The sequence below is a fragment of the Stegodyphus dumicola genome, chromosome 4, assembly GCF_044657685.1.
Source record: "Stegodyphus dumicola isolate Sdum_Otavi_A_Nest chromosome 4, ASM4465768v1".
Lineage (NCBI taxonomy): Eukaryota > Metazoa > Arthropoda > Arachnida > Araneae > Eresidae > Stegodyphus > Stegodyphus dumicola.
The window spans coordinates 68,047,669-68,191,847 of record NC_140771.1 but is presented as its reverse complement, the minus strand read 5'-3'; the positions used below and the strand labels follow the sequence as shown (position 1 = coordinate 68,191,847).

The window sequence follows — 144,179 nt, the reverse complement described above, 5'->3', positions numbered from 1 at the left end:
ATACAATAAAGGAAATTATGAACTTCCACTTTATGGAAGATAAAGAAGAGGAGGATGAAAGTGAACATCGGGATATCCGAAGGAAAATAAAAGTTGATTTGGAGTCTTTTAATGATGTTTTGTTTACTGCCGATGAGCTTTCTGCTGCTCTGGAGAGTATGAAAATGAATAAAGCTCCCGGTCATGATAACATGTTCTGCTGCTCTGGAGAGTATGAAAATGAATAAAGCTCCCGGTCATGATAACATTCCTTTGGAAATTTATAAAGAACTTTATTATGTAAATAGGAAATTCATTTTCGATCTATTTAATATTTGTTTTCAACGGGGACATTTTCCTGAGACATGGAAGATTGGAAAATTGGTTTTGCTTTTAAAACAAGGTAAACCTCCTGAGCAAGCGGCTTCTTACAGGCCGATTTGTTTATTACCCACCTTGGGTAAAGTTCTCGATAAATTGATTAACAATAGGCTTGTTTATTTTCTTGGTAGCAATAATCTACTAAGTGCAAATCAATACAGATTTACGCCAGGAAAAGATACTATCTTGGCAATTAATAATATTATTGACACTATAAGAATTAATAAGATAAAGAATTTACATACTACTTTGATTGCAATCGACATTAGCAATGCCTTTAATAGCTTATGGTGGCCCAGCATCAAATCAAGACTTCTAGATTTAAAATGTCCTCAAAACCTCTTCAATATTATTAATAGTTATCTAAATAATACGAAAATTATTTACAGAAGAAATAATATAAATATTGAGAAATATTATAATAAAGGTGCTCCTCAGGGTTCTGTTTTAGGTCCTACACTTTGAACCTGGTGGCTGATACTGCCTTACAATTGAAATTTGAAAAGGATGTATTTTTGCAGGCTTATGCTGATGATTTTGTGTTGGTGATTTCTGGAAGTAATAGATTAATTATAGAAGAAAAAGCAAAGAATGCTCTAGATAAACTTTATAACTGGTGTAAAGTAAATAAACTGGATATTAGTCAAGATAAAATGGCTATGATAACAATCCCAAAAGGCTCAAAATTAATCAGATTACCTTTATTGACGTGGAATGGAAAAAGAATCCGCAGCAAAAAAACACTTAAATACTTAGGTATAATTTTGGATACAAATTTAAGTTGGTTGCCACATTTAACTAAATTGAAAGAAAAAAATTTTAAGATTAGGAATAAGATGAATAGATTATTATGTATGGATTCTTTTGAAAGTAAAAGTATTTTAAAAGAATTATACAATATAGGAATTGAACGAATAATCTTGTATGGCTTACCCGTTTGGTGGACTGGAACGGAAAGGGTGAGAAATAAATTGCTACAGATTCAGAGGGTTGCAATGGGACCCATTACGGATGCTACAGAACAGTCTCTACCACCAGCCTACAGGTCTTAGCTGGGGTTACGCCTATAGACTTAGTAGCTGAAGCTGAAGCGCTGATTTATAAAGCTGTTCATATGAAGAAGAATATAGATTATTGTGACCTGAAGATTTCTAATAGAGAAATTGATCCAAAATTAGAAAAGTTTTATTTTCATCCGGCACAATTTAAAGAGGTTACCTGGAAGACACTTCTTCCAACTGGTGTTGGTTTGGAATTATTCTCTGATGGCTCCGTGATTGATAAAAATGTTGGAGCAGCATTTGTTGCTTTTGCAAATAATAAATTTGTATATAAATCTAAATTAAGATTGAATAATAATTGAACTATTTTTGATGCAGAACTTATTGCCTTTGAAAACGCCATAAGATGGGCTAATGAGGAAGAAAATGAGAAATATATTACAAATTGGGAGATTTCGGTGTTCACAGATTCCCAGAGCATCCTTAGAGCTCTTAATTCTAGAAAATGTTTATCTGCAAAAGTAGATAAAGTCAGAAATTATATTCACAATATTAATTCAAAAATGAAATTGCATATAAATTGGATAAAAGGACATTCGAATATTCATGGAAATGAAGCAGCAGATTCTGCTGCTAAGGAAGCATGCTATAATACAGATATTGATATCACGGTTCCTTTATCTCTTAATTATATTAGGAGTGTACTACATGACACGATTCTCCACACATGGTGTATGACAGATAAAGATGGCATTATGACAAAACTGGACGAAAGGTTTATAAAATATTTCCTGTTATCAAAGAGCAAAGATTAAGTTACAATAGATTGCTAAATCAATTGATAACAGGACATGGCCAATTTCCAGAACATCTAAAAAGGTTTCATGGGAAAGATATTCATTGCCGATGTGGTCAGGATGTATCTGGAGCGTCTAATGGACATTACATTTGGGACTGTGCCTTAACGAAGGAAATTAGAGGAGAATATTTTCGAAATATATCTATAAATAATGAAAAATATCTATATAGCAATAATAAAGCTAAATTAGGATTTATAAAAATTATTACCAATTTGAATAATTATGTATATTTCGATCCTTTTGTTTAATTGCTTAAATTTTTGAGTTGAATTGCATAAATTATAATGTAATTTGTATACATACAATGTATAATTTACTGAAAACTGTAAATGCTTATTGTTTGTTAAGCTAGGCAATATTTGTATTTTATAATTGTTGTTTAGGTTAGCAGTTGTCTTGAGTTCAATTTAGTCATTTTATGTTAAGAAATAGGTGGTTTCTATTCTGAATGAAGGTCGAGATGACCCGTTGGCGGCGCCGACACATCTCCAATGGAGGATGAGTTTTTGGATAAGTAGTCCTTATTCTGTTGTAGTGTTTATCCAGTTATCTTTCAGTTTGTTTCTTTTAAATTGCCGGTTGTGCCAATTTTGGCGGTACGGCTTATTTTCTTAGATTAGAGATGGGCAACAAGTATCCTTTTTTTTATATTTACTTTCCCTCATGGTGGTGTAATTTTAATGGCCAGCAGTGTATAATCATCTTCACCTCTTGCAGGTAGTAAAATATCATAAATTTGAATTTACAAATTAAAAGTAGCGTAGTTGGAGACTAAACAAATTTGGCTTAACTAAACTGGCTCAACTTCAAAGGGACAATTTAACACCGCCTAGGAAATGGTTAATGCATAAATATTAACTGGCAGAGTTGGGCTGTAATAAAAAAAGGTATAAGCACCTCTGCCAAAAGTTCAAAAACACTAAAAACCATCACCTTAAATATTCTTTAATTTCATTTGCGTCCTGTTGAGGGGTAATGGAGAAGTTATAGTAAAATTTTGAATAATAAAAATTGTTTAATTAACATAAAATACCTTATGACCTCTAGTCATCCTGCACAGCAGTCTGACTGGCCAGTGTTACATCGATGATATCCTGCAACCTGTTGTACCTATGTTGTTGGGCTGGTACCTGTCTTCATGCAGCATATGTTGCTACATATTTCCTCTGCAACATAGCACCTCCTCCCATGGAAGAAATTAGCATGACAACCCAGTCGCCGGACCTTTCTCCTATTGAACATGTTTAGGACATGATTCATCACTGGCTTCATTTGTTGGAAAATGTATCTGACTTACTGAGCAGTTACACCTTGTAGTTTCTGATTCTCAAAATGATTTCATGTTTTCTTCATCATCTGCCCCATATTCTTGACCAATTTTCAAGATAGTGAATTTCTTTTTTTTCTTTTTTTAATTGCAGTATATATTTTAATATTACACTTGCTGTTTAGTGCAATGTAAGTCATGGGAGAATGCATTTGCAGATATTTTGTAAATACTTGCCATAGTTTATGGCTGTCTACTGTATTTGATGGTAATTATAGCATTATATTTGAAGGTTTGTGGATATTGCAGAAAAATGTGAAATTTTCAGTTGATGGAATATGCAAAGAATAGAAAATGCTTAATATATCTAAAACCTTCCATTTTGATGATGGTAATCTGAATTATGAATCAACTATAGATGACAAAATCTGTAGTACAATTTTAAATTCAAAAAATATTGCCACGAATAATAAAGAAAGTATCAAAGAAGTTGCTGAGAAGGAAAAGATTTGAATTAACAATTTAATGGAAATTAGAGAGACATTATAGGATTTGAGCAAGAAATTATGTATGTACATTTTGAGATTCACTTTCTTTTTTGTTTTATTAATGTAATGGAAATTTGTTTCTTTTTTTGGTTTTTGATCTCAAATGAACCAGGAGAATGGAACACGTTTTTGGAGCATATTAATCAACTTTTACGAAGCTTTAATTCATTTTTCCTTGATGAGTTCTGAATTAGAGTTTCAATAAAGGGAGTTTAATTTTTATATTTTTATTATCTTGTATATAGTATTTTCCTTTTTGAATTTTTAGTTTTCGAGTATGTACTATTATGATCATTTTTATTTTGAATTCTTTAGATGTTGTGTTAAACCTCTTATACAAGGATACAAATATTAATATTGTTGAGGAATTGCCTTGCTTTGACTCCAATTCACTTTCAACTCTACATTGCTTTAGGTTCATATATATATATATGTATGCAAATATATATATATGCAAATAAACTACAAACAATAAATAACAGTGGCTCAATAATTACATAAACAAAACAGCATTTGATTCATAATTAGAAATTAAAATATTTTTTAATTTCAGGTGTCTGGGCAATTATTTCCTCCATTATATATCTTCAATTTTTGCTTTAGCCAAAATATCTTTCTCTGTGTTTATCAATACTCCAAATTAGCTTGCTTCATAGTACTCCTTAATCTACTTTTTTACAATTTTTAATTTTGAAAAAGCTCTTTCGCATTCAACTTGTGTTGTAAATAGGGGTACAAACTTATAAGCAAAAAAGACATTGGTGTATGCATAACTATATAAATTATATTTCAAGAGTAATTTATATACACACATGATGCAAGTTTTTCAAAAGTTGCATATAGCTTTGGATGAATGCTCATTAATAGATAGAGCACTTTCTCCTTCTGACACTATATCAGATTCAAAATAATGATTTTTCAATTGAATATTTTAGCATTTCCCATTTAATTACTAGGTCTTGATATTCATCCTTAAGATCATCAATTGTTACACCTTCATAGTACCCTGATAATATAGATAAATATTTGAAAGTGTTCGACGACAATGGCTTCGAAAAGTTTTTGGGGATTGAGAACTGATATGTCTTCTTACAACTTCCTATGCTCTTTAAACCTACTTTATATCGATGAAATGGTGTTATCCATTATAAAATTAAAGGCAGTAACTTTGAATTGTTTGATAGGGCAATTGAAATTATAGTTGGATGATTCTTCATCGTCCATTTGTTTGACCTTTTGGCATCTTCTAGCAGGTACTCTTATTCTTTAATTATATCACAACCCAGGCTTTCTAGTTTTTCGATCTGTTGCAAACGATTTTGATGTGTTAAATTTTAAATTGAAGTTTTTAGAAATGGCTTGTAGCTTCCATAACCATGCTATATACTAGGGTGTAATCTAATCCTTTTAGCTGCAAATGGTTCGTTACTGGCTCAGTATATTGAAATGTTTTCAAATATATGTGAGCAGACTTATTCTAAAAGTTGATATTTTATCCAGAGTAGATTCTGCTTTTTGTCATATCTGTGCATTTGGTATGCCATTGGAAGGTATACTTTTGAGTGAAAGTATTGATTCTATGCACGTTCCCTCATGCACTGGGCTGTCTTGCCGAGTCATCTGTGTCGATTTGATCAATCGAGTTTCTTGACTGGCCCGAAATTATTCTCCGCCACTAAGTATTTATCCAGATAGTTCAATGTTTTCTCAGCTTTTATATATTTGGTATCAGTTTTAGCAGAATGAGAGATGTACTGCAGAAGATTTATTGTTTAAAGTTTGAAATATATAGTAAGGAAGAATGAAAAGTGACAGAGAAGATACCATCAGATTTAACTGCTAGGCTGAGTTTATGGGGTTTATGAGCTGGCATGTATTAAGGTAGAAGTAACTACTGTAGTAAGACTTTTTAAGCTGATACAGCTCCTGAGCACACTCCAGTACTACTTGCCTGAGGGCATGGATGACACATGGTATGGCAATGTTATGAAATGTGGCATGATATAATGTATAGTCTAAATTTTGAAATGACTCCACTGTAGACATTTGTAATAAATCATTTCATAGTCAAGCTGCTTGCTAACTAACTGATCCTTTTTTAGAAAATGCTTTGACAACCGTGTAGAACTTTTCTGTCAGATGCTGTTTGACTTATTAAAAGCAGCAGGTTTTAAAATTTTGCACAGTGTTCTGAGATTTCTGATACTCTTTCACTTTGTATTTACACTCTTTTGCAAAGAATCGAAGCACCATAAAGGAAGTGGTTATTTTCTATGAAATTGAATGTGTGTATAGCTCATACACAGCTAATAAAATGATTAAAAAATCAAGGTCATAGTACCTGTTCACGGCTCACAATCTCCCATTGAGTATTCAAATTAGTAGTTGGTCGAACTGCCCCTGGCAGCAATGCATGCTTGAATTCATTGAGACAAGGAGTGGTAGAGGTTCCTAATGTCATGCTGTGACACATTCTGCCAGGCATTCATCAGTTGTCGCTCCAGATCTGCGATATTTTGTGGTGCCCGAATCTGGCGACCTACTATGCCCCAGACATGCTTGATTCGTGAAAGGTCTGGTGACCTTGCCAAGGAAGAATATCAACTGCATGGAGACAGTCCAGAGATATGCGAGCAGTATGTAGCCTGGCATTATCTTGTTGGAAAATGACCCCAGGATGATGTACCATGAAGGGTAATGCAATCAGCCGCAGGATGGTATCAACATATAGTGTAGCTGTTAAAGATGTACGGAGGATGACTAAAGGTGACCTGCTGTCATAAGAAATAGTGCCCCACACCATCACACCAGGGGTTATTTGGCTGTATGCCTTTGTAAAACAAAGGCTAATTAGGACCGCTGGCCCCGTCCTCTCTAGGCACGGAGGTCATCTGCTTCAAGAGTGAAGCGGGATTCATCGCTGAACACTGTACGGTGCCAGTCAGATGGGCTGCAACACCACTCCAGACAACTCTGCCGATGTTGTGGAGTCAAAGGCAAATGTCTTAACCCATTAACCGCCAAAACTACAAGGAATGTTTCTTTTCTCATGAAAATAATAACAAATATTAAATTAAGCCTTTATAACATAAATTTACATTGAAAATAAAAACAAAATGCTCTTACCTGTGGAAGAAGCGAGTGTTGCGTTCACGCAACGTCAGCGGAATAAGACTACAAATGTTTAGTGAGTAGGATTGTACTCGTGTGATGTTTCTTTTGAGTGGAGCGCAGGATTACTTTTTAGCTGTATAATGTTTTATAAATCTACAAATCACTTGTAATTAATTTAATATTAAAATATACATTGTATTTCTTTTACAAATACATATTATTTCATTTGAAAGATTCAAGCAAGAAAAGCTTGATTACAATCATGATGTAAGCATTAAATACTTTGCATCTACAAACAGTCTGGCTATGGTGCTCTTTACAACAAAGTCATTTTTTATCAACGGACTTTACGATAAAATGTCTACCATCTCCATGCAATGGTTTTTGAATGCTGAATTTACTAGGTCTTCCTGTTGCTGATATATTTCTGGCTAATTCTACACTCTCAATAAGAGTTTGTAAAAGGAATAATGCATTCTCACGTCTGAAATCTAAAACAGACTTTATATTTCCAGTAGTAAAAAGTGGTGATATTTAGTAAGTTTAGATACGGTCTCACCTCATATAATTTATCAGTATTGTGAATTTGACTATTGTCAAATGCAAATTCTGCTTCATATTCCTGTACTGCAAACGTGATATCCATTCTCGTACAACAGGAACAGAAATGTCCTTATCAAAAGACCAATACATTTTTTCTTGAGGTAAAGAATGATATCCTGTAAGCAATAATGTTCCAATAAATCTTCTCATATAGGCTTCAGATGCAATAAATTCTGGGCATTTTTTTTTTTTCCTGAGCGTATATATTTGTCTGTTCAATGAGAAGAGAGTAAATGTCTAAACCAAAAAGAAAATCGAAAATATGTGCACTAATTTTACCTTGTGTTTTGTCTTTTATAATTTCTCTTCTATCTCTTTCTTCATGTTCTTCCTGAGACATAACTAACAGTTACTTTTTTATCCACTTCAAGATTTCAGTCTTCTGCTTTTTAAACTTTTTAGTATGACTATAACTGCTTTTAGAAGGCTGAAACTTACTTTTTACGTGAATTTCAACTTCCACAGCAGTATCATTTGGTAAAATATCATTATCATTATTTAAAACATTGCCATTCCTTTCTTCTTCATCACTAGCCTCTGCAATTTCTGGGGGAACAACAACAATATCAGTTTCATTCTGGTCATTATTAACATTATCATCATCTGTTTCTTCATCAAAAAATCTTTGAAGGCTTCTTCTAATGTAAGATACCTCATTCTAGGCATTTTTAAACAACCAGAACATGAAACAGAACATCGAAAGGTATGAGTGAAAAGGAGATTGACTACCCGTTTTCTGCTGACGTTGCATCAACGCAACACCTGTTTTCCCTTTCTTCTCAACACAAATATAAACATCTGACTGATGTAATGTTCTGATAAATGGTGACCTTGACTAAAAATAGATCACTCATAAAGATGGCGATTCTTTCGTTAAATATTTTCAGCAAAAATACCTGGTCGAAAATTTTGCTTAAACTATGAGATTAATTATTATAAACAAAATGATTATTGAAGGCAAATATTTTTTTACAGAATTAATCTTCATAATATTCCCTACATAAAATCATCTGCTGGTATAAAATATTTTAGGTAGTTATATTTATATACGCATTTATTTTGACCGTTGCGTCAATGCAACACCAGTGGCTAATGGGTTAAAGGCCTCTGTAAGCGTAACCCTGCCTCAGACGAGTGCTGTGAGATGGTGGACGGTACCACAGGATTTGTAGACATGGCTGTAGTGCATTGAATAGAGTACGTGGGCATCATCCCTCTACCATTACGGTTAATTGGTTCTGCCCACTCTGCCTTAGTATTTATTAATGATTCTTAAATTTTTATATTGCCATACATTGTGGTTGTTTACTAATAAAGTCCATAAAATAATTGTATTCACAGTATTAACATAACTTATTACATAAATTTTGATTGGAGAATTTTCTCTAATGAATTTCTTTCTTTTGTAATTTTCTAAATTTTTAAGCAGGCTATATATTATTTCTTTATTCTCATATGTTATTTACACCATTTCAACTAGAATGCTGTCTAAGTCCTCTTGTAAAATTCCTTTCATTTTGCTGCAGTTCTTTCCTGAGTTTCTCAGTTTCAGGGTTTCTACTGTATTCTGCATATTATACCTTATATATTGTGCTAATGTCTTCGAGAATAGTATTTTTTCTTTCCAAAGTTTTCATCTTTTCCTTTTTATATGTTGCTGTTGCTGAATCCTATCTCTCTTTGATCACACCAAATCAACATGAGTATGCTTTCTTGTAACTTGATTTGCAAGTTTATAATATATTTCTGACAATTTAACTACCAATGCGTCATGTCTTCATAATCGCGAAAAGTCAGTATTTATTTTCCGTAATTTGAGTGCATGTACATTTTAAATATAATATGTATGATACTTTTTGCTGGAAATTAATCACTTATTCAAATTATGAGCACCGATAATATTTGCTTTACTCTATTATGGATTGCATTTATTATGTTACTCCTTTATTTATTATACTATTACATCTTTATTATAACTTGTTATATGAAATTATATTACTTGCATTGAATAGTCGACAATTATACTGTTGAGGCGGTTTGCGCCTGGCGAACAATCATCCTATCTTGCCTCGCATTTGTGCTCCTTGGCCTTCCAGAGCCTTCATTTCATTGGCAATTCCCTTGTAGCAACCATTGTTGCACAACATTGTCTGTACGCTGCGTGTAGCAGCCTATTGCTCGGTACAATCACTCAGCTTCAAGTAACCCTACAATGCGACCATGTTCAAAGTCACTTAGATATCTGTAAGATCTTCGATATCATCGTAAGCGCATCTTTAGTTGCTTCTTTACAGAATTACAATGATGGCAACAAAAAACGATAAATTTTCCGCCTCTGTTACTGGTTTTATACTTTGCGAATTGTGCACTAGAAATGCGCGTTATAATCGCAATTCCTGTTCATTTGCCTTGAAACCTTGATTATTTGCATGTTCATTCAAGATGTTTTTGCGTACTAAACTTTGTCATGATTGCAAAAGTCCTTCGTGGTGCTTCAATTTTTTTGCAAAAAAAGTTTTTTTTTTTTTTTTTCAATTTATAATTTTTACTTTTTTTTGCATTTTGTATTAGATTTGTATTTTGTTAGCTTGTCACTAGCTGAAAATTTTAAGACCTATCATATCAATTTGCTTTAGATTTGTCTAGGGTTCTATTTTCATTGTTCTTTCTGATTCTTTTTTCATGGATGTTTTATATTTTTGATTTTCACTTAGCTTATTTTGGTTTATTATGTTTAACTACGTTTTTTTTTTTCTTTTACTATTCATTTTAAAGTGTCATAATGAATGAGGGATATTTTGTGCCCTTGGGGAAGAGGGTATGTCTCGGTTGTCCCCAAATGCATGATTTTTCTGTAAAACCAGCTCAAACCTTTAGACAGATAGAGTGCAATTTTATATAAATTTAATTTGTATACATTATATTCTTTAGTATTACAGGAGGAGCACAGAAATAATCTTTGATTTCAAAAGAATACAAGTTTAATATTGTCAGAGCTAGACAGCAATTTAGCTGCAATCATACATTTTGAAGTGTTAGTGTAATGCAGTTGACAGCTGCACCAATGCTTTTCTCATCATTTAGGATTGTGGATAGTATAGTTACATAGAACCTTGCCCTTCACCAGCCCCAAAAGACTAAACTTGTACATGGGGATTAAGTCTAGTGATTATAGGGACCACTTGCAAAAAATGCTGATCATTGGGTTCAATTCATCCTTCCATTAGTTTGTCAGGTTATCACTGGAAAGCTGCATATGGATCACAACACTTTATTTTCACAAGTTATAGCTTGTACCAGCTACTTTGTGAAGTAAATGCCATTTTTGACATCACTGCCATGTAATTGCTTAAGTGAGAACTAACAGTTCTGGAAAGAAGTATGTGAAAATCATATTTGAGTTAACTGAGCTTTGAGCAAAATTTCATCAAAATGTTTCCGTAACTATCACATGGCATTTTGAAATCAGGAACTATTTTTGTGCTCGCCCTGTATGTTACGTTATATGCAAATTCAGTTCTTGATAATGTCTTTGAAAGAGAAGTTTAATGGTTGAGATAAAATCGTTTTTCAAAAGTTTACATGTTTGTTTTTGTTGGTGTATTTCTCACTGTATGCAATGCATGTCTGTCATAGTTATGAGTTACAACATACCAGAAAAGTATATTAATATAAATTTTGTTGTCAGTACATTTTGTGACTGTATTTGGTGCTATTTTTCAATGATTTCTAGGAGGACTGTATTAGAACAGCTGTGGCTCAAGCAGGTGAGTAATACAGCTCTTATGCAAATAAACTGTATGCATGAAATATGTTAAACTAAAACTGTTCAGTCTCCAAAAGAAAGTAATTAACTCATTTCTTTTTATGAAGTTATCAGATATTTCTTTTCATTTAATAACTGTATTACTACTTTTAAAACGATGTAAATATTGACTCGTGGCTTTTGGAAAATCTAGTTGTGGCTCTTGAATTTTCCTGAATTCCAACATACGTCTCTTACTGACATTAAATTTGGCCAGCCCTGGTATAGAATGTATGTTACTTATAGCATATTTTTATATCTGTTAAAAGGTTAATTTAGGAGTGGATGATAAATTAGTTGTATTTGTTAGTTATATTTACCCTTTAACAGGTGTCTTAAATTCTTTTTTTAAGACAAGCTTTTTTTTTTCATTTTTTAGTATGAATATTAGCAGAATTTACATTTATTTAATCAATTGCAGATACTATAATATTAGTACTGTTCATATCCTTCTCAAAATGAAATATATTTTATTTTGTTTTTTATTTTATTATTTTTTGCAGGCTTTTCATTATAGTCTTGTTAATCTACCATTATATTGAAATACATAATGTTCAGTAGACGACTGTCTACGTCAGAAAAATTCTGATGCTACATTGTTTCTTGGTTCATTAGGGCCCACCAGCGGCCGAGTGGTAAAATCGCTGAACACTGGTAGTTTGGTCCGAGAATCGAATCCCACGAACGGGCTGGCTGCATGGGCGTTTTCGTGGTTTTCCCCATGTGTAATGTGTATACGAGCCAGTTTCCCTTAGAAAGTCCTCCACGAAGGCATCCCTCCTCTTAGGCAGATAGCCCTAGTGTGCTTTGCCGTATTCACAATACAGTGAAAAACAGTTCACATGTTTCTCAGTAGTATTGTGGAAGAACCCTGTTGGCTTTGTTTTTCCTTTTAAGAACAAATTATTAATATAATATGTTAATAAGGTAAAAGTTTACAATTAGGTACCGCTTGACATTTGTGGCAATTTTTATAACATCAAGAATGGTGCCAACAAGTAATGTTCCCAAGATGGCTATCACTCAAAACAATGCCAAAAATGTATGTTACAAAAACAACAAAAGTACTCACCTCCTGTGTTCATGATTATGTCTTATTGTCAGCATCGAATAACTGCTGCACATACATAATTCAAATCATGTCCTGAAAGGGATTTTCCTCTCCTGATCCTGGTACTAGCAACACCATATAAACTTTGCAAAATAGGAATATAAAACGCCATCCAATGACTACTGTGCTCGCAAAAGTTCTACTTAATCTGGCTTCACATGCCCTCAGTGGTGTTGTTGGTGTTGGTGCTAGTGTTGGGCATCTTTCTCGCAACAAACACATTCATAGCTATCCAATTGATCTTTACACTCAACGAGACGCATATGTTTTGTACTGACAGGATATTCATACCAAGAACTAATCAAACCTTCATTCTTGCTCCAATCAATAATAGCTTTCTTACCATTTTGCTCTAAATTATGAAAAAAAAAAAAAAAAAAAAAAACTAGTATTTATTTTACCAGACATACTTCTTTGTGGAATGAGGGGACAATGATTAATTAAAACCAGCTATCTAATAAAAACCAAAAGTCAATCAATGGAGGCCAGAATTTCAGTAATTTAAAATATGGACTAAGATCAAAATACATGATTTGTATTATATGATACACATACTACAAATCATGTAGCCTCAATCACTAAACTAAGAAGTTCTAATCAGATTACACTTAAGAAACATAAAAAAAAAAAAAAAAAAAAAAATGCTTGCCATAACATTAGGAAAGCAAAATTGAATCTGGGTTACCAGAAAACCAGTAACCAGTGTTCATATTCCGTGCCAATCCTGAAAGAACACCCTTTTCTGTAATAGAATCTTTTTTTAAGGTATTATGTTCTATCAATGATATAAATAGAACATAATACCTTAAAAAAATTTGATTTTTCATATTTTAATTAATGAATATTACTGTAATTTCCGGAAGAAACGCCGCGGCGTTTACGTGTTTAAAACTTAAATTTTCAGCGGGTGCGGCGTTTAGGTGCACTAAAAATAAAATATTTCCTATGATGGTCATTGTACATAGTTTGGATGGCCTTGTCATTGTGCATAGATTGGTGCTGTTCCCACACAAAAGACCACTCAGTTGCTTTTTGCGAACGTTATTTTGTTTACGTTCTTTCCCTTGAACGGACCTACATGCCTTATTCACCCTAAACGAGATCTCAGAACAATAACATTCTTCCCCCTTTCAAATCAACATTCTCATCAGTTTGAATAGTCTCTCTCCTCTGCCATTCGATGAATCTTCCAGCACCCATCCTCTTTCCACCCCTGCCTTTTCTGGAATTTTTTTCAAAGGCGGACACGACTCCACCTGCCTCGCAATAATGAACTCTGACGTATTTCCCCTTCAGCATGAATGGATTTTTCTTGGCATTCTGCCAAATACAGATCCCATCAGTTAGGGTACAAGTACTTGTTGGATAGTTTTTAATTAGGGAGCGGAAAATTTTTGAAAATGTCTCTAAATGGCACAGAAGCTATACATTTCTTACCTTTAATTTATTTTTGAGTTATGGTTTCATTTCATGCATTTTTCTTAACTGGTATGTCATATATCAGGACTTAGGTTGAGTTTTTGCATCTATACAGCCCACGACGATGTCACGCGCAATTTAATCTAGTGCGGCGTTTACGCTGATGTGGCGTTTCTGTGTAATTTTAATTTTTTTCCCGCCATTTTTCTCGAGTGCAGCGTTTACGCTGATGCGACCTTTCTTCCGGAAATTACGGTAGATGTGATTTCTTGTTGCCTACCCAGAGTTCTTTTATATCTCAAGCATGTTTATCTTAAATTCATTTCTTCAACATGTTGAAGACATATTTAGTTTTGTTTCTGGCATATTACACTACCCGACAGAAAATGCAGCACCAAGAAGGAGGGAGAAGGAATTTCAGGATAGATACATGTCACCGAGTTATGCAAATGATGTGAAATGCACAGTTGTCCAGCACAAGTTGAAGAAGGTATGAGAAAAGGAACTTATAGAATATTCAATTTTTGTTCTGTCATTTCCGATAGGGAAATCATCTTAAAACAAATTTGTTCTTGTCTCGGAGGATGCATGTAACAGCAGAAAATGCCTGGCCATTGTCAATGGAGGCAGTTCCGGCAGACAGACAATTTTATGAGGGGCAGGGTGATCAGATAGAGAAGGGCAGGTATGTCCATACGGCAAATCTCCACTGACACACACCTGGACACGTCCGCAATGCACTGGCTCTGGCGACAGCGATTGGAACAAGAAAATGTGGCAAGTTTGATGGGTGCAGCCAGAGTGATGTCAGCATGCATGGATTGACGTATCTGCCGACACGCAGTGGCACACCCACAAGCCACTTCTACCTCCATTCTGCAGCATGTGCCTTGAACCCTGGATGTTCCCATATCGACCAGAACCATTTGGCGTCAACTGGTGGCTAGTGGCCTGCACTCATGGCATTTGTTAAGATGACTGCCATTGACCCCACATCATAGACGCCTTCGTCTGCAGTGGTGCTAGGCTCGAGCGATTGGATGACGGAATGGCACAGGGTCGTGTTCTCAGATGAGTCATGCTTCTCTTTCTCCAATGATAGTTGCCACATACGAGTGTGGCATCGATGTGCAGACAAGTCCAGTCTGGGAGCAAATGTAGAACTTCCCATTGTGCGGCATCATGGTTTGGAGTGCAATTGCATATTATTCCAGGTCACCTCTAGTTCATATTCAGGGCACTATGATGGCCCAACAATAAAACATTTGCAGACCCTGCCATTGCCGCGTTCAGGAGACAAACTGTGGCAAATCCTTGACAGGGAATGGAGAGCCATTTCTCAGCACAGCATTCGTAGTTTGATTGACTCTGTACCTAGACTTGCTGCTTCGGGTATTGCCATTGAAGATGGTCCTACAACCTACTGAGTTGACTGTGTTCTCACTCTGTATTATGCATAACATTCCAAAATAAAGATGACTTATTATTCGTTGCTTTTGGTCTCTGTTTACCAAGTTTCATTACTTTCTGGCCACTCCTACTTGGTGTTGCAATTTCAGTGTCGGGTATTGTATTTAATCACTGTTTAATTAATAGAGCAGGCCATGCTAAATAGATAGCTGTTAACAGTAATAAAATAATATATGAATTTTTTCATTTTTTAAAATATACATTTTTTACAATTTTTTTAAAATTTATTTTCAAATAGGGGAGCTATGGAGTCCATCTCTAATGGCAAATTAGAATGCAGAGTAACTACAGAAGAAGAATTACTAGAGTTAGCAAAGAAAGAGATTCTTAGGGATACCAAATGTGCATCAATGAGAGCAGAACAGTTTGGAGCCCATAGCTGGGCTAAGCCACAGAAATATGTTCCAAGTAAACGTTTTCTGAAATATATGTTAATCAATGCTTCTAAAAGTAGCCACACAGGAAGATTTAATCCTGAATGGAAAGGAAAAGATAAAAGTTCTAAGAGGACATCAGAAACTGCAAAACAATCTTTTTCTAAACATTATGCTGGAAAAAGTAAAGAAAGGCATTTCAGAAATTATTCTAATAAACAGTCACCTCATCGAAATGAGAAAACAGCTTCAAGACATAGACACAGTGATAAGAAACACTCTTCTAATTTTTCACAAAGGAAGCACAATAAGAGTGAAAGTCAAAATATAGTGTGATAAATGTATTTTAGTTCTAAATAAAACTATTTTGCTTAAAAGAAAGTAGTAGTTGCAAAAAATAAGAATAGAGGAAAAAAACTTTTCTAATTCTTCGGAAAATGAAGTAAAAGTGAATCATTAAATGATGTAATTTTGCTCTGTGATAAATATACTTTTGTTTTAAATCAACAGGACTTTTTTTAAATCGACATCCTTCATAAATGGATGACTAATATTTCAAAAAACAGTATCTCTAACTGGTGGTCCCTGGAATAAGGTCATTATTTTTTCCTCAAGTTTTATCTCCCACTTGGAATGTTTTCATAGTTTGTTTATTTTTAGTTTAAGTAAGTTACTTATAATTGCAAGCCAGCACTGCCTAACACTAATGATGGCTGAAATCATAAAAATGTATTTAATAGAAACTGTATTAATTTATGATTTTTTTTAATATAATGACAGCAACAAAGGATTATTTTGACACTGTATTTCACATTTTATGTATAACATTTCAAATTTTATTTATAAAGGTAACAAGAAATAATAACATTAGTATGATATTTGACTTTGAATTTGAAAAAATAATGCATCAATGTCTGGTTCGATAAGTGGTTGCTGTTCTCAGGGAGTTCTCAAGGTGTTCATCCGATATTCCAATTCTAACTTTACTCTTAGTATTAGTCTAATTTTATTCTTAGTGTTATCTAATGTTAACATGAATAAGATATGAGTGTGTAATGAAGCTTATCTGTCTCTCTAGGTAGATATGGATTATAAAAGTCCAACAGAGACATGGTCAAATTTTTCTTTAAGCTGAATCTCAGATTGCAATTCTATGCATTGTATTTGAAAATTTGCTGACAGCATATCTGTATTGACTATGAATAAAGTCACAAAAATACAAAAATTTATCCAAAAATTTTGAAATCTCTTTTCAAATCAAAGTAAGGTTGCATATTTTTCACCTGCATATTCACTTAACATGTCTTAATTGCACTAATGTGGTAACAAAATACAAGAAATAATTTCTGACACGAATTGAAATAGCATTTGACAACAACACCACTTTTAACATATTTTGAAGCATTTAAAAGTGTAACATCATTGGTAATCCATTACAACTTAAGGATGAGAAATGCTGGAAATACTAATCTTGATATTCTTATCATGGTGATACATATAAACACAAACAATATATCAAAATGAAGATAATAATCATTTTGAGCTCATCTGTGTTGGCAGTGGAGATATTTTGCTTCCCTTAAATAAAGCTAAGACAAATCTAAATAAAATTCATGCTTTATTCCGTAAATTAAAAAAAATAGCTAACACTGTAGCCTTTACATTTAAAATCATCTGAGTGAAAGAATACCAGCATTATGCTAACTCATAATAACCACACATTCGCCGATACTGGCGTACATATATATATATATAATACTCGGCCAACCCGCCGATCTTGACGTCATTGGCCAATCAGCGGCAATCACGTTAACTTACCGCCGATTGACCTCCGATCAAAATTTGCATGAGGAAAACTAAAGCTGACAAATGGCCCTCTTTTCCTCATGCAAAAACAAAACTTACACAGACTTACAGAAGTTCATAGTTCAATTCTATTATATGAAAACACTTATTGACTTAAAACACTGAAAACATCTAAACAAAACTTCCTTAAATTAACAGCAGTCGCCGCTTTTGTAAATAAGTCCGCAGTATTTAATTTACTGGTAATAAATTCAAGGTCAAACACTCTATCATTTACTAGCCTTCTAATGTAGTGATATTTTATGTCTATGTGCTTAGTTCGGCGATATTCTATTAGCGATCTAGAAAAATCAATGACAGACTTGTTATCATAAAATAGTTTACATTCTCTTAAATTAAACTCTAAAATTTCATCTTGGAAGACATTTTTCATCCACATTAATACCTTCGCTGCCTCCGATAAGGCGATAAACTTGCACATTTTTGTTTAACAGTTTTTCAGATTACTGGTACTTCATCTAAATATAATATAAATCCTCCCATGGACACGCAGTCATCTCTATTACCTCCATAATCAGCATCTGAATAACAATATAAATTTAGATGTTTAATCTTCGATAAGTTTAACTTATATAATTTAGTACTATTGAGATAGCCAAGCAATTTCAACAATGCTTTCCAATGCCTAAATCCAGGATTCTCCTGAAATTGTGATAAGATATTCACTGCATATGTAATATCAGGCCTTGTTCTGTTAGCTACAAAAACTAAACATCTCAACAGATTTCTAAAGGGTAATGTATGCATTTCCGTAATTTCTGCACTTGTAGATGGACAATCTAATTTTGTAAGAATAGTGCCTTTAGCTATAGAAAGTGAAGTTATTGGTATCTGGAAATGTTTGAATTTTTTAAAAATTTCTTCGATATATTTTTGCTGATGTATAAAAACCCCATTCTCATTCTCTAAGAATTCAATTCCAAGTAACGTTTTAGTTTTGCCTAATACTTTAAAATAAAAAAACTTACTCAGCTGTGAAATTACTTTATCTATACTATACTGATCTTTACTAAAAATCACAATATCATCTACATATAACAAGAGAATTACATTTGAACCCTTATAAACACAATTACACCATTGTATTTTCTTAAAATATATAGATTTTCTAAAGTACTTTCAAATTCACAAAACCATTCACGACCGCTTTGATGTAGACTGTAAATGGCCTTGTGTAATAAACACACTTTATTTTTCTATTCAATAAATCCCTCTGGTTGGGTCATATATATTTTCTCATTTAGGTTTGCATATAAATATGTGTTCTTTACATCTAACTGACAATTAGTCCATCCCTATAAACATACCAGCACAGTGAAAAATATTCTTATGATTGAAAAATTTATGACAGGACTGTAAACGTCATCAAAATCTTCACCTCTTTTTTGCCTGAACCCCTGTGCTACTAAACGTGCTTTGTATCTAACCACTTGATTATACAACACATTATCTAACTCAATCCAATTTATTCGATTGCCTACTTTTACTGCAAATTTGACGGTACCCTTTCCTAGTACTTTACTTTCACAATTTGCTACATCTAAAGACATACGTATATCGTTTATTTCTTCAAAATTTGTCATTAAATTTCTATTATTTCAGAAATGAGTTGTAACTACAGTATCTACGACCCAATTAAATTTGTCTGCGTTACCTCCTTTACCTGTTACATAATTTTCTACTAACATTAATTCTTTATCTTTAAACTGTCCATTTTTATCGTCTATTTTAAACTTCTGATTTTTACTTACATTTTCTTTACATTGAGCGATTAAGTGCTCAAATTTATGACATCTGAAACAAGGTCCTATTCTCATATTCCCCATTTTTTTCTTAGATTTAGTTTTATTTTCAACTCTATCTTCGCCTGCATTTGAACTAATAGTATTAAACACATTTACCTTGCTGTCTTCTAAATCGGCATTTACCTGGCGAAGTCAGCTTTCTTCCCTTACCAGTTTTTCAGCAATTCTTTCCAGCTTAAAATCTTCGTCCTTCCACTTATAGATCAACTGTACAATGCCGAAGTATTCCTGGGGCCTTATTGCTCCTTATTGCCTGAAATCCTTTAAAAAGATCTGCCAAGTTGTGGCCAGCTTCAGCCAACTTCTTTGCAGTCATTCTTATCCTCGTGATAAATAATCCTATTTCTTCATTTGGCGTATATCTAATACTAAAAAATTCATCCAGTAACTGAATTATCCTTGCTCTTGTTTTGGGTTCTACTAATTGCTTCTGTAGAACTTCCCATGCTTCTTTACCACTTGAACATTCTTGTATCAGCGGCCTGAACTCAGTTTTAATTCCATAATATAATGTAGTGAAGGCTCTATTCTCTCTTAGTGTGAATTCCTGCTTTTCATACCTTGTTGCACTTTTATCTAATTCTTCTTTATCCTCTATGAATCTCCAACAATTTCTATCCAGTAACAGCATTTTCATATCGACTTTCCATCGATCCCAATTGTCATGGTTTAACAGCTCAAAACCTTCAGGTAGTAATGTCATCTTCAATTAAGTGTAAGCACAAAAACTTGAACAAACTAAAGTCAACAATTTGATTGTTGTTGGCGCTGGGCCCATAACCCTGTTGGCAGCGGCGATAAAGGCAAAGCATATTTTGCTTCCCTTCAATAAAGCTAAGACTAATCTAAATAAAATTCATGCTTTATTCCGTAAATTAAAATAAGCTAACACTGTAGCCTTTACATTTAAAATCACTGAGTGAAGAAAACTAGCATTATGCTAACTCATAATAACTACTCATTCGCCGATACTGGCGCAATAATACTCGGCCAACATGCCGATCTTGACGTCATCGGTCAATCAGCGGCAACCACGTTAGCTTATTGCCGATTGACCTCCGATCAAAATTTGCATGAGGAAAACTAAAGCCAACAATCTGAAACCACCACTCTGCTCGAAACTCATTTTATTTTGCTCCAACCCGAAACATCAAATAAGCTTTTCCTTCCATGTTGACAGTATCGAACTCCGATTCCAAGAAGTAGTCAAGTTACCACCAAGTGAGCATCTGTACTGCCAGAAGGCTTTTATGTATTTCTGCTTACTAGGTGGAGGAAACTATTGGTATTTATTTAAAAATCAAAAGTTACATAATTACTTCCCGAATTTACAGTATACAGAGTTCTTAAATATCATTCTTAGAATATTGAAAAGAAATAAAGAAAACAGTATACAGTCAAAAGTCTTTAATCTGGACGTCCATAATCCGGACCTCAAAGCTAAAAACTTTCTGCGCATGCGTTTAATGTATAACGGACGGTATAAGCTAAGCTAAAATTATCTACGTATCTATTTCAGTTAATGTTGCAGATTGCGTTGTTCCTTAATCTTCTAATTGGATCCGGCTTATTATTTTTTGCAGACTGTTAGAGCAATTTTATAAAAGTAAGCTTGAACTTTCGATTAAGTCAAAAAGACTTTCCGATTCTGGAGCTGCCAAAGGATCTACAAAGCGAAAGCATGTTTCGATGTCCATCAAACAAAAAGTAGAATTGCTGCAAAAAATGAAAAAAGGCATATCCTTTGTTTCTCTAACCATTCTGAAATCTGTTTATCAACTTCACGCTGCTCTGTGTGTGTGTGCGGGGGGGGGGGTGGACGCCGCGGCCCGTGATGAATTGGAAGTTGATCTGTCAGCACTATCCTTATCTTCAGGGCAGATGTTTTTATGTTATTTGGCTTAGAATTCCTTACTAAATGTAGTATTTCATCTCGATGTACTCAGTCTTTGATATGATTTAAATCATATTCCTCATCATTATAAATATTACGAATACACATCAAATAGTTTTCTGGTTGCAACTTTCTAATTTCGACTATGCGTAATGTATGCTTTACGCATGCGCGCGTTGAAAGAAATGTTTAATAAAGTAAACAAATAAATATTAAGCATTTTTTTTTGTAAAATTTGATACCCTTTAGATCATAATTGCTCTTTATTTCATAAATTACGGTTTCATATTTTTAATTTTATAATTTTTGCATGCCATCTTACCAGATTTAAACTGATGATCTATAATCCGGAATTGCCAAAGTCCCGACAAGTCCGAATTAAAGACTTTTGACTGTACTAGCTGCTGTCATTAGATTATGCTGTGTTTAACAATACATGAATTGAGGGGGGGGCGGAAAACATTTTGCGTTGTGGCCCTTGGGCTTGCTTTTGGATACCCCTGATCTAGATCATTGTTTTCCATTATAGAATGAAGTACCCATATGTCAGCTTGAAAGTGAATCACACTTTCTATAAATGACGAAATGCAGATGAATTGTTAATCTAAAGTCTCTCAGCTATCTCTGTTGAGTAATTTCCTTCTAAAGACTTATGATGTCATTTATAACAGCTGTCCGAAGTAGGATTTTTCAACAAAATTACAATTTCAAACCAGTCTTTTAGTTTGCTAACAGCAGAAGACCATTTCAGATAAACATAGCGGAAAAAAAGGGGGGACAGTTCTGTACCTTCCATTCTACTGGGCTGATTGACAAAATTCAGTTTGCTAACAGCAGAAGACCATTTCAGATATACATAGCGGAAAAAAAAGGGGGACAGTTCTGTGCTTTCCATTCTACTGGGCTGATTGACGAAATTCAAATTGCGTTTTTCAAGTCTTGAAAGTGAAACTTAGGATATATATTAGATTTATCTATAGCATTGTTCTAACATACGTATTTTGGCACAAAAACCAGACTTTTTATGAAATAGCATACCAGTTGTTTTTCATATTTCAATTCTATGACTCAAATTATGCCTAAATGTTAAATTTTGTAAAATTTCATACGAAATTTATGGAGAAATTCAAAAATTTATCTTGGCACTTTTTTTTTTTTTTTTTTCAGTTTGCACCAAGAATAATTTACTTGGCGAACTTCGTAATATATGGCAACCTATTTTCTTTTCTCTTCCATTTGACAGGAGTGGAGAAAAGTCACATCATTTTTACTTTTAAGTAACTTTAGGAAAATGCCTAAACCGCATTTGATGTTATCATCGTTTTCAATAAATATGCCAAATTTCAAAATGTGCCAATATATAAATTCTTGTATATCTTCGGAAATTTTGAATAAAAACTCTTGATTTTTTGCAGGTATGCTTAGAAATACATCTACTTTAGGATGATGGAAAAAATTTTGTAGGTTATAAATCAAAATTTTTTTGAAAAATTTATAAAAATTATTTTTAAATACAAATTTTAAAAATAATCATAAAAAATGGGCAAATTTTATTTGGAATAAACCTAAATTTTGAAATGTGAAAGGAAGAATCAAATATGTGTAATAAAAAAGAGAGAATAATAAATATATACCAAATTCAATTAACACTGAGTAGCAAAAATTTTGAGAGCCAATTTTTTTAAAAACTACACGTGCGATATTTACAAAATTTGGCAGTTTGGCATAATTTGAGTCGTAGAATCAAAATATGGGGGGGGGGGAATGCACGTCTTTTCGGGAAAAGCTTGATTTTGTGTCAAAATACCTATATTAGAACAATGCTATATATAAATCTACTACATATTCTAAGTTGCGCTTTCGAGACATGAAAAACGCAAGTTGAATTTCGTCAATTGGCCCAGTAGAACGGGAGATATAGAACTGTGTTCCCATTTTTTGTGCAGTATATATCTGAAATGTTTCTTCTTTTAGTTCCAGTGTTTGCTATTTTCCAAAATTCCTGTGGCGTAACATGTAATGACATTCCATATAACTGAAACTCGTATTACATAACTAAGTGGAACTTTTTGTTCTCCAATTTGATAAAATATTTTTACTCAGGTATGAAATACACCAATGATGAGACATTTTATTCGTGCTAATGCATCAATACATAACATGGCCTTAAAATAAACATCTTTGATTCCATGCAGCTATGTTTTCTCTATTTACAAAAACTGGGTATGAAGTTTTGCCATCATCCAATGCTAACTTTGAATATCATAAATGCAGAGACTGGGCCAGGGGGCATAAAAAACCTCAGGGTTCGTATGGTCCTTAAAAGTCCTTAGGATTTGGTTTGTAAAAGTTCTTAATTTTGGCCAAAACTAGTGAAAAGTCTTTATTTTATTCATCTAATATATCTGTTACTTTGTAACTGCCATTCTGAGTGTGAATTGACATTTTGGAGGATTTTTTTTCGTGATACATTGATAAATATGTATTTGGTGGGTAATATTTGAATTCTTTCCTACTTCTTAACAATAAATGGTGAATACTCACATTTTAGATACAAGGCCCTGCTTTGATTGACACATAAACATTTCAAAGTAATTCTTTTCTTTCTTTGGCAAATGAAGAATTTATAAAATATTACATCAAACACAACTTTTTCTTTTTTGGGATACAAATTCTTTTATTATACAGCACTAAATTGGTGACTTGATATTTTGGAGATTTCAAAGGTAATTTGTATTTAAAATTTTTTATTAGAAGATTTGTGAATTTTTTTTTTCAAACATTTTTTTTTAACACTGATAAATGTAATAAAATAATGCTAGTAAATTAAAATTATATGTAAGAAATAGCATTAAAATAAAATAACCTTTTTTATTCTACCATAATTTAAAGTGGCATTACTTTTCATTTTAGTGACTTCGAAATATTTTGATTCTGAAAAATGAACAAGATAAAAAATGCTATAAAGCACAGTTTCTAAAATACTTCTTATAAAAAATGCTACTGCAATTATTTAAAAATTAAATTCATTTGTCTTTTTTTAACCCCAAAGGGCATTAGCTCAGAAGGGTTATTAATTTCATTTTGCATCTAATCACTATAAATGGCGTATCATTTTTCAGATTGTTGGCCATCAATTGTTAGAGCCTTGCATTATATTTACAGAAATTAAATAATGAAGAATCTGCATAAATGTATGTATGTTTCTTGCATTGTGATAAAACAACTGTACCTAGAGCCATCAAATTTTGAATAACGTAAGCCTCTACCCGAATATGGGCATCTGGAAGACCTAATTTGGAATTTGTTTTATTATCTATTTCATATTTTATAAAACTTTAATGAATTTTTGATTAACAAACTCTAATTTCAAAAAGAGCAATGGCAACACTGTACGGGGGGGGGGGAGATTATAACCTGCACATGAGACGGTATATCAGTATTCTAAAGATATGTTCTTTTTGAATTTTTTTGTGATATTGCTGTTGAATTGGATTTTATGGTTTAAGTGCAATGAACATGATATTTAATAAATAAAGGTAACACACAAAACATTAAAAAAGAAAGAAAAAAAATCTGAAAGGTTTCAGAATTTTAAATTATGTCCAAAGGGGCGTTTTTTTAACGTTTTGTGTGTTACCTTTATTTATTAAATATCATGTTCTACATACTCAAACTATAAAATTCAGTTCAACAGCAATATCGCAAATTATTTTTAAAATGAGCTTATCTTTAGAATTTCCGATACAGAGTCTTGCACGCTGGAGATAAAAATGTTTTTTTCGTACAGTGTTGCCATTGCCCGCTTGGAACGCGTTTAATTTTTTAATAAAAAATTCTAAATCTGAAATCTATAATAAAACAAATTAAAAATTCAAATTAGGTCTTCCACATGCCCATATTCTATGGAAGATTACGTTATTCAAAAGTTGATGGCTCAAGGTACTGTTGTTTTACCACAATGCAAGAATACATTTATGCAGATTCTTCATTATTAAATTTCTTTAAATATTAGACAGGGCTATAATATATGGTGGCAATGATTTGAAAAGTGACATAGCCTTTTAAAGTTTTCGATGTAAAATGCCAAAATGAAATTAATAGTCCTTCAGGGCAAATTACCCCTTTGGACCAAAAACAAAATAAAACTTTGGGCATAAGATAAAATCTGAAAACTTTCAGATTAAATAAATTTTTTTATACTTTTTCTGTTTTTAATATTTTTTTATGTTTAGTAGTTTTTTTTCATGTAATTGTTTCAAAACATTTAAATGTGTATCAGTTTTCTCTTGAAAAATTCATTTTACCCTTCTCTTTTCTGAATACGTTTTTTCAATCTTTTGGCTTTTACAAAGTTGGTAGGGATAATTTTGCTTTCGGACTTTAGAGCTTGCACCTCAGAAGGTCTAAAAGGCAAGATTTGTAGATTATTATTTTAAAGGCAAGGGTTATAAACTTGCAATTTCTAGAAAAGCATGATGAAAAGTGTCTTTATGGTTATTAACACATGATGGATGTGTTTTATAGGAAATTTATGATGAATTACATACCCTTTGAAGAATTTTTGGAAGAATAATGATAAGAAAATTAGTTGAATTTTCTCTTTTTGATCTCAGAAATCTTTCTGTTGTTTATCTTCCCTTTATTTATTATATTTCTGTTAGGCAGAACCATCAAAGAAAGTAAAGAAATTGAAAACTGACAGTTAGTTAAAAGATTCATCATGCATATCTCAGTATCTGTCTAAAATTCTACACATTTTGTCACTCGTTTATTCACTAAATTCTAAACATTTTGCTGTTTACTTGACTTCGGTGTTGGTCTTGACCTTATGTCATTTCATATTTTTTTTAGTACTACTCATATTATTAAAGAAATAAAATTAGCAGTTTCTTCTATACATTCATTCTAAGTACAAGCAGTTCTTAGAAAAAAAAATCTTTAATTAAATCAAAATATTCTAAAATAAAGAAGAAATTCATTGATGAAGAAATTGGTTTTATAAGGAGGGAGAAAATTATTTTTCAAAAGAACATTGTTGAAATGGCAACAGATTACGAGATGATGCCGAGCCTAGTGGGAACATTGATTTGTTTACTGAAACAGACTTGGAAAAGATGCTTAAGAGAGGGAAATCAAAATTATTTTTCAAAAGAACATTGTTGAAATGGTTACAGATTAAGAGATGATGTCGAGACTAGTGGGAACATTGATTTGTTTACTGAAACAGACTTGGAAAAGATGCTAAAGAGAGGGAAATCAATCTAAATTAGCTATAATATCTGAAAAATTTTGAAGCTAAAAAGATGCATAAGTACTTCGTTGTTTGCTACATAAATTTTGAGTAACTTTTAATATGTACTAATATAATTTTAGAATCACTGTCATAAATTATAACTGCTGTAAAATGTTCTTAGTGCTTTTATAATGGCTATTCTTAATTTAGAAATTAAAAAAAAAAAATGTAATTGTAACCATATATATCTATTATAACTAAGAGTATCTAACTACATAATTTAATTATTTGTAACTAACTGCTCAACCCTTACAAGTTTGTTGAGGTGAGTTATATCCTTTCCATAATCCTTGCTGTGTATGCAAGATACAACACAAAAATGTAAAAATTAACATAAAAATGTATTCCTTACAGATTCAAAGATTATAACATTGTAGATTACAAATTTATTCCTTCCTTTTGAGACTTAAAATAATACAAAACAACCTATCATCCCTGATACTTCAGTGGATTATTGGAACTTTACATTAAAATTATACAATAAAATGTATATTAACCGAGTGACAACTTCAAATCTACATGAAGCTATGACACTAACTAGTCAGAACAAAGTCCAACAACAGGGTTCATAGCCACATTTTAGTTAAAAAAATAAGCACCTATAAGCACTTTTCAAGCACATTTTAAGAAAAAAAAAAATAAGCACCTGTCTAATTACATCATACACAACTGCATAACCTTAAAAATTAGACTTGTAATTTAAAATATGAGAAAGGCAGTATTTATTAAGAGAGAATAAGCATTACCTCAACTATGGAAAATAATTACTTTTTTTTTTTTTTTAATTTTAAAGAACAGTTCAATTTACAAAACTAGTTTACAATGAGGAAAAAAAAAAAAAAACTATGCAGAAGTAAACTATATTACAAGATTTAATGATGAAATTTCAGTTCAAAATAAAGAAAATAAATAATAAGGCATATTTATATTGCAAGCAAAGTAATTTAAGTAAAAAAGAGGAACATTTCTGAAATCAGAAGACAGAAATTTGCTTCATGCAGTCATCCTTTAACAGTAAAAGCTTAACTAACCCGCATACTTGGAAACTGGCGAATATTCGGACAGTCGAGCGTAACTTGAAAAAGAGGAGCGTAAGGGTAGACTGTAGCCGCTCTTTAGATTTTTCCGCTAAATAAATGCTTTTGACATTTCGATATATGCATCGTACAAAAATAAACCAATGGAACTGAAAAATATTCTGCTTAGCAAGCACAGTAAAATTCTTTCAAGTGTTCATAAACAAATCTCGGACAGAACATCAAAATTAATTATCTCTGCAAAATATCGCAAACGTTATTGCCCAATACGTGGGCTGTAATTCTTCCCTACGTGATATTACGCAATCGGAATCAACAGCTGCCAGTATTGGGAGAACAAAGAACTAAATAACTCGGGTGTTTTTCATTCTAATTTTCAACAGACGGCGTTAAATTTCCGGAATAGAATCATTCTTTGCTTGGTAGACCGCAGAACTTTTAGTCCTATTCAATCCAGATTGGAAAGTGACAAAAAGAAAAAAAAGGGGGGTGGTCCATTGTTTGTTTTGCAGCGAACTGTAACAGTTCCAATATTCGAGATTTTGCGAAGAAAGGGGAGAACCTCCCAATCTTCATGCTGTATAATGTATTGGCCAAAAAAATGAAATTATTTTGACTATTCGATTACTTTCCCTTTATTTAAGCCATTCCGAATATTAATCCTTAGAAAGCTAATCTGTGTTAAAACACAACCATTTTTGGAAGTTTACTATAATTCAGCAGTTACTGCAACTATGTTATTATAAACATTCATACATATGCTCATAATAAACATGAATATGACCTAACCATGCGGAATGAGAATGCAAATTATTAAGATCTTGATAGAAATTCAAACGTGTGTAGTATTTGGGTGGGAGGAAAAGAATGCCGAATGTACCGGAATTTTCTACTGCTTTCACAATTCTTTGACCAATAGAACGATGGGCACCTGTCTGTACTCTTCCTGCACACCAAAGGTTATGTTAATGCAGAAAGAAAGGAGGAAAAGCTATTTCCGGGAGTAGAATTCACCATCGGACATTTCATATTAGGAAGAAAAGTTGTTTATTTAGTTTCAGCTTTGGTACGGGGAAAAATAGCGCGTTCATTAAAAAAAAAAAAAAAGCACTAAAAGCAAAAAATAAGCTCTAAAAACAAAAAAAAAATAAGGGCTTTAAAGGAAACGTAAGCACCTATAAGGGCCTTTATATTTTATTTTCAAATATAAGGATTTATAAGCACTTATAAGGACCGCTACGAACCCTGAACAAACTTGCAACACTTATCAATGTCATAAAATTTGCATATAACCCTGGATTAAGTGAGTATGTGACAAAATGAGGAATGAAAAAAAAAGTCAGTGTAAAGCTGACTGTTAGTAAAATTTAAATAAAAAGCCACTAAACTTTAAAAAATGTGGGGCTATTACAAATGTAAAATATAAATGTTTCATGAAATTTCATAATGCTAGTTACTTGAAAAAAACTTGTGCAGTTGATTTTATTCTTGAATTTGTTTCAAAATTAAATTTAATATTAGATTATGTTTAATGATAATACATCGTACTTACAGATTTATTTTATTCTTACAAATTACAAAAGTGAAGCTTGGGTGTAGAGTTTATTCAGTTCCCATTTTCTTAATAGTTCCTTAATTTTTTTAATTGATGGTCCTTAAAAGTACTTAATTTCCACATGTAGAAGTGTGTACAAATCCTGAACTCTTACAGCCTAAAATAATCACTTTGTTAATGAATTGTTTTTTAATTCTGTGCTTCAGAGAATTTATTTGGAAATAATAAAATATGTTATTATTAGACTTGTGAATATATAAATAATTTCTCTGAAACACAATTAGTGCTAAAAACAGTAAAACTCCCCCTCCCAAATCAAAATATTTTCAATTTTTTTTTCTTTTCTACTAACATAATGTAAGGATTATTTGAACTCTAAAATAAATCATATGGAAAAAAAATTGATAGTATGCCTAAATATCAATGAAACTGATGTTTGAAATCTTAAAATCTTTCACACACATATATATAAAGACAGACATATACAGGGTGATTCTACAATCATAGGACAAACTTGAAGGGGTGGTTGAATGTACTAAACATGTATTTTTTATATAGGAATGTAGGCTCTAAAGTGACGTGTTAAGGAACAAATGCAAAAAATGACACGAAGGAAAAATTTGTTTATTTACAAAACAAACGCAAATGCTTCTTTGCAGCAATACAGTATTCACAAGAAATGTTCAAAATTGCAACCACTAACAGTAATATGAACTATAGCTGTGACTGGCAGGTAGAGTGTGGTAGTGAGACGGGAAACTGCGATCCGATGCATCAGGAGAAGAATGTCAATTGCAACTGTGATTTTGAGCATGATTAGCGAGTTCAGGCATAGCAAAAAAAGGCTGACATGTATCTAATGCATGGACCTGCTAATAGAAACGTCAGAGCAGTGCTATGGTTGTAACAGGAAGTTTCTGAACAGGCGTTTGCTAAAGCACACAATGTTCAAGATTTTGCATCAGTTCATGTGTTAAAAACGGGTCATTTGCTGCCATCTCTGACAATAAGAGTGAAACAAGAACTGTACAACAGTCTTGTGTGGAAGAATCCATCTTGAACTTTGTGAATGAAGCACCCCACACAAATACAAGCACTATTGCAAAGCAACAGATTACCCTTGGCACGTTGATTTCTGTCATGATTCTTGCAGCAGTGTGTGGCGCAGGCAGATTTCCTGTTGGGTGTAGCCCACCAGCGGCCAAGCGGTAAAGTCGCTGAACACTGGTAGTTCGGTCCGAGGTTCGAATCCCGCGAACGGGCTGGCTGCATGGGCGTTTTCGTGGTTTTCCCCATGTGTAACGTGTATACGAGCCAGTTTCCCTTAGAAAGTCCTCCACGAAAGGCATCCCTCCCCTTAGGCAGATAGCCCTAGTGTGCTTTGCCATAATTAAATACACCACACCACACCTGTTGGATGTAATATTCACAACCGAGGCAACTTTTACAAAGGAATGATCTCTCCATATGCACAACAGTCATGGGTAGGCAACTGATAATCCACATGCATTTTTCCAAATCTTCTCTGTGAATGTGTGGGCCAGTATTATTAACGAGTACCTCATAGGCCCATACCTCCTACCTGCAGATTTCAACGGCTCACATTATTGTATTTTTTCTGAAAGAGTTTTACCTTCAATTGAATTGCTTCAGGATGTTCTGGCCGTCGTTCATGATCGTTCACTCCAGCATGATGGTGCACCAACCCATTATGACCTGGTGGCTTTGATTTACTTGGATGCGAATTTTGTAGGGCGATGGATTGGGCATGGTGGATCAGTCCGATGACCACTAGTTGCCTTGAACTAAAAAGCATCAGCTTTGTATAAAAACTTTATTGATGTTCTAAAACATGAAATATTTAAGAGAAAAATTACCTGCACCACAGTGCGCCCAAGAACGCTATTCTACTGAAACATAAACATGAACAACTGTTGCCATTCACACAAACTCAATAGTTAAATAAAGCATGTTACCAGAAACATTATTGTAAAAATCACACCATAAAATTAAACAGTGAGAAAATAAATAATGCAAACGAAAATATACATCCAACAGCCACCATGTTCGCGAAATTTATCCAGCGTGGATTTCTTTTTATGGGGGCATCATTTATGAGACTCTTATTGACTTACTGAAGGATCTTGTTGTATTCTTTTTATGGGGGCATCATTAATAAGACTCTTATTGACTTACTGAAGAATCTCGTTGCACAAATATCCATGACGGCTGCAAGCGTGCACAAAATGCCTGTCGTTTTTCAAAGTGTTCGCCAATCCCTTCTATGTCACAACCGAGCACATATTGCTGTTGGTCGCAATTTTGAAAATTTCTTGTGAGTACTGTATTACTGCAAAGAAGCACTGTGCATTTATTTTGTAAATACACACATTTTTCTTGCCATGTTATTTTTTGTGTTCGTGCCTCAATATGTCACTTTAAACCCTACATTCCTGTACAAGAAATACATGTTTTATTATGCTTAACCACCAGTCCATGTTTGTCTCATGATCAAAGGGCCACCCTCTATATATTTATATACATAGAGGTAGATGCACATATATATTAATACAAAAGCATACCATTTTTGTCATGCTCCTATCTATACTTTTTGAATTATTACATTTTATTTTTCCTTACTTTTGTATCTCCTGACATATTTATTATTGTGTGTATCGGGCATGGCAAAACTGAGACTTGTATCATAATAGTTTTATTTTTTAAATATTCCAACTTGAAACAAATCATGCTACAATGTATTTTTTAACAAAAATAATTTCATTTTTAAAAAATTATATTACATGTATAATAGTTTTAAACAATTTCAAACTGTGGGCCAATTCTACTGCTTTTTGCATAGGTAAGAGTTATATCTGGTAGCACAAAAGACAAAAATATTAGATATGAGCAAATTAATGATTTATCTCAAATATTACAAACTGCATAAATGTTTATTTGCAGCTTTCATAAGAAGAAATAAAACTTATCTAGTGATTCAGTTTGAATTTAATGAGTGAATTAAACAATTTCTGATTATCTTGTAGCTCCATATGTTTGCTGTCATATTAGTTATGTAGGAAAAACTAAACTATTAATTTTTCACATAAAACTTCATTGGGTTGATAGTTAAATAATTTTCATACATGTAATTGCAATTCCTTGCAGAACACCTGTCTCCATCTCAGTTGTTAAATGTAACAAAACACACACACACACACACAAAACAAACAAACAAAAAAATGCATTATTTTTCACTCAAATGGAGTTTTTATTTTGTTATTGTTAAGACCTTCATTTTCTTTTTCAGTTTGCTTTTATTAAAATCAGTTTTTAATTAGAATCAGGAGGAAAATATTGCTAAACAGAAGTCATCTGCGTGAAAAATGGATATTCAGTACATTATGAAAGTTTAAACATTATATTGCGTAGGATCAAATTGCGATTCAACACTTATGAATTATGTAATGATCAAACCTGGCATAAGAAACAGCTAAAAAGTTATTGATAACTTCTACACATAATTTTATCATTGTTGTACAGTGACAGTTGACATGTATACTTAAACAACACTACCAATCATCACCACAGGTAGCATGTTTAATACTTCTGTAAGTATTTATGGTAACAATTTGATGTTTGTGATAGTCTATACAAAGAATTGCTTAACAGCAAACCTCTTAATTAATAAGCAAGATGTGTATGCACAATTTGTTTGCATCAGTATTGTAAGTTAAAACGATGTTTTTATACATTCTACAGAATGTCATGAACTATTGCAACACAGTATTTATTAGTTTAAAACATGGCAGATATTACTAATCATGATATAGAGTAATGGTTATGTATTACTTCTTATAGTTCTGTTTTCATTATATATTTCTATTTATGTGAAATACATATATAATTAATAAATCATTTTAATCTGTAGAAATATTGGTGTTCATGGAAACGGATTACCTGAAAATCCAAAATGAGCAAAATATACACAAATAGTCAACTCTAAGATTATCATCTGCAATTCTAATCTTCTGTAAAGGTATTATACTTAAATAAATAAAAAATTTGGTGTTTATAGTTATTATTATGCATAATTTATTCTATTAAAGATTCATAGTTTGTTAATGAAAAATACTGATGTCAAAGTGTAGTACATTAGTTTATTAATGTTATATTTATACAGTTTTAAAAGAATGAAATAAGTAATGGACACTGTTAACACTTAAAAGGAGAGAATTTAAACATTTTTAGAATGATTTAAGGGCTGTTTAGTTGATGTTTAAAATGTAAAGAGTACTTATTTAAATGATCTCATAGCTTTTTTTCCCCTAGATTATGATTCATGATAGAAAGGCTTTTCATAAAGTTTCAATGCCTCAAGGTCAAACATCAGGAGACTGCAAACATATGTTAAAAATTATGTAACATATTTTTGCAAAGTCTTACAAATATACAGGTATAGTATCAGTCTTCATTTTTTCAGAGTATGATTTGTTACTTGATAAAGTTTCACTCTTTAAAAATTAGTGGAACTCAGAAATGGAATTTCTTCTGTAAATATCAGATGTATAACTTTCTCTTGATAATACATTAAGTTGATTAACATTTTTTTTTTAAATTTTATTTTTAATTTCCCATTGTAAGAGAATCCTGTGACAATCATAAACCCTTTACTGAAATTTCTTTGCATGAACGGAACCAGGTTTGTACACTTTTATTTCTTCGTTTTCAATAATAAATTGACCCCCCCTTTTTTTTTGTTGCAGTCATTTAGGTAAATTCATGCTTCATCAAGGATCATGGTGTATTTCCATTTATTTCCTGCTAAATAGTTTTCAGGGGGAGACGTCGCGGCGCACAATGAACTGGAAGTTGATCTGTCGGCACTATCCTTATCTTCAGGCCAGATCTTCCTATTTTATTCAGCTTATAATTCCTTACTAAATGTAGTATTTCATCTCGATGTGCTCCGTCTTTGATATGATTTAAATCAAATTCCTCATCATTATAAATATCATGAATACACATCAAATAGTTTTCTCGTTGCAATTTTCTAATTTCGACTATGCGTAATGTATACTTTACGCATGCGCGCGTTGAAAGAAATGTTTAGTAAAGTAAACAAATAAATATTAAGCTTTTTTTTTTTGGTAAATTTTGATACCCTTTAGATCATAATTGCTGCTTATTTCATAAATTACGGTTTCATATTTTTAATTTTATAATTTCTGCATGCTATCTTACCAGATTTAAACTGATGATCGCCGAAGTCCCGATGAGTACGGATTAAAGACTTTTGACTGTCTTTCAGATTGGTATTGAAATTAGACAACTTAGAAATCCCCTTGTAACAACTACTTTTAAATTTCCCCAACAACTGGATTTGAGTTAAATCCTATCATACCTTTCTTGCAATGCCACAATATTTGCTTAGACCAGAAACTTATGCAAATTTAAAACTATGCAGTACAATTTAACTTGAACTGCAGCCCATTAGAACACTCACTGCTAAGCACTAGTTCTTGCTGAAACCATGGAAGATCACAGCTTATAGGAGGTGTGGTTTTGGCAAGTGATTTAAAGCAGTGGTCTCAAACTGGCAGCCCCAAAGAATTATGAATGATTACAGAATGATTATGAATTTATTACAGATACAATGTTAGAAAGATAGTTGTATTTATACCTGTAAACCATGAGAAGTAGTAATTAATGAACTTTTATCTCATATTATAAACTGACATGTATGGTGGTTATGGATGATAAGGTTAATACAACTCTGAGTTTTAGCTATTAAGTTGAATATTTAATTCACATCATAGAAGTTATATCCTTAATGTATTTAGCTGAATTAGAGTAGCCAACTTAAAGAATACTACTATAATTATCAATATTGATGCTTGCTCTTATTTTTAGAAATACTGGTCAATTTTAGAGCTTGTTGCCATGATAGTTTTCACTGTAAATATATATATATATATGTTATATTTCCTTGTGCATTCCTCTACCCAAACTTTTTAGCAGTAGGTTCTGAAATTTTTAAAAATATTCACAATATTTCCCTCTTCTGTGAGGATTAGTATGGTGCTAAATTGCATTTATTTTTATTCAGTATACTCAATCTGCATTTCATTCATTTTATTTTTCCTGCATTTAAAATTCAAAATGCATTTTGTGCAGATTCTTCGTTGAACTCCTCAGACATGGCAGGTGATTTCACTTTCTTTATTGAATTTATTATTATTATTTTTTGAATAATAAATAAGTTTTAAAAAAGGGAGAAAATATGTGAGGAAATATGGTGTGTTTATATATTTTAGCCCCAAAAAGGAAAAAATTATTTAATGCTGCAATTTAAGCTTTATTTCATACCATTACAATACACATGCACAAAAATGAATAATCTGCACACACACAGTCAGGCAAATATCTTCGTAATTTATTTTTATGCATATAATAATACTGTCTAGCCTAATCTTCAAAAATTGGAACAAAAGAGAAAACAACAGCTTGTTTTGATTCTAGAGGAACATTATTTAAAGAAATTTTGGGATGATCCCCTTCAGCTAAAATACCAGTTATTAAATTTTTACTTCTGATTTCCACCCTAGCTACCTCAGGTAAGTATGAACTTTTGCCTGTAAAATCTATGACAGTTGAATTACCACCCATATTTACAACTACTAAGTAACCAGGAGAACCTTTGCGCACCCTGATCATCGAAAAAATTTCATCTGTTACTAAAGGATATGCTTGAAGTCCAAAATTGAGAGCTGGCTGACCCCTCAGTGCAAGTAAGCGTCTATAAATTTTCATGTGCGATTGTTTGTCATTCTCTTGTACCTAAAAATAAAAATGAAATACTTTTAATGCATTAAAAATTTATTTATGATAGCATGAAAATTCTTAAACCATATAGATAAAATAAACCCAACTTAAGTAAAACTTGAATATTCATGTTAAGAGTTATCTTTCTAAACAGTTGGGCCCTTAGATTACACTAATTAGCAAGTATTAACATTGAACAAAACTTAATGATTTTTAATTTATTTTCCAAGTAGTCAACACTGTCATCTTAGCAATAAATGCAAATTTTATTAAGTAATCTTATTTTATGAAGCTAGGTGACAATTTGTAATACACAGTACAAAGTCTGTAATCTGGACTTGTCGGGACTTTGGTGATTCCAGATTAGGGGTTTTTCCGTATTATAGATCATGAATTTAAATTTGGTAAGATGGCATGCAGAAATTATACAATTAAAAATATGAAACTGTAATTTATGAAATAAAGAGCAATTATGATGTAAAAGGTATCAAATTTTACAAAAAAAAAAAAAAAAAAAAAAAAAAAAAAAAAAAAAAAAAAAAGAGGTTTTTTTTTATTTTTTATTTATTTATTTGTTTACTTTCACGCGCAATGTATGTGCATTTGTTACGCGCATGCGTAAAGCATACAAAACAAAAAAAAAGTTTGTAGCTTTGAGTTCCGGATAATGGACATCCGGATTAGAGACTTTGTACTTTTACAGCATTAAAGTATAATCAATAAAAAATTTTCTAACACCATATATTATTGTATGGTGCTAGAAAAATTATGCACATTACATTGCGGCAATACTCTGATAGATAATTTACAACACAAAAAGATCTGTACATCATGTCTTGCATATCCAGAATATTATAAAAGATCTAACCACTGAAATGCATCTTCTGCATTCACTGGGTCTGAACATCAAATCTATTCTAGAATGTAGTAATCGGCACTCTGATATTCACAAACATTTTTAATATTCCTTCTGGAAATAGAAAAGTAGGTTGTGCATGTTAGGGACCAACACTGCATGGAATCAGCATACTCTCTACTGCCACAGGATTGGCAACAACAAAGTTTATACTCTGTTCAAGTATAGTTTATATGTAGATACCTTAAATAAAAAAATTAATCAAATTCTTTTCTGCTTGATTATGTGGAGTTGCTAAATTATAACCACTCTACATTATGCAATGTCCATTGCACACCAATTTGTTGCTACTCATTCTTACATCTTTATCATGCCAATCATATGCCAGCAACTCTTATCAGTTGTATGTCATTCTCTTCTGGTCTTAGTTAATGGACACCTTGAGAAGTATGCTGATATTTATTGCAATACACTTCTATATCAGGTATAAATAGTGTCATATTTTGAATGATTCACATTAAAAGGCAAACACCAATTAGTTAATTAAAATTATACCCTAATGAGCATCTTGCCACTATTTAAGTACAAGTCTAGATTCAAAATAAATGGAAATACCTTAATATATTTATTTAACTACCTCCTACCAAGGCAAGAGAGGTAAATGCTAATATTTATCTGCTACTGTAGAAAATAATGAAAAGTTTTACGAATTCCCAGGACATACCAAATATGGGAATACAGTTTAATTTATTATAAGAAATACAATAATTCTTGATACCCTGCAACATACAAACTATAATCCATTGTACATCGGAATGCTAAAGACCATTAACTATAAAAAATCAATAGCCATTCGGTCTTGAGCGTTTATAAATTGTATGTTATCATTGTGTGTTTCATCGCCTTTAGGATGTAAGATCACAAAGATCAGATTGCAGCTATAAAAAATACATTATTATCCCAACGAGAATCTATGAAATAAACTATATAATATTTCATTAACAGTTCAGCATCTACAATTGACTTAGTGGCAAGCATGCATGACTGCATGGGGAAAAAAATACACATATAATTTGCATCCCATGTATGGGGTCATGCATAAATGATACCAACAAACACTTTCATTCACAAAATACTTTACTGCAACACTCAAGTACATAAATTTGCATCAAATGACAGCAAGTCACTTTTTAAGGTTAAAATATAATTTCAAGCCTCTCATAAAATCTTGTAAAGGAAAAAAATCATTATATCGCAATTAATTCATAATATCATGCAATGATTTTTTAAAACTTTATATTAATTTAACACCTTTCTGTACATATGCATACACAGGTTTGTATCAATAGTTCACTGTAATAAAAAAAAAATCTGATGTATACACCACATGGCTTCCTTTTAAATTATACGCATTTTACACTGCACTTCGTTTAAACTTATTACTTGAACTATTCTAACTTAATTAACCGATTCCTCTAGGCAAGCTGAAAATGACATCCAAAACTGCAAATTTTGAAATTAAATATCTCAATCAATCAATTTTTGCCTTACGAGGATCAAACTTTTTAAAATTTTATCTTTTCATACCAAGCGTAAATTTTCTCCAAATATAAAAGTATAGCAACCAGGAGATCTCATTAAAAGTCCCATTTTGCTATTTGTTACTAACTTTTTAAAAAATTTGACATTGTCCAAACATGAATATTTTCATCATTTAAAACACTTCTGTAACTGAATGTGTATGACTACCACCAATGACTGCAAAAATAAGGACTGGGTAAGGACTTTGAAGCCAGTATGGGGGTGGGTACATAGATATATGTTTGGTACTCCAAATTGCAATAAAAAAGGGAGATGCACAACTAGATGTTATAGCACTCCCATAGACAAAATTTCAACATTTTATGGCTAATCGTTTTTGAGTCATGCAAGACACATGCAGATGTACATACTCAAAGATATATATATATATATATATATATATATATATATATAACCATCACACAACAGCCAAATGGATTTGGGAACAGTCAAAATGAATACTTCTGTTCAAATAAGATGCCTGAAATTTTTCAAAATTAGAGTACATGCTTTATTTCATATATTAAAAATAAAAATGCCAAAAACTAATTATTCATACCCAATGGGCAACTGAATCAAAGAATTTGGGAAATACATATATTACTTCAGAAACAACAACCATATAAAAGTAATAGTTATAAATGCCTAAAAATATATATTTTTGATTTTTCTTTAAAAATTTAAAAAAAAAAAAAAAAACTTTTGCAGCATAATATTAGGCAAATTTAATATTTTAGAAGATGAAGCCTAATAGACTTTAAAAAACAAGATATTTCCTGAAATTTTGATCTTATATGAATACAAGTTTCAAAATAATGTACTTTATGATAACAGTTTTATGAAGACTATACATATAAAATCAAACTTTTTATACGGCGCCTTTCAGCAAAAGTGTAACAAAGATTTCTATCTCATATAACATGGAACTATCATCTGTCAAAATGTTCAACTTTAATAGTTTTATCTTCCTTCTTATATCTCGTGCATATTACTGTTATGTTTACAATTCCTGCTAAAAACATTATATGCAGTTTGCAATAATTATTTTTAATTTTCCTCACAAATTTTCATTTAGGCTGAGAATTCAACTAGCAGTAGAAACCTCATATCCACAAATACATACCAAGGTCTATATTTAATATGATCATCATGCTAATGGCATAATTTTTTTTGATAATTTTTTCACAATATATTATCAACATTAATGCAGGAATAATTAAGTATACTGGAGATTTCAGTGGGACATAGCGTTTTCTCTCATAAATTTAGAAAAATAATGGAATTCTGGCATTTAAATTTAATTCTTAAAAAACTATGGATTGAGCGATGTTGCATATGTATGGCAGATTATCATTTGCAATTTCAAGAGGAGTAAAAGAGCGATAAATGTTTATGAGAGGAATAAAACTTTTTTTCAAGGCAACATATGAAGAGCTATGTTTATAATCTGAATTGTTTGGGGAATATAGAATAAGGATGGACTAAGCTAATACATTTCATCATCTTAAGGGATACTTTTCAAGTGTTTTGTAATTCATAAATAATTTATTTCATTACTTAAAAAGAATTTCTAGGTGTGGCAGTAGATGCCAAATCAACCAATAAAGAGGCATAATACAGCCCTCTCCCCTCCAGGGAAGTCTAAATGTGATATCTAGTGAATCAAAGGCCAATAATGACCAACTGTATCATTTACAAGTAGAAAAACTAAAAATGCATATCTCTCCCCAAACTTAAAAGTTCCATTCTGTTCTCTCTCTTCAATGAATACTAAATGCTACAAAAACCATTTTCTAACATCATTCAACAGCCATTTTGATACTTTAATAAAAGGAAAATATTACTCAGTTCTGGAGACATGCTCACGAATTCATGCGAATTAATTCATTTCAAATAGAACAACACTACATGCAAAAGCATCTGCAATGATATTCTGGAGCAGAAACTAAGTTTTAAGCTTTAAAATGCAGTGCATATACTGTATCTAATAAAATGTACATTTCATTCATGATATAATACATGTAATTTTTCATATAAATTACATACTCTTACATCATGAAGTTGTTATGGATGTCAACATTCAGGTATAAATATGGTTAATTATGAAAGGAACCAACCTCAACATTGTGTGTCTGATAGTCAGGATGCACATGCAACAAGCTGCTACCATTGGTAAAACCACCATAAGTTTCATTACTCCAAAGCATTACAGTTTCAGAAGATACCTGCATAAGAAAATATATGTGTGTAGCACTCTACAGCAATACATTACATTCAATTAATATAAAATGAAGTTGATGAAATATGTACATGTTGATTACAGCAATTTGAATTTATATACAGCTCGTTACCATCATTGCTTTTATTCATAATTTTATCTTGTAAAATTACCAAACATAATTCTTAATCATGTTTGCAATTAAATGCAATAATATAAATTAAGACAATATTTGATACTTACATACCTTGGCAATTTTTTACAGATGAAAATAAAGTTACTTATTGGGTGCAAAAGTTGGTTTTCTAACTTTCTTTTTTTAAAGATACTCATACTATCAATATTTATGAAAAGGTGGTAAACATAATCAACATATGAAAAAAAAAATACTTTAGCAATTTAAAATATAGATTTGAAATATTAAATAAAGACTAAATGATACATTAAAAAAATAAAATGTTTACATTCTTTTCCCAAAGTGCAAAGCAATCTGTTTTTACTTTAAAAAAGAAAATAAACAGAACTGCAAAGATTCTGCTTTGTGAAATCCTTGGTAATATCAGCATTTCCTCTAGAAAATGTTCAGCAAAATTCTGTATTCTCGCAAAAATTTTATTGCAGTTTCTTCTATTAATGGCAAATTCCACAAACTAATATTTTAAAACTAAGGCAAAAAATATCATGATATGTTTATAAAAGCTGCTGGAACTTGGAATAAATAAATAGATTAATTAATTAAAAAAAAAAAAAAAAAACATACGAAAATGGCAGTGTTGCTTGACTGAAGGACTGTTATGAAGATGGTTATATGCATGGTTGCCAAAATTTGGTATATTTTGAAAATTTGATGACTTCTACTAAGGTGATGCCTTAATACGTTAGTACCCAATATTTTCAGAGAACAGCATGCAGCATTAGTTAATGAATTTCTCTAAATGCGAAGAGAGAAAACCAACACAGAAACTTCTGATGCAAGACATGCTTTACATTACATGTCAAAAAAATCATGCTTCCATACTATAGAAATGTCCCACTAATAACTTCAGACAATTCTATACAAAGTGGCCCACAAAAAATGTAGCCTGCCCTAAATATCAACGTTTTACTCTTTGGAGAAGAAAGCAGCACATTCTCTCCTACCCATCTGTTAAACGACTTAATGTCATCAAATAAAGAGTGCTTCAGCTTTATTCTGCTTATCTATTCACTTTTTCTATGCATACTGTATCAGAAAGTATACATTGTCTTGCTGCTAGAAGCGGGATATTTTCTTGTGAGCCACAATATATAATTTCCAGTACTAAACAAACAGTAAATTCAATATAAAACAAGGAAAATACATTACAAAAGCAGATACATATTTCATCTTTTTCAACAACAAAAGTCAGACTGATATTTTTTTTCCCAGTTAAAAATGGATCATGCTTTATCCCAGATATACATATATCTCTTTGAAAACTTTCCTTGCATAAAATCACCTAATCCTTTAATACTATTATAATCATTCAGTTAAACATCTATGGTTTTTTTTAAGACCATTATGGTAGTCACTCATTTACAAACTGTATTCTAATTACTATATATTCTAAAAATGCCTATATACACCGATTCAGATCTAGCTTCATGAAACTGGCTGAACAAAGCAGAGTTAAACATCTATGAGATATTTCTTTTCCTTCAAATTAATTGTTTTGCTAATGTACAAACTGGGCTAATAACAGAATCAACAGAAGTGATATTATAATATTTTAAATTGTACTTTTTGATTATCTGTATTCCAACAAAAAGTCAGCAACTCATTCGCACCTTTGTGAAATGGCAAGAAACAACTGTATAGCCAATTGTATAGCTCATAGGTTTGTACGATTCATAATAGATGCACTAATTAGCAAAACAGCTAGTAGTTAAAACTGTGGCTAATTTATTTACAGATCAGGTGATTATGGTTAAGCCGAGTAAAAATTTTCAGAGAACATTGCAATAATTATTTTTGTTTGCCACTCGATAAAATTTTAATTCCGTTTAATTAATTCCGCTACCTTACATTTTTATTTGTGCCCATGTTCCTACTAATGAAAGCAGCATGTAACTAAATTACCAGGTTTGCAAATAATTTGAATAGAACAGCTACAATTAAGTCAAAAATGTGAAAAGTTGCCCTTGTAAAGTGCCCATTTATATCTTGACTATACAGCACAGAAAAAATTTATCTGTGATAAACTCTGTTGCAGTTTTAAAGCAATTTGAAATTAACAGGAAGACTGAAAAACAAAAATTTTCAGAATTAGAATATTAATTTAATAAATCAGAAAAATATTAGTAATGCATGATACAGAATTCATAAATAAATTCCATATACAATGTGCTATTTTTTTAAAGTTCTTAAACTTCCTTATTTGGTAGGAAAAGTTCACCATATGCTAGTAAATTATAATATATCCTTGTCTAGACTAGTGGTTGTCAACCCTTACAGCTTCACGGACCACTACATATATAATTTTATATTTGGTGGACCACTACTATGAATTAAAAAAAATTAATAAAAAAATAATAATAAAAACTTAAATTAGACTTTTAAAATAACATATTAATATGGGAAAAAATATTTAACTTTCGAATGCATGCAATTCTAATTTTCGTTTGTTAATATAATGTTCGAAACATTTGGTGCTCAGCAGCATGCCTTTATGGAAATTCATGCTATGCCCCTGATTATGAGGAACAATTAAAACATTATTAACCTATCACTGATACACACATTTCATTCACATTGAAAAATTATATGAAAAGTACAAAAATCTTACCTTCTTCTACAGAAAGCTTCACATTTCCATACCACTGGAAAGGAACTTCACGAAAAGCAAGAACAAACCCGCAAAGCAATATCAATAAACTGAAAGTGTTATGCCCCAATTTTTAATTATTGTAAACATAATAATCATCTCTTACTCAGCAATGGCACCATCAATCAACAGTTAGACAAAACAAAAACTTCCAGTGATGCAATTATAAACAAGAATTCAGATGGTTCTCATAAAAATCCATCAAGTTGATTATTCACACATTAATGACTACATTTGTAATTAAAAAAGAACCAGAATTCCAGTTCGTGCTAATATTGATAACAGCAGCAAATCCATGGATGCTAACTCTCACTTTCAAATGTCGCTATATACACCTGCAAAAGCAGCTAAAAAGTCGCTAAATTCAAAAGGAATTTCGCTAAAAGTAGTAGATAAAATTAAAAAAAAAAAGTATAATCCATATTCCATAATAGGTTTGTCATTTTTTACACTGAATCTTCATAAAAATATAAATAATGTTCTAATTTTTCTGCAGACCATCAAAATGTTTTCATGGACTACCAGTGATCCGTGGACCACCAGTTGGCGACTGCTGGTCTAGACCACTAACGTCCAAAATGGGGGCATATGAAGTGATGCAAAAGTAGGCACTTTGAAGGCACGTCAAAATAGGCTCACGATCACTTGCAAGTGTATGACCATGGATCACATGAATGTGAGGGGACAACATAACTATACCAGTTTAAAAGCATACACACATTATATTAGGTTACATGGGGACCTTTTAATTATTTATATCTTGGCATATGCGATAAAAAAATTGAAGACTGCTGGTCTAGACAACTACAGTAAGCTGAATTTATGAATAGGGATGTTAAGATCCTAGTATCGATGATCAATTATTTTCTTTACATAGTTATTAACAAGGATATATTATAAGCAGCTTCATATTATATATCTGAAAAAAAAGTTATACCTTGTCCGTTGGAAATTTTGCATAAGTGTCAGTTATGCCTAACTCGTCACCATAGTAAGTTATAGGAGTACCCTTGGCTATAAAAGCAACCATGTGCATACCATCAACTAGTTCTTCACCAACTCGAGAAGCCAATCTCTGTACCTTCTTACTACCAACCTAAAAAGAAAGAAACATCATAAAAGATTATGACTAATGTTTACTTCATGCATTCATGTCTCATTTAGCATGAAGGTTTTTTTTAAATAAGGTCAGTTTTTTTTAATAAGAAAAATAGTGTAACCATCATTAAAATATATTTTTCCCTCCTTATTTTACACAGTTTCACCCATGTTTATACACAATTTCTATTTTTGTTCAAACATTTGTCATACCGCTTGATAAGTTTTTGAATTTACATGACAAAGAAACCTGCTGCCTGTGAAGAAGCCTAATTTATTTTTGTGTTTGACAAGGTTTCACGTCATTATTGCTGAACTGCTTACCAGTACGAAATTCTTTTAAATACTGAAACAAATGAAAATCTCTGGGTACAAGGTCTGGACAGCAAAGTGGATGATCCAGTTGTTCCCCTCCAAAAGACCCGATCAGACCTTGTGTTTGTGCAGGAATATGTGGCCTTGCACCAAGGCCATCTTGATGGGAGAAGGCCGAATCCAAAGGGGTTCTCCCCTGATGTGACGTCACGAGCGAGGGCAATTGTACTAAAAAGCCATCTGCAAACCATATGAACCTAAACAGAGCATATGATTAAGCTAGAAGTTATGTAGCATTAACTATTCCTTATAGTAAATTAAATTTTTATTAAAAAAAAAAAAAAAAGATGTATCGAAAGTTAAGTTTATTTACTAGCCCACTTTAATGTTTTTCTTGAATTAATTCTGTTTGACCTGTATTTCTTAACAGTTAGTTCGCAATACAAAACAAACACTTTTACGTTTTACGATGAAGAGATTCCTCTCCCATTTTATTCATGTTCTATTCATATTTGTTACATATGCCATAACGGTCATGTTAAATATTATAACAATTTAGTAAATTACTCTTGTATTTTTTCATTTTCAAACTATGTATCAAACACGAATCTCATAATTTTTTATTAGAATAATTTCTCCTTCTAAATTAGACAAGATTATTAATAAAGTTCTTGAAAGTTAAAGAATATTGAGCTCGAGCTTGTACATATATTTTGTACATTCACTAAGCTTAAAAAGAGGTGTGTTAATAATTACAGTCTACAGCGTATTAGTTGTATAGCATTAAATAATTCACTGTAATGCCTTTTCCTTTAGTTATTATTTAATTAAGGTGATAGGATTATTACAGATGCCACGAAAATGTAGCATTCCGGGATGCAAGTCAAATTACTTAGCCAAATGAACAGCATATTACAACTTTTAAGTTCCCCAAAAATGAACTACTGTGTAAAACATGCATTAGTAAAATTAATAAGAAAGACTTTGCGATCATGTGCTTATGTGTGCATTTTGATGAACAATTCATCATAAGAGACGTTAAAGCAACACAACCTAATGAGACAGTATTAACACTTCTAAGAAAGTGTCAATTTTATCAAAAGATTGCATATCCGACTAATTTTTTACGGTCAACCTAAATATTTATCTTGTCCTTTACCTCAAAAGCGAAAGACACCAGAAGACAAGACAAGAGAAATAAAGGAGTGTGAAATTAAAAAAAATTGTGTGCTGAAGACAACATTGCCACCTTTTCAGAATTTTTGAATATAAAATTTACAGCAATAAATTATCGAATACATGGGCAATAATGAAAGCATCTGATTATATACATTTTTTGCATAATTGAGAAGGAATATTGCCCAGCAGAGACTGCGTCATTTAAAGTCGAGCATGATTTAACTGTTTCAGTTCTTCGTGAAGGTTTAAATATAACAAATATGTTTTAATGGCTTTTGGGAAAAGACAAAATATGTAATAAATGGTCAAAATTTGAAAAATCTTTCAAATCAATTGTACAGTTATAAGAAAACCTCAAAAATAGTCAAAGAAATGCTTGATTTGGTAACAGAAACTCTTCAGAAGTGTTCTGAAAATACATCAGAACATATTATAATATAGCGATTAAACATTTTAGGGAAAAGATTTCATTATTGTAAGCTAAATGCCCAACCTTCACAGCTGAAATGATGACACGAACTTGCAAATTATTTTATAGCAGCCCTATGTGTTATTCTCGAATATGAGAAAGCTCGCCCTTGATTTTTCGGCATCCTTCCTACTTGAAAAAGTTAACATTAAATGCTGGGTACTTAAGAGATTGATACTTTGCATTTAACCCCCGACAACAAGGTTAAATGCAAAGTATTCATATCAGAAATCTTCAGAAGTACAAAATCACAAATAGGTTGGGAATCTTTTACTTGATGAGATTTGTATTAAACTTACTATACTGGTTATTATAAATTAAGGAAAAATCACGATTACTGAAAAAGTTACATGTAGAATTTAATGAAACTTACCCATAATACACAACACATAGTAAGGTATCAAATAACATAAAAAGAAATTACCAGACAAATATGGTAGTATAGAAATTAGCCCATGTATAAAATGAACAAATCGAAGGTGTCAGTTTGCTATAGGAAAAGTACCTTCAATATGGAATATGATCGCCTCTAGAAGCAATACAGCGATGTGTGATGCTTTCAATTATGCGGTCTATCAGTTCCATAGGAAGCGAGAGCCATTGCTCTTGCAAAGCAGTTGCAAGCGCTACAAATATATTATATATATATATATATATATATATTACAAAACTGTTTACTTAAATTTTCAAAAGAACAACCACAGCATAAAGTCTAAAATCAAGATTTCTTAACTGTCAGCAACCTTTTTTCTTTATGCTTCATGTTTCCGCATTTAATATTTTTTCATAATCATGTCATGATTTTTAATTTCCATTCGGCACCGACGCCAACTGGTGAAATAGTATTTATTTTTTACTTTCATCATCTCAGTATTAACACATTGCAGCTTGAGAAATGACTCATGCAGTGATGCCTAAAAATATTTAAAAAATATTAGTAACTAAATACCGAAAAGCACGATAACCTTTTATGTTGACATTGTGCTTGGTGATGATTACACACTTCTGCTAAATCAGCTGCAAAGAGGTAAGTGTGTTGACGCGGAGAAATTTAACTAAATTCCTTTCCTTTTATGCAAAAAATAGATTTTGTAAATCATAGTTGCAGGCTAAAAGACTACATCAGTTCTGTTCGAGTTGAGATAAATTGATTTATTATTTAGATAAGCTCAGGACCGGCGCCGGAGTTTTTGCAGCTGACCAAATCTAGGTACGCAAAATTTTTACAATTTATAGAAGCACCGAGCAACAAAATTAAGGGATGGAAGAATCTTCAAAATTTAGTGAGAGCACTAAGATGCAAAATTTTTAGAATTTAAGGAGGTGATTCACAGCAGAATTTCATATCAGCAGCGACTGCAATGGGCTGCAAAATATCTTGTGGCAACCCTGGATAAGCTTTAAATGCAAACAAGAATTTATTTATTTAAGACTCAGCTGAGTTTTAAGTATGTGCAGGAAAAAAGCGTAAGTACAATAATAACTAATATATCATTCAGGCTTAACTTTGTTAGCATGCGACAGAAGCAAGACAAAATTTAGCAGAACAATACAGTCAAAAGTCGTTAATTCGGACACCCATAATCCGGACCTCAAAGCTAAAAACTTTCTGCGCATGCGCCGCGTTGACGCATGCGCATAGCCGTTTACGCGTGGGCGTAAGACCTTTATGACTGCACATATCGGTGTGCGCAAGCGCAGAATACGTTTTCGCACGCACGTTTAATGTATAACGGATGGTATAAGCTAAAATTATCTAATTATCTATTTCAGTTAATTTTAATGATTGCGTTGTTCCTTAATATTCGAATTGGATCCGGCTTATTATTTTTTGCAGACTGTAAGAGCAATTTTATAAAAGTAAGCTTGAACTTTCGATTATGTCAAATAGAATTTCCGATGCTGGAGCTTGCAAAGGATCTACAAAACGAAAGTATGTTTCGATGTCCATCAAACAAAAAGTTTAATTGCTGCAGAAAATGGATAATAAGGCATATCCTTTGTTTATCTAACCGTTCCGAAATCTGTTTATCAATTTCACGCTGCTGTGCACGGGGGGGGGGGGGGGGGGCGCAATGAACTGGAAGTTGATCTGTTAGCACTATCGTTATCTTCAGGGCAGATGTTTTATTTTATTTGGCTTATAATTCTTTACTAAATGTAGTATTTCATCTCGATGTACTCCGTCTTTGATATGATTTAAATCAAATTCCTCGTCCTTATAAATATCACGAATACAAATCAAATAGTTTTCTGGTTGCAATTTTCTAATTTCGGCTATGCATAATGTATGGTTTACGCATGCGCGTGTTGAAAGAAATGTTTAATAAAGTAAACAAATAAATATTAAGCTTTTTTTTGTAAATTTTGATACCCTTTAAATCATAATTGCTCATTATTTTATAAATTACGGTTTCATATTTTTAATTTTATAATTTCTGCATGCCATCTTACCAGATTTAAACTGATGATCTACAATCCGGAATCGCCGAAGTCCCGACGAGTCCGGATTAAAGACTTTTGACTGTATGTTTACATTCCCCAAGAATGTATAGCACACGCTAGTTAAAATTTGTAATGACAGCCAAGAATTTGAAAGTATTCAAAGAGCAAGGGGGGGGGATTTTTTTTTTCCTAATGGAATTTTTGAAGAAATGTGGAGAACAGGAAATAACAGAAGTTTTTCATGACGATGACAATGCCCCCAATCATCAACCAATTAATAGACAGCTGTTGTGTCACGAATTTTTATTGTGCTTGTGTTATTTAATTAATTAATATTTAGGCATTTTATTTAAATTGAAATTGTGAACAGCATTATGAAATATATATATAACTGTTAAAATCTTCAGCTATTTATTTTTCAATGGTTCAATTTTTCTAAACAAGATAGGGAGCATTTCTTTGGACGGAAATGATTTTTTTGTGAATAGCTTTTACGATAACAGAAGGCAGTATAGTAGTGTTGTGTCACGTCTTTCGTGCTGCCGAGGGGGGGGAGTTTACTGGGTAGCATAAGGAAGATTTAATTCACAAAGAAAGCAGTCAAACTGCACTTTCTTTGTGAATGCTGTAAGTGTTGAATAAATGAGTTTCTTTAAGATGGATGAGCATCTGTAATTTCATTTTAAGGGACAGCTTTGATTCTTATCTCTTTTTTCCGCTTGTTAACTGGGAGTCAAATTTTCGTCACACTTCTGGGTGACTCACTGTTTCCAGATGGTCAACCGATCTTCGTACAACGTCTTTGTTTCGATTCATTGAGGGGGTGAAATTTTTCAGCAAAATAAAAATAAAAAATAGAATTCTTGGGTTGATTAAGTTTAATTTTATCTGTATTTTATTTTGCCCTATAGTTTTTAGTGGTGGTCTTTGGAGCTTGTAAGTGTGTTTAAGTCAGACATATTTGAGTTGTAGAGCTGTGAAGTTTCTTTAAAAGAGTTTGTGGGGCGTTTGACCTGCTGCGAGCGACTTGCATCGGAGGGCTGAGACAGCGTTTTTTTACGCCATGGGCTCTGCGAGCCGATTAGAAATTTGTGTGAGATATTTCCTGCGAGATGTAGTACATTGCGTGATCTCTTCCACACTTGAAAAATGGACATTCCTGAAGTGGTTATTCGAGGGAAAATGTACGTTTTTCCTCGCAGAGACTCTTTGTTTTTGAAAACTACTTTTGTGCCAGTGTTCCAGTCATGAGAAGGGGAATTCGTCCTTGTGTCGTCGATCGTGCAGTTTCAATCAAAGCTGACACCGGTATAACCAAATGATTTTCTTCGGTTTCTCCATTCACCTACTTCCAACCAGAATTACTGATTTATGGGCTTCTTCATTTATATTTCTACAAGATGTCATTTTTTCTTGAACTTGTATTTTGCACTGCTTAAACAAATTCATTTTTGATAATACAGAAAATTGTTTGTGCCTTTATGAGAACTTAAAATTATTGTCTATAAAATATGTAATTCTGTCAATTGTAATTTCTTCATTAGTTTACATGAGATCCACCTTAAATAACTAAACGTAACTTTCTAGAATAATCAAAATAATCGTTTATTATGTTAATTTGGAAATTTGATCATGATAAGTGACTCGAAAAAAATATGTGGAATATTATTTACGAATGTATGTCCAATGTATGTAAGGGTAGTCTGGCCAGCTATCTGAATTAGAATAGTCGAGAAATTAATAAATGTGTTCGATTTTCATTTGAGTTACTTTACTTGGATCTGACCAGTCACTCCATTTGTTTGAGCTTTGAGGCTTTTAAGAAACATGGAGATTTAACTCGGGGTATTGTTAAACTTTTTAAGTCTAAGGGTTTCACAACACGCCCCTTTATTTTTGTACTAGCCACATATTTAAAATTATTTGAATGTTGTTTTTGGATAAATTGAAATGATTCTTAGGTGCCAGAAATGTATTTAAACTATTGAGGAACTGATTTGATTGTTTAAGAATATTTCTTCCCCTGGTGTTGTGAAGTTTTGAATTAATGCAACTGAACTTGTTGCTCTTGAGTTAATTATAGAATTGACTGAATATGTAGTTTAAGTGAATTTAAGTAATGTTCATTGTTTAAGAGATAGCATTCTTTTGCCCGAGCACCAGTAAAGACGTTTTCTTCTTTATTTTTCAGATTAAATTTTATTAAGTGTGAATCTGATTTTAATTTAATTAATAGATTCTAAGAAATAGTTTATTGATTAAATGTAAAGTGGGTTATATCAATCTCACATTTCCTCCTCTTCATTGCTTAGGAGTATAAGAGTTTTCAGATTAATTTTGTAGAATTTTGTTCTTTTAGTTTTTGTCCGGCACGAAAGAAAGTCTATAACGCAGCTATAATTTCTGTACACCTAAATTTTCAGCTACGTAAGACAGCAAAACCTGTAGCAGAGTTCTAATCCAGAATATATCACTACCAATAGTGAAGGATGTTATAGACAGGTTATCAAGATTAAAAATATTTTGATTCACAATTTAGTGAGAATTCTCGATGCTGATACAGGACTCGAACACTTTTGAATTTTGTAACTGAACAATAAATTATGTCTAGCTCTAGAATTAAAGGGATATGCTTAATACAGCTAGTAAATACTGAGATTTTTTTAAAAAATAAATTTTGATCTCTTAGGTCATAAATGCTTTATCATTTCAATCATTATTTCATACGTTTAAATTTTATAATTTTTGCATATCATCTTACTAGATTTAACCTGACTATCTAATATCTGAAAAAAAAAAAAAAAAAAAAAACCATATCTGGAACTACTGAAGTTTGGATCTTGGACTTTGTACAGTATGAAATAGAAGGTTGCTCAAACCAGTGATTAAAGCTTCATAATGGGGGGGGGGGGATGCTAGTTATATTTGCAGATGTTAGTCATCAGTACTTAGATTGCAACATCTCGAATTTTACAAAGAAAAGGTACAAATTTTTTATATTTTACTTACTAGTGCATAACAAATACTCATTGGAATTCCTGTACTATAAGAACCATGTAAAAAATTTTACTTTCGTAATTTTAACTGAATTAAAGTACATGCTTAAAACCAATGTATAAATAAAGAAAATCTGCATAAAACTGAAATTATTAATACCTAATCATAATTTTAAACTCTTGCAAGTGTTCATTTCCACTTTTAATTTTTATTCAAGAAAACATATTCAGCAAAATTTGTTACAAAGTATAAATGACAAATATGAAAGTTACCTAATTTAGATACAACATTACTCATAAACCAGAAAGGGAGAAATCTTACCAGTAAAGTTGGCCAAGCACCTTCTGGGCTATGTTTTGTCCACAAGTCAAGGTGATGCTGAAGTTCAATTCCAGACGACATCTCATTTATTTCAGTTAAATGAGTATTAATAGGCAACTCTGCTAAAGTAAATGTTTCATTTCCATAATACAATACACTAGTATTAAGTGAACCAGAGACTTCGGCCATAAGAATTCTGAAACAAAAACAATTGTTTCAGACTATAATTCGTTGCATAATTTTACACTATATATTTGTTATAAATAAAAATTTGCATATATTTGTTATAAATAAAAATTTGCATAAGTAATATTTACATTTTTTTAACAAATATTTTTAAAACATATCCTCAAAAAATCTTAAAACAGCTTTACACATTGGTTTATGTGCTCAGGTTAAGCTATCCCAGTAAACATCAGCTTTAAAATAAGTCCAACTTGATATATGTCCCGTTGTTTGGATATGAAAAGTTTTATTCGAAACATGAACTCAAGTTTGATGAATTGCAATTGCGCTCACTACACTTGTTTACCTCTTTTGAGATAACATTACAAATGTGTGTGTGTGTGTGTGGGGGGAAACTAAAAGATTTTAGATTTTAAATTACCTCTAAAGCGGCATTTTTTTAACATTTTGTGTGCTACCTTTATTTATTTAAATATCATGTTCTTCACACTTAAACCATAAAATTCAGTTCAAGAGCATTATCGCAAAATAATTTTAATATCAGCATACCTTTAGCATTTCCAATACGCAGTCCTCGCGCTGAAGATTAAAAAAAATTTTTCTGTACAACGTTGCCATTTTTTGCTTTGAAATCATTTGGTTTTTTTAATCAAAAATTCGTGAGTAGTAATAATAGTGTTACAAAATATGAAATCGATAATAAAACAAATTTCAAATTCAAATTGGGGCTTCCACATGCCCATATTCTATGGAAGATTACGTTAGTCAAATTTTGATGGCTCTAGGTGCCGTTGTTTTATCACAATGCGAGAAACATGGATACATTTATGCAGATTCTTCATTATTTAATTTCTTCCGATATAACGCAGGGAGATAATATTTGGTGGCAATGATTTGAAAAGTGATACATCCTTTTAAAGGTTTCAACGCAAAATTGCAAAATGAAAACAATAGTCCTTCAGGGCAAATTGTCCCTTTGGATTAAAAAACAATAATAATAAATGCAGGGGAACCTCTGTTTCCAAATAAATAGAAGTCAAAACCTGAATTTTACACTCCCATTAAAGCTCTGACACCCTCTAACAGCATTGTCTAGAATGAGCAATGTCACACATCTTAAGGAAAATGCAGAAGCAAAGTTCTTTCGACAGATTTTTAGTAAAATTCAGACCTGGTGATCACCAATTAGGCCTAAGTAAAGACCTCACAGAGTAAAAAGACCAGATATAATTTTTCTTTTTTTCCTAATTAAAAAAGTTTGTATGATATAATTCCAAACATCTGGAATGAATTAATACCACTATATAAGGTACCACTGCAACTGCTATTTTAAACATGATGTAGTAATGAAATCATAAAAATATACTACTCTGGTAAACACTTATTGTCCTAAAAATCTTAATTAGGATGAAATGCTTTCACAATGCATTCAAAAACATGTTTCAAATCAATGAAGTGTACCACATGACATTAATTTAAGAAAAACACACCAATTCTTATATTCAACAAAAATATTAAAATATACAAAAAGGTACTACAAATATATTTAATGTAAAACCAAACATGTTCACATTTTCAGATCCAGCTTTAATTAAAAAAAAATTAAATTGCAGTACACACCGAATTAATTATGCATTAAATAATCATGCCGAAGTCATAATACTTTTCATCGACTGATAAGACAATTTTAAGGAAATTGTCATACATTAAATTAGCATTTACATTTTCACTAATTCAACTATGTGGCAACAAAATATGTACAAAGTTAGCTATATAAGGAAAAAGGGAAGAATTCTAGGCTGAGTGGCATATTCAAGTTCTGAATTTTGTTTTAAAAAATATTATTTTAGGCTCAGCACTTTTTCTTTATGTATTCTTAATACACAGATGTAACAGTTATGCTGAAAGTGGGAGGGAATGCCATTTTACTGATGGCTGCAGAGTTGTTTTAATTTCATGTCTGCAGCTCACAGGATTGCAACTTTTGACGACACAAACTTGGCTGCACAAAATTAAATGAAAGGACTATTTTACATACAGTAATATATCTGCACCTATCTTGAATCTATATTTATCAAAAATTACGGAGAGAGAAGGCAATCTTGACCAAACATGAAGTACTTACTTCATGGAAAACATGGCACATTTAGCATATCAACTTCCTTCGTTTAAATAATTAATATCTATTAAAATTAGCATAAATTAATATATTAACGGATTTTTTTAATAGAAAAGAGAAAACAGATACTTTGACATGCATGTGGGCTCCAGAATAAAACTGAATATATAGAAAAAGCTCCAATTTTTTCACTTCAATCTTTGAAGTGAAGACTATTTTCAACAACATAATTAAAAATACTGAATATCACTAACAGTCATCTTCTAAGACAAGACCTTCGAAAATGATTACCAGCTGCATCTAAAGACATGGATAGTAAAAATGCTTCTAAAATTAAAAAGACACCAAATAACAGCGTTTCATTTGACATATCATTTTATGTTACAATGCACATTCATCAAAACCTAGGTACAGATCGGAGTTTATTTTATTTATTTATTTATTTTTTTTTTTGGCTACATTGAAGAATGGAAAATTTCCAACAAATTTCATGGAGTAATTTAACTTTAAAGATATATGGCAACTAGCTTTTGCTTGGAATCAAGACGACAAAACTACAATGCAAATCAGTTGGATAACAAGGGCCAAGCCTTATATTTTAGGTAAAGGAGTACAATGAATCAAACCTTCTCTGGAGAGAAATAAAATACTAATCTCCAAACTGATTCAAGTATATTTAATTTGAAGCATCTTGCAATAACTAGAGAGATTACACAGGATAATCCAAAAGAATGAATACTGATAATAAACAGCCTGTTGTTTATTAAAGAACTGATCACTGAAAAGAAAGATCATCATTACAAGGAAAATGCAAAAATAAATGACAAAGTGAAAGAATAATGTATCTCAATGACGAGAAATTTAATTACATGACTGGACACGCAGCATTTAATAATAAAAAATTATCTCCAATTCAAAGAAAATAAAGGAGAAAGCAAGGATGTAAAGATCAACTGCATCAAAACAATGAAGAACACTGTACCTTAAAAATTCCATGGCACATTTCAGTATAGAAAATCCATTTCCTTGCACCTCTTTTGCCTCTGATATTGCAGTTAGCATACTGTAAGTGTTGATCATGGATATTTTGAAAAGCCTACATATGAGGTCTATAAATAAAGTAATGAGACTTTCTAAGAGCATTTTCATTTACACTTAAATTACAAATTTATTTGACCTCCTTCAAAGCAGTTCCCTTTGGAAGCCACACACATCACATTTAGTCATTATTCCCACGTTTCATAGCATAGGTGGAACTCTGAAATTGAAATGACCTTCAGTTGGTCAATTACAGCCTGAATGTTTTTTCTGTGGTTCCTTTAAAGATGGGTTTTAAGTCCAGGGAACAGGATAAAGTCATGACAACTAAGAGACAACAGGGATACTTTCCTTCTGAGGATCTACTGATTATGGAAAGCACTATGTGACAGTGAACATTGTCATGATGAATCATCCAAGTCTTTTTCATGTCTGACCTCACATCAATCACTCACTTTCAGACTGGGTGCATTCAAGCACCAGAGAGCAAAACTACAGATTACCCCTTCACATTTTCATCAGTTCTTTTTATGAAAGGCTTTTCAGAGGAGGGACTTGACTGATTTTTGGGTTTCTATTTGACTGATGGGACTTGACTGACTTTTGGGTGCTAAGGCTTTAATCTCCTAAATGACATCACCGATTTTAGTCAGTCCTGAGATTTTTCATCATTTGTTATAAATATTATTTAAAATATTAAGGTTTTTTTTATATTGATTAAAATACTATCTCAATGAATAAAAATTTATCAAAACACACTAAAGTAATTAATTAAACAAACTCCATTAATACTGTTTAAATACAGTTTTTGTTTCAGAAGTAGATCCAAAAAGCTGGGCTATTTGAAGGGTTAAACTGCCAGAAAAACCTGAACTTTCATCAATTAAACAGTTTTCATAAGCTTACTAAATTTTTGTAATAATTATGGTAGTGCACTGTTGTTTAGAATTCAAATAACTCATATTTATGAAGCATAAAAACTAAGTTCAGAACTGAGTGAATTACTGTATTTGAATTTTGCAAAGTTCTCACTTGTACTAAAGCTACAAACTTAAGTGTCATGTAAAGGATAATTACTCTCATCTGCAATATAGGAAGCTAAGTGACTAGACTCACCATCTTATTTACAGATCTTCTATTGTTAAAACATTACTACTAATACTGTAATTCTGATGTAATCAAAGGTAAAGATCTGTATTACTATATCTTTTTATTTTACGCTATATATACTGTATGTGAAAGAATGAGGCACAATGAATATATCTTTCCTGCTTAAAGCAATGCTATTGTGATAAGGTCACATAAAGAAAGAAGAAATTGAAGATTAATATGCAAAAGGATGTCTCGAGAGCATAAAATGAATATTATTATTATTTAACCTCCGAATACGTTTTCAATAGTTAAGTTAAATTAATTGTTTTAAAAATAACATTAATATGTTGGCATTGTTTCAAATGCAGGTTCGGGAGCCACATATTGCTCTCGCACATAAAATGTAGAGAATTTGAATTTGTTTAAATAGACAGGTTTTTCTCTTGTTCATGGTATATAGCCTTTTTTTTTTTTTTTTTGGGCGTTCAATAAAATTTTCATGCGGTGTTCTATCATTAGAGTTTCCATTGGATTTCAACACCACACCATTGAAGCATTAACCAGGGTTCATAGCCACATTTTAGTTAAAAAAGTAAGCACCTATAAGCACTTTTCAAGCACATTTTAAGAAAAAAAAAATAAGCACCTGTCTAATTACATTATACACAACTGCATAACCTTAAAAGAAAATTAGACTTGCAATTTAAAATATGAGCAATGCAATATTTATTAAGAGAATGAGCATTACCTCAACCATGGAAAACAATTAACTTTTTTTTTAAATTTTAAATGACAGTTCAATTTACAGAATTAGTTTACAATAGAAACATTACATTAGGGAAAAAAAAAAAAAAAAAAAAAAAAAAAACTATGCAGAACTAAACTATATTACATGATTTAATGATGAAATTTCAGTTCAAAGTATAGAAAATAAATAATAATAAGCCATATTAATTGTATTCGCATGGTACCTAATAATAAATACATTTTCCACTCATATTAATATTTAAATAATTTAACTTAAATCAAAATTCCAAACATTTTCTAAATTTTCATTGCATAACAGTTTTCCCTTAACATATATTCCAAGCAAAGTAATTTAACCACTTCCCAGTTTTGCCCGAACGCCGTTCGGGTACTTGTAAATGGCACTTTTTTGATTTTCCCAAGCGGCGCTCGGGCAAAACTTTTTTCTAGTCTAATACACTGATTTGCCCGAATTTTTTGCTTGTTTAGTGTGTAATGTTTCTAACAGATGGCGCTAGTAGTCCAGTAAAGTTAGAATTGCAAAACAACTGGTTTCAAGGTTAGGTTTTACTGAATTCTTTTACGCAAATAAAGGCGCGAAATTTCTTTTCACTAGCTCCGGTGTTCTGGCTACTGCGAATACTATTTGTTTTAAATTTGGAGCTAAAATAAAAGAAGAAATGAATGATAATGAGAAGCTTATAACTGAAGATATAACTCTGATATTGACTCAGATAGTGAATCTGAAATTTCACTAAATGATTCTGGAAGTAATGACAGTTTGTTGTCTGACTTCTCTAGTGATGAAGAAACGGAAAGTATAGATAATCTAACGCAAATTTGGAACTTTTATGAACTTGATATTAATAATTCTTCTTTGGAATCGAACAGATATGTAATAACAATAAAACAATTTAAATTCTGACATCTGTTTTTGTAAAGTGTGTTTTCCAGTTCGCTTACTTGTTCGAAAAAAGCCAACTTTAAGGAAATATGTGCTTTTTACGATGAAAATAAAAATTAGCATAAATCAATAAATTCAATACTTGTAATAGTTCTGACTGCTGATTTGGGTTTATATAATGACTTTCTTCATAAAAATGTTTATCAAAAATATGCTTATTTTTTGTCATAATATGACGGAAAAAAGAATCTGTTAAGTGGTTAAGTAAAAAAAAGGAACATTTCTGAAATCAGGAGACGGGAAATTGCTTTATGCAGTCATACTTTAAGAGTAAAAGCTTAACTAACCCGCATACTAGGAAATTGCCGAATATTCTGTATAGTCGAGCGTAACTGGAAAAAGAGGAAGGGGGGAGAGATTGTAGCCGTTCTTTAGATTTCTCGGCTAAATAAATGATTTTGACATTTCGATATGTGCATCATATAAAAATAGACCAACGGAACTGAGAAACATTCCGCTTAGAAAGCACAGTAATAAGTGTGTTCTTTTAAGGGTTCATAAATAAATCTCAGACTGAACATCAAAATTAATTATCCCTGCAAAATACCGCAAACGTTATTGCACAATACCTGCGGCGTAATTCTTCCATACGTGATATTACGCAATCGGAATCGGAATCAACAGCTGCCGGTATTTGAAGAATAAAGAACGAATTAAAGGAAAAGAAAGAGACTTATTAATCTGGGGTGTTTTTGATTCTAATTTTGAACAAACTGCGTTAAATTTCCGAAACAGAATCATTCTTCGCTTGGGTTGGGTAGACCGCAAAACTTTTAGTCCTACTCAATCCAGATTGGACAGTGGAAAAAAAAAAAAAAAAAAAGGGTCCACTACTTCAATATTAGAGATTTTGCGGTGAAAGGGGAGATCCTCCCAACCTCCGTACTGTATAATGTATTGGAAAAAAAAAAAAAAATAATAATTTTGACTATTCGATTACTTTCTTTTTATTTAAGCCATTCCGAATATTATTCCTTAGAAAGCTAATCTGTGTAAAAATACAACCATTTTTGGAAGTGGAAGTTTATCTACACTTCAGCAGCTACTGCAACTATATTATTATAAATATTCATACATATGCTCATAATATAAGCATAACGATCATAATAAACACGAATATGAACTGACCACGCGGAACGAGAATGCAAATTATTAAAAATCTTGATAGAAATTCAAACGTGTGTAGTATTTGGGTGGGAGGAAAAGAATGACAAACGTACCGGAATTTCCTACGGTTTTTGCAATTCTTTGAGCAATAGAACGACGTGCACCACCTGTCTGTATTCTCGCGCGCACCATAATGCAAAGAAAGGGGGAAAAGCTATTTCCGGGAGTATGATTCACCATCTGGCGTTCCATATAAGGAAGAAAAGTTGTTTATTTAGTTTCGGTTTGGTACGGGGCAAAATGCGCGTTCATTAAAAAAAGCACTAAAAGCAAAAAATAAGCAATAAAAACAAAAAAATAAGGGTTTTAAGGAAAAAGTAAGCACCTATAAGAGCCTTTATATTTTATTTTCAAATATAAGGACTTATAAGCACTTGTAAGGACCGCTACGAACCCTGTTAACACTACACCACAGCAGTAAATATTAAAAATTGGTGGCAGCGGTGGGATAGTTCCTAGAGTAAATTTAGGAACGGACTTTTTCGCCTGTGAACTTGAGTTAACATCGTGCGTTGTTTTCCGTAAATCTCGTCGTGTGAGTGTTCCAGATCGTTGAATGGAAGTTCCAGAAAAGGGTGCAAGGACAGTTTGCATGGTGAAACCTCTTCAGAAATAAAAAAAAGTGTATTAGAAGGGGGGAAGCGTGATCTAGTGCTGCAAAATAGTGAAATTTTCAGGTAGAATACCAAAATTAGTGCCAGGAGAGTCATCGAAGGCATCTTAAAATTGGTGAGTACTATTTTTGTGATTTTGGAGAAGTTATTCCAGTTATTCGAGACTAGGTTTATTTTGGATATAGCTCAGTTTTTGGGGATCAAAGGTATTCTTGTGGTTACCTTTGTTAATTGGAATTTAACTGTTTAAATTGTATGAAGTATTAATGGTATGCTTTAGAAAAATTTAGTTTTCAAATCAGTCCAGAGTTAGAGGACAATATTTATATAGTTGAGTTAGCGCAGGAAAAGGTTGCATCTTAATTAGCATTTTTTAATATATGTGTTGTATGTACGCATAGGTATTATCATTTAGTGTTGTTGTAAGGCAATTAGTGTTCAGAACTGTTAGGGTATTATTCAGTTTTGGAGAGATAGACCTGTTGTTGTTTTTGTGTTATTGTATTTTGGGATGGGTTATTTTTCTTTAATTTTCCATAATAGGTGAGTTTATGAAGAAATTTACTAAAGCTCTGCTATTGGAGTTTGATACAAATGTGTCTCAGGCAAATAGAGTAAGAGAAATTAGGCAGACTATTCTAAATGCCGAGGACTATGAAGAAGAAGCAGCGAAAGAATGTGTGGCAAGAATTTGGGCTGTGGATGAGCCGGAAAAATAGCCGAACAAGAGAGAGTAGAACGGGAACGTGAACAAGCGAGAGCAGAGCAGGAATGCAAGGGAACATGAACAAGAGAGAGCAAAGCGGGAATGGGAATAGGAGAGAGTTTTTGAATTGGAAAAGTTAAAACTGATGAAGGTGGTTCAGACTAATAGCCTAGTTTCCACGGTTTTGACAGCTGAACAATCTAGAGATTATTCTTTATGCTATTTGAGAAACAAGCTGAAAAAGAGAACATTAATGAGATTAATTGGGCCTTGCAATTAATTCCTTTATAACCTCACGATGTAACCCAGTTAATAGTGAAAGAACCAGCAGATAAAGGGGATTATTATCAGCATGTTAAGAATTTAATCATACATAGATTCAAGCTTAGTTCTTGGGCACTAAAAACAAAATTTGAAGAACATTCTAGAAAACGGAATGTTACGGGTGGATTTAGTGTATGAATTGAGAGTGTATTTACAGAATTGGTTGGATTCAGTGGAAGTTCAAGATTTTGACAGTCTTAAGGAACTTATGCTCACTGAGCAAATTAAGTGGCCAGTCCCTCTAGAAATAAGAGAGCACTACTTAGACAATTGAGAAGAATTTAAAACAGCTTCTATTTTAGCAGAGAAATGCGACAGGTATGAGACTTTGAGAAGAGATACTAGGAAGTTAGAACAGAGAACGGGGTTAAAGAAACCATTTGAGAAAGATAGAGAGTGGTATATAAATTCCAATGGTAGTTATAATCAGAAAAGTAGTGGTCATCGAAGAATTAAATCAGAGGAGCATAGAAAAGTGGAGGCTCCTAAAAAAAAAGCAAGTTTTCAATGAAGCAGGTTTCGAGAAACAGCGGAAAATAAGGTGTTACCAATGTGGAAAGGATGGACATATCCGACCTAACTGCCCATTGCTGGAAAAGAATAAGGCTAATCTGGTGAATAATCTAGGAATGGAGAGTTTAGAAAAATGTTTTGAGCCGTATTTCAAGAAAGCAGTAATTAATGGGATAGAGAGAGAATATCTAAGAAATACTGCAGCTGGAACAGATCTGTGTGATAGTACTTGGATTAATACTAGTGACTTATTAGGGAAAACTGCATGGGTGAAACAGACTTTGGACACAGAACGTAAATGTTTAACCTTTGACGAAAGTCACCATTGAAGGTGACTTTGGTGTGGTCACCACAAAGGCAGTGGTTACACCGGTAGAGTTAGATAAAGAGTACTATTTATTAGGAAATAAAATGGCACAGTTGATTGAGGAAATTAGGGAACGACAGGTTTTCTTGAATGTTGTGGATACTCGTAGTCAAGCACATGCGTGCAGGAGTTTAGAGAGGGCAAGTGCAGAAGACTTAGATCAGAAGAAGAAAAAGAGACAGAAAGTGAAAGAGTCGTGAATAATGAGCATTCGGAAGAAAGGAAGTTAACCAGTAATACAGAGGAGGCCATTAAAATTCCAGACATCAGTTAGAAGAAAGGTCTATCCTTGCAGATGTTTCGTCATCAGAATTTTCAGAAGCACAAGCAACTGAAATTCATGATAATGTTCAACACCAAACAAAATTTATTATATCGCATACTGAAGGAACACAAGATCTGCAGAATTCAATATTCGAAAAACCCTCTTCTATCAAGACGTTTTCTTCTGAGAAATTGCTTCCAAATAGCGTTGCTATAAAAGTGATGTTCAATTATAATGCTGAATCAAATGCATATGCTATGTGGCATGCAATGTATAAGGAGACATTACCAGTCATTGGCGAGTTTTCTTTGGGTGAACTGACAAAACATAAAGTCAGGAAAAAGAAATTGGGTCCTCATCCAAATACAGTTGAATTGTATTTTGCTTTTGCTGATCAAACACCTCTGCTTCCTGGTGCCTTCACTAACTATCTACAAGCCCTTCCTGTTCATCTTCTGAGTGATGGATGTAATAGAAATATGACTCTATTTCTTGTCCTGAAGAGATAAAATTGCAATTTAAAAGAAAATTTGAAAAGAATAGATGTTTCTAGTCACACAGCATTGCTACTGTTTACTCAGCTTTTGGAAGCTTTAGTACACTTGCTTCAAAATGGTATTACTCATTGGGATTTACAGACTGACAAAATTTTATTACATTTCCAGTATGGACCCTCCTTTCCTAGACTTGCAATAACTGACTTTGGGTTCTGTCATGAAGGCCTCTATTTGGTCTACAATTCATACTATTCTGAGAAAGGTAAAAATACAGCATTAATGGCACCAGAAGTTGTAAATGCTGAAGCATGTTCCTTCTCAGTGATTGATTATTCGAGATTAGATCTATGGACAGCAGGAACTTTAGCATATGAAATACATGGAGGAGCCAATCCTTTTTGTTCTGTTAACTGTTGTTTGAAAAATGATTTTTGTAGCATTTTGGAATTATATTTTTGTAGATTCAAAATTGTTTGCATCATGTGTTTTATTTTCAAAATGGTTAGAATTAAATGTTTTATCTTAAGTATTAGCATTTTGTAAAATTTGAGGAATGTACTTTGTATGAGGCAGACATTAGGAGTAGTTTAAATCTTTTTGTTGTAATTTTGTGTTTATGTTATCTAGAAACAAGTGCGGGGTAATGTAACTGGCTTCCTTATTATCACTTAAATGGTTACCACTTGTGTTTTGAAAGCAATCAAAAGTATTTAGAATTTTTCCTTCTACAGTCAAGAAAAATTCCTTTATGAGGGGAGGAGTTGCGATAAGGTCAAATAAAGAAAGAAGAAACTGAAGATTAATATGGACAAGGATGTCTCGAGAGCATAAAATGAATATTATATTATTATACTTCCAAATACATTTTCAATAGTTGTTAAGTTGAATTAATTGTTTTAAAAATAATACTAATATGTTGGCATTGTTTCAAACACAGGCTCAAGAGCCGCATATTGCACTTGCACGTAAAATGAATACAATTTGAATTTGTTTAAATAGATAGGTTTTTCTCTTGATGGTATGTAGCCATTTTTTCAATAAAATATTTATGCTGTGTTCCATTATTAGAGTTTTCATTGGAGTTCAACACCACACCATTGAAGCCTTAACACTACACACTATCATAGCAAAATATACATGGCCACTATCATAGCAAAATATACATGGCATCAGTTGGGAAATCTAGAAGTCAGGAATATATTTACTGGTATACAGGGGATTACTTTTCCTTATTTTCTGAAATTGAGTAATGACCCACGGCAAAAATTGATGATTTAAAAGATAAACATGTACTTATATTTTCAATCAACTTACTTCGGAATGCCTGTAGAGGCAGTAAAATTTTGCAGTATTTCCCTCCATTCTGCAAACAGGCCCAAGTTTTCTGGTCGGTCGACAGTATATATATGATTAACATCTTTATATTTAGGCTGCAACAAAAATATGATCATGTTTTACATTCTTGAATATATATTACACAACTATTATGATGGGGAGGGAAGTCACTGCATTTAAAGCAAAATTAAAATCGTTTGGGAAAATACAGCAGAAAAATTTCGCAAATAGTTACTGTCAAAATTTAAACAGTTCAGTCAGTTATCAGGAATAATTAGTAATTTATTTCTGCAAAAAAGCCTTAATTTTTAAGCATTTTTTCAGACATAACACTGTATAAACTAGAACATAGTAATTTTTAGTAAATTACTATGCATTTACTATATTATTAAACAAATAAAAGTGCTGGTTAACTACCTATCCAAAGCTTTTTACAGCATTTCATTTCAAAGAAATTTTAACAATTGCATCAAAAAGCTTTCAAAATAAATCATAAAAATTGTGAAATTTCAAACAATTTTTTTAAATTCATATTTGTTTTTACTAGTCTACAAATTATCTTCCTTAGAATTATGCAACATATTAGGTAAGAATGTCGATGGTGAGATTATTTGCTTAGAGTTATAAAATTATCTTCAGATTAAAAAGCCAATAAAAATTGAAATTTCAATTTGGAAGCAGTTATTAATGAATACACAGAATGGATCTTACAGAATTAACTGTTTTATCAGCAGCTAATGGTTCATCTCGTAAACTTTCATCTTCTATTAGGTGACTAGCAGCAACAACTTTCAATCCATCAACTCCTTTTTCCAGCCAATATTTTACTATTTCCTGAAAAGTTACAAAGTCATACATCAGATATCTATCTTTTTTTAAATATTTGTATGTCGTCTCTCAATTGCAAACCAGAGGAAACCTTTACATGGATATAGCTCTAAGATTAATCCCTGTTATAAATTCAAAATTACATTAAAAATTATGCAGACTACAAGTGCATAATGTAATGTTTAAGTACTGAATTTTGTTAAAATAGTAAATAACAGAATACTTACTCTTAATTCTTGCCTTACTAATTCATTTCTCAAATTGAGATCTGGCTTATCTGGGCCAAAAGTATGAAGGTAAAACTGGCCTCTGTCTTTATTCCACGTCCAAGCAGAATCACCTTCAACACTCAGCTGCAAGATCATTTTTAAATTATATCAAAATTTTAGTTTTATAAATTAGAAAACTTTGTTTTAAAAACATTTAATTACTTTTATGAGCCTACATATGTATTATAAGGACTAAAAATTAAAAGCTATTTATTTACAGATTTACACAAATATGTCACCAAAAATTAATAAATCTGAAGGCAGTTAAAAGTATTTCTTCAAGGATTGCAAAAAATTTGATGGATATATAGCAAAATACTTTTTACATACAATTCAGCAGAACTGTATTTCACATTCAATTCTACTAATGATGTAAATTATGAAGATGCTACTTGATAAAAATGTTCAATAAAATAAAAATATTCAAAAAAAAACTTGAAAAAAAAAAAAAAAAAAAAAAAAAGAGAGAGAGAAAGGTTTTAGATTTTAAATTACATCCAAAGGGACCTTTTTTTTTAACATTTTATTTATTAAATATCATGTTCTTTGCACTTAAACCAAAAAATTCAGTTCAAGAGCAATATTGCAAAATAATTTTAAATTGAGCATATCTTTAGAATTTCCGATCACAGTCTCACGCACTTCAGATAAAAGTGTTTTTTCTGTACATGGTTGCCACTGCTCGCATTGAAATCCTCGAATTTGTTAATCAAAAATTTGTTAAAGTTTTAAAAATATGGAATCGACAATAAAACAAATTCTAAATTTCAAATTTGGGCTTCCAGATGCCCATCCCAGTAGGATTCTGTCCTTCAAAATTTGATGGCTCTAGGTACCATTGTTTTATCACAATGCAAGAAACAAACATACAGATTCTTCATTATTTAATTTTTTCAAATATAATACAAGGTGATAATATTTGGTGGCAACAGTTTGAAAAGTGAAACAAACATTCAGAGAGATTTGATGCAAAATCTCAAAACGAAAACAATAGTCCCTCAGGGACAAAGTTCCTTTGGACTAATAATAAAAAGAAGGAAGATTACTTTTGGTAAGATTATATGCAAGTTACACAAAAAAATGTCTCTTGTACTTGAGATTTTGTCACAAGGATTTCAGCAAAGCAGTGAGACCCAACATTATGACACATTTTCCTAATTTTAACATCATGGATCTTAGCATTCCAAATCATACATAAAGCACAAATACTTTATAAAAAAAATCATTTGACATCTTCAAAAAGTATAATAAAAACTTAAGTCCTTCCACAAATGATTGTCACAACACAAAGTACTACAAAATTACCCAGTTATTGGGAGGAACATGCTCGTTATTTGCTGGTGATTCAGCCCAAACATAAAAATCACTGTACGGTTGCTGGCCATCTACACTGGCAGCAAACCAAGGATGCTTATCACTGGAGTGGTTCGGGTTAAAATCAATAACAAGCTTTATATCTATAACAAAAAAAAAAAAAAAAAAAAAAAAAAACAAAAAAAAAATAAATAAATAAATAAATAAAAATAAAAACTATGAGAGGAAAATATTACATTTAAATATAATACACAAAGCAGAGACAAACTTTCAGATTTAAATATAATTCAAATAAAAGAGATTAGTTAAAGAACAATAAATTTAAATGACCAAATACAACAGCTGTTATCTAAACATATACGAATCCGAGAAGGAACTTTGCTTGCATGTCCACCTCAGTTACATCAGTTTAAAAATATACCGTAATTTCCGGAAGAAACGCCGCGGCGTTTACGTGTTTATAACTTAAATTTTCAGCGGGTGCGGCGTTTAGGTGCACTAAAAATAAAATATTTCCTATGATGGTCATTGTACATAGTTTGGATGGCCTTGTCATTGTGCATAGACTGGTGCTGTGTAATGGATTTTTCTTGGCATTCTGCCAAATACAGATCCCATCAGTTAGGGTACAAGTACTTGTTGGATAGTTTTTAATTAGGGAGCGGAAAATTTTTGAAAATGTCTCTAAATGGCACAGAAGCTATACATTTCTTACCTTTAATTTATTTTTGAATTATGGTTTCATTTCATGCATTTTTCTTACCTGGTATGTCATATATCAGGACTTACGTTGAGTTTTTGCATCTATACGGCCCACGACGATGTCACGCGCAATTTAATCTATTGCGGCGTTTCTGTGTAATTTTAATTTTTTCCCCGCCATTTTTCTCAAGTGCGGCGTTTACACTGATGCAGCCTTTCTTCCAGAAATTACGGTAGTAAGATTTTGCAGAATTCCTAACCCTCACAGCTAATGATCATCAATTCTTGAAAAAATTTCAATAGCTATAATTTTTTGAGAATGAGTACTCACACAACAATTTTAATTACTTTTGAAAAGCATTAGGATTATGTTGATTGTTTCCCCCAAAAATACTGAACTGCATGTTTGCCATGTTCACTGCCATGAAAATTCAAGATGTCACAGTATTTCATAGTTCAAATTTGAGAAATACTATTGCTGACTACTAGGATCTATACTCATACTGCTAAAATTTAACCTCCTCCAGAAGTGTAAAAGCAAGAATAGCAGTGATGGTATTTGATACTGGTGAGCTTGGGAAATAAGGAATGAAATGAAATTTCAAATTAAAGCCGCAAAAAATTTAATTAATAACCATAATAAAGCTCCTGTATACAGAAAATGATCCATGAAAATCTTGCTGTTTATATGGAAAAGCATGTATTGCAAATGAAATTAAACCTTAACATGTTAAAAATAACAGAATATCTGCAACCTGAAGTGACTAGAGATTTTACTACATTGATATTTCTGAAGCCTGCCTGTTTTCAAACATTTTTTGGGTAAAGTGCAGAATCCCCCACTTATATGGCGCTTATTGATGTGTACATGGACAAAGGGAGTGCACAATGCCAAATTTGTGCAATCCTCTGATGTTTTTTTTAAGTGAAAATAGGTCAATGTGTACATGGATACAGAATTTGTGCAATTCTTTGATTTGTTATTTTCAAGTTGGCGATTTTGTGAAACCTGCGAATGTGATTCTGCACTTTCCGCCATTTTTTAATGTCGTTATTTTATATTTATTTAACTAATTACTTACCAAGTCAAAAATTTAAAGATTCAAATTTAACCTGCTAGTTTTCAATTAACATTTTTATCTGGGGAGGAGGCTTGTCAGCAGGTATGCTATGAATTGTTTCTGAAATGGAAGGCTTGAACCTTACTAGATAGTTAATCTTTTTTACATTTATTCCATAATTATAACTTCTAATTTATTCTTAAAGGTTTATGCTAAAGATACCAGAAATTCTTTAAATATACATTCTGGATATATAGATAAAATTAAAATGTAGCTTAGACAGATGATACCATCTTTTTCTGAAAATAAGACATCCTCCGAAAATAAGCCCTATCGTGATTTTCGGAACTTTTTGTAAAATAAGACATCCTCCGAAAATAAGCCCTATCTTGATTTTCCGAACTTTTTGTAAAATAAGACATCCCTCGAAAATAATCCCTAGTTAAAATAATGTGACAAAAAGAATTCATTAAAAAATGCTGCTGATTTATTAAATATAAGTAATAATATGTTTAGCTTTCCTAATACTTGTATTTCAGAGAAATGTGTGAAACAAAATATTTTGAGAAATTAATTGTTTACCTCTACAGTTCGTTTCAAATTAATTCTTAGAATTTATCTTAACCAGTTCACCGTTTGCCCCAAGAGAGATACGTTCACAGGAAAGGCATCGTCATCCGTTAGCGTCGGCAGACTCTCGTCGGAGTGAAATTTGGGCTGAACCGAAACCCTCAAGACACATATGACGCAGCGACGATAGCTATATCGCAAGACATGAGAGATTCGGACCAATGATTCAACAGGAAATGGATTTGGAAGAAAATCAGAATATAATTCAGAATTTTATTTATGACAATGTTCCAAAAGAAGATGACATGACTGTAATTGAATAAATTTAAATTTCTGTATTCTGTGTAAAATAAATATTAAATAAAAATATATAAATATACTTTTATTTTTTCCCTCCCCCGAAAATAAGCCCTAGCGCGTATTTTGGACCAAAAAAGAAAGTAAGACAGTGTCTTATTTTCGGAAAAAGACGGTACAAATATACCTCACTTAAATAATCTAATCCAGAGCTTCTTAAACTGTATGTTGCGGGACCTGCAGCAGCGGTTCGTCATAAATTTTAGCAGTTTTGACATTTCTTTAAATTATTATAATAATTTTACAATTACCAAATATTTTTACAAAATGTATCTGAAAATAAATAAACATAAGAGAATACAGACAAAGAAAAAACAAAAACGTTTTGACACATTCTTTTTATAATAAATGTTCATTTTACTTGCTTTGCACGTGACACTCTCATTTCGCCTGTTACTTATTTAAAACTTTCACATTGTTCCATGTCTTAAAATTAAAAATTTAAGTTAATGACCTAAAACTGCAATAGTATTATATTACAGTACAAGTAAAAAAAAAAAAAAAAAAAAAAAGAGAGAGAGTTTCACTCACTTGTGTGTCAGATTTGCGCAATGTTTATGGTGCCCCACAAAACTTCTGTAAATATAATGGGGGTCCCCCCCAAAAAAAATGTCAGTGATAAAAAGGGGTTGCAACTGAAAAAAGTTTAAGGAGCCCTGATCTAATCGATATGTATATCAAGGTACCTAAAGTTTGAGGCATTTAACTCTCTTGCATTTTTAATACAGTCAAAAGTCTTTAATCTGGACATCCATAATCCGGAATGATCTATAATCTGGACCTCAAAGCTACAAACTTTCTGCGCATGCATAAACGTATAATGCTTTTACGTATGTGCATATGCGTTTATGCACATGCATAATTCGTTTACGCATGCACATTTACTGTATAAAGGACAGTATGAGCTAAGCTAAAATTATCTATTTCAGGTAATGTTACAGATTGCGTTGTTCCTTAATCTTCTAATTGGATCTGGCTTATTGTTTTTTGCAGACTGTTAAAGCAATTTATAAAAGTAAGCTAACTTTCGATTATGTCAAAAAGAATATCCGATTCTGGAGCTGCCAAAGGATATACAAAGCGAAAGCATGTTTCAATGTCCATCAAACAAAAAGTGGAATTGCCGAAAAAGGTGAATAAAGGCATATCCTTTGTTTGTCTAACCATTCCAAAATCTGTTTATCAATATTTCAAGCTGCTCTATGGGGGGGATATCGCCGCGTGCAATGAACTGGAAGTTGATCTGCCAGCACTATTCTTATCTTCAGGCCAGATGTTTTTATTTCATTCGGCTTATAATTCCTTACTAAATGTAGTATTTCATCTCGATGTACTCAGTGTTTGATATGATTTAAATTAGTCGGCATTATAAATATCACGTATACACATAAAATAGTTTTCTGGTTGCAATTTTCTAATTTCAACTATGTGTAATGTATGCTTTACGCATGCGCGCATTGAAAGAAATGTTTAAAAAAGTAAACAAATAATTATTAAGCTTTTTTATGTAAATTTTGATATCCTTTAGATCATAATTGGGCTGATCTTTGGAATATGGTAACTGGTAGTTTGGCGACATTTTGGAGGCGATAAAGGTTACTACCTAGGACATTGGTAATAATGTGAGAAGTACTCAGTTCCGATTACGCATTATTTTGTGTGAGGGAAATGAGAGATCATGAGATATGTCATGTGACATTAATGGACGAATTACAGTTCTTTAATCGGAAAAGGGGGGAAATCTAAAAAAAATCTGGAAATTTTGTATTTAGCTTTATTCTGCGTTGTGTGAAACAGGGTATATATACGTTTGAGTGGAAATAAATGTGCATGAAATAATTTAAATATTTGTAACCATTTGTAATGTTAGCGGTATGAATTTGTTGATGATGTTTATAATATAATAGATAATTTAGAGGTAAAAGTTTTTGGATATTTTATTTATTTTATACGTGGAAATGTTCATCTTTGGAAAGGGTATATCCTTTTTCCCAATCAGATAATTTCATATATGTTCTTTTTACCGGATTTAAAGATTCACAAAATTTTCCTACATTTTCGTGAAATTTTTCTAATTTATGAGAAAAAAGCAGTGTATATGAATATAGTGAAGAGTGTGCGCAATGCCATTTTTGTGCAATTCTGGGATGTTTTTTTAAGTAAAAATAAGTCGACTTGTACATGGTTTAGTGATATTTTAATTAAATGATAGTTATTTTGTGAATTTTATGTTTGTAGGAATTTGGTATACGTTTCAGTTGAAGTAAACGTGCATGGAAATAATTTAAATATTTGACACTAAGTATTTGTAACCATTTGTAATGTTTGCTATGAAGTCATTGGTGACGTTTATAATATAATAGATAATTTAGAGGTAAAAGTTTTTGGTTTGATCTTTGGATTATGGTAACTTGGCGATTTCTTAAAGAAAATTTAGCGACCAACTCTGCTACAGCAACCCTCTATTTTTTTTTTCCGCCGCCATTTTGTCTTCACAAAGTAAAGACATGTTTCTTTTCTTTTTATTTACTGAACACTTTTTTCCAACAATCTACTAGCCAAATTACACTTATACTAGAAATTTTATCTAACAAAACTGCTTAATCATGACAAATATTCACTGCAAAATTGGGAAAAAGTGCACAATCGCAAACTCCTTGCGCGTTTTTCACAATAACACATACACAAAAACCATGTACACGTCGACTTATTTTTACTTAAAAAGCATCCCAGAATTGCACAAAAATGGCATTGCGCACACTCTTCACTATATCCATGTACACTGCTTTTTTCTCATAAATTAGAAAAATTTCACGAAAATGCATGACAATTTTCTGAATCTTTAAACCCGATAAAAAGAACATATATGAAATTACCTTATCGCGAAAAAGTATACACCCTTTCCAAAGATGAACATTTCCACGTATAAAATAAATAAAATACCTAAAAACTTTTACCTCTAAATTATCTATTATATTATAAACGTCACCAACGAATTCATACCACAAACATTACAAATACTTAGTGTCAAATATTTAAATTATTTCCATGCACGTTTACTTCAATTAAAATGTATACCAAATTCCTACAAACATAAAATTCACAAAATAACTATCATTTAATTAAAATATCACTAAACCATGTACACGTCGACTTATTTTTACTTAAAAAAAATCCCAGAATTGCACACACTCTTCACTATATCCATGTACACTGCTTTTTTCTGATAAATTAGAAAAATTTCACGAAAATGTATGACAATTTTCTGAATCTTTAAACCTGGTAAAAAGAACATATATGAAATTACCTTATCGCCAAAAAGTATATACCCTTTCGAAATAAGAACATTTCCACGTATAAAATAAATAAAATATCCAAAAACTTTTACCTCTAAATTACCTATTATGTTATAAACGTCACCAACGAATTCATACCGCAAACATTACAAATACTTAGTGTCAAATATTTAAATTATTTCCATGCACGTTTACTTCAACTAAAACGTATACCAAATTCCTACAAACATAAAATTCACAAAATAACTATCATTTAATTAAAATATCATTAAACCATGTACACGTCGACTTATTTTTACTTAAAAAAACATCCCAGAATTGCACAAAAATGGCATTGCGCACACTCTTCACTATATCCATGTACACTGCTTTTTTCTCATAAATTAGAAAAATTTCACGAAAATGCATGAAAATACTCACCGTATACTACTCAAACATATTCCAAAATACTACAAACATATAACTCACAAAATCACGATCATTAAATTAAAATATAATTAAATTAAAAAACACTACTTCAAATATAAATAAGCACATACATTAAATTAATAAAAATTAGATTACAATCCTAATTACTTTAAACTAAATCACTGCTAATAACAATTTTCAAATAATACCATTTTAATTTATTTACTCCTTACATTTAGAACAATGCATAAAAATAATATCCTCAAATGATTAAAAATACTATACTAACTTACCTAATCTTCTTCAGAATCTTCATTATGTCGCTGCAGTACAACTGCTAATTTCTAAATCCTAAATCCAGTACTCAACTGGAAGTCTATTCACCAAGTAATAAGAAATTATTAAAATTTCACCTATACTCAAACTACTTTCAGCAAACCACGTACCCTTCCTTACACTCCTTTTCACAAAATGTCCATTTTCACCATATTTCTTGCACCGCCATTTAAACTTGTAATATCCTTCCTTTCACACAATCTCAACTTATTATTACAGTCAAAAGTCGTTAATTCGGACACCCATAATTCGGAATGATCTATAATCCGGACATCAAAACTAAAAACTTTCTGCGCATGCGCCGCGTTGACACATGCGCAGAGGCTTTCACGCATGCGCGTAAGACCTTTTACGACTGCGCATATGAGTGTGCGCAAGTGCAGAATACGTTTTCGCGTGCGCATTTTATGTATAATGGACGTATAAGCTAAATAATTATCTATTTCAGTTAATGTTGAGATTGCGTTGTTCCTTAATTTTCGAATTGCATCCGGCTTATTATTTTTTGCAGACTGTAAGAGCAATTTTATAAAAGTAAGCTTAAACTTTCGATTATATCAAATAGAATTTCCGATATATATTTGTTAATATGTAAAGGATCTAAAGCGAAAGTATGTTTTGAAATCCGAAATCTGTTTATCAATTTCACGCTGCTCGGCGGCGGGCGCGTAATGAATTGGAAGTTGATTTGTCAGCACTATCCTTATCTTCAGCGCAGATGTTTTTATTTTATTTGGCTTATAATTCCTTACCAAATGTAGTATTTCATCTTGATATGCTTCGTCTTTAATATGATTTAAAACAAGTTCCTCGTCATTATAATTCGCTTCCGATAGCGAAGAAAAGTGACACAGGTTATTGAAAACAAAAAAATTTCGATTGACAAATTAGTCGGTGTTCTTGACACAGCAATTATAGGACTTGAACGGCGGAACTTTGTAACTGAACAAGAAATTATGTCTGTTTAATAGAATTAAAGAGAAAGTATTATCACATGAAACGAAGCAAAACTTAAACAACTTACGTTGAAAGAAATGTTTAATAAAGTAAACAAATAAATATTAAGCTTTTCCTTTTTGCAAATTTTGATACCCTTTAGATCATAATTGTTCTTTATTTCATAAATTACGGTTTCATATTTTTAATTTTAGAATTTCTGCATGCCATCTTACGAGATTTAAACTGATGATCTATAATCCGGAAAAATCGATAATCCGGAATCGCCGAAGTCCCGACAAGTCCGGATTAACGACTTTTGACTGTATTATCAGATAAACACATTAAAAATTTACAATTCACTTTACATAGCGCCATGCAATCCGAAAATTAATCAACACTATTTCACACAACACACAATGAAGGTTTTCCAAATTAACCCCCTTTTCCGATTAAAGAACTGTAATTCGTCCATTAATGTCACGTTTCACACAACACAGAATATTGCTAAATACGAAATTTCCAGATTTCCCCCCTTTTCCGATTAAACAACTGTAATTCGTCCATTAATGTCACATGACATATCTCATGATCTCTCATTTCCCTCACACAAAATAATGCGTAATCGGAACTGAGTGCTTCTCACATTATTACCAAAGTCCTAGGTAGTAACCTTTATCGCCTCCAAAATGTCGCCAAACTACCAGTTACCATATTCCAAACATCAGCCAGTTTTTGGATATTTTATTTATTTTATACCTGGAAATGTTCATCTTTGGAAAGGGTATATACTTTTTCGTGATCAGGTAATTTCATATATGTTCTTTTTACCGGGTTTAAAGATTCAAAAAATTTTCATGCATTTTCGTGAAATTTTTCTAATTTATGAGAAAAAAGCAGTGTACATGGATATAGTGAAGAGTGTGCGCAATGCCATTTTTGTGCAATTCTGGGATGTTTTTTTAAGTAAAAATAAGTCGACGTGTACATCATGGTTTATGTGTATGTGCTATTCTGAAAAACGCGCAAGGAGTTTGCGATTGTGCACTTTTTCCAAATTTTGCAGTTAATATTTGTCATGATTAAGCAGTTTTGTTACATAAAATTTCTAGTATAAGTGTAATTTGGCTAGTAGATTGTTGGAAAAAGTGTTCAGTAAATAAAAAGAAAAGAAACGTCTTTACTTCGTGAAGACAAAATGGCGGCGAAAAAAAATAGAGGGTTGCTGTAGCAGAGTTGGTCGCCAAATTTTTGCCTAAAAATCGCCAAGTTACCATAATCCGAAGATCAACCCTTAATTACTCTTTATTTCATAAATTACGGTTTCATATTTTTAATTTTATAATTTCTACATGCCATCTTACCAGATTTAAACTGATGATCTATAATCCCGAAAAACCGATAATCCAGAATCGCCAAAGTCCCGACGAGTTCGGATTAAAGACTTTTGACCACATATAATGCAAAAATATTTATTTACTTAAAGCAGAGAAAGTATATAAAAATGTGCCTTTGATGGTAAATATATAACTATTTACAATTAACTTTTTTTAGATTTGATACTTTTTTTTAATGCTTCTTTGAAAAAGTATGATGTTAGAAACCTACTTAATGCATTCTTTTCAATCATGGAACTTTTCTTTGCAAGTTTCATAACTGTTTCTTTTTTAAATTTAAGACTTATTTTACAACATTTTTTGCTAACAGTGCTCTAAATATGTAAAAAATATTAAAAAAATTATGACATTTTCTGTAAAGGAGAGAAAATACAAGAAATATGCAGCTTAATATTGTGTGTTAGAGAGAGAAATTCAGTGAAAGAATTAAATTTTTTTTTTTTTTTTTGTCTAAAAATAGCTAACTAATTAAATTATTAAAAACAGATTTCACCAATCAGTTGATTTGCAATAGATTCAATTTTTAATCATGGTTTTCAGACAATATGGAAATATTTCAAGTATCAAATTATTCAAGTATAAAATTGTGATGATAAAAAAATCGGAAAAATGTTACATCAGATTAGGCAATTTCAGATAAATTTACATTTTATTTAATTCTAACAAGTAACTTTATAAATATCTTGTACTTATTGATACTGATAACACATACCTTTTTCTTTTAACTGGTTCAGAAGCTCATCTAAATCCTCCAGCGTTCCAAACCTAGAATCTACCTCTTTATGTTTCACAATAGCATCTGTGTCTGAATCAGATGTATAGAAAGCACTAAGCATAAGAGTACCAACATTCTGATCTTTGAGATAGTCCAACTTTGAAGCAAGTCCTAAATGATCACAAAATATACAACTCTTACATATACAAAAATACATTACATAAAAAAATTAAGTGTCTTTGATAAGTATTTATTAATTAACAAAAATTCTACCATTTACTTTTAAAAATAGTGAATTAGATTGACATCTCATCTAACAATTTGGAGATTATATGAGGGAGGAGAGGGAACATGATTAAGAAGTACAATCTTATAATTCCCACAAAAATTAGTTTCCAGATCTTAATATTTAAATATTGAACATTAAAATTTTGCTTATATTATACAAAGCATTTTTAACTACTAGTATTATACATATGATGCAATTCAACTGAAGTACTTCATCAGAAATAAAATTCTAAATATGAAGGATAATTCTGCATTAGGACCTTTAATGCATTAAAAAAAAATCATTTCCAGTCTATAAAACTTACTTTCACAATGAACTTTACACTCTGAAGAACATGTATTAAATATTCTAAAATATATTTATTTTTGCAGTTTTAAGAAATATATTTTATACTGATTTTGTTATAATTCATATATCACTGAAGATCGCAGACTTTTAGTGTTTACATACACTTAATTATAACACGACGTAAATATATACACATAGGTCGCTAATCGAAGGGGCACCCCAATGTCTGGAAAATGTGTTTCAGAAATCAGTTATGATTAGAGTAATATTCCTCTCCCCCTATTACAAAGCACAAAAATTTATAATTACTTACTAGATTGATTATAGCTTTTTAATAAGATCGATGCGATTTAGAATTAATCATCTTGATTATAAAAATGAAAACGATTGACTTGTATGAAGTAATAATATTTTACCTTACCTTTAAAATCGCCAATACCATCTCCATCAGAATCCTTGAATGTTTCCACATCAACCTGATACATGGCAGTTTTCTGGTACCATTTTAAGGTCGGGGCTGGTGGACATCGAGGAGCTAATAATATTATGACAATAGCGCCAACAAGCATAGCAATCCATGAGATCCAGAAGAAAATGAAGAGAAACATCCGAAGCCTCACCCAAAATGGTTCGTTAGCATATTTCAGTAGTTCCTCTTTGCCCATCCCAACAGTAGTTTGGGTAACATGAATATCAACTTTAGCTTCACCATTTTTACCATCATAACCATCTAAGTTAACAGATGTAAATTTCACTTTGTTGGGGTCAGCGGCAGTTAATTTTTCTTTAGCTGCAGCATTTTCATCCATGTTGTCGATGGGATCAGCTTCATGCTGGTCGCCATTACAAGCTGCTTGTTCATCACCTTTATCCATGATTTTCGAAGTTGAAAATACTAACAATTACTTTATTTAGTAATACAATAATAGGTACTACAAGAGGCTCTTATAGGACGAACACCTTAGAACCCCTAATTTCTAAACGTAATTTTATATCGCCACAGCGATACTAAAACTATCAAAGTAAATGTCACAGAGAAAAGCGGAAGAGTCTACGCTTCAGATTCGCTGTTACGTCATATCTGCGGTGGGACGGATAAGTTTTTATTGTTTCAAAAAGTCCTGATTTTTTGATAAGGTTTCCTTCAAGGATCAAATTACGAACAAATTTTTAGACAGGAATATAATAAATATGTTTCTAATTTAAGTTCTTGGTTAACGAATTTCTTTTTATGTTTTAAAAACTTAAAACATTAAAAAATTACTACTTTTTAACGTAACTTTTGAAAATTCTTTTAGTTTTAATGAGCATTAATTTTTAATTAATTTGAGCATAACTTTTATATAAAAAAAATAAACACAGATTACTGTTATTTTCAGTAAAAAAATCTGAAAGCTTTCAAATTTATTATTACACCCAAAGGGGCGTTTTTTTTCATGGGGGGGGGGATTCAAAACGGGATTTGAAAAATGAAACAGGCATTCAAATTCATTCAACGCAAAGTACTGTTAGCTATTGTAACGTTTTTGTGTTGCAATGCTACCAATATAACACCAGTAAGAAATATTAAGAAACCTTGCGCATAAAATATCCGTGCTTGAAGATGCAATGTTAATGTTAATGGAACGCTTTGAAATTGTTGAGTTTGTTAATAAAAAATTCGTCAAAGTTTTTCAAAATATGAAACATATAATAAAACAAGTTCCAAATTCCAAATTTAGGCTTCCAGATGACAACTTTGAGCGGAGGATTATGTTATTCAAAATTTCATGTCTCTAAATACCATTTTTTTTTTTTTTTTTTTTTTTTTTTCCACAAGAGAGAAACATATACCTACATTCATGTAGGTATGTTTCTCTCATTCATACCTACATTTAATTTCTTTAAATATAATGCAAGGCTGTCATATTTGGTGGCAACAATTTGAAAAGTGATTCAGACTTTTACTGTGAACCGCTTATTCACAAAGCCTACAGACCGTTTCTTCTGCTGTTTGCTCCGATTGGTTAAAAGAGGTAGGGTTACAGAATCTAATGCTTGGCGACTTTTGGTTCATCGCCTTTACAATTTGTATCTGAGCGTCCTGTACCAAAAAGTGAGCATACCCCACCGGAGAAACCGCAGCCCAGTGGTAATGAGCGCGAGAATAATTCATAGACTTCTAGGTCGCCAGTTCTATCCCCACTCGTAGCTTTCATAAACTCTGCTCTATACGGATTTATTTTTATTTTAACTTTATTGAATGACTTTGTCATTATTTGTCTTTTCGCCTTCGGGTACGGTGTTAAAAATTAAACTCCTTTATTTTCTCTATTTTTGTTAATGTTAATTTTTCTTATTTTTATTTACTAGTTTGTACTCTTTGTAGTAGATACCAGTAAGCAAGATTACGATCCAAGATCCCGAAAAGCGTTTCAATAGATATAGCGCAAAATGGAATAAAATATAATTTTAGTTATACTTACTCGTAAAAAGAATAGGTATCCGACACCCTTAAATGTTTACTGAATGTTTTCATTTGGTTAATTTTTTAATATTCCTTTATTTGTATAAATTAATGCGCTATGAAAATTTACACAATAGACTCTTCTTAAGTGAAATAACGCAAAAGTGCATATGCTGTCTCGATATAAACACCTTTTCTTGTAAAACAATTACGTACTTTAAAAAGTTTAAATTCAAATACAAATAAACTATTAATACGATCAGTAGGTTATTTAAGATATATTCTACACAATTCCTCTAAGCTTTCATTCATAAACTAAAAAAATATTGAATGAAATAAACGCTTGTTGTTTTCGTTTGTTTGGCGTTAATTACCACGCCTACAGGGCGATAACTCGCCATTCCAAATATGACCGCCAAGCAGATGTTTCCTCCAATGAGAGCAGCCCGTAGCGAAATTGTCTGTAGGCTTTGTGAATATGCCTGTGAACCAGCACAAAATGCTAAAACGAAATTAATAGTTCTTCCGGTCTAGTTTCTATTTAGGCTAAAAAATCATTTATGAATTAGATAACTACTTGAACTAAATGCCACAGATTTTGTTTTGTACCTTATTATTTAGCTGAACTACGACTTTTAGCTTATTTTACACAATCTATATAATGAAAAATGAGATACATTCTGCATGGAAGAAGAGGAAGAGTATAGTCACAAGTGTTATGAAAAAAAAAAAAAAAAAATGTCCGCATATTCTGTTTTCGCTAAAATTAATCGATTTTCCGAATTCAGAAATTTACAGCTATTGCGGAAAATTAAACAATACCACCTGGAGGTAATTTCTCCTTCTTTAACTTCAACGAGAGGGGTCTTTTCTTGTTCAAGGAGAAACATTTTAACAATATTTGATTTAAAATAATGCCAAATAGTACGGATTATGTAATAGGTTGTGTAGAAATTAAGAAAACAATTAACTATAAAATATCAGCTCAAATGTTTGCAGAAAATCACTTGAGATTTATGAATTTTCGGTACTTACGTATTATTGCAAGCCTTTTGGTGCAGAGGCGCGAATTTTATGGAAGAAAAAGAAGAATTACTTTTACTGTAAAAAAATTGTGTATTATATACATACATATTTTACATTTCAACTATATATTTTCCTCAAAACACTCGCTAAACCTAGTTACAAACGGGTTTTACTTTTTGTTGTGGTGGAAATTTTATAACGATCTCTTTTAGAAAAGATTCGAACCGTTATTCCTTTAGCAATTTTGCGGCAAAATACTATAATCCCGCAGAAATTTCGCCTCTGTTTCTTCTATTATAGGAAAATTCCACAAGCATGAATTTTAAAATTGTGTTTAAGATAAAATAATAATAATAATTTTCCTATAAAAGCCGTTGAAAGTTGCAACGCAGCAAACAGAACGCATACGAAAATGGCGTTGTTGGAAACCGAATAATTGCCATGGTTGCCTGAATATTTGTTATGCGAGTGGATAACAGAGTTGACATGTGGCTCCAAAAATCCTTACCATTCTGAAGCTTTGGCGATTTCTACTAAAATAGTTGCAATAATATATAAGTACCAATTTTTTATGATGCACAGTGCTTACTAATAATAATAATGCATTATTATATTAAAAATACTAAATCCATACCAATCAGTTTATAAATATTCCACAAACTTTGAATAACGTTTCCGAACTTTTAAGTATAAGCATAATAATATATAAATGTATAGTCATAGTTTATGAATAGCGGTTAAAAATTATGAATTAATAAAGTTCGTGAGAGATCTGCTAAACTGCAAAAACACACAAATACAAGGCTAATTTTTTCTTATATCATGCGGTGGCCCGTAAATGCACGGTCGTAAAATGCTCTGGAATTTCGTAGATATTCATAAAAATGTTCAGATAATTTCTGATAAGTTGAAATAATATCCCCAAAAGTCTGCATTCACTGATGAAAGCTTCGGGTTTGATATTGTTGCGTGCATACGGGTTCATAGTAGATTGAATGCCATTGAATCTCTGATAATAGGTTAATGAGAGAAGAAAAGTTGAAAGAGCTCAAGTTAGGAGTGAAAAAGCAACAGTCCCATGTTTAGTAAAGTATTGCAAGAAAGTGAAGCGGCGGTACATGCAAGCTACGTCTTGTCCGAGTTGATATCTAAGCATTCAAAGCCTTTTACTGACGGTGATTTCATCAAGGAATGCCTAATGAAAGCTGGAGAAATTGTTTGTCCTGGAAATGTGAAGGCTTTTCAATCAATTTCATTGTCTCGAAATACAGTTGCGGAAAGAGTTACTGATTTAGCCGCGAATTTAAGTGATCAGATCAAAGCAAAATCATCTAGTTTCGAAAGTTTCTCCACTGCCTGTGACGAGAGCACGGACATTAGTGGCAAAGCTCAATTAGCAGTGTTTCTTCGTTCTTGTGACAAGAATTTTAACATTTTTGAGGAATTACTGGAACTAATTCCGATGCCTGGTACTACCACAGGAGAAGATATATTTACTTGTGTTTTTGGACTTCTGCAGAAATACAATCTACCTTTGGCAAAATTAAATTCTGTAGCTACAGATGACGCTCCATCAATGACCGGGAAAAACAAGGGCTTCGTAGCATTACTAAGAAAAAAACTTAGTGAAATTCACGGTTCATACATTTATCATATGCATTGTATTATACATCAAGAAGTTCTATGGCACGAAAGTAATAAATATGGAGAACGTTTTCTCATACATAAAAAAAGTTATAAATTTTATAAGATCTCGAGGTTTAAATCAGCGTCAATTCACTGCTTTCTTAAGTGAGTTAGATAGTGAATATTCGGGTTTGTCCTACTATACCGAGGTACGTTGGTTATCTTGCTCCAAGATTCTCAAACAATTCTGGGATTTGAAAGAAGAAATATGTTAGTTTTTAAAAACGAAAAATCAAGACGTAAGTTTGTTTTACGATCCAATATGGATACAAGATTTATCTTTCTTGGTTGATATAACCAAACACTTAACCAATTTAAATTCATCGTTACAAGGAAAAGATCATATCATTACGAACATGTTTGACATAATTAAAGCATTTAAATGTCAACTAGTTCTTTGGGAAAAACAACTTAAAAATGAAGATTTGACGCACTTCCCGACGTGCAGCATGAACAAATCAAGTTTAGATGATACTTGTTCGTATCGAAAATACGCAGAAAAAATTGCAAATTTAACAACTGAATTTGAAACGAGGTTTAATGATTTTAGTTCCCTTGAAGACAAATTTTTTTTGTTTTCTTCGATTTTCTCAGTACCCAGCCATATGCAAATGGAGGTGATCGAGATTCAATGCAACTCAAATTTGAAAACAAAATTCATTGAAGTGGGCGTGCCTGAATTTTACAAATATTTACCAGCCAGGTTTGAAAATACTCGAAAATTCGCATATGAAATTATTTCCATGTTTGGTAGCACTTATCGGTGTGAGCAGTTAACTCAGTCATGAAAGGTAATAAGTCTCCTATTAGAAACCGTATTAATGATGCTCACCTTGGGTCAGCGTTGAAAGTTATCACTGCAAACAAAATTTCTCCCGAAATAGGAAAGATAATAGCAGAGAAGAGATGTCAAGTATCAGGATGTAAACATTAAATTTTTCTTGTTCTTTTCTATATAAATATATATATGTATATGTTTATTATTGTATTATTCGAAATAAATCTACGTTTCTATGAATATTGATTTTTTTTTTTTTTTTTTTTTTTTGCGGCCCGCCTAAAGTTAAACCTTGTTCGTTTGGCCCAAGTGTACCTATGAGTTTGACATCCCTGATCTAAATAGATCAAATGCCCTGAATTTTTAGAATTGTAAGTAATAAGGAGTTTTTGGTTAAAGATTTAAAATTTTCATAATAATTTCAGATCTTTATTAAGAAAGTAGCACAACTGGGGTGCAAAGCGCATTAAAAAAGAAAAGACTTATTTTTTACCTGAAATTTTTCTACCAGTACAATTATAACTAGAAATAATAGGAAATGACACCATGTATTATAGGGAGAAAAAGGGGAGTAAATGTTTATTTAGGCAACTTCATGCTACTTACTTTTTATTACAGTAAATCCCTTTGAGAAAAAAACAACTTAGTACAAATGTATAAGGCCTTACAGCTGGGAAGAAATGAAAGTACTTTTTTTTATTCTAGTTTATTTTTTATAGAGTTATCAGATGCATTTTCCCCTGTATACGTACAACTATATTTCTAGAAATTTTATTTCTTTGACAGAATTAAACATAGAATAAAATGAAAATAATATATTAGTAAATATCTATAAAAAATAGTTATCTGGAATTTTATTTGACTACAAATTGTACATACTTCCTTCTTACAGTTTAAAAATTAATGTAACAAACACGTCTGTTTCAATTAAAATAAGATTAGAAAATTTCAAGATATTGATTTTAAAATAGAAACGAAAGTAATATTAATTGACAAAGTATTTTATCTTCAAAAATGAATATTTCTTTAGTTTATGATGAAAAAGCTTAGTATATTATATAACAGACCTTAGAACTTTAGCACTTTTCTATAATAATTGCAAATATTTTCCTTTTTTTGTGTGTATGCGTGCATGCATTTTGGAATAGGTGGCAAAGATTTCACAACACAAATAGAAAAAGCACTTTTTTATTCAACATATTATACACATTCTGCAGAAAATATTCATTTAAAAATTGAATTACAAGTCTGAAAATATTAAGAAAAAATAGGTTAGTTTCACTCTCTTATTTTGTATCTTAAACACATAACATATTTCATTTCTGCTACATACATAAACTATTTTTTTAATGTTTTCAATTTCCGTTGCTTAGTTAAATTATTGCTTAAAAGATTATCATTTAACTTTTTGCAGTAATTATTTAGAAAAATATTTGTTGATGATTGTATGATATTTTTCAAAATAATCTCAGGGTTATTAAGTTTTGCACAGTCATTCAGTTCCAAAAAAAATTTTTTTTCATGAAGTAAATTTAAAGTAATTTTACACACTGTATCTCGTGGATTAACCGAAAATAAAAATTTTTGCTCATATTCGTCTGAAATTAGTTTCTTCACAACAATAAAATTAATATATAACAGCAAAGTGGAGAGACGACTTTCGTGACGTCAGAGCGTTCAAGCAACTCTAGAGCCTTGGCTTTGTATGTAGGAGGTACTGGCTCAACACGCTTTCTCGACCATGCACTAACCGCGATACACTAAGAGACTCTTTCGGTGCACTCGACGACCCACTCGGCACTCACTGCCCAGCTGTCAACTCGATTGACTCGCTAGACGAGACACCAACTCGATACAAACTAGACGAGGCACACTCACTCGCTCCTTCGATGAAGCACACACTAACTGCGGACCAGCAGGGTTTATATAGCTTTCGGCTTATGTTCGAGAACATTTTGGGCTAAACCGGTAAGAATTCGTTCCAGAAGGTTCTCAATCCGTCCATGGAATATCGCCAATTTTGTCGCCAAATGGGCGATTTCTTGCCAACTGTGGCAACCCTGATTTATTTTGCCATTTTATGGCAACCCTAAAATGCTTTGCGGGGGAAGCCGTTTTACCGCGCCTGTACATTTCGTAACAATATCTATATATGTTTTGAAAATGTCTTTAATAGACATCATTGGAGGATAAAAATAGATAATTTAATCGAGGATTACGTGTAATGATATCTACTTTACTGTTTGTATTTCCAATAGCTTTTCTAAATCATTTTCTTAAAACATTATAATACTGAACAAGTTTTAAATCTTTTTGTAACATTTTTATAGGTGTTATATTTCTTACATATTTTTCATAAAATTTTGAAATTTTATAATCTGGTTCAAAAACGTTATCTAGATTTATACCTGGACTTTTTTTACTCTTTTTTAGGTTCAAATTTATTAGTATTTTTATTAAATCGCAAATCGTATAAACCTAGTATTTTCTTAATTTTGCTTCTTTTTTTTAGGATATATAATAAATTGTTTTTATTTTTTATCTACATACTATATACCATAGGGATTGAATAAATCGCATAAATCAAATAAGTATTCAGTTTTAGGATCTTTTTTAGGAATAAAATTTCAATCATATTTCAAATTAAAAGAATCAAATATCTTCTTAATTCTTAATAAGGCTTCTTTTCCGCTAAAAAGGAAATTATTCCACATATTTTAATGTTTATTCTTCATCTTATTTTTTAAGAATTATATTTGTTTCGTTAGAAATATTATAATAATCACAAACTTTTTGTTATAAAAAATATATTATATATTCTTTCAGGAAGGGTTAAGCCAACAAATTTTAGAAACGTATTATCTGCTTCTTGAGCGAAGATAATATTATGTCTTTTAATTTTATTAAATAAGTATATTACACTATTATATTTCTGTTTTAAAAACATGTTTATATTGAAATTGCAATAAAATTTATCTTCTGAATTATCATAAATTATTATTATTTTCTAGTTATTTTATTAAATATTCTTATATTTTCTTCACTGGCTTCAGATTCTTCACTTCAGATTCAGTATCTTGTACAGATTAAATCTTGTACATATTCAGCATATTTGAAAAAAATTATATTCATTTATTAAGGTCTCAGAAGGTTACGGTTTGAGAGCTAACTTTGTATTATGCTCACAAGGAAATTCTGTGAAAGAAGCAAGTACTTTGGCGAATTAAATTTATTTCTTTTAAATATATATTTTATAAAATAAAAATCCCAATTTACCGAAACAGGATGTTGTAAAAAGCATCATTATGTGTGCAATATAAATCTGTTTATTAGATAAAGTAAGAAATTTCAAAATATTGTCAGGAATAAGCATTTTTTTAGTTTAATTTTGCCTAATTTATATTCACCAAAAGGATCAAAATATTCTATATGCAGTAGTACCTCCCAATAAGGGACATCCACCAGATCAAACATTTTGTCCCTTAAATAGAGATGTTCCTTCTTGACAGGGTACATACTAAAAATCTGTAATTTAATTAAAAATTCAGGTTGCATTAAGTTTTAAACAAATTATATATTTTTAAATAAATAAGTATCTTAGTCGCAGGTATTTATTTGAATTTAAAATTTATGAAAAATGAATTCTTAATTAAAAAAGTTTAATTATTGCAAAAATGTCTGAATTGAACAACAGAGTTTTGTGATACATAAATTAATTGAAAATAATCCGTTACACGGAAAGTCTGCGAATCATAAGCATTTTTCTTCGTGTGGATATAGAAGCCACTGATGATTTTAAGTCCTTCGCTGTTACCAATAGGAATCAGGAACTGTTTTAACTAGGTTAAATTAGATTAGGTTATTCAATTATGGCAAAGCCTCGAGGGCTATCTGCCTAAGTGGAGGGATGCCTTCGTGGAGGACTTTCTAAGGGAAACTGGCTCGTATACACGTTACACATGGGGAAAACCACGAAAACACCCATGCAGCCAGCACGTTCGCGGATTCGAACCTCGGACAGAACTACCAGTGTTCAGCTACTCTACCGCTCGGCCGCTGGTGAGCCTGTTTTAACTAGGAGGTGTATTTTAAGGCATCGGAATAGTATTTTACGTCACACTTTTCTTTTTTCTGGTTTTTCTTCGTCCTCCTCACTGCTATCCAAGCTATTTTTATTAAGGCTCACATCATCCAATATAGTTGAAATAAAAGATTTTATTTCGTCATTGGTGTCTTCAGTAAACAAGTGTTCATTGATTTCTAAGTGCTCTTGCATTTGAGCACTGCCACTGATTTCGACAAGTTCAAATAATTCATTACATTTCACTGAGGGTACCCGAAACTGGAATTCCAAAGCTTGCTTTCTTAGAACACAGCTTTGTGATATGCATTTAACAGCTTTTGTTATACATTGAATGGCATTCAATACATTGATGCATTTTGCAAGCAGCTTGACAAAGAACATGCCATAAAAATTTTTTCTGTAACGAACCCTTAAGCTTCTAATTATACTTTGATCCAAAGGCTGCAATACTAATGTTGCATTGGGGGGAGGAATAGTAATTTCACTGATTTCTGTTTGACATTTGGTGGGTGGGCTGACGAATTGTCAAGAAATAGCAGAATCCTCCTATTTTTTAGAGGAATCAGCTATTCTAACAGTTTACTTTCCATTACTTGAAAAAATTAAAAAAAAGTTTTATGTCAACACTTTACACTGCATCGGGAGTTCCAAACATATGCTGTTATGCAGTTTTTAAATATTTTGTGATTTTTTGTTGACCTCTGTGTGGCGTCAGTGCAAAAAAAAAAAAAAAAAAAAAAAAAAAAAGAAGTTTAATAATAAATCTAAAAAGACAAAACAAAGATGTGTTAGTAGGAGTGAGAGAAAGAGAAGATTGGTGAATTGCGTTTCAGCGAGAGATAAACCTCAACAAACTCTTTTGGAAAACCGTTAAAATCTGAAAACCGGAAAAAATTATCATATTGCCATTGTTCTTGCTGGATTTATTATCCTTTAAATATTTGCATATTTATTGGGAAAAAAAAGAAAATGGTGCGGCTTGTTCCCAAATCCAAAGATGAGACTGACTGCTTCTAATTCTAAATGTAGTGGTTCAGTTGTAATTGTACCTAAAATTAATACTTAATCTAGCTTTAAAGCGAACGTTTTAAGCTGTATCGTCAGTAAAGAGTGCTAATTGAATTGTGCGGTGAAATGTCGTAAGTATATATATTGCACAATAAATGACTTAAAACTGAACCTTGTGGTACACCTGCTTTAATCGGCCTCTGCGACGAATATGCATTTCGAATGTAGACGTTGAATGATATCTTACGGAGAAAAGAAGAGATAATTTGAATTAGGTTACCTGGAAAATCAAGTTTGATTAATTTATAAAAAGACCACTATGTCAGATGCGGCTAAATGGGTTTGCAACATCGAGAAAGATCGCTCATGTGGGCAGTTTGCTATTGAAGGTTTCATCAATAATGCTGGCAACGCGATGGATTTGCTGCTTAGTTTTAGATTTTACTTTAAATCCAAATTGCTCGTGTGATAGGAAGGAATAAGATGGAACAGTAATTTGAATATAGAGAAGTATGACTTTTTCTGCATTTTAAAAGGACAATTATGTAAGATAACTGATCCATAATTTTGGGAAGAAGTGCTATTTTGATTTGGTTTCATTATTATAATTTCAAGTTTCCAAAAAGATGAGAAGTGAGAAAGTTTGAGAATGGAGTTAATTTTTACAATGTAGGAATACCAATTAGTGGCATATATTTTAAGCTATATTTTTTATATTATCCTCCCCCCTCCTTGCTTTAACAAATTTTCAATTTTCTGATGATGTTCTGTACAAAGAACATAGGACAACAAAACGAAAATTTTCCGCTTAAGGAGTGCATAGGTAATTGCGGACTATTTTAAGATGATTCTGACACAAACAAAAAGACAAGATTAAAAACACAGACAAGTCCTATCCAGAGAATCCTGAAAATAAAAGAGAGACTCGATATCTTTCCTACTGTTGAAATTTTTCCAAATCAGTTAGACCCTCAGTGTATTGGTTGTTTGTAGGATGGCGTTTACTTGATCCAGCCCGTGTATAAGAAAATGACAAACGAATCGGAGTTGAGGGCTATTGCTCTGGAGACTATACACACCAATTATCCTAGTCAGGACTGGTTGCATATATAAATGGATGGATCACGCCTGTCTCAGATTGGAAATACAGGAGCTGGTGTCTTCCCTGACTTGTTTGCATTCTATTTCCCTTGGTTCGTGTACCACTCCATTTGATGAAGTGGAGGTGATTAGTTTAGCTTCTCATCAACTGCTTACTAGGTATGAGAGTTTCGAAAATGCTGTTATTTTGTCAGCTTCTATGTCTGCAATACAGGCTATTATCTCTTTGAAACATGCCAACTCGCAAAGTATTAAAGACTGTATATCTAACTTTAGTTCATTACAAACATTACTCAAAAAAGTTATTTTACAGTGGACTCCGGCTCACTGTGGAATATTTGGTAATGAAATGGTAACGATTTAGCTAAAAAAGGAACCAAAATCCTACAGCTTCCATCTCTTATCCTACTGTAGTGCGTGTAATAAAAAAACGCATGAAAATTGACTTTCGATCCAGGCAAGCATAGCAAATTACGCTTCCAGCACGCGCGCTTGGCAATTTTACATGAGCACGCGCGCGTCGTATTTTTTACGACATTCGTTATTTTACCATTTTGGGCACGAAAAACGACAAGAATGAGTGAATATTCATAATAAATTTGTTAAGAAATAAAATATTAATCTTATTATTGCAAAATACAAATAATATAACATTCAAATATAAGTAAATTATTTTTAAGTTCTTATGTTAGTGAGATGGAAATGCAATGATGTATTTCATTATAGAAAATTCTAAATGTATTGTTTAATAATTATATTTTAAAATCGAAGCCAATTTTAATATTCATCAGAGGCAAGTATAGACAAATAAAAAAGGAAAACACCTTGGTAGGAAAAAAGTAAGTTTAGCATTACTTACTTCTGCAAGGATATTTACTTCTTACTGGTTACAAAAACGCACTTAAACTAACATTAATATTTTTATTTATTTCCAAAAAATAGAAATAAAAGGAAATAAGGAATAGAAATCGCTATTGTTCTCCCATGCAAAGGTTTCCCTGTCTTCCTTTTCTTCATCAGATAAATATTGAAGAATACGAGCAAAATCAGTTGGGTGCACATATTTTTTTTGCCATGAAAACTAATATAAAATTTACAGAGCCAAATGTATTCAAATTAAAATAATACACGGTAATTAATAACACAAAATTACAAAATATTCGAGAAAAAATATTTTCCGAATTTTCACCCACTACCACGCGGGTGTCGTAAATTCTACGAAAAAGCTGCCACGTAGCACAAAAGCCCAGTAAAAAAATGTCAAATGACTTTTTTTTTACTGGCACATTCCATGATGTGGAGAAGCGTAGAAAGGAGGAATAGAAATGACCTTCAGACTTCTCAGATTCGATATGCGAAAAATTTGCATTGAAAACTGAATTTGTCGTAAATTTCGCACATGCGCGCGTGCTGGAAGGTTAAAGAAAAACGTTGGAGGGATTTTCTTTTAAAAATATCTACTGCTCCAAAACGAATGGCTGTTACAGCTTTTCGGTTAGGGACTGGACATGATTGCCTTGCGGGTCATTTATTTAGATTTGGCATCTTTTCGTGCTCTAACTGTGTGTTATGTGGAAGAGACACTGTTATGAATTCTTCTCATTTTAAGAAATGCCCTAAAGTGACTGGACAACTATATGACAAATGCTGCATGCAAGAGAGAAGATTCAAGATCTCTAGACTGTTTGATTTTTTCCTTCTGACCAAATTATGTTCCAAATTTTACATTTTTTTTTTCATGTGTTTGTGTTGAGTGTACTTGTCACAATCTAGTCAATGAATTGCATGTTCAAATGCTACGACTAAAACTAAAAAAAAAAAAAAAAAAAAAATCTTAACATGTGTAATTAAGTTATTATTATAAGGTGTTAGATTATGAGATGTTGTTTCTAGACTGCCTACAAGTACATTAGTTTTGACTTCATCGGTGTCAGGAAGATCAGTGATGAAGGTACAGGTGCATGTTTGATGAAATGAGAGGATATGTGTATGATTTTGCGAAATTTACGTGACATCTTATAAAGAGAATTAGGAGCCCACCAGCGGCCGAGTGGTAAAGTCGCTGAACACTGGTAGTTTTGTCCGAGGTTCGAATCCCGCGAACGGGCTGGTTGCATGGGCGTTTTTGTGGTTTCCCCCCTGTGTAACGTGTATACGAGCCAGTTTCCCTTAGAAAGTCCTCCACGAAGGCATCCCTTCCCTTAGGCAGATAGCCCTAGTGTGCTTTGCCATAATTAAATAATCCAATCCAATCCTTAATTAAATATAATTAAATACGACGCCATAAAGAGAATTATCGTCCACTAGGAAACTGCTTAAAACTAGTTCGTTTCTACTGTTTGAATTCGTAGGTATCACTTTTGATATGGTTGTAATTGGCTTGTTACCTTTTAATAGCGGGATCCCATGCAGTTTGATAGCTTTTACGTGTTCTGTTACGCATTTTGATATTTTGTTGGATATAAGCCAATAGGTTGAGAGTGGGTCTGTGCGTAAGGATTTATTTAGAGGGAATACTGAATATATCATTAATGGCTTTTTTTATGAATTTCAATTTCATTATTAAATTCTGGAACGATGTTAATTTTGGGATTTTCTTTGATGGTGGAATCGATAATATTTGTGAATATTTTCAAATTAGGTTGTTAGTGCTTTCGTAGATTGGTGATAAAAAGGAATGAGGCTCAATATAAAAGCAAACTGGATTATGGTTAGATAAAAGAGTTGAAGTATTTCAGTCGAATAGTTATATGAGCTATTTTGCAAGAGGAAAAATTCAGTTATTGGAAAAGAATTATAATAATAATGAATACGTTGATTTTGTGTTATTGTAATGTAATTCTTACACGAAGTCAAAAATTTCTCTACTTCTGCGGTCCCGGATTCTATCGAAATCGCTGCCAATGATAGTGAATTACGTTTTAAATTATTCAATTCCACATAATCAATAATATTGCTGGGTCGCATATAAATATTTTCTAGAGTAATGTTCCTCTTCTGTATTTGAAGAGTAACAACCGCGCTTTCAAAGGAATGCGTATTGTACTTAATCCAACAGTGAGGAATATATTTACGTATATAGGCAAATTGGCCACCACTTCTGCTAATATGTCTGTCTGTCCTATAAGCTTGACAAACGGGAAATAGTGCACTGGAAGAAGATTTAAGATCCTCTTCTTGAATGAAAATAACACCTGTATTTTCGTTTTCAATAAAATCATCAAGTTATTTTTTTGGCATAAATACCATTTGCATTCCAAGCCATGTTTTTGTTAGAAATTTACGGCTGTTGTTATTTATCGTTTTTTTAAATCAATGCTCTTCTACTACTTTTCGCTTTGCTATTCAGTGGTAAAGAAATGGTGTCTATTCAAACCGGAGCAGTTACTGTTTCTAAAAATATTTTATTTACCCACGGAAAACTGATAAACATTTATAAAAGATAGGCAGACAGATGTACACTATCAAAGAAAAACTTAGTGTTGCGCCTGCGCGCGCATTTCATTGCTAGCGTCGGCGCATGCGTCTTGAGCTCTTGGAGTTTGTGACATGAGATTGTGAGCTAAGAGCGTGTGAGAGAATTCGTGGCTTCGAGTGGCCATGAACTATGTAAATTAATGAGAATTAAAGTGAGATATAATACAATCCATTGTTCCTGAGTTTATTGAATTATAGTGTAGTGCCTGTGCAAAACAGCGTGGTCCGTCATGGGACAGAGATCTATGGATTATGAGTTATATACAAGTAACAAGTAAGTCAGCAGTTTCGATTTAAGAATAAAGTATCATTTTGTTATTTTGAGATACTGTGTAAGAGTTTTGAGAAAATTTATATACTGTGTTACTGCGTTTAAGTAATTGAGAAGAATTACTTATTATCTTGTGTTATTTCATTAATAGTACAATGTTGATAAAAGATGCACTTAAAGAGGATTTAAAGCTATTGGCTTTAGAACTGAATATAGAATTAAGTGAAAAGATAACTTTTACAGATTTAAATTTAGCGATTAAAAGTAGTGAAGCTTTTAAATCCGATCCAAATTCGGTAACAGAGTTGGGTAATTCCATAGTAGAGCATCGTAAATCTGAAGAAGCTAAAGTATTACAGTTAGAACAAATTAAATTAGAGAGATGTAAAACAGAACTGGAAATTGCTCGATTGCGAGCTGAAACCAAAAGTGTTAATAACGATCAAAATGAAACTAAAGGAGAAAGTTCCGATTCCTTAGATTCTCTTATTAAAAGTATAAGAACACTAACATTGAAGGTTCCGAGTAAACCTGAAAACTGGAGTTATTTTTTCTCGTCTTTAGAAAGAGCTTTCGCGACAAAAAATGTGCCTGAGAAATCTAAAGCGGAAATATTGTTAAACTTGTTAGGGGAACGGGCTTCGAACATTATCGTGTATATTAGAGATGAGGAGCTAAGTGACTATGAAAAAGTAAAAGCTATTATTTTAAAGGAATTCGAACCTACACCACAAATTGTTTTAGAAAATTTTAAAAAGGCTCAACGCCTAAATAGTCCCATGTGCAGTTCGTGTCGCGATTAACCACAAATTTCGAATATTACTTAAAATTGAGGAAAGTGTCTGATTTTGAAACTCTGAAGCAGTTAATAATATCAGACAAATTGTTTGAGACATTAGATCGAGAAACGTCAGCCCATATTTCTGTAAGGCAAGCTGAAAGTTGGTTTCCGCCTCAACAAATGGCTAAGGAAGCAGATTTATTTTTCACATTTCGCGGAAAGTCCCTTGCCGCAAGCGTGGACAGTTTTCAAAAATCTCGCAACAATTACAAAACGTCGAAAAATGTTTCAAAGGTATACCTTGCCGACGTAAAAGGATTAGAGTGTGTTCTTTGTGAGGAAAATCATTTTTTGGCAAAATGCCCAAATTTCTTGAAACAACCGGTGAATGATCGGGTTGAAATCATCAAAAGTCATAAATTATGCTTTAATTGCCTAGCATTAAACCATTATGTCAAAAACTGCAAATCAAAGTTTTCGTGTTCCGTTTGTGGGAAAAGACACCACATGACATTGCATTTTCCAGTAGAAAATAAATCATCGAAAGAGAAGGAAAAAAATAAAAACGAAACAGCGAGTAGTTCCAGTGTGCTTTCCCCCCTAGCGCCAGACTTTCTGCCTAACAGCGGTAATACTCTACTTACAGCGACTAGTGTAAACAGATCCAAAAAAAGTGTTCTTCTGAGCACGGCTATTTGCTTTATTAGTGATAGTATGGGTAAGCTACATCCAGTCAAAACATTACTTGATGGCGGCAGTACTTCATCGTTTATAAGCAGAGACTGTGCGATTAAATTCAACTTTGATTATGAGAAGGTAAACATTGCGATTTCCGGATTAAATGATTCCTTGTTTACAATTCGGAAAAGAGTTTCGGCATGCATTAGCAATAAAGATAAAAGTTACGTGAGACATTTAGACTTATTAGTAGTACCAAAAATCACGCAAGACTTGATTCCTTCAAGGAAAATTGATATTAAAATGCAGGATTTTTGTAACATAAAATTAGCTGATGAGAATTTTAATGTTCCAGAACGTATAGAGATGCTTTTAGGAGCTGAGGTTTTCTTTGAGATATTAAAATCTGAACAAATTTGATATGAAAACTCGAGTCTTATTTTACAAAACAGCGTGTTCGGGTTTATAGTGTCGGGAAGCGTTACATCAGAAGAACAGAGCCGCGTACATTGTGGGTTAATGAAAACATCTAATGACTTAGAACAAACAATGAGAGAATTTTGGGAAATAGAGAATGTTGAAATAGCCATTCCAAAAAATAAAGAAACAGCAATATGTGAAGAACATTATGTGCAAACTCATAAGCGGAATGAAGAAGGGAGATACATTGTAACAATGCCACTGAAGGAAGATCCTATTTGCTTAGGAAATTCAAAAGATTTTGCCCTTGAGAGATTAGATTCCCTATGGAAAAGATTAGTTAAAGACCCTGAATATTTGAGTCTGTATCAGGATTTTTTAAAGGAGTATGAAGAGCTAGGGCATATGACTGAGGTTAAAGAGAAAAATGAGCCTAGGGTAGTGTACTATATGCCACATCATGGAATATACCGACCTCAAAAAACAACAACTAAATTGAGAACAGTGTTTAATGCATCATGTTTAACATCAAATGGAATTTCGCTAAATTCTTTACAACGTAATGGAGGGGTTATTCAAGATGATCTCTTTTCAATCATGCTTAGATTTAGAAAGTACCCATTCGCATTTACGGTGGATATTAGAAGAATGTATAGAATGATTAAAATTAACCCTGAACAGAGATGCTTGCAGCGAATCCTGTGGAAAAAAGAAAATGATGCACCTGTGAAAATCTACGAGCTTAATACTGTGACTTACGGTACAGTTAGTGCGCCATACTTAGCTACGAGAACTCTTAAACAATTGTCGATTGATGAAGGTCCAAAATTTCCATTAGCTGCGCCAGTCTTACTTAAAAACTTTTATATGGATGATGTGCTTAGTGGAGCGGAATCTTTGAGTACAGCTAAGGAACTTAAATCTCAGTTAACTGCAATACTGAAGAGTGCAGGAATGACACTGCACAAGTGGTGCAGTAATCATGCTGAACTTGCGGAAGAAGATCACTCCTATTCCTTTCCTAATGAAGTAGAATCTACAACACTTGGAGTGTCTTGGAGGTCTAGAAGAGACTGTTTCTGTTTTAGAGTGAAACTCGATAATGACATAGTTGTTACCAAACGACAAATATTGTCCACAATTGCAAGATTGTTTGACCCGATTGGTTTACTAGGGCCAATCATAAGTAAAACCAAAATATTCCTCCAACGGTTGTGGTTGTTAAAGCTGAATTGGGATGAATCACTACCAAAAAAGGAAGCTGATGAGTGGAAGAAGTTCTCTACTGAACTGGAAGTTTTAAGTAAAATAGAAATTGAAAGGTTTATTCTTATTGCAGAAGTAGACTATGCGGAACTTCATGGATTTGCAGATGCCTCTGAGGTAGCATACGGAGCAACCATATATTGCAAGTGCCGTTCGAGAGATGGAGAAGTGAAGACAAGGCTAGTGACGAGTAAATCCAGAGTCTCGCCTATTAAACGAGTTACTATTCCGAGACTGGAGCTTTGTGCGGCAGTCCTACTTGCAAGGTTGATGGTTAGAGTAATATTTGCATTAGAGATTCCTGTGAACAAAGTTTATCTGTGGAGTGACTCCATGATCGTGCTTTCATGGATACAAAAGGAACCTTACCAGTTGAAGAAATTTGTTGCAAATCGAGTGGCAACAATTCAAGAGTTGACTAATGGTCATCAATGGCGTCATGTGTCATCAAAGGAGAATCCGAGTGACCTTATATCCCGAGGCTTGAATCCCAGTAAACTTCTACAAAATGATATGTGGTGGAAAGGCCCTCTGTTCCTGAGATACGACCACTACCCAAATAGAGAGATTCCGGTGGAAGTCATTGTGAAGGACTTTCCAGACGAACTTAAAATCCTTAGTGACTCTACTAAAATTATTCGTGTTTTAAGTTTTATTTTTAGGTTTGTAAACAACTGCAAGGGGAAGGATAAGGTTTCAGGTCCTCTTCAGAGCTCAGAATTAAAATTAGCTGAACTTAAACTGATTAAGCTAATCCAAGATAGTGAATTTAAAAAAGAAATCTCAAGCCTTGAAAAGGAGGGTAAGGTACCTCCAGATAGCAAGGTAAGAAGTGTTTTTCCATTTTTAGATCAATATGGAATTTTAAGAGTTGGAGGCAGATTAGCTAATTGTAAGTTGAATTTTGATAGAAAATTTCCTATAATCTTACCAAAGAATCATAAGTTGACTAATCTAATTATTGTGATGTTTCATAAGAAATACATGCATATTGGTCCACAAGGCTTACTGTCTATTGTTAGACAAGGGTTTTGGCCCTTAAACGGGCGCAACACTTGTAGAAAAATAGTACATGAGTGTGTCGTATGTTTCAAAGCAAAACCAGTGCCCTGTCAACAACTTATGGGTCAACTCCCTCAAGAAAGAGTCAGCCCGAATTTTCCATTCAATTGTGTCGGAGTTGAATTTTTTGGTCCTTATTTTATAAAATACCCACATCAGAGGAAAGGTCGCCTTAACAAGGTGTATGTGTGCATTTTCGTTTGTTTTGTTACCAAAGCTTGTCATCTTGAGTTGGTAACAGAGCAGTCTAGTCAAGCATTTATTGCAACCTTAAAGCGTTTTTTCAGCAGGAGAGGCAAGTGTGCACGCATATTTTCAGATAACGCAACCAATTTTGTTGGTAGTAACGCAGAATTCAAGAAATTGAATAGGCTCGTCAGCAAACCAGATGGTGAATTAGGTAATTATTTATCGAGTGAGAGTATTGATTGGTCGTTCATTCCCCCTAGAGCTTCCAATCATAGAGGTCTTTGGGAGGCAGGTGTCAAATCTGTTAAGTTTCATTTGAAACGCGTAGTAGGCAATTTGAAACTAACCTATGAGGAGTTTCTTACAGTAATTGCTCAAATTGAAGGCATTTTGAATTCTAGGCCCTTGCAACCTTTATCATCCGAACCAGAGGATTTTGATATCTTGACACCAGGCCACTTCCTGATAGGCAGACCTATCACGGCTATTGCAGAACCTAATATTTTAAACGTTAACGATAATAGATTAAAGAGCTGGCAAAAATTGACTAAAATAGTGCAAACAATTTGGAAATATTGGAGAAATAACTATTTGAGTGCAATGCAAGGAAGAACTAAATGGTTCTTTGAAAAAGACAATGTCAAGGTTGGAACTATGGTAATTTTAAAGACTGATAATGTTCCTGTATGTAACTGGCCTCTTGGCAGAATCGTAGAGATATTCTTAGGTAAAGACAATAAGGTTAGAGTAGTTTCAGTGAAAACGAAAAGAGGTATTTTTAAAAGATCAATTAATAAAATTTGTCTTTTACCTATGCCAAATTAAACAAAAAGTATGTTTGTAATTAATTATTGTATTTTCTTATTATAGTAGTTTGATTTTATTGATGTTATTATTTGATGTTTACAATTATTTACCTGTATTTCGTATTGTCACTCTGTGTAATTTTTTATTGTAAGATCTAATTTTGAATGATTACATCATGTCAAGGCGGGCGGTATGTTGCGCCTGCGCGCGCATTTCATTACTAGCGTCGGCGCATGCGTCTTGAGCTCTTGGAGTTTGTGACATGAGATTGTGAGCTAAGAGCGTGTGAGAGAATTCGTGGCTTCGAGTGGCCATGAACTATGTAAATTAATGAGAATTAAAGTGAGATATAATACAGTCCATTGTTCCTGAGTTTATTGAATTATAGTGTAGTGCCTGTGCAAAACACTTAGCTTAATAAACTACGTGAAAAATAAGAGTTTGAAAGCCTAATGAAAATTAAGTATACCAGACTGGAAAGAATTTGGTAACCGAATGCAAAAAAAAGGAGGCCATGAAATGTTTTCAAGTAATCTAAAAAATACACTTACAATGGAAAAAAATAGACAGGTAGTTGGTAAGAATAGAAGAGAAGATGATTGTTCATATACAATGAAACTTTGATTTCACAATTCTTTTCGCAACTACTACATTTTGGAAGTACATACATGAAGAACTATGTGTATTCAAAATTTGGGGGCTCCAAGTGCTGTCGTATTTTCAAAACACGTGGAATGCACGTACATACAGATTTTTCATTATTTAATTAAAAAAGGAGCATAACAGAGAGTAAAAATAAACCTTTAACATTTTAAAAGTTAACACCAAGAAACGCACAGGAAATCCCACAGGAAACGTTTATTACTGATACAGTTCAACGAGGTACAACGAGATTAAATGAGTCAGTCGATTTACAATTAAAATGGGAAGCTAAAAGTTAAAAAAATAAAACTTTGTCAAACATCATTTAAAAATAATTTTTGCATTTTAGCTTAAATACTGAAGTCTAAAATTTTCCTCAATAGCTTTATTTTTTTGAATGATTTGAGAACTCGATGATGTTAGTGTAAGTTTTTATTTATTTATTTTTAATCTTAAGTATAATTCCTTTAAAATACACACCTTCTTTAAGAGTTTTACTTTGTCTCCAAAAGTCCAAAATTATCTTTTCATATCAGTCATATTTATTTTTATAAATTATCAAAAAAAAAAAAAAAAAAAAAGAATCTCTAGTTTTAGACAATGTGGAGTCATCAGATTAGGAAAACTGAAATTAGTTTTATACTTGGGAAACGAAAGAACAGTTGCAGAGATACTGAAATGGCTAAATCTAGAAATGATAATTTCTTGCGCAACTATTTTTGTGAAAGTTTAAGGTATTGTTTTAGAGATAAATGAGCAGGTGCGGAGTGATTTTGATCTCCAAGGCTCATTACTTGGCCAAGGTCAAGATTTTTATCACTTCCTGTCCAAGAATTTGCTTAAATATCTTTGAATGCTTTCACAAGAGTACCTACAATTGAATAATATGCATCAGCACAGCGTAAGATACGTGAAGCAGGGAATTTGATTGGTTAAATATGCAGTAGACAGAAAATCTATAATTTAGATTAAACAAATTTTGGGATTTTAGAAGTGTTACATAAGATGAGGACATACGCAAAAAAAGGAAAGAAAGAGGAATTTCATTGTATCTTTTTCCTTCAATAAAGATAATAAAGATGTTTTATACTAGATTCGTTACATTATTCGATATATGCAGACAAGAAATTGTTTTATGGATAATTTAGCGACAAAGTGGCATCATCAGATTCAAAAGCGATTGTTTTTAGTGAAACGAAACTTGTAGAAGTTACTGTGTGGGGCAAATGCACAGTTCTAATGTGCGTGCACTTTTTATTACTTCCTTTACGAAGTAAAAGAAATATTGTAATTTGTTATTTACATTCATGTATAAATTTTTATTATTTTGTAACTCAACATGAAGTTTTTCAAAGTAAGGATTAACAAAGAATGCTTGCTCTACCTACATTTAGGATGAGTCATCTTTTAAAGTTGGCTGTAGCAAGAATTAAATCCGCATTATGAGGCTCTCGATGTTGAAGCAGAATACTAGCATGCAAACATTGAATATACCTATGGCAAGTGCCAGGGAGAAAAGTCAAAAAGCAAATGATAAAACATCTAATTTCAATGTCTGCACGTCTTTGCAAATGATATGGACGCAATTTTCCTCTTTTAAGATTCTCCAAATGGTTGGTTGTTTCATACCTAACACATGTCCAACAGCTCTGATACTTGTCACAGAATTATTTCCAAACATACGTATAATAGATTCTTCAATTTGTAAGGTTTATATTTATTTTAACTGACATTTATTTTAAGTTAAAACTATCTTTCCTGTCAAGCCTTACTTTCCCCTGGAATTGCCAATGCCAGAGTATGTAAATTTTAATAGAACGCGCAAGGATTCAAATTGTCAGCGGAAGTATTCTGAGTTAAATAGAAAGGAAAAGGAAGAGGGTGCTTTCTTACTTCACGAGCGTGGAGGTGGCTAGTTAGAAATCGAAGAACCACGCGTTTCGGCCTGTGTGGTTGCCTCGGCAGATTGTTAATCTTTCAACGTAATATTCAGAGTTTGCTGAATTATCAGCGGTATTTTAGAACGCGGTGAGTTTAGTTACGTTTAGAGAGCCTCGTAGTTAGTCACTTGTTACTATTCTTTTCTTAGTTTCTTATTTTTATTTTACCGCCGGGTCGGCGTAATTTGTGAGCGTCAAGAGCACGCATTTGTAATTTCTAAAGTTAAATAAAAAGGGATTTAAACCCTTCTCAAGACTTTGGTCTACTTCCAGTTCTCAGCAATCACCACTATTGTTGCGTGCAGGTTGGAAGCGCGCAACGTTACATTGGCGCCCGAACACTTGTCGAACTGAAATGGCCGAAAATTGGATGGAAGTTACTGGACAACAACAAGAAATGGCAAGCCAATTGGAAGGATTTGGATACCTGGTCCAGACGATGAGAGCGTCCATCAAGCCAAACGTCAATTTCGACGGAAAAAATTCGGTGGCGATATTTCTAGAAAGCCTAGAAAATCACTTCCAGCTCTACCCTGTGCCGGAAAGACAAAAGGTTGCCATCGCCACATCTGCACTAAGAGGACAGGCTGCGCTATGGTGGAAGAATATAGGCAAATTTTTATTAGGGGAATTCGGAGGCCAGACATATACATTTGAAAATTTCAAAAAATCGTTATTAAAAGCCTTCCCCATAGTGAAAGATCGAGCAAGGCTAGAAGCCGAACTATATAGTTTTTATCAACGGAATATAGAAGAGTTGACGGACTTTATTTTGCGAAAAATTAAGCTGACGGATATGCTGTATGGGAAGAAACCCGACGCGGAGATTATTGAAATAATCTTACCAAGATTGTTACCTTCTGTTCAAGACTACTTCGAAATTAGAAACCCAAGCACATTGCAGGAGCTCTTCGAATTGGCGGTCAAGTTTCAAAATCGCAGAATAGCGAAAAAGCTAGAGGGGCATCGTATTCTCAAAGTATCCGAAGGCAATCTTCAAATGAGCAGACCAGAAATGCAAACCGCTCTTATGGGGGAAAGAGCTATCAAGCTAACTCATCGAAGCTCGAAGGTCAAGGCCCAAAAAGGAAATTCGAAAACAACCGTCCGCGTACCCAGAAGGCAGAAGTTGAAAGGAAAGCTTTAAACGAGTAGAGGGGCCTGTGAAAGCGAGGGTCCAGACCCCGGAACTTTTAAAAAAACCCTCAAGAAGACACTTAAATACGGTCATCGTAAAGAACTCCCAGTTACCAATTATACAAGTCCTGGTTGGCGATGTACCAGTAGAAGCCCTCATCGGTATCGAGCATAGGAGCAGAAGGTAATTTTATGAGTGTTATTTTTTTTAAGAAGAACTTTAATAGGTTTCGATTATTTAAAAATAAAAACACAGAAAGCATACCAGCACAAGTACAAACTTGTCAATGTATCGGAAAACTATCTTTAAAGATACAAGTTCAGAATGAAAGCCTTAAAATATTAATTTTTGTAGTAAAAAATTTGCAAAATCCACTTATTTTAGGTATGGAGTTTTTAAGAGCCGCGAAGGCCAAACTCAATTTTCAGGACAGTTCTATTGTGCTGGAGATGGACCGGAGGGTGGTGGAACCAGTGGAACAACCGCAAGTTGACCTTAGCCATTTGAATGACCATGAAAGTCAAGCCATTCAGCAAGTGGTGAGTACTTTTTGAAACTTGTTTTCAGAACGGCCTGGTAGCTGTCAAATAGTTACGCATGAGATACAGTTAACTGCCGACAAACCCTGTAGGACTAAACCTTATCGCTATGATAAACAGAAAGAGCTAATCATAGAAGAACATATTCAGGAAATGTTAAAGAACAAGAAAATAACGCCCATAAATAGTGAGTACGCGAGTCCAGTCGTACTATGTAGGAAAAAGAACGAGTTTCCTCCGTCGGATAAAAGGGCTTGGAGGTTTGCTATCGATTACAGAAAACTGAATAGTATTACTAAATTCCCAGTTTACCCTTTGCCGGTTATAGAGGAAATTATTAGAAAGATTAAATCTACTAGATACATGACTACTTTGGACTTAACGTCTGGCTAATATCAAATAGCTATGAGACCCGAAGACATACATAAAACCACGTTTATAACAAAATCGGGCACTTATGCATTTTTACGCATGCCTTTTGGGTTGTGTGGGGCCCCATCAACATTCCAGAGAGCTATGGACATTGTTCTAAAGCCTGTCCTAGGAAAATCGACTTTAATCTATCTAGATGATATAATTATAACGAGTAGTACGTTGGAACAACATATTAAAGATCTAGAAGAAGTTTCTAAATTATTAAAAGAGGCCGGTCTTACAATTAACGCCTCAAAATGCAAGTTCGCAACTAAAGAACTTAAATATCTGGGTTATAAAATTTCGCAAAAGGGTATAGAAACTCAAATTCAAAAATAAAAGCAATCAAGAATTTCCCACCGCCCAACACCGCCAAGAAACTTTCTTCTTTCCTTGGGTTATGTTCTTATTATCGGTCATTCATAAAAGATTTCGCTAATATTGTTGAACCCTTGTTAGTAATTAAAAGAAAAGTAAATTCACGTGGAAAGCAGAAGCAAATACTGCTTTTGAAAGATTAAAAGAAGCGCTCATCAATGCCCCTGTTTTGAAATTCCCGGAGGGGTGCGAAAACCTGGAAATTGCAGCAGATGCGTCGGACTATGCTGTGGATGCGGTTCTTATGCAAAATGGCCATCCTTTGGCATTTTTTAGTAAAACGTTGAATCATACACAAAGGAATTATACAGCTACAGAGAGAGAAACATTAGCCGTATTAATGGCTGTACACAAATTTCGAGTTTATTTCGACAAAGCGCCAGTAAAAGTCTTTTCGGATAATGCGGCTGTTGGTAGACTTTACTCGGGGAAAAACCTAACGCCCAGGTTAATAAGATGGGCTTTAAAACTCCAAGAATATAATCTAATAATAAAATATAAACCGGGTAAGGAAAACAATGTAGCTGACGCACTTCCTCGTATAAAACTGGACGATGAAGGCAACGAACTTAAATGCGCTGTGTTGACTTCAAAAATTTTAGATTCTAGAGATACAATTATTGCTGAATTGAAAGCTGATCCAGAATTTGGAAGTATCTATGCATATTTGAAAGACCCCGAAAGCTTTGAGCACACAGATATCGATGCGATAAGAAGTAGAGCAGAAAACTATGAAATAATAGATAATTTATTATTTTATACGAAAACAATAAACGAAAATCTCGAGTACAAACCAGTCATCCCAGCCTCGTTTCGATTAAGCATTTTGTAGGAATTACACGACGCGAAAACAGCGGGTCATTTAGGGGTCAGAAAGACTTTAAAAAGGGTACGCGAGGCGGTATATTTCCCGCAATTATACAAAATAGTAACTGCGTATGTCAGGTCCTGCAATCAATGTCAGTTAATAAATGATATTAATTACAGTCCGGCCGGGTACTTAAATAGCATTCGCGCTACATTTCCGAATGAAATTTTAGGCATAGATCTTCTTGGTCCTTTCCCCCAGAGTGAGTTAAATAAAAATCGTTTTCTTTTAGTAATTGTAGATCATTTTTCAAAATGGACAGAAATTGTTCCACTTAAACGCGCGTCAGCCAAAATAGTCGCAGATGCATTCTTACACAGATACATTTTAAAATACGGTGCACCGATAAAAGTCATTAGCGATAACGGTAAACAATTCATTAGTCAAATATTTGAAAACATATGCACTGGACTTGGCATACGCCATATCAAAATGGTTCCGTATAACCACAGGCAAACATAGCAGAAAGAGTTAATAAAAACATTGTAAAAATAATTCGAAGTTATGTTAGCACACATCACAAGCGCTGGGATGGCTACATAAGTGAGTTAGCTTATGCTTTAAGAACAGCAAATCACGATACTACGGGAAAAACCCCAACAGAATTATTTTTAGGACGAAAGTTAATTACGCCATTAGATAAATTATTCTTTGTGCAACAAAGAGAACAAGAATTTAAACAGAAAGAAGTGCAAACACTTATTGACCAGGCGGTTAAAAGCTCGGATACGGCAAGAAATAGGCAAAAATTATATTATGATAGAAAACGCCGTGAAGCAGATTTTAAAGTTGGGGATAAAGTGTTGAAGCAGAAGTTTTCTTTATCAAGTGCCCCAGACAATTTTACTGCAAAGTTAGCTCCAAAATTTGAAGGCCCCTATGTAATTCAGGAAATCAAGGGAGTCGTATTGTACCTTAAGAACGAGAGAGGGGAAATCTGTAAAGCAAGTCCCGACCAGGTGAAAAAATATTATAATCAAAATGATTTTGAAATCCTTAAAAGTTTCTTGCAGGACTCAAGCGTAAAAGAAGTAGAAGGTCCAGAAGTAACGTCACCCGTTCCACCACCCAAGAAGCTGAGAACTGAAGAGAAACCTAGCCCTTCTACAACCCATGCGACGGTACCGAAAAGAAGAAATGAAAACTTTCAGACTCCAGCATTTAAGAAAAACAAGAAAGCAAAGCCGCCGCGTAAAGAAACCTTGGTAAAGAGGAAAACACCACTTACAACGTATCGCAGTAGAAATTCTACATCGAGGAGAACGCTTCCAGGGCCAGAGAGTCAGGTGCAAACAAGGCCGCCGTTCCCGAAAACGAAAAGACAGCAGGAGGAACGAAAAGACCACCACCAACAGAAGAAATTCAAGCATGACTCCAGACCGGAGGACGCCAAGACCAGCCGTCTAGGGAAAAAACGGAAAAGACAGCAACCCGACTACTACCACTCCAAGAGGCCAGCATGCAGAAGGCGAAAAAGAAAAAGTAACGTGGACGACACTCGGAGGACACTAAGGAGAAGACTGACGTCGATGAAACCTATAACGTGGGAGCAGTTCTGCCAGAAAAGGATGTCTGAGTTCCAATCATCGAAAACTCAAAGATAAGTTAAAATCTTCTATAAATTTTTTTTCTTTTGTTCCTAAATGTTATGCGTAAATACGAAGTTCTATGTTTTGGCGGAAGTCAATGTGTCTCGGTTGAGACTTAGTTTTGTTTTACTTTATTTAGCTAAGGCAAAAGTATTATCTTCTTTAAGTATAAAATCTCAGAACTGAAGAGAAACCTAGCCCTTCTACAACCCATGCGACGGTACCGAAAAGAAGAAATGAAAACTTTCAGACTCCAGCATTTAAGAAAAACAAGAAAGCAAAGCCGCCGCGTAAAGAAACCTTGGTAAAGAGGAAAACACCACTTACAACGTATCGCAGTAGAAATTCTACATCGAGGAGAACGCTTCCAGGGCCAGAGAGTCAGGTGCAAACAAGGCCGCCGTTCCCGAAAACGAAAAGACAGCAGGAGGAACGAAAAGACCACCACCAACAGAAGAAATTCAAGCATGACTCCAGACCGGAGGACGCCAAGACCAGCCGTCTAGGGAAAAAACGGAAAAGACAGCAACCCGACTACTACCACTCCAAGAGGCCAGCATGCAGAAGGCGAAAAAGAAAAAGTAACGTGGACGACACTCGGAGGACACTAAGGAGAAGACTGACGTCGATGAAACCTATAACGTGGGAGCAGTTTTGCCAGAAAAGGATGTCTGAGTTCCAATCATCGAAAACTCAAAGATAAGTTAAAATCTTCTATAAATTTTTTTTCTTTTGTTCCTAAATGTTATGCGTAAATACGAAGTTCTATGTTTTGGCGGAAGTCAATGTGTCTCGGTTGAGACTTAGTTTTGTTTTACTTTATTTAGCTAAGGCAAAAGTATTATCTTCTTTAAGTATAAAATCTCAGAACTGAAGAGAAACCTAGCCCTTCTACAACCCATGCGACGGTACCGAAAAGAAGAAATGAAAACTTTCAGACTCCAGCATTTAAGAAAAACAAGAAAGCAAAGCCGCCGCGTAAAGAAACCTTGGTAAAGAGGAAAACACCACTTACAACGTATCGCAGTAGAAATTCTACATCAAGGAGAACGCTTCCAGGGCCAGAGAGTCAGGTGCAAACAAGGCCGCCGTTCCCGAAAACGAAAAGACAACAGGAGGAACGAAAAGACCACCACCAACAGAAGAAATTCAAGCATGACTCCAGACCGGAGGACGCCAAGATCAGCCGTCCAGGGGAAAAACGGAAAAGACAGCAACCCGACGACTACCACTCCAAGAGGCCAGCATGCAGAGGGCGAAAAAGAAAAAGTAACGTGGACGACACTCGGAGGACACTAAGGAGAAGACTGACGTCGATGAAACCTATAACGTGGGAGCAGTTCTGCCGGAAAAGGATGTCGGAGTTCCAATCATCGAAAACTCAAAGATAAGTTAAAATCTTCTATAAATTTTTTTTCTTTTGTTCCTAAATGTTATGCGTAAATACGAAGTTCTATGTTTTGGCGGAAGTCAATGTGTCTCGGTTGAGACTTAGTTTTGTTTTACTTTATTTAGCTAAGGCAAAAGTATTATTTTCTTTAAGTATAAAATCTAAGAACAAGCAGTTTCTGTTGGTCGAAAGACTAATTCTGTTATGTTAAAGCCAAAATTTGGCCGAAGATAAAAATAACTTCGTATTCTTGTATTAATAAGAACTTTAGTTTCAGTGCCGCCAGCTTGGTGAAGAATGAGTAAAGTAAAAATTTATTTTTCTCTTATTCATTTTATGGTAAATTGTAAAAATCATATGTATTAGAATTTTGTAAATATACGTAAATACTTTCATGTAAAAGTAGAATTTAGTCCAGAAGCATAAAATTTTAGATGCTAAAAGTAAATGCTCAAAAGCAATGAATTCAAATTAAGTATTAAACTGTAGATAAAATAATGCTTTAGAGCGAAAGCCTGCATGTCTAAAGATGAATGAGGGGTAAGTTAGAATGAATGTGTTTTGTAGGGTTCTCCACCTACACTTGAATTTTAAGAATGCTAAAGTAGCTCATCGAGTTGTAGAATGTCGAGTAAGGTGTGTCTATTTGGTCGTTGAATTCTAAAAAATCATTGTGGTTAGGGGAAGTGTTGCAATACTAAAACACGAATATTCCCGTTTGACACCACACATGGTGAAGAGCCAGGGTAAAGTTAAATTCATGTTTGAATACTTGAATGAATGTGAATTAAGCAGTAACTAAGGAAAATAAATCGTTCAAAAACAAAAACTTCAGTGTCAAGAAAGTGTAAATTATAATGTATTTAGAAAGATACTGATACTTATTCCTTCCAGATGCTGGAAGGAATAAGTATCAGTATCTTACAGAAATTTATTCTACCTTTTGTAAGATAACAGATTTTTTTTTTTTTTTTTTTAATGTAAACGAGGCTCTTAAAATTTAGTTCAGAATTGTGGAAACTTTTCAACAGGTCGTTTCTAGGACCTGCTTCCAAGTCTACCAAATTCTGGCAGCGGAAAATGTAGGGGTTATATTTATTTTAACTAACATTTATTTTAAGTTAAAACTATCTTTCCTGTCAAGCCTTACTTTCCCCTGGAATTGCCAATGCCAGAGTATGTAAATTTTAGTAGAACTCGCAAGGATTCAAATTGTCAGCGGAAGTATTCTGAGTTAAATAGAAAGGAAACGAGTTCGAAAGGGTGCTTTCTTACTTCCCGAGCGTGGAGGTGGCTAGTTAGAAATCGAAGAACCACGCGTTTCGGCCTGTGTGGTTGCCTCGGCAGATTGTTAATCTTTCAACGTAATATTCAGAGTTTGCTGAATTATCAGCGGTATTTTAGAACGCGGTGAGGTTAGTTACGTTTAGAGAGCCTCGTAGTTAGTCACTTGTTACTATTCTTTTCTTAGTTTCTTATTTTTATTTTACCGCCGGGTCGGCGTAGTTTGTGAGCGTCAAGATCACGCATTTGTAATTTCTAAAGTTGAATAAAAAGGTATTTAAACCCTTCTCAAGACTTTGGTCTACTTCCAGTTCTCAGCAGTCACCACTATTGTTGCGTGCAGGTTGAAAGCGCGTAACGTTACAAATTATAAGAGTTCTGGGATGCCCTCCTCTGCCCCATCACACCTAAAACATGGAACTAAGCATTATCCCAAATTTCCCGTTTAACATGCTCAAACGTTTGGCGATATGGCAGCTGTCTTCTCAAGAATTCATATCTTCGTTGACATCCTTCGAGACATCCCTTGAGACATCCTCTGCAGACCTTTTTTTACCTACAGGCATCCTATGTCTACCCTTACTCTGTAAACTCTCTCTACCTGTTTACGTTTTCATTAATATTACAGAATCACTCTATATACCCATTTACATGATTTTTTATTCTGCACTATGTGTATGACATATTATGCTTCAGACGTTATGCTTGAAAAGAAAAATTATATAATAGAGCAAAACATAGCAGTAATACAAAAAATGCAATTAGTATGTACACTGTGAAAAAAAATTGGGACAATTCTATATCTCCCGTTCTACTCGGCCGATTGACAAAATTAAAATTGCGTTTTTCATGTCTCGAAAGCGAGACTTAGGTTATATATTAGATGTATATATAGCATTTTTCTAACATAGGTATTTTGATACAAAATCGGACTTTTTCCGAAATGCAATTGTTTCCTATGCAATTTGTTTCCATATTTCGATTCTACGACTGAAATTATGCCTAGATATTAAGTTTTGTAAAACTTGGTGAAAGATTTAAGGAGCAATTCAAACATTTATCTTGGCACAATATATTCAGTTTGCGCCATGAATAATTCACTTGGGGAACTTCTTAATATATGGCAACCAATTTTCCTTTCCCTTCCATTACGCGGGACCGCAAAAAAAGGGACTTCGTTCCTACTTTTTTCATTGTGCATGAGCGGAAAAAAAGTCACATCGTTCCTACTTTCAAATAATTTTAGCAAAATGTCAAAACCACATTTGATGTTTTATCTCTTTCAGCAAATATGCCAAATTTCAAAACCAGTATATAAATTCACGTATATCTTTGGAAATTTTGAATAAACATTTGTAATTTTTTGCAGGTATGCTTATAAATAAGTCTACTTTAAGATGATGGTAAAAATTTTATAGATTATAAAAAAATGTTTTTGAAAAATTTATAAAAGTTATTTAAAAATACAAATTTTAATAATAAATAACAAAAATGGGCGAATTTTATGTGGAATGAACCTGAATTTCGAAATGTAAAAGGAAGAATCAAATAAGTTTCATAAAAAAAAGGAAGAATTAATAAATGTATACCAAACTCAATTAACATTGAGGAGCTAACACTTTTAGAGCTAATTTTTTAAAAACTACTCATGCAATTTTTACGAAACTTGGTAGTTTGGTGTAATTTGAGCAATAGAATTGATATATGGAAAAAATCGGCATGTTATTTCAGAAAACATTTTATATGTAAATCTAATATATATCCTAAGTTGCGCTTTCGAGACATGAAAAGCGCAAGTTTAATTTCGTCAATCGGCCCAGTAGAACGGGAGATATAGAACTGTCTCTTCCTTTTTTTTTGCGCAGTGTACAATAATTTACATATATGAGTATGTAAATAAATAATCACGCTATGAGTAGTGTACGTTTTATTATATTATTTAAAAGCATATTTCTGAAATTTTGAACTGTATTTCACCAGCTTACAGTTTTCTGTATAATTAAGCTTTTGATTGCAAGTAATTATGTACTTACAGGCCAAAATATATTCAATTGGAATTGAATATATTTTGGGTTTCTTACCGTTGCATCAACACATTCAGTGCTCATAATCTCTGTTCACTTAAAAAAATATTTCCCGTTTTTTTAATGAGACTTCCTTTCGCCTTTCATGATTTCGTTAGCTTGAAAGATAGCTTTTGAGAATAATTTGAGAGAATTTGATTTGATTTAATGCTAATTTCGATATTGCGTTATTTATAATAAATTAAATGCCGTTTTCAATAATATATTCTCTATAACCAGAACTAGGCAATATCGATTTGTGTCAGTAGCACAATATCTATTTTAAACAGATACTAGTTTACTCTTGAGGAATGAGAACATGTGCCCTCAAGCCTCTATCTTTCTATAATACTTAAAATACGTAAAATTTTAAATAGTTTTTTTTTCATTTGTAAAAATATAAAATTAGAAGCAGAAAAAAGATTTAAATTTTGTGCTTCAGCTTTTAGTGTTTTTCTTCGTAAATCAAAACTGAATCGTCGTCACGTGTTTTCAGTGGTGACTGATATCGTTTGGGGAAACCTAGTTTGTAAACTTCAGACATTTATAAACCCACCAGCGGCCGAATGGTGAAGTTGATAAACACTGGTAGTTTGGTCCGTGTTTCGAATCTCTGAAAATGGGCTGGATCCATGTGTGGTTTCATGATTTTCTCCACGGGTAACGTATATGGGAGCGATTTTTCCTTAAAAATTCCTCCATGAAGCATTCCTTTTCTTAGGTAGATAGCTCCGAATGCTTTGCCATAATTAAATAAAAATCAATCAGATATTTGTAACATAAATTTTACTTGCTTTTAGGTTTATTTTAATTCCTTTCCTTTATGCCGTAATTCGTCTCGTACTCACTCAGTCCAGAGGTTTATGAAAATCTTAGAATAAGCGACGTAGTTTAAAACTAAAGTGAAATCTGAATTGGGTGTTCTGAGTGGAATCCTCGCATCTGGTTTTCCTGTTTGCCTCAGAAACCGCTCATCAGAATAAAAAGTGAGCAACCGCATTCGATAAATGTACTAACTAGTTGTATTTGTCTATCCGACATAACAGTACTGTAACTTAGCCTTGGGTTTCATTGAAATTGTAAGCAGCGAACATTAGCAGTGAACTTTAGTCCTGTATATTAGCAACGAGTTGCTGTCGACAAGAAGACGAAGTACGTGCTTTGTACTATTTTTAATTATAATACCAAAAGCCAGGAAAAATAGAGCTCTATGTTACGTATCATCTTTTGGGTTTTATTTTGTATTGAAGGGAAAGATTATTATAGTTTGTTACTTTAGAATAATCACATCAAGCACATTTTCGTTCACAAACCGTAACCATTGCAACGACTGCTGCAGTAAAAAGGTTGAACACTTTCATTTACTAAAATCTTCTAATCCCCTTTGCACATCGTAAATGAGGAGAGGGTCGCCATGACCTTGAAGTGTCTTAAAGTAGTATACTATAATAGAAGCGACAGCTCTCCAATCAAGGTAACTTCTAAAGGTTGGTCGTTAAGTATAAAATAAGTAGTATAATTACAGGCCTGTAAATGTCATGAACTAACGTTTGCTTACTTATACGTGGGAAGATAATGCTGTCATTTCAATATGAGGGTCATTTTATATTTCATAAGCATAGTCATATATTTGACTATTAAAGTAATAGAAAAATTAACTGCATTATTTTGGTCTCGCTCAACAATTTAATTAATTATGATTTATAATAAAATTAGTAAGGTTTCTTTAGATGCATCTCTTTATCTTATTTTTCTCCGAGGACTCCCCCCTCTGAAAAAAGAAACAAGAAACTGGTGTAAAATGTATATACTTACTTATTTTATGCAACATTTAATAAACTGAAATCGTAAACAGCAAACATATAGAAAGGTGATATGTCCTTTTTATATAAATGATTTTAAAAAAGTTATTAAATTGTTAGGTTGTACCACAAAATAGCTGATATAATTTGTGTCAGTATAGTGATGTAATATGTTTCAATGTAACTGAAAAAAAAAAAAAAATATCGGATAAGAGACCTTCGGAAGAGATTTTGTCCTGGGTCTTCAGTTTTGTAAATAGGACCCCAGTTAGAAGACAGTAAGGGACTCAGACTTATTAGGGATGCATTTCACGACAATAATGATTTCTTGCCATTTATCCTCACATTCTTTTCGTATTTGGATCTTTGACGATTAATTGTAATTTCTCACCTTAAATGATTATTATTATAAGAATCGATGCTTAAACAAAGAAACAACTACTCATATTCTGTTTGCTGAGAGAACTACATGCGAGCGCGTATAATGAAAGATGTCTCATTAATTCTAATCTGAGAACATCTTACTTTGACAGAAAAATAACCGGTTGAAACAGGATAAATGCGTATCAGATTCTTGAATCTAAAATTTACGCGATAAAGCTTCCTGGTTGACCTGTCAGGGCAAATAAGGATTAAACAAGCGATAGCGGCGCGTGGAACAAGCAAATGGCATTGACATATTTTTTTTTCTTCTGTTATACTAAATGTCTCAGATGAAACAAGTTCCTTTAATCGGAGAGTATCAAGATTTTTTTTTCTGCTAAATATGTTTCAAACTGGAAGAATTTTTGCTTCATCTGTATTACTAAATCATGAAGAATCTGTATGTATACATGTACGCCTGTATATATGTATTTTCCTCGTGCTGCGAAAAAATGACAACAGCTAGAGTATCAAAATTTTCCTCCATCCGAACATGAGCATGTCGAAGCCAAAATTTTGAATTTTGATTCTTTTAAAAAATTATTTCACATTTTGCACAAATTTAACGAGATTAAAAAACTTAGCGGTGTGAAAGCGAGCAGGGGCAATACTTTCCGAAATAAAATAGTTTTATTTCTAGGGCATCAGACTTTTGCCATTCGGACAAATGTCAGAACTTTATCTTTCAATTTTAAACAGCAAACTAAACTATCAAAAAGCAATGTATTGCCACTGCCCCGAAATAAAATTCATTTACCTTCCGCGTTCCAAAGTATTCCCATTTAGTAATGCATAAGTTATTGAACTTTCAAATTTTTTCTGCCTGTAACAGATTAATAAACTAAGCGATTTAAAGCCATAAACGTAGCTCTTAAGAATATTTTTCTACTTCTTAATCTGATGAAGTTAAATAAAAGTGTAATTTAATCATGAAAGAAAATAAATGCTTTAATGGGAGTACGAGCAGTTTAGAAAATCGATAAGCGTCACCTCAAAAACAACATTATACGTTTTTGCTAGTTTCATTTAGACGTTTTCTTTGTGACAACTATTCTGCGTCTGATGACGACAGTTTGTGTATAAGTAACACCTAGAAATGCAAAATGCATTAATATATCCTATAAATCTACTAGAGCTCTCTTATCAATAGAATAAAATTTACAAAGTAAAATTCATACTGATAAAGTCAGTTAAATATTTAGTCTAACACTGCCGATTAAAGATTTAGTTTCAACTTTGCATTTCAAATTTAATTCAAAGTTATGAAGCTTGAAGGGCGTTTTTGAAATTCACATAAAGCAGTCTTATAAAAGAGAATATTAAAAAATTTGTAATTAATTGTTGTTGCGAGAAGTTTTATTAGATTTTTTACTATCTCACATTTTCTGTGAATATTTTTTTCGAGAATTTTCAGATTATCGTTATTAAAAATTTTAGCACTTTTTTTACGAGCCGTTTGTGCTGCCATCCGCCTAAAACAGTTATTATAAAAAAGGAAAAACTATATATGATGATTTTAATGAATCCAAACAATGTAATTTCTTGGATCTAACTAGTAATGAATAATAACTGAACTGCATCTGAGTTTATTACTATTAAATAGCTTAGCTTTTTTAAATCGCTTATTATAATAATAAAATAAATTTGAAAGAAATAGTAAATATTATATTATTCTTTTGCTGAACTACAATTGACAGCCGCGTAGAAGATAAAAATAGTTTAATTCAAGCACAACACATTTCTTTTAAATTGCGCAACACATTTCTATACTGGAATTGAAAGGTGCAGTCACCATGGTACAGACTCATAAGCTTTCAGGCCATCCAAGGCGGCCGCAGTAGACATCCCATTGTCAGAGACATACAAAAACTATTAATTTCGATTCCTGCAAGTCTGAAGCCCCAGCTACAATGGGTTCCGGCCCATACGGAGATTAAAGGAAATGAAGCAGCGGATATGATTGCGAAGGGCGCAGCCAATGAACCCCACGTGAGTAGCATTGGTGTGCCCCTTCCGCACTCGTATCTGAAAACTACTCTCAAATGTAAACTAATGAAGCAGTAGCAAAACTACTGGGAGACAAGCATCGCAGGCAGAAGACTGTATGCTTTCCAACCAAAAGTTAACCACAATTTAAATAGCAGTTCTTCGCACCTCACACAGTATTTGACAGGGCATGGCCCATATATGTCCTATCTTCACAGATTTCGCCTAAGAAAGAGTGACCAATGTATTTGTGGCAGTACTGGTGACCCAGATCACTATCTGTTTGACTGCTCGCACACGGGAAATTCACATTTGAAAAGACCAACTGCAATCAGTATGCCAGCATGGTTCAAGAACACAATTAAGAATAAACATGCGTTCAGCAGCATTAGAGACTGCACTACCATTGCTAAAATCATTGCTGACAATCTGGAGTGACTTCTTTCCTTGGACACCATGCCGTCAGCAGCCTGGTCTGTACATATATTGATTTACTTAATGTCTTGTGTTTTTTTTTGTTTGTTTTGCTGTTTTTAATTATATTTAATATTATGACTAATCCAGAGCTCATTTAATGTATTCCACAATTTGTAATGTATTTGGTCATCTTTACATCTGTACCTGATTTTTATAGCACATCCTTAATATAACTGTATGCCTAACATGTACGATAATAGTGAAATGTGTTCCGCTTAGTCTCAGCAGTCCCCACCATGCACCTTCTTTCCATGTTATGGTCTTCACTTCAATGTTCCTCGTTTCGTGGCCAATCCCCGGAGGACACAGTACTAAGCTCTTTATTTATATTTATTCATGTATTTTTAAAATTGCATCGACGGGATCCAACAGGCTGAAAAGCACCTAACCCAGTGGGCCAGCTGTTCCGTCGATGGTGAAAAGAAAAGAAAGTCACCATGGTGCCTGTGCACGAGGCATTATCTCTGTTGAATACTTTGCTGTTTCGAATAATGCGAGTGCCAATAACGCGAATTAAGGTAAGCCACCGAGTCTAAAAATTAGATGTTTCATAAGGTTAATATTTCATAGCACACTTAAATAAAGAAGGAAAAATGAGTGTTTTCAGAGTTTTTCTCGGCTAATGAAAGTCGTACGAAGAGAGGAATAGTCGAAATGGCTTCTTACGAATTTTTGGAAAGGGGAATAATGTATTTAATGTTTGGCAATGCTATTTTTATTTCGTTGTAAAACTCAGAAGTTTTTTATTAACAAACTCGACGATTTGAAAGCGAGCAGTGGCAACATTTCTCGAAATAAAGCAAACTTTTATCTCCAGCGTGCAAGACTCGGAAAAAATGAGGGTGGAAATTAGCTTTTTCAGAATTTGTTGATTATTATCTCTGATATTAGCTATTTGGTTTTTGGAAAAAAGTGATCGTCGAGCTTTCCCAAGACCCAGAAAAGAATTTTAGAAAGTTTGGTGACGATAGCTATTGTGGTGACTAAGTTAATAGCGAATAAACACACAACCACACAGATATTATTCTTTACATATATAGATATCATATGTATACATTCTTTCATTAAGTAACGTCTCTTGTGAAAAAAGATTATTCGAAATCGAAATTGTTTGTAGTCATTAAAAGATGGTTTCATGTAACTTCGAGAAACGACTTTTTATCCTGTTTCTAAAGCCAAATTTTATGTAATTGAAAGCTCTAGTTTGAGTTTCGGAACAGGATTAATTTACAGCTTATTTTCGCGGATCTAATTCTAATCGAAATTAGCATAAATTATTTTAATCTAAAACTAATATAAAAGTACAAATAAAAATAGAAATCAAAAGAAATAAGAGAGGACTATATTTTTATAAAGAAATCTCCGGATTTATTCGGGCTTTGTGAAAAAAATCTGATGTTTGCAGAAATGTTAGATTTCTTAAAACTTGGGAAAATAATCATAGAATCGCGTCCATGACAAAGTTACTGCTCTGAGTTCCATATATTTTCCCTTCTTACGTTTCATTTCGCAATGCTTTTCTTTGCTCTTTGAGTTTAGATTACGGACTTTGGAATGGTTACTCATTGAAGATCAGAAGTGTCTTGAGTTTTCAGTCAACGCCTGTTTAATGATTCAGTGAAACACTTCAGGCTATCTGATGAACTTTTAAATATGACTAAAGAAAAACGAAAATGAAGTTCTTGATTATTATGCTGAGGATTAAAAAAAATCTGCTATTTGGAGGTGTTGAGAATGGTTACGAAGTAGAACACCAAAAAAGAATATTGAATGTATATAACAAAATGCTTTGATTAGTACTTTCTATAGACTTAATAGACGAATAATTGTTAGTCTATGGCATATGAAAAAAGCAAGATAAGATAATTGGTGATAACTTGATAATGATAACTGCTGCGTCATACTATCGGATCTACTTGGCATTATGTCCGTCGCAGGTACTTGACTACGAGTCGATGCATTGGTTCACAATAGATCTGGCCTGGACTGGAATCTCGCACTCTGAAGGACTCATAACTCTTCGACAGCTAAATAAATACACATCAACACATCGTGCCTTGAAATGATCCTCCTCCAAGGAGAGAACCACAGCTACAGCCAGAGCAAAACCCAAGATGATAACATCACGGATAACCATATCAGGACGATACGTAGTTTTGGCTTCTACTAGCTAATATTTAAATACATTTGTATTTCTCATTCTTTTTGAGCATTGCGCAGACGCAACGGTGAATGTAAATTTCTCAACAAAAATAAAGACCAACGGTGCTCTATGAGAAACTATACTAATGCATCTTCTAATGCTAGATAACTACTTGCACCACGAAAAAGGTAAGGGGGAAATGCGATAATACCTTACATTTTATACACTTAAAATAGGAAGAAGGACGAGACTCAATCGACCAAATCCAAACGGTGACGAATTTTCTTCTATCCCTTGGCTTTAGTTAGCCGGATTTCCAGTTCTGTAGTCATTGTATAAGCCATTCGATTTGTAATGGAATGGAAGAGGAATGGGAATCAATTCAAAACTCCTAGAGATTTTGAGAAAATCCTTTCTATCATGGAAATTACGATACTGCATTTATAGTTCAGAAAAATGGTTGTAAGATCGAACATTTAAACAAATATTCTTTACATGTTAAATATTAACTTTAGGGACACGAAATCGTTCTAAAAACTTATAAACAACTTCTGTATTTTTGTGGTTTTAGAAACATAATTTCAAAATTAACAAAACTTATGCAGTTAACTTAGAATTTAAAATGTAGTAGTTCTAACCAACTAATAGTAGTTGTTCTAAACAACTAAAACTGTAAAGTTCAGTTTTAGATGCAAGGGAGTTAATATTTATGAAAACTCTTATTTAGAAGGATATACTCTATAGATACAGTTTAATCATTTATTCTTTTTCGTTCGACTTTTGAACAATTCATTAATGTCGCACTTTCACAATTTTGAGTTTTAAGCCATCATTATTCTTCCTTTGAAATTAATTATAAACAAATTTTTAATCTTTCAAATAATAAATCTACTAGGTATGCAGATGAGGAAGTCAATCCAAAATTTGAAGCATTTTTTTTCACAAGAATTTTAAAATAAGAAAAAAAGTCTGATGATTGCGCAGAAAATATATTTGTAGGAAAGAAGATTCAGTTAATTTTAATATTAGATTAGAAAATAAAATTTCTCATACCGGAAATAAACAGAACTTTCATTAAATTTGTCTAATTGGAGACAGATTGCCCTTTAATAAGAAGTACTTCGATCTAGATTACCCAGACTGCTTAAATTTATAAAAGTCAGTTAGTTTTCCCTGAGTGAGAAACGTGAAGAAACAACGATGCTTTCTCCGACATTCGAACCATGAATCTTCCACTTGGCTACATAAGCATTTACACAATTACACTATTTACACAATCCAATTACTTGCACAGTCCGAACCTGGTTAGGGTAACGTGATTGTTCCTTACATCCCCCCCGCCCACCTAAATGGCGAATTGGGAACAGAAAAAGTCTCAGTAGATCAAATCCAGATGATAACTATTTATCATGCACTATGTTTTAATTAGAGCATCAATGTAGATTATATAAAACTATAAGCCTTTTCTGATGGAGAAAACATGAGAAATCAACTGCACCATTACCACAAATATTCCCAACCGCTTAACATGCATTGTCTGATGAAAAGTGTTTGAATAAAAAACATGAAATAATTTTAATAAACCCAGCTAGTGAAATTTCGTAAAAATATTTAATATTTCCATTCAGATACCTGATTATTTCAAATTATTTTTTTACTTAAATTAATCAGAGTAAAAAATAGAAGAAACAATCTAAAAACTGAGGTTGCTCCTTTTACATCACTTGGCTTATTAATCTTTAATAGAAAGATTAAAATCGAAAGTTGAATACCTTAACCGCTGGCGCGGGGAAGATAAAAGTATATTATTTCGGGCAGTAGCAACATATTGCTTTTAAATAGCTCAATTTTTTAATTAAAATTGAAAGATAAATATCTTACATTTAGTCGCATGGTAACAGTAAGGTGCTATGGATATAACAAGGTTTGATTTTGAATGGCGTTGCCACAGCTCTCTTTTAAATGATTGTACTTGTTAATAAAAAAACTAGCTAAATTCGTACAAATTACAAAATAAATAAATAAAAAAAATTCGGGATTCAAAATTCTAGTTTCGTGGTGTGTCGTTTTTCCGCTAAGCATGAAACCTACAAATATACACACATACAAGTTTTTCATCATTTAATAGTAGATATGATAGAGATTTTCTCTTAATGTTTGTTCTATTAGTTTTGAAAAGTCCTTTATAAAAGGGAATTTGCTATTGATATATTTGTGAAAATATTTTCGTGATCAAAATTCAGTCCCAAACTTTCATTTCTTTTCGCTTGCAGTCACGTTTTTAAATATTAACTGAAAATATACTTCATTTCCGAGATATTTGGCAGCACAACAGAAAGTAAAATGGGAAATAGTAAAATAATTAAAATTTTAAGTGCTTACAGCCTTAGGAAAGAATATAATCTTAAATGTGCAAAGCAATAGGACGCAGTGTTGGCCTTAATACGTATCAATGATGTATTGTGCTCTAAGTATTAAGCGCATGGCTGGATTTGGAACGTTTTTAGGTCAGAGCTATTTCAGCAAGTATTCCTAAGGAAATGGAAAGACGCGATTGTCTTTACTTTTTCTTTTTAAACTTATCTAGTGTGTTTATTTCGAAAACGAATGAAAGTAGAAAATGTCCCCTTTTCCTTTATTACTAGAAAAAAGTGATCTGTCTGGAATACTAAGAGAGGAAAGTACCATAACAGAAAAGAATAATTAGGTGATGCGGAAATGGATAGTATATTCATTCGATATCTGTTTACGCATCATATGAACTGTTTTTTCGTAAAGCATAGTTCATAATGTTGTTGCTGCCAATGTAAAACATTTAAAAAATAATTAGAAAACGCACTTACCCCCCTCCCCTGGAAACAATGAAAGAACTAGGAAGCCTTTGGGGAGCTATAAGCATTTTCCTACATTAATCGCTTGGGCGACGAGCTGCCTAAATTAGCTAATACGAAAAAGGAAAATATATAAATATATAAATATTTTAATGAGTTCATCTAGTGCAATTTCATGGGTCCAGCTAGTCGTTAATAATAATACAACGAAGAACTGCATTTACTGCTTTCAAACCACTTAGTTTGTTACTAAAAGCAGAAAAGTTAAACCTAAAAAGAATCTGAAAGGATTTAGAATGTAATGGTGGCCAAACAAACGGCTCAGAGATTATCAATAAAACGGGCGCAGGTGGAATAGCGAAACATTTTGAAAGACATCAGATGAATATGCATTTAGAATAACATGGACTAACATTAGACTAACATTTTTTATTTAAATCAATAAGATTAAGAAGTTAAAAAAATTTAGCTACGTCATAACGCTGATGGCGCAGCTAATTCGGAATCTGAACTCAAACGTCGAAAACCGAAACCTTTCTCTTAATATACTGGATAACAACGCACTTTGCTTATGCTTCTGTTACCGCTAAAAACTGCCACGCTTCTTTTCTTACAGCAATGGTATGAAACATTTTAGATTTCAGAATACTCTGCACCTATTTCCGGAATCGACGTGTCCCGTTGCTGCCAGTTAAAACGGTTTCGACTGTAAAATAAAAAATAAAGTCGTTATAAATAATTATAGTTTGATGTTTTTATGTTTGTGTAAATACGAACTTTTAGTCTGTCAGGATTGCTGTTCCTTCTAATTGCCTTTGGAAACATAACTGGAGTCCTGAATAGGAACAGAGAGTTTACTCAAAACTATGTTCGTCCGTGTGTGGAAGATACGACAAAGATGAGAAGGGTTAAATTGACCCTTTATTTCTCACAGCGCACAGCCGTTCCCGCACTTCGGGTTACAGAGACCAGTACATATGGTCTAAAAGGTAGAAAATAAGAACTAAAACTAACTTAATAAGAAGTAGATGCTTTACAAAGAAGAGTAACGCGAAGATTGGCCTTTTTAACACTATGTAGTTCAGTATGTTTACGTATGTAGTTCAGCAGAATGCAAAAACTAGTCTTCAAATATCAGCGGGAACTAAGTTCTGGCCTTAAAGGCAGAAGAGAACTGACCTGAGAAGCACGCGCGTGGTAAGGAAGCGAGAAATCTCTTTCTCACTTTTTGGCTAAAAACCATATCTTAAATACTTACACAGTTTACAAATTCATTTGCATAAACAAATCTAATCGCGCTTATTCTGGCCGGAGATGGAAAATCAGAGAGGATAGCAAAGTTTCAAAATAAAATAAACGTTAGTAAAATTTAAAATCCTTACAAGTTTTTCGAAAATAAAGCATAATAAAGTAAAAGCAAATAATATTAATGATGATGTAGCATTTATTCTATAACAATTATTAGCTCAAAAGGTACGTTCATTTCGAATGGGTTATTAGTCTCGAAACGGCATTTTACTTTGAATAACTATAAACAGCGTATCACTTTTCAAATTCTTGCCACCGTATAATATCACCCTGTATTTCAAAGAAATTATATAATGATGAAGCTGCATGAATGTATACATGTCTCTCCCATTATGAAAAAACAACGGTACCTAGAACGATAAAAGTTTGATTAACGTAGGCCTCCACCCGAACATGGGCACCTGGAAGCCCGAAATTTGAATTTCGAATTTTTTTATTATCTATTTCATATTTTATAAAATTTTAAGGAACTTTTGATTAATAAACTCAACGATTTCGAAGCGAGCAGTGGCAAAATTGCAAGGTATAAAATACTTTTGTCCTCAGCACGCGAGACTGTCTATCAGAAGTTCTAAAGATACGCTGTTTTTAAATATTTTGTAATTTTGCTATTGAATCGAATTTTGTGTGGCGCAAGCGACAAGAACGTGATATTTGATAAATAAAATAAGTACATAAATCCTCTGGGCTAGCAGAAAAACTTTTTCAAGCCATCTTACTAAGAAAACTGAACTTTGATATGATGAACTGAGAGTAGCCTGAAAAATATATAAATATGTATGTCAACACTTAATACTGCATCGGGAATTCTAAACATATGATGCTATGCTGGTTTTAAATTTTTTTTCCAATTTTGCTGTTGAATTGTATTTGGAAGAAGTTTGGAAGAAAATGATGCTTAATAATAAAGCTAGAAAGTCAGAAAGAAGTGGTTTAGCAGAAGTAAGTGCAAAGCAGACTGGTTGACTGGTAGACTGCGAGCTTAGCAACAGCGTAAAGTAACCTTAAAATGTCACCCTTTTGGCTGGTCATTAAAATAGGACCCCTTTTAGATTTTAGCGTTTTTCTTTAAGTATAAGTACTTATTAATTCGAATGACTATGCAAAAACATTAAAAGAAGTAGAAGTACTACAGTGCGCTGTGAGAAGGTTCCTGAAGATTTTTTTTTTGGTAAATTAGTATAAAAAAGAATATTTTATTGATTACTAGCAATGATTCGAAAAAAAAAAAAAAAAAAATGTAGCAGGTAAATGTCCACTTCCCGAGAGATCAGCATTTTTACTAAGAGTATAATCAGTTTATAATCTACGTTCTTCTACTGTATGTCATATCTTAAAACACGTGTTTTATGCTTATTCTTAAAAAATATTTCTTTCGTATAGCTTCATGGTTCAGTGTTGGCTATAAATTACTACTATATACAATATGTATACATAAAATGATAAAGCATAATATATACTGTCATTTCAAAAAGAAGCTTTAAGAAAACATTGTTGTAATGGACATGTTTTAAAATAATTTAATTACTTTAAGTTTGAATTGCAGATTATTTCATAAAAACCAAGCTATGTACTAATATAGTATATGACGTTACCAAAGCTTTTACTGATTACAGTAAAGGAATTCCTCACAGCTTTTTATTAATTGCAGCGAAGTAAATATTCAAAAAATTATCACTTCCATAAATTATAAAATAAGGATGATTAAGATAAATGTTTGAATCATATAACATGTTATTAAAAACTAAAATAAAGATTTAACACACCGCTGGAGATTTTAAATTGCTTTCAATCTCTTAGTTTGTTAATCAATTACCATTAGATTAAATTAAAAAAAATTAAATATCTTACGCTTTGTCAAATAGCATCATTCTGGTACATGGAAGATAAAAATATATCACATCAGCCAGTGCAACACATCTTTTTAAATACTGAATTTTTTTATTGTATTTGAAGCATAACTATCTTATGCTTTTCCGAGACACGTATCCTTTAAATCGCCTTGTTTTCTGACCAAGCTTGAAATATGAATAACTTACGCTCTGAAGAATGGCAACGTATTGCTTTTCAGTAGCAGATTTTGTTAATCAATAATTGAGTAAATTTGCAGAAATATGAAATAAATAAATAAATAAATAAATCGAAATTTAAAACTCGACTTTGAGATGCGCATGCTCGGGTGAAGGACAATATGCATTAAAAATTCTTCGTCTGTAAGTGACGCCACTTTTTTTCGCAGTGCGAGGAGCATGTATACAGATTCTTCGTTAGCGGAGGGAATAACAGAGAGGATTATGAAGTGCATTTCTTTTTATCTCTTGCTTGTTACAGAATGATTAAATTCGAACGAAAAATTAAAGATCTTACGATTAACCTAACGGCAATTATGCATTTACGGGATCACATAGAAGATGTACTGATGACTTTCATGTTTTCAGTAAAGACATTACTGACCAAGTCATATAGATAATACATTCATGGTAGCATAATGTACGAGTAATCCAACGTAACTGTCTAAAAAAGAAATCGGAAGACTCTAAAACCATTTCAAACGGCAAAGATAGGGTTATAAGGTATGTTCTACTTCCTTCCAGCATGCCTTCGTGGTGTAACGGTAGCACTCTCCGCCTGTATTCGAAAGGTCCAAGTTCAAGTCCCGGCGAGGGCATTGCTCATTTTTCACGTTTCCTGCTTCAAAATAACCTAATGACTCCAAAGTGGCGCCCGAACTAAAAGGTGGTGGACAATAATTTGTCACCACCAGATTTGGCGGTTGGGTACTCTCATTCCCAGTCGCCCTTGTAAAGGGGAAATACATAAAGTATTTTTTCCCTCTTTCCAACATGCCTTTCGTGGTATAACGGTAGCACAATCGGAGCGTGTTCGAGTCCCAGCAAGGGCATTCCTCATTTTTCATGTCTCCTGTTTCAAAGCAATATGATGACTCTACAGGATTATGTGTACTATTAAGCACAAAACCTAACTTAGATTGATATTAGTTTTCTTAAAGAGCTCTATTGATTTCAAACTTAACTGACATAGGTTGCTTCTTCTTCGAAAAGCGAAACATTCTACAAGAATAGAATCAATCGAAAATTGATTTTTCTTTTATTATATGTTTTGTAAGTGATGTATATGTCTTGTACGTATAAGATTACATTATTTGATTATGGCTAAACATATACAAAATTCTATGTTCAGTTTAAAGCTTAAGAAAATAGAAATAAAATCTATTGTTTAAGTTGCAATAAAAATGAGTTATGTGTTTAAGCAAATAAAAATAACTTCATTGTTTAATACGGTCGGGAAAATGTATCTTTTATTCTTTTTGTCAGAGTAAATATAATTAACTTCCTTTCAAATTATAATTTTTATGAAATAAAATACAATAAATGAAAAATGAAAGAAAGAAATTCTGAAAAGATTCAGATATTAACATCACACGAGAGGATTATTTAAGGTTTTTACACTGGTTACCAATCTTAAACAATAAAGCATCGCAGGTTACCATTCTGCTCTTAGTCTCACTTCTGCTGAAGCAATTTTTTTCCCGTCTTTTTAGCTTTGTTATTATCGATTTCTTTTCGTTCATTACTTTCTTCGCACTTACGCCACATAAAATTCAGAAAGCAAAAGCACAAAATATCTAAAAAGTATAGCTTTAGAATTCCGAATACAGTTTATCAGGTTCTATGTTCCGTTTTACTTTCTTTGGGAACATGCACAGACCTGACTCGGAACAGGGAGCTTACTAAAGCTATGTTCAATAACTGTGGAAAGTAGACAAGATACACAGGAAGGGTATACAAAACCCTTTATTTTTCACTCTTTACAATAATTTCCGTACTTCGGAATACAGAGACCAACTACTTGTGGTCTGAACGTAAGAATATAAAATATAACTAAACTCTAACTTAAATTTGGAATAATAAACGTGGAAGATTGGCCTTATATTAACAGGAAGCCGTATGTAGTACAGAGAACTGTTAACACTACAATACGTTTAAAATTATCACGAGGATTAAACCTCTGGCCTGGAAGGCAACTAGCAACTGAGTAAAACTTCTAAGGTAAGCGGCCTGCTTCGACTAACTCCTTCCTCTCTCTCTCTTGGCAAAAAGCCACAACTTAAGTACTTGGCGTTCGCCAGACAAATTTTGCATAAATAAGTTAACGCTTTTAATTCTGGCCGGAAGTAGAAAATAAGAAGTGATAGTAAAGATTTAAAATAAAATAAACGTTAGTAAAACTTAAGATCCTTACAAGTTGCCATATATTATTCGGGCTTTAGGAGTTGCCGTGCATTATATTACATTCGCTGTGTTATTTCTTTCAAAAATAGCTGCTCGGACGAGCTTAAAGAGTTATCACAAGAAAGAAAAACGTATATAATGATTTTAATGAATCCAGTTCGTATTATTAGAACTTTTAATATTTTTAATTAGTCACCTACTGATTTAAAAGCATTTTTATTTAATTCAACCAGATTAAAACTAAAAAAAAAAAAAAAACATTCTTTTAAAACCTTATTTATTGCTTTCATTTATTACTTTGTTTGCTATTCAGTAGCATGAACATTCAGTCTCAAAGTTAAATATCATACGATTTGCTGAATGGCAACACATTAGTGCGTGTAGATAATAAGTATTTTATTTGACACAGTGACAAGACTCTGCTTCTAAACGAATTTATGGATTAAAACCGAATGATAATATATTACATTTTGTCGAATGGCTACAGTCTGGCACGATAGAGATAAAAAAAGTTTTTTTTGCGAGCAGCGTTGAACTTCTATTTTTCAAACTGCTGAGTTTGTTAAGGAAAAATTCGTTAAATTTCTACAAAATGTGGAATAAATGAAAAGCAACTTCGAAATTCAAAATTCAGAATTTGTGGTGCCCAGTTCATTAAGAATTCGATGGCCTTCTGGCCTTCATTTATTCCGTGTATCTTTTTTCTCCATAATGTAAGAAACATACATACAGATTCTTTTCTTCATTATTATTTTTTTTTTTTTAACTGATACATTACGAACCATTTGGTGGAAAGAACCTAGAAATCAATTCAGAAGCGAAAGTGATGCGAACAAAAGTGAGTTTAGCAAATCCGCTGCTAAAAATCTCAGTATTTGTACTGCAGTAAATACCAGGAAAAAAAATACAAACTTTTGTTTTTCATTTATAGACTGTCTAAGTATTTTATGTTTCCAATTAGTGTGAGAATCGAAATTTTGCTCTGTGACAGACTACTATGTTATTCAACAAAGGCAGACTGTGGAATTCAACACAATTGAATCTAACGAAACTATGGAAGTGGAATGGAGACTACGGAAATAGAAATTCCAGACTGTAGGATTCAACGAAAAATGACAGACTATGGGATTTAAAAAATACACAGTTTTCGATTAGATTTTACATTTATCAAACACTATTTCTCTTTTGGCAAATTTACGTTCAAACTTTTCATGAAGAGAAAAACAAACAGAAAGAAGACAAAGAAATTCTTCGGAAATTTTAAAAACATCTATTCAGAGTGATACTAGAACATTGCATTTTATCTTTAGAACTATCCAAGGAAGAATGTTTAGATGGAATACATTTGCAAAGATAAAAAAAAAAAAAAAAAAAAAAAAAAAAAAAAAAAAAAAAATCTCTGTCTGATATTTTGGAGTGTTGTTATCTATCGTTTGTATTATCGGTCAGTACAAAGAAAGTTTCAAGAGCTCTGCTTCAGTTTGTTTATATCTGACTTGAGAAGATAAATAACTTTAAACAGAGCGCGAATTTTCTCTCTCTTCACGAAGAATGATTCTTTATCGTTTGTGGAGTTGAGCGATAAGCGACTTTCTTCGTTGTTGAGTAACGTCATACAAAGAATATATTTTGCAAAAATAATTCCGCGAAAAATAGAACGTTTCCGCAATGTTACTTCTACGGGAAATCGCCGATGTAGACAGTTTCTTATTTAGATGTGAGGTCATCATAAAAACTAGAAGAACATTCATCGTTATGCTTCGTTCATTTCGCATTTTCATCATTTACGTCATTTATATTGTAGTTGTTATATATAATATTTATAATAATATAATAATAGTTTGTTATAGTTTATAATGCATAATTTATACTGTAATGCAGAGTTTATAATACAAGTGATTTTTCGTCCGCGATAACTCTTATATATCAAACTTCAAAAAAAATTTTTTTCGCATTTAGCTTTCCGTATTTATTTAAAGAGAAGATTCGGTTTTGGGCAAAACGAGACAACCGGAAGTGGTACTTTACTTGGAGCTTATAGTAGTTTTTAATGAAAAACTGTTCTAAAATATAATCCAAAATCTTTCAGTTTTTGTATTTAAGACTTTAATATTAATGGTAACAACATACTGCTACGTATTTTATATAATGTAACATAAAGAATCTGAAGACAGTGAAGCTCTGCCCGAAAAATAAGGTTATATGGTCAAGTCAGACCACAGACAGATATCCGTGTGAACTTCGCACTTTAGATGCGCTTTGCTTTGCGTTTAATCTTCTTAGCAGTTTGAAGTGATATATATTTGGTGGTTGTGTGCTTAATGCATGATATAATTAAAGAAAATAAGAGTAGACAATCTCCGATAACAAAAGAATATATTAAGTACTAAATTGCAATTTAAATTACATTGCAGAGATCAACGCAGAGCTCGGAACACAGTTCATGCTACCGCCGCGTACAGTTGTCTCACGAGAAGTCTCAGTGAGTAATGACGTCGCTTTGCTGCTCCGATTAAGAACTGGATTTTACACGTGGCGCCATCTCATGAATAGAAGTTGAAGTATCTGTCGGAACGCCACAGTACTCCCCCCCCCAAGTACCATCGGTACGTTATAAGTACTTTGGGTTAAATTTAACCTTTCTTCCAGATCTGGTAGTTTTAGTTTGCTCTTTAACGGGATGTAAGCTGTCTTCCGGGAGGCGTAATGGCAAACCGCACATTGAGTTGAACAGTGTTAAACGAATGTCGCATACTGCGCATGCCCAGAAGCAAATTTGGCGTAATTATTATGTTGGCGCGATTTGAAAAGAGGATAAATACGGTATGTGGTAGATGTACCGCCATCTGATTGTAAACAAATCCGGCGTTTAAGTCTTCGTAGAGTATATGTGCAATGTAAAGTAATTACTGTGTAAAATTAGATTTTTTTCCTGTACTGCTCCAACAACTGGAAAGTTGAACGATACGATCAAGTTTAAATTGAAGAATGCACAAAATGGGTAAAGGAAGTCAGCGTAAATGCAGATGCTCCAGTGGATAGCGCGAGCTTCAAACCAAATGCTATTGCGAGATTGCTTTCAGGTATGTATATATTTTCCCATTTCAATAAATTTGATATGTTATATGTGCAATATGTGATATATTGTATTTTAACACATATACAGTTCATTAACATTTTTTAACATTTCCTAAATTTCTATATAATGTAGCATTAAGAAAGATGTTTTAAGAAATTTGTTTCCTTACTGTTTTAATTTTTTCGAAAAGAAACATCATTTTCGAGAAACTTCAAGAAGAAAGTTATTAGCGTAATTTTATTACAGCTAAAACTGATGCAAGGTACTTGAGTCTTTTACCTCAAAATGTGCTGAAATGTTTTGGTTGAAGTTAATATAAAATAATGTAATGAACTCGTAATGTAATGAATTGTGGTATAACTGTAAAGAATTGGTAAAAATAAAATATAATTAGCTCAAATTTACTTAACTTTTTATATTATCAAATATCTATTGAATAGAAAAACCTGTTGAAATATTAAATGTAACAAGTTCTATTTTTAAAAGGCAGATGATTGTACAGCATGTAGGAATTGATGATGATTTTTAATAATCCTAAAGTAATAGTAAAGTCAACAATAAAGTATATTTTGATGTATGTAATTTTCATCAATGATTACATAACATTGCACTTTAATATAAAGTATGCTTGGATTGTTTTCATGTATGTTATATATTATTGCAAATTAGTTCTTCATAAAATTGTATATTTCTGCTGTGAAAAAGTATGTATGCAATCATGCAAGTTGTAGGAAAACATGTACGTGTACTGCACATGTACCAGGAAGACAAGATAACAATTATGACTGTCAATCATCATTTGCTGACTGTATCTGTCAAGCTGACTACACAGACTATAGTAGCCAAAGATAAGTTGTAGAAAGTGTGTTTCAGAGTTGAATATATGAAGTTAGTAGGATAATTATTCTTAACTAAATAATAAAATTTAAATAAAACCCCTTATTTCATTTTTTATAAATTCTCTTATTATTATGATGTGATTTCACAACCATTGACCCTCTCCTATTGTTAAATAATTCATTCAGCACTGAACAACACATTATTTTATTGGTATAAAAAATAATATATTTTGTGTGTATGACCAAGTTATGATCTAAGATTTTTCAATACTTGAATCATCCTTTTAAAGATTTTTTTAATTTCAGGCATTGGCACAGTGAATGGCAGCTGAAAAATTTTGACCCTTGTTTCTGGAAATGAAATGTTAGATGTAAGTAATGTCTGAGACCCTTATCACACGGCATTTGTTTCACATGAACAACTTGTTTCGGACAATTTTTCTGCCTGGTTTACTATTGAAAGAAAGACATGCAACGTTTTCCTTCCTTTCTAAAAAAATTGCAAATTGTTCGTTTTCAATCAATCAGCTATCAGCTTGTTCGTAACCAGTTTCCCATGTTAACCCCAAAGTGATCTATGATAATTGGCTCTTGTGACAAAGCAGAAAAATTGTGCCAAACAGTTATTCTTCCGAAACAAACTGACGTGTGATAATATCCTTACTGTTAATAATACTGTGAAGCACTTAATTGTATGCTTTGCTAATGAATATGTACTAGGCAATTGTGGTTATTATGAAAGAGGTGAAATTTCAAATACAATTGTTTCAGTTACAATTATTACAGATATTATTTAATTTTGTAATAATGCTAATTAAAAATATGAATTAAGAAAATGCAAAAAGTGGTGTATAAGCATACTAAATAGTTCAGAGTAAGACTTGTACTTAATTTAGAGTACGCACTCATTCACACATATGATGACTCGTACACTGATATAAATTTGATATGCTTTTATATTGTTTACATGTCTTCTATATTCAGATTTGAATCATCATCTGCCAACAAATTCAGTTAATCAGGCATTGTTGACCTTATTAGTTTCTTGCAGATGTGTGAACTTTGGAAACATTTTTAGATTTAGTGTAGTTTTTGTTTGCTTTTCAGGTTTTCACATAATATCAACTAGAAACATTACCTCTTCATTTTAAAGGTCAAAGAGATAAAATTAAAAAAAAAAAATTAATTAGTTAATATCAAACCTAAAATGTTCTTTTATTACACAACTATTATTTAAGCCATCCAAATGGGCACAATATTTTTATAATACTTTTATTTAATTTTCCAGTATATGTTATTGAAGCCATTCAAATCCCACTTGGGCATTTTCAAGCATATTAGTTGTTGAATATTATGTCTGACTGTAAACACACAGGCAAAGTATGTATAATTATTATGTAATTTAACCTATCTTTCCTTCAAATATTTCTTTAAAATTACACGGCCCACCAGCGGCCGAGCGGTAAAGTCGCTGAACACTGGTAGTTCGGTCCGAGGTTCGAATCCCGCGAACGGGCTGGCTGCATGGGTGTTTTCGTGGTTTTCCCCATGTGTAACGTGTATACGAGCCAGTTTCCCTTAGAAAGTCCTCCACGAAAGGCATCCCTCCCCTTAGGCAGATAGCCCTAGTGTGCTTTGCCGTAATTAAATACACCAACACCAACTTAAAATTACACGAGACAGGCATACATTTGAGCTTTGATTAACAGACTTAGTGTAGTCGCCATGACGGATAAGAAAACAGATGAATAATAGACCACCCATAATCACCAACATATAATGCAAGGATTTGAGAATAAAGATTGCTTATTAGCATAATAGTGCACTGAATATTAGATATAAAAATTATAGAACTGAAAGATTTGTCACGTATCATCTTTGCTTATTATTATATATATTGAAAATAAACAGTTTGCTTCTGCAACAGAATAAACATCAAGTGTCTTGAAATGTTTTGTATACCTGGAGCTTTACAGTTCAGTACATTATACAAAGAGCAGTATGTATAATGATTATCAGGTCTGCACAGAAATTTTTAATGGAAAATTCTTATGTATAGATTTAGTTGATATTTCTTATCTTGTGTACAGATTTAGTTGATATTTTGCAAGACATGGCAATATTTCAGACTTTTATTCTAATTACTGTGACAAAACAATCATTAGAAAATTATACACATATGAAAATTATTAATATTACATTATGTAGCTTATATTAATCATTTTCATACGTGTATATGTAATATTTTGGCAGGCACAGGAATGACCAAAGCTTGACAATATAACTACATCATAGGCCAGGCATTGTTATGGCTGGATAGAAGGTTGCAAAATGACGACAAAGAAGGATTTAGCTTTTTAGATCCCACATCTTTATTCAATTCTCTCAGCAGATCATTTTGCCTTTAGATGAAATTCTCAAAATTATATATTCAATATTGATTTAAACTAAGTAAGATTAAATTTAGACTTTACGTCATATCTGCTTTAACAAAGGAAAGAACAAGATGGGAGGAGCAGCTGCAAGGTCTTGTAGCAGCGGTAGAAGAAAGCAGTCTGACGAAAAATAGCACGTATTCAGTATGTGTACTAGCGGTTATATAACATGCCAGAATGTTCTCGAAATTACCGGTCTAGGATAAGATCCTGAAACTGCAGTAAGTTAATTATAGGTTGCATGCTCGCGCACAGCAAAGCCACTGTATTTTCTATATTTTACATGTATATAATACATATTCTTTGTGTCTTGGTGAATACATTCTACCTCGCTGGCAGGTAACAGAAACTGACGATCAAAAGATTGATGAATATTTAATAATTTTGATAAGATTATCTAGGAAAGTAAAATAGTTTAAAACGTATTAAATATGGTTTTCCAGAATGTTTCCTAGCATAGTTTTTAATCTCAGACTAAATGATACACATTATCTGGAAGTTCATATTCTTGTGTCATAAAGTATGCTTTATTGTAATTAGTCTTAGATTGTAAAGTTAAATTTATGAAAATATGATGAGTTAAAAATGTATTGCAGATATTAAACTAGATTTTTATATGCAATTTTGAAATTTTAGAGATCTTGCTTCATGTAATTATTTTTAATGTTTTTATTAAATTCTTAATTAATGCTATTATGCATGCATTAGAAAGTGAAATGAAATAATACTTAGGGATATCATTTGGCTGCATTCTGTTGTTTCTCAGTTAAACTATTCTGCATTCAAAAAATTACTCAAGGATTCTCACTAATACCAGCTCAAACAGTTCCAAAGTATTTCTGCAAAATATACGTAATTACTTAAGAATTGTATCTTTTTGATAATATTATTTAGCCTTTACAAGTTACTGCCAAAATTATTTTGTAAATCAGAAATCTTCGAGGGGATTAGTGTGTCTCGCATAGTTACCCTGGTGCCACACTATAACACTGAAATTGATAGATGTATAATTGAATGTTTAATCAAAAATGTCTAATTCCTCTTTTATGATATTTCAATAATTGATACTACTGAAACAAGAAATATTGGTACATTAACATTTTCTTAATATTCATTGTGTATTTGTTATGATGCATGTATTAATGTCATTACAAGTTAGCATTTTATAATGTTTGTTTCAACAATTTAGGGTTTGATGAAGTGCCACAGAGATTATCGCTTAAAGAATGCGTGCAGGCCAACCACCAACACAAGATATTAAAAGAGCAATGAAAATGAAGATTTAACTATAAAGAAAAATCTTACTAATATTATTACTCATAACACTTAATTGTTTCATATTATTGTAAATTTATGCTAGTTTTCCTGTATTCTGTTTATTTTGCAACTTATGTTATTGTAAATTCATGTATGTTTTCATTCTTGCTCTGACATGCATTTCATACTAATCGTTTGTTGTGCATATTAATTATATGTGTATATTAGTACATCATTGAATTACTGTATTTGAATTTTAATAAACCTTTTAACCATTCAGTAGTACTTTTCATTAAAACCCTGAACATTCTAAACATCCCATATTACTAATCCTCAATTCTAAATAATACTTGAGTTTACTTAATTCATGTATTAATAACGAATTTGAAAAATAATACAATAGTGACATATTTTGAGGTAAAATAAATACTGCTCAATTGGACATTTTAAAATGTTTTTCCTTTTAATAGAGGAACATTTTTTAAGGATTTAATTATTAGTATTTGAATATTATATTAATATATGATTAATTAGTATATGAATATATTGTGTGTAATGAATAAGTAAGGCAGTGAATAAATTTTGAACAATAATTTCATATGAGGAAATATGATCTGCCTGGGTTAAAAAATTAATCTTTAAATCCTATTTATGAGATTATATGGCTAAAATCTGTAGCTCAAAAGCAGTTAAAGCAACCCACCCCCAAAAAAGAAGACATTTTAAATAGTTTCTTCCAAAACTTGAAATATTTAAACATTACATAACCCTAAATTTCTAGTGAATTTAAAATACTCATTTCATTCAGTTCAGCTACTGGTCATTATATGAAATTTTCCTATATTATTAAAATGTTCCTCATGATTTTGCAAGGTGAAGACCACAAATGTTCTGCCCTCATAACTAATGATGATATAATAAGCATGAAGTAGACTTCAGCGTAAGGAATATGGAACTATATATTTTGCTCTTTGTTTATTAATTAGCTCACTTTTAAAAAATTCATATCATATAGTAAGCAGTATTCATAATTTTTCTCATTTTCTTAATATTTCATTGAAGCATTTAAATGTTAATTTAATTAGCAATACCTTAATGTCAAATGAATATATTATTATACAGAATGGGATTCTGACTATAACACTCGGGCAAAGTGATATACATGTTAATTTTTCAACAAGTTTCTGCGTTATGCTTTTTACTCTCTACACAATGTTTAATTTTTAATTATTATTTTTTATTATTTGTAGGACCTTAGGTCCTACAAATAATAAAAAATAATAGTAATACCAGAAAGTGTGACTTTCTTATATTATCCAACAGGAGACCTATGTTTACATCTTATATTTTGAATTTACAGTTTTCTTTTGTAGATGACAGACACCATATATTCAAAAGAAATTAACATGTTGCTGGATATATGCATGTGTTTTTCATACATATAGCTGTTGCATGTGATGTTATCTAATCATGTAAAAAATGAAAGAATTATGTTTATTGACACCAAAACAAATGCATACTTCGATATAAAGGCTGCATAAAAATGAAAATGGCTAAATTAAAATAGTGAATTGAGGTTGTAGAGTTCTCATTTATTTTTATTAACGAGCTATTTTATGATAATTAGCTTTTCTTTCTTCCTTTCCATTTTCCTGCCAGAATGCTAATTTTGAGTGTATTCAAATGAGGTGAATTCATTTCGTTACTTTTGATTTACGCCATAAATGCTGGCTGATTCTGTATGAACAAGCTGTGCACTCTGTTAATTTGTCCGAGTCTATAAAAGGGTTTTTTTACACCTATTCCAAACCTCTGTTGTAATTTCCAAAACATAACGAGAAGTCGCTTAAGTTTTCCAGAGTTCTCACACAGTATATATTACCAAAGTGGGTGAAACTCGTATAAGGTGTAAGAAAGACCAAAAGGAGATTTATTAAATCAAGAAAAATTATCGGTGGAAAAGGCATTTAATCTTAATAATGAAAAATCGAATTTTACACCAAATATTCAGACTTTTGTAACTGTTTTATATTTAATTAGCGAGAGTTAAAAATAAAAATTACCTTTATATTCATAACATAGGTTACATTCTGTTAATTTCCCATAAATAAACATAAAGAATACATTGACAAAATCATTGTACTAAGCTATTTTGGTAAAATAAAATCTACTATTTTCATTGTACTTCAAATTTAGGTTGTTTTCATGAAATTCTTTTATTAAACATTAACTTATACTTGATAATCAATCTTCAAGTTCGAATTAAGTTAACTGTAATTGCATTTGTTTTATGATCAAATATTTTAATTTGGCATTTGAGAATTTCTTTTTCTGTTTGACATCTCTGCTCTAAATCAGAAGTCAAACAACAAAAATCAGCGTTATATTTACCAAATTTTCACAGGACTAGTTTCGATGGTTTTACCGAACCACCATCTTCAGCTGCAAAACCGCAAATGAACCAGATAGGAAATAATGATAAGATAAGATAAGAAAGCCTGGACAAGAATAAGCAAGTGGCGCCATCTGTTGGTGAAACCAGAACTAAAACGTAATTTCTTTAAAGGCCGAAGGCAAATTTGGATTGGAATTAGGATCGTTAACTAGAACAGAAAGATTTTTATGAATGTGAAATGCCTCTAGAAAATCCAGTTCTCCAATGGAAGATGTTTTTTGAATAATTTTGGCAGCAGAAAAACTGAAAGTGTGGTTTTCGTACCAACAATGTTGAGCAAGACTTCTGTGTTTCCTTTTTTCTAACATATGCCTCGTGTTCCTTGACGCGAAATTTTAAGGCTCTCTTAGTTTGGCCAATGTAAATTAAACCACACTGGCAAGGAATCCTATAAATACCCCAGGAATTCATATCCGGAATGGGGTCCTTGAGTATGGAACTCGGAATTTTATTGATGGGAGAATAAACAACCCGAAAGTTAAATTTCTGCAAAATATGTGCAACTTTATAGGTAATTGATGGAAAGAAGGGAATGACAACAGAGTTTTTATAATCTCCTAAAACAAGAGTGTGCCTCTTAGTGTGTTGAGATGAGAATTTTTTAACTGCTTGATTAATAATGTTGGGTGGAAAGCCCCTGTCAATATCTATTGCTTTTAAATAACTTAGTTCTTCATCAAGGACTAGTTTGGAGGAGCAAACTTGAAGAGCACGGAAAACATAGGAATAAAATGAAGCTAACTTTTGTTTAGTCGGATGACATGATTTAAAGTGTGGTGGAAGGCAAACCGATGAAGGTTTACGGTAAACCGTAGTACTGAAGTTGGATGTGTTACGTGTGACCAGAATGTCGAGAAACGGAAGAGAATTGCAAGCCTCAAGTTCAAAAGTGAACTGAATAGCAGGATCAATAGAATTCATTGTTGAAAGAACTTTATTTAAATCATCTTTATTACCTTCAAACAGAGTAAAAGTATCGTCTACGTAGCGGAACCATGCCGGGAAGTTTAAAGTTTCAAACAATTTTGATTCATAATAATGCATGTAGATATCAGCCAGGATGGGACTGAGGGGGCTTCCCATGGCTAATCCCTCAGTTTGCTTGTAATATTTATTTTGGAAAACAAAATGTGTTTGTTTCAAACAGAGTTGAGTGAGAGAAATTAGCTCATCAATTTCGATGCAAGAGAAATGAAATTCGCGAAGTCTGGTTTCTAGACATCTTAATGCATCCTCCACTGGGACATTGGTGAATAATGATTTTACATCAAAAGAAACCATGAGTAAATTACTAGGAGAAATGTTTTTAACTTTTTTTACAAACTCTATTGAATTTTTTATGGTGTAAATGTTATTGTCTAATAGAGTTGAAAATCTAGAAACTAAATATTTAGCTAATGGATACGAGGCATACCTAAATTTGATACAATAGGGCGGAAAGGAATACCACTTTTATGAATTTTGGGAAGAGCATATAATCTGGCACAATTCGCAACAGATGGGATAAGTGAATGTTTTAAGTTGCCTGAAATGATTTGCGAACATTTGATCGCAGTTTTTATTTTTGACAAGTCCGAAGGTGAAGGATCTTTAGGAATCGGAATATATGGTCCTTCGTTTAAGAATTTAGTGACACCATCGATGTAAGTGTTCCTATCCATGACGACTATCTGGCCACCTTTGTCGGCCTTTGAAATAATAATATCCGGGTTAGAATGAATTTCACGCAATGTAGCTCTTTCTCTCGCAGTTAGATTTGGTTTCAAAGGTTTATTATTGAATTTCACATTATGAGCGATAAGATGCCTAATCATTTCTTTCTGTGAATCTGAAACTTTACTGAACTTGAAAGCTTTTTCGATAGGAGCCAAAATCTTTGGAATCGAGGGTTTACAGGTTTGTGAGAAGTTAAAATTATATTTTAGAATTGATGAAGAACTAAGTTATTTAAAAGCAATAGCTATTGACAGGGGCTTTCCACCCAACATTATTAATCAAGCAGTTAAAAAATTCTCATCTCAACACACTAAAAGGCACACTCTTGTTTTAGGAGATTATAAAAATTCTGTTGTCATTCCCTTCTTTCCATCAATTAGCTATAAAGTTGCACATATTTTGCAGAAATTTAACTTTCGGGTTGTTTTTTCTCCCATCAATAAAATTCCGAGTTCCATACTCAAGGACCCCATTCCGGGTATGAATTCCTGGGGTATTTATAGGATTCCTTGCCAGTGTGGTTTAATTTACATTGGCCAAACTAAGAGAGCCTTAAAATTTCGCGTCAAGGAACACGAGGCATATGTTAGAAAAAAGGAAACACAGAAGTCTTGCTCAACATTGTTGTTACGAAAACCACACTTTCAGTTTTTCTGCTGCCAAAATTATTCAAAAAACATCTTCCATTGGAGAACTGGATTTTCTAGAGGCATTTCACATTCATAAAAATCTTTCTGTTCTAGTTAACGATCCTAATTCCAATCCAAATTTGCCTTCGGTCTTTAAAGAAATTACGTTTTAGTTCTGGTTTCGCCAACAGATGGCGCCACTTGCTTATTCTTGTCCAGGCTTTCTTATCTTATCATTATTTCCTATCTGGTTCATTTGCGGTTTTGCAGCTGAAGATGGTGGTTCGGTAAAACCATCGAAACTAGTCCTGTGAAAATTTGGTAAATATAACTCTGATTTTTGTTGTTTGTCTTCTGATTTAGTATTTATTCGGCGTGTTATTGTGTCTTAATTAATTATAGAAGCCCCAAACAGGCTTATTTTTTGCTTTCTTTTTGCACGTGGTGTGGCCGCCATTTTGTGATTGCATGAGTTTCGGTAAGTACTTTTTTGCAATTTTCAAGTTATGTTTATATTTTGTATATTTGGATATTGTGCTTTGCTTGTCTGATTTCATGCATTTTGCTTACAAACGTTTTGTTTTCTATTAATTTCAGTGAGGGATTTTTCTGCTGTTTTGTGTGTGCTTTATTATTGTTTAGTTAATTTAGTTTGATTTTCTGTATTGTTTATCATGCCTTCATCCGTTAATCGTTTCACTAAATTACGCCTGAAACGGCAAAAATTCCTGAATCATCTTGACTTTTTACTTAAATGTAAATGTAAAAAATTGATCCCCAATTTTATTCAAATCAAATCTAATCAAAAACCTTCGAGTCGCGTTTCAAGAATTCTGTTAAATTGCAAGCTTGCCTTACTTCGGTCCGTCATAAGGGATACACGTCAACAATTGTCCAAAATTGAACGTGAACTCTATAAGCTTCATCTGGAACTCGCTAAAAAATATCCAAAATTCACTGCCCTTGAACAAAAGTCTTGGTCTAGAACGGAGAATGCAGTTAACCGTCATAAAAACACCCTTGTAGTTAAATTCGAAACACTTCTTTTACATTCTTCCAGTTCAAGTAGTTCAAAAAATCTTCCCATTGTAAACATCAAGCCAATAGTTAATATTTCTAATGTTAGTCTTTCAGAAGAACAAGAGAGAATTCTAAAATATAATTTTAACTTCTCACAAACCTGTAAACCCTCGATTCCAAAGATTTTGGCTCCTATCGAAAAAGCTTTCAAGTTCAGTAAAGTTTCAGATTCACAGAAAGAAATGATTAGGCATCTTATCGCTCATAATGTGAAATTCAATAATAAACCTTTGAAATCAAATCTAACTGCGAGAGAAAGAGCTACATTGCGTGAAATTCATTCTAACCCGGATATTATTATTTCAAAGGCCGACAAAGGTGGCCAGATAGTCGTCATGGATAGGAACACTTACATCGATGGTGTCACTAAATTCTTAAACGAAGGACCATATAATCCGATTCCTAAAGATCCTTCACCTTCGGACTTGTCAAAAATAAAAACTGCGATCAAATGTTCGCAAATCATTTCAGGCAACTTAAAACATTCACTTATCCCATCTGTTGCGAATTGTGCCAGATTATATGCTCTTCCCAAAATTCATAAAAGTGGTATTCCTTTCCGCCCTATTGTATCAAATTTAGGTACTGCCTCGTATCCATTAGCTAAATATTTAGTTTCTAGATTTTCAACTCTATTAGACAATAACATTTACACCATAAAAAATTCAATAGAGTTTGTAAAAAAAGTTAAAAACATTTCTCCTAGTAATTTACTCATGGTTTCTTTTGATGTAAAATCATTATTCACCAATGTCCCAGTGGAGGGTGCATTAAGATGTCTAGAAACCAGACTTCGCGAATTTCATTTCTCTTGCATCGAAATTGATGAGCTAATTTCTCTCACTCAACTCTGTTTGAAACAAACACATTTTGTTTTCCAAAATAAATATTACAAGCAAACTGAGGGATTAGCCATGGGAAGCCCCCTTAGTCCCATCCTGGCTGATATCTACATGCATTATTATGAATCAAAATTGTTTGAAACTTTAAACTTCCCGGCATGGTTCCGCTACGTAGACGATACTTTTACTCTGTTTGAAGGTAATAAAGATGATTTAAATAAAGTTCTTTCAACAATGAATTCTATTGATCCTGCTATTCAGTTCACTTTTGAACTTGAGACTTGCAATTATCTTCCGTTTCTCGACATTCTGGTCACACGTAACACATCCTACTTCAGTACTACGGTTTACCGTAAACCTTCATCGGTTTGCCTTCCACCACGCTTTAAATCATGTCATCCGACTAAACAAAAGTTAGCTTCATTTTATTCCTATGTTTTCCGTGCTCTTCAAGTTTGCTCCTCCAAACTAGTCCTTGATGAAGAACTAAGTTATTTAAAAGCAATAGCTATTGACAGGGGCTTTCCACCGAACATTATTAATCAAGCAGTTAAAAAATTCTCATCTCAACACACTAAAAGGCACACTCTTGTTTTAGGAGATTATAAAAATTCTGTTGTCATTCCCTTCTTTCCATCAATTAGCTATAAAGTTGCACATATTTTGCAGAAATTTAACTTTCGGGTTGTTTATTCTCCCATCATTAAAATTCCGAGTTCCATACTCAAGGACCCCATTCCGGGTATGAATTCCTGGGGTATTTATAGGATTCCTTGCCAGTGTGGTTTAATTTACATTGGCCAAACTAAGAGAGCCTTAAAATTTCGTGTCAAGGAACACGAGGCATATAATAGAAAAAAGGAAACACAGAAGTCTTCTGTTGCTCAACATTGTTGGTCCGAAAACCACACTTTCAGTTTTTCTGCTGCCAAAATTATTCAAAAAACATCTTCCATTGGAGAACTGGATTTTCTAGAGGCATTTCACATTCATAAAAATCTTTCTGTTCTAGTTAACGATCCTAATTCCAATCCAAATTTGCCTTCGGCCTTTAAAGAAATTACGTTTTAGTTCTGGTTTCGCCAACAGATGGCGCCACTTGCTTATTCTTGTCCAGGCTTCCTTATCTTATCTTATCATTATTTCCTATCTGGTTCATTTGCGGTTTTGCAGCTGAAGATGGTGGTTCGGTAAAACCATCGAAACTAGTCCTGTGAAAATTTGGTAAATATAACGCTGATTTTTGTTGTTTGTCTTCTGATTTAATATTTATTCGGCGTGTTATTGTGTCTTAATTAATTATAGAAGCCCCAAACAGGCTTATTTTTTGCTTTCTTTTTGCACGTGGTGTGGCCGCCATTTTGTGATTGCATGAGTTTCGGTAAGTACTTTTTTGCAATTTTCAAGTTATGTTTATATTTTGTATATTTGGATATTGTGCTTTGCTTGTCTGATTTCATGCATTTTGCTTACAAACGTTTTGTTTTCTATTAATTTCAGTGAGGGATTTTTCTGCTGTTTTGTGTGTGCTTTATTATTGTTTAGTTAATTTAGTTTGATTTTCTGTATTGTTTATCATGCCTTCATCCGTTAATCGTTTCACTAAATTACGCCTGAAACGGCAAAAATTCCTGAATCATCTTGACTTTTTACTTAAATGTAAATGTAAAAAATTGATCCCCAATTTTATTCAAATCAAATCTAATCAAAAACCTTCGAGTCGCGTTTCAAGAATTCTGTTAAATTGCAAGCTTGCCTTACTTCGGTCCGTCATAAGGGATACACGTCAACAATTGTCCAAAATTGAACGTGAACTCTATAAGCTTCATCTGGAACTCGCTAAAAAATATCCAAAATTCACTGCCCTTGAACAAAAGACTTGGTCTAGAACGGAGAATGCAGTTAACCGTCATAAAAACACCCTTGTAGTTGAATTCGAAACACTTCTTTTACAATCTTCCAGTTCAAGTAGTTCAAAAAATCTTCCCATTGTAAACATCAAGCCAATAGTTAATATTTCTAATGTTAGTCTTTCAGAAGAACAAGAGAGAATTCTAAAATATAATTTTAACTTCTCACAAACCTGTAAACCCTCGATTCCAAAGATTTTGGCTCCTATCGAAAAAGCTTTCAAGTTCAGTAAAGTTTCAGATTCACAGAAAGAAATGATTAGGCATCTTATCGCTCATAATGTGAAATTCAATAATAAACCTTTGAAATCAAATCTAACTGCGAGAGAAAGAGCTACATTGCGTGAAATTCATTCTAACCCGGATATTATTATTTCAAAGGCCGACAAAGGTGGCCAGATAGTCGTCATGGATAGGAACACTTACATCGATGGTGTCACTAAATTCTTAAACGAAGGACCATATAATCCGATTCCTAAAGATCCTTCACCTTCGGACTTGTCAAAAATAAAAACTGCGATCAAATGTTCGCAAATCATTTCAGGCAACTTAAAACATTCACTTATCCCATCTGTTGCGAATTGTGCCAGATTATATGCTCTTCCCAAAATTCATAAAAGTGGTATTCCTTTCCGCCCTATTGTATCAAATTTAGGTACTGCCTCGTATCCATTAGCTAAATATTTAGTTTCTAGATTTTCAACTCTATTAGACAATAACATTTACACCATAAAAAATGCAATAGAATTTGTAAAAAAAGTTAAAAACATTTCTCCTAGTAATTTACTCATGGTTTTTTTTGATGTAAAATCATTATTCACCAATGTCCCAGTGGAGGGTGCATTAAGATGTCTAGAAACCAGACTTCGCGAATTTCATTTCTCTTGCATCGAAATTGATGAGCTAATTTCTCTCACTCAACTCTGTTTGAAACAAACACATTTTGTTTTCCAAAATAAATATTACAAGCAAACTGAGGGATTAGCCATGGGAAGCCCCCTCAGTCCCATCCTGGCTGATATCTACATGCATTATTATGAATCAAAATTGTTTGAAACTTTAAACTTCCCGGCATGGTTCCGCTACGTAGACGATACTTTTACTCTGTTTGAAGGTAATAAAGATGATTTAAATAAAGTTCTTTCAACAATGAATTCTATTGATCCTGCTATTCAGTTCACTTTTGAACTTGAGACTTGCAATTATCTTCCGTTTCTCGACATTCTGGTCACACGTAACACATCCTACTTCAGTACTACGGTTTACCGTAAACCTTCATCGGTTTGCCTTCCACCACGCTTTAAATCATGTCATCCGACTAAACAAAAGTTAGCTTCATTTTATTCCTATGTTTTCCGTGCTCTTCAAGTTTGCTCCTCCAAACTAGTCCTTGATGAAGAACTAAGTTATTTAAAAGCAATAGCTATTGACAGGGGCTTTCCACCCAACATTATTAATCAAGCAGTTAAAAAATTCTCATCTCAACACACTAAAAGGCACACTCTTGTTTTAGGAGATTATAAAAATTCTGTTGTCATTCCCTTCTTTCCATCAATTAGCTACAAAGTTGCACATATTTTGCAGAAATTTAACTTTCGGGTTGTTTATTCTCCCATCAATAAAATTCCGAGTTCCATACTCAAGGACCCCATTCCGGATATGAATTCCTGGGTTATTTATAGGATTCCTTGCCAGTGTGGTTTAATTTACATTGGCCAAACTAAGAGAGCCTTAAAATTTCGCGTCAAGGAACACGAGGCATATGTTAGAAAAAAGGAAACACAGAAGTCTTGCTCAACATTGTTGGTACGAAAACCACACTTTCAGTTTTTCTGCTGCCAAAATTATTCAAAAAACATCTTCCATTGGAGAACTGGATTTTCTAGAGGCATTTCACATTCATAAAAATCTTTCTGTTCTAGTTAACGATCCTAATTCCAATCCAAATTTGCCTTCGGTCTTTAAAGAAATTACGTTTTAGTTCTGGTTTCGCCAACAGATGGCGCCACTTGCTTATTCTTGTCCAGGCTTTCTTATCTTATCATTATTTCCTATCTGGTTCATTTGCGGTTTTGCAGCTGAAGATGGTGGTTCGGTAAAACCATCGAAACTAGTCCTGTGAAAATTTGGTAAATATAACTCAGATTTTTGTTGTTTGTC

General features: G+C 32.6%; 2 protein-coding genes across 4 annotated transcripts in view; one reads left to right on the top strand and one right to left on the bottom strand.

Annotated features, from left to right (window-relative positions):
- Positions 1-16,313, top strand: part of LOC118204787 (uncharacterized) — a 22,285-nt gene extending 5,972 nt beyond the window's left edge. Inside the window, exons 2-3 of one of the 2 annotated variants that reach the window (XM_085815036.1) lie at positions 11,487-11,520; positions 15,797-16,313. In XM_085815036.1, coding sequence (XP_085671162.1) covers positions 15,804-16,268 — 465 coding nt within the window. In that variant the 5' untranslated portion in view covers positions 11,487-11,520; positions 15,797-15,803 and the 3' untranslated portion in view covers positions 16,269-16,313. The remainder of the gene's footprint in view (positions 1-11,486; positions 11,521-15,796) is intronic. The other variant, XM_085815035.1, reaches the window with a different exon arrangement.
- Positions 16,314-35,716: 19,403 nt separating this feature from the next.
- Positions 35,717-78,296, bottom strand: LOC118204786 (maltase A2-like). 2 transcript variants are annotated; one of them, XM_035377080.2, is made up of 10 exons: positions 77,651-78,295; positions 76,650-76,823; positions 66,866-67,017; positions 65,519-65,644; positions 65,175-65,297; positions 64,443-64,558; positions 52,530-52,725; positions 44,643-44,801; positions 40,762-40,869; positions 35,717-36,222 (listed from the first exon to the last, which is right to left on the bottom strand). In XM_035377080.2, exons 1-10 carry the CDS (start codon positions 78,102-78,104, stop codon positions 35,851-35,853), a joined length of 1,980 nt encoding a protein of 659 aa, XP_035232971.1. In that variant the 5' UTR covers positions 78,105-78,295; the 3' UTR covers positions 35,717-35,850. The 2 variants fall into 2 exon arrangements, with proteins under 2 accessions (XP_035232971.1, XP_035232972.1); XM_035377081.2 differs by lacking the exon at positions 40,762-40,869 and having other exon boundaries at positions 77,651-78,296.
- Between the last annotated feature and the right edge of the window lie 65,883 nt (positions 78,297-144,179).

Bases quoted from the DNA above. Each gene is read 5' to 3' on its own strand.
- LOC118204786 (XM_035377080.2), bottom strand. From the start codon at position 78,104: ATGGATAAAGGTGATGAACAAGCAGCTTGTAATGGCGACCAGCATGAA. The intron at 67,018-76,649 runs GTATGTGTTATC...TTTTTGTTATAG, and splicing joins GAACCAGTTAAAAGAAAAAG to ATATAAAGCTTGTTATTGAT. The intron at 65,645-66,865 runs GTAATTTTGTAG...ATGATCTTGCAG, and splicing joins ATGTTCCTCCCAATAACTGG to CTGAGTGTTGAAGGTGATTC.